This window comes from Orcinus orca, chromosome 4, assembly GCF_937001465.1.
Source record: "Orcinus orca chromosome 4, mOrcOrc1.1, whole genome shotgun sequence".
NCBI lineage: Eukaryota > Metazoa > Chordata > Mammalia > Artiodactyla > Delphinidae > Orcinus > Orcinus orca.
In genome coordinates this window covers 85,576,157-85,720,335 of record NC_064562.1, presented here as the reverse complement: position 1 = coordinate 85,720,335, position 144,179 = coordinate 85,576,157, and the positions used below count along the sequence as shown (strand labels likewise).

Genomic DNA, 144,179 nt, shown 5'->3' with positions numbered 1-144,179 from the left:
TGTTGTCACAAATGACAAGATTTCTTTCTTTTTTAAGGCTGAATAATATTCCATTGTATGTGTATTCAATGTTTCTTTATCCAAAATCCATCAATTTAGTTTGTTTTCATATCTTGGCTATTGTGAATATGTGAAGTAAGCTGGTCACAGAGGACAAATACTGCATGATTCCACATATATGCAGTGTATAAAACAGGCAAACTTATAGAAACACAGGGTAGATTGTCAGTTGCCAGAGGCTGGGGGAAGGGGAAATAGGGAGTTGTCCAATAGGCATAAAGTTTTAGTTATACAAGACCAATAAGTTCTTGAAATTGGCTGTACAATATACTGTCTATAGTTAACCTTATTGTGTCATGAACTTAATATTTGTTCAGAGGATAGGTCTCATATAAAGGGTTCTTATTACCAAACAAGCAAACAAGACCACAGCAGGACATAAGAAAATTTTAGAGGAGATAGATATATCTATTACTTTGATTTCAGCAATGATTTCATGCTGTATGTGTATGTCCAAACTCATCAGATTGTGTACATTAAATACATACAGTTTTGTGTATATCAATTATACCTTAACAAAGCTGTTTTTTTTAAAAAAAAAAGAGATCTGGTTGATTTAAATCAGTCAGTGCATTTCATTTTTCTGGTCATAGTTAAGAATGTCTCAGAGGTGGATTAAGCTAGTTCAAACTACATGTTAGGAGTCTTCCTTGAGATACTGAGACAGAAGTGCTCTATCTTTTCCAGTTATATCCTCTGTTAAGAGCCTATTTTCCAATTCTGTGTATACAGTATTTAGTATGAGGGAGAAAAAAATGTTCAATTCAAGCAAGATCAAAATTATCACATTATCTATTAACTAATATTACAGACTATAGTAAAAAAAAAAAGGGGGGGCCTTAGGCCTTTCTTAGCAAACAGTATTTCTTTTTTCCCCTCTCTATGAGTAGTTCACCTTTGGCCTGAACTTTCTCAGCTTATAGGAACTCACTGAAGGCCAGGAAAAGGAACCAGTACACTCCGACCCCATGAATTTTCTTCACAGTCTCTTAATGCTATGCCCTTAAAAGGCATGGTTTGCATCCTAACATACAAAGGCAACAATCTAACCAATTACACAAACACCTAAGGAGGGTCATCAACTTTCCAGCTTGAGATAAATTTGGACAGTTCTCCACACTGCATTTCTGTTAACCCCTCACATTCTGAAAATTCTACATCAGTTAGTCCCCTTATGTTTGCATATAATATGGGTCCTTCTCAAATTAACATAAACAGTAAAGGGATTTTTTGGCCTAACTGGATATTATAACTAGAGATCCAGTTAAGGTACACCTCAGAGTTCATGGCTTCAGAAGCCCAATTATGGTATCAAATGTTTAGTCCTTTTCTCTCTTTCTTGCCTGAAAACCAAAATAACAGCTTTTATTCTAAAATGAGCTGATCTTATGTATAGGCAATGACTATCCACTACGATTAGAGCTATATATTCACTCATTCATGTCCAGCAAAGGAAGAAAGGGTTTATCAAAGGGCATATCAAACAATATTTCAAGGGATTCAAACTGAGAGTACTAGCTGAAATCATTTTCCCCCTCAAACCACCTTTAAACATAGGCAAGGTGATGACCTGTATTGACTGGGCTAAAATAATCAGAGCCTATAACTGTACTTGAAAGTGAGGTCAGCTTTGAAAGATATATAGGCTATGCAAAAAGCAGCAGCTACAAGACAAGCATTTGGCTACACTTTGGAAAGAGAAGAGGGAATAGAGATTGAGTAAGAACAGACAAATGTCCATTTTAGAGGAATAATTCTAGTATTGCTTAGTGAGAATTGGGAATCCACTGAAAGAGACCATGAGATGAGAAATGGAGATTATATATTTGCTAGCCAATAAATGAGAGTCAAGATTCAGAGAGGATAGACAAGATGCTAGAAGACATGGCTTAAGAGGCCAGGAACTGTGTGATTCAACATAATTCTGTTGGTTGGTATTTCTGGACCAGAGAAATTTTTCACAGAATAAATACCATCAAGAAAAAGTATATGCCATTGGCTACTTGAGCAATGATTGAAAATCCATGTGTTTGTACAGACCCAAATCCACTAGTCAGGGGCTATATGCCTTTGAAGAAGACAGTTTCATCAGTATAATGCATTGGTTATAAGTAAAACTCAGGAGTCAGAATGATGAGGTTCTCATTTCAGGTCATCACTTACTAATTTTTTGATATTACAAAACTATTTGATCTCTGAGAGCCTCACTGCCTTCGATCATAAAATGGAGACAATTGTACCAAAATTGCCAGCTTAATTTTGTACTTATATAAGGTAAAGAATGTAAGGCACTTATTCGGAAAGAGTCCCTTTCTCACAGCAAATGCTCAATAAATGGTAGATATTAGTATTATTCTTTAATGCAAAGGAGTTTTTTTTCTGAATAATAATTGCATGTACTAAATAGCCTTACCCTGAAGCTGGTAACTTCTTCTTGAGCTAATAGGCCCACGAGCAGATTCAGGATACTGACCTAAAACTGTTGTGTGGGGTACTGGTGAGAGTTCTCCTATTGCCTTCTTCAGTCTACAGCTGGAGAGGGCTTAGTGCTTCAGTACTCTGACTTTGTAAGAGCTCCCTGGAAGTGTCCCTGGGATCTATTTGCATATCCATTATCACTGGTAATACCTTTTAGGGCTTTCTCAGGCTATTTAAGTTGTTTATGTGTGTATGTGATTAATATCCCATGGGGGGGCCCTCCACTTGTATATATTTAAGGGTGTGGTAGGATACCTACAAGGCATTTAACAGTTAATGCTATGAGACCAATAAGCCCAGACCAATAAGCCCCAAGAAGCGAGCCAAATGAGCAATTCCCCAAACAGCAGGAAAAGTGGCTTCTGAGCTGTCTAAATACAACTGATGCCTTGGCTGTTTGGAATGGGAGCCTCCTTCTTCCAACAGCACTGCTGACAGAGGCACATGGGAGCAAGGTTTTCTGAAGATTATATTTAACTGTGTCTTGGAGTAACCAACGTACCACTTCTCCTATACATCTGGGGAAACAGACCATGGGGTTCTCTGTTCTACTCACTAAAACAAACTTATCCTGAGAACTTTAAACTATGGCCTAGAACACTGAAGGAAGCATAAGACTCAAGGGAAATTTGTAAAGCATTTAATGAAATTATTTACTGGTCTGTAATCTTATCTCTCAGCAAGGATTTTCTGGAACAAATAGTATAGTCATGTTGATGAAGACTGCCTTAATTCTTATTCCTGATAGTAAGCTATAAGGATGTAGGAGCGCCTATTTTCAAGTATTACAACTCTTTTTCAGTACACAATGCACACTGATAAAAAATGAACATAATAAAATGTGAAGGTTCTGACCATCATCAAACCCAGAACTCTCTGGAATTTATCATATCACTGTATTCTACTTTGTGGGCAAGCTGTCCTTAGGTAGCAATTTCTGGGATGAGCCATGTTGTCACAACACTGGGGTAAGCCTATGCCCTGTGACTTAAGAACCTATGAGTTTTAACATATGAGTTTTAGACACCTGGAGATTCATGCTTACATGCAATAGACAAACAAATCCTCTTCTTAAAATTCCAGCAAGTTAACAAATGATCATTTAACCCCATATTAGCATAATTTCCTGTTCACATCTAAGATATCAATTTCAAGGCTATAAACACAAGAAATGAAGAGATTCATATTCTCAGGACATAACAACTCAGTTATCTAGACCTAAAGTAATGTAAATGAAGCGGTTGAGTTTGAGCAGAAGCATCAGTGTGTTCACTCTTTTTGCATTGTGTGATATCTAAGCTCTACATTTATGATGCAAATGCTAGTAGGCAAAGTGCAACTGAAATCAATATGATTTTGCTTAGTATTCATGCAACAGATGCCATCTGTACAAAATTCTTTGGGATGATGTTTAACAGAACTATGGTAATGACTGTTCAAATATAAATGACACTTTTGATTTCAAGTGAAAAGCAATCCTAAACACCAAAGAAGTACCACTAATACTAGTTCTGAAGAAAGTCATCATCATTTAAAGCATCAAAAGTGTGTGGGCTTCCCTGGTGGTGCAGTGGTTGAGAGTCTGCCTGCCGATGCAGGGGACACAGGTTCGTGCCCCGGTCCGGGAAGATCCCACATGCCGCGGAGCGGCTGGGCCCATGAGCCATGGCCGCTGAGCCTGCGTGTCCGGAGCCTGTGCTCTGCAACGGGAAAGGCCACAACAGTGAGAGGCCCGCGTACCGAAAAAAAAAAAAAAGTGTGAAGACACTCACTGACCTATGTAAGATTATAGGAAAAATGACTAACCAATATTGTATTGTAAAGAACTATCCATTTCAGGGATCTCCATTACACTGCAGAAGGAACTGACAGTCGGTAAGAAAATATTTTATATTATTTTCTAGTTGAACCACCGAGCCACTCTTATTTCTTTTTTTATTTTTTTATTGGAGTATAGTTGCTTTACAATGTTGTGCTAGCTTCTGCTGTACCAAGAAGTGAATCCACTATATGTATACATATATCCCCTCCTTCTTGGACCTCCCTCCCACGCCCACCCCCATCTCACTCATCTAGGTCACCACAGAGCACCTAGCTGAGCTCATGTCCAGTTTCCCTGCCACTAAGGATATACTAAGATTTCTCATTTATGCATAAAAAAGGAAAAACGAACAAAGAACAACAATAAAAGCAGCCACCAAGTCATTAGCTGCCCAGAACACCAACTCTGCTACTATTTTAGGGGTTTTTTTGTTTTGTTTTTTTTTGATGTGGACCATTTTTAAAGACTTCATTGAATTTGTTACAATATTGCTTCTGTGTTGTTTTAGATTTTTGGCACGAGTCGTGTGTGGTCTTAGCTCCCCAACAGATTGAACCCGCACCCCCTGCATTGGAAGACAAAGTCTTAACCACTGGACTGCCAGAGAAGTCCCTATTTTAGGTTTATTTCATGAAATGATAGAAAAGCACAACTTTAGGTCTAGACCTTAAGTTCAATATTATAATCACACATGTTCTTTATACAGAGTTTCTACTGACACAAAAGCGTAAAAGAGATCAGCTGATCTGAGAAAATATTATCCAGGACAACAGTGGGTCTCTAACAAGATTGCTTTTTAGAGGGGTTCAGCAGATGGCATAAATAACCCAGCCCTAGTACCCCAAATGTGCTCAATCATTGGCTGGGAGCATTAACAAGAAATCCCTAGATGCAGCAACTGCAGACTGTCAGCCAACAAACTCTCTGCAATAGGTTTTCTCAAAGAGATGACTGAGCATTATATCCTCATGGCCACCATAATTATATGTGATTTCTCATATCAACCTATTAATTTAGTTATTTACTAGCTACTCAGTACTTTTATGTTGTATAGAAATTCCCTTTACTTACTGATTTTCTAGGACAGAAATAATTGAGCATGTAATTGTTTATATTCAAAATGAGTTATGAACATATTCAGTGACCTATACAGTTTCCCTAGTCAAACTGGACTAGTCTTTTGTCCTTTTCATCCTCCCTTCCTACCACATTGTATATAAAAATTTTTACACAAGTGATACACAAGATCCAATTAAATGATTCCAAAATTTGTACAGTGATGAAAACTGACAAAAATCATTTCACCATGGTTTTATTTTAAAATTTAGTTAGGAAAGATAGGAAATAAAATCTGGGACTTAGAAGCCTATAAGGGAAAAAAATCCCTATTTACTTTTCAGGAGCTTAAGTACATCTCAAGTACATCTTAAAATCTTCCCATATTTGATTGAATAGCAAAAAATGTATTTCCACAGGTCTACAACTTGCTGAAGCTCCTGGCTTTTTAATAGCAAGGATGTCAAAGGGAAAGGTTGAAGATTCTGGCAAGTATATTAGATAAAAGCCAGTGTTTAGCTTTGCGTTATAACCAAGATAGACATGCTGGAGATAAAAGGAGTTGACACATTAAAGTGCTTTGCTATTTCCAGCCCTGTAACTAATATAAAATGTTATGAGTTCAGAGTTCACTGAGTTTGGAGTGTGAACTTACTTAAAAAGCACAACCCATCTCCCGAGCTACCTCATATTTGTGCACTGCTATCAGGCCAGGAATTGCTTCTCTGTGTTCATGGAAACTTGAGTTCCATTTTGCCATTTAAAACCTAGTTGTGGGCTTCCCTGGTAGCGCAGTGGTTGAGAGTCCGCCTGCCGATGCAGGGGACGCGGGTTCGTGCCCTGGTCCAGGAAGCTCTCACATGCTACGGAGTGGCTGGGCCCATGAGCCATGGCCACTGAGCCTGTGCGTCCGGAGCCTGTGCTCCGCAACGGGAGAGGCCACAACAGTGAGAGGCCCGTGTACCGCAAGAAAAAAAAAAAAAAACCTAGTTGTTCTCTAAAAGTGTCTCAATTCAGTGAGTACAAGTGAACTAGTTCAATTGCTTTAACTTTCTAATGCATTCACCCTTTAGCCCAAAGAATTAGAAGGAAATTTACATCTCTCTGAATATGTCTTTCAGTGAGTGCTGCGTTCAGTGGTCAAGGCACTTGGTCTTAGCACATGTGTAAGCCTAACAGAGCAGTCATTAAAGAATCACAAGTTGGACAGTTCATTCACCTATCACTGGTTTCTTTTTTATGTATACAGAGTGGAACATGTCTTATTTCATGTTTTATCCATTGGCTATTATTAATATGCTTGGAATTTAGCACCTTTAAACTAAAACAAAATAAAAGAGCTAATATGGTTACAATTTGCCCCTTAAGAAGACAAATATTTTTGCTTCTCAAAATTATGAGAATGAATGAGAATGAATTTCAGTATAGAATTCCATAAATATACAAAATAGATTGTTTTAAATGCTAACACTTTAAGTGTCTATTAGGAGCCTAGTGTTTTTACATGCATTGTTTCAATCTCTCCTTCTTACCTTCCCTTCCTCCTTTCTTCTTTCTTTCCTTATCGATTATCTATACACACTTGCAACTGGGATTATGATGACACCTTCCTTCACTCAACCTCCACACCATTTATTAATGCTTTGAATTAAGAAAGTCATTTTCAAATATTTTATAAGAATAACTGTTTTTAAAAGTAATTTCTAACTTGTACACCTAAAGGAATTGCTACATTTGTAGCACAGAAGTAGATATCAAGACCTGGAATTATTTTGCATGTTCCTCTTCTATCAGCTCACCCATCTATAACCTGGAGTCTCCTCCTTGAAATCTTTTTAATGCTCTGAGTAACTCCTTTTAAAAACCATCAAGTTAAAGCATTTACAGTTATTGTATATGTATATTAACCATCCATGTATATTAACTAGGAAGAATAGAATACTGAACAATTAACATAGTGTCAATTCATGAATCAGATTAGCTTTGGAAAAACAGACAGTTTAGGTTTAATGTGAAAGGAAAGATCTATAGCCTGGTGCATTAGTTTTCCATGGCTACAAAACAGATTTCCACAAACTTTATGATTTAAAACAACAGACATTTATTACTTCATATTTTCATGGATCAGGAATCTGAACATGGTTTAAGGGGATCCTCTGCTTAGGGTTCTGCAGGCTACAATTAAAATATTGGCCACCGCTGTGGTTTCATCTGAGGTTCTGGACCTTGTTCCAAGAGCATGTGCTTGTTGGCAGAATTCAGTTGCTTTTGGTTGCAGGACTGAGGCCATCAGCTCCTGAGGTCCCCTGCAATCTTGCCACTTGATATTCTTGATAGGCATTTCATAACATGGCAACTTGCTTCTTCAAAGCCACTAGCATAGAGGGAGTTTTGTATAATATGAGATCAAGGGAATGTAGTCCTGTCACCATCATCCTCTTCATATAACATATTTTCTGTTGGCTTTATCAACAGAATTACATTCCATTCCCTTTGTTATATTCTATTGGCTAGAAACAAGACACTTACCAAAGGGCAGAGATCACGGGGGTCATCTTAGAATTATATTTACCATACCTGGTCTACAACCATAGATATTTTAGACTACCAGGGAGTGTTTGGGCTATCTACAATGAAATCTGAGGACCAGAACAAAAACTTACTTCCTTTATACTTCTGTCTAAGGTTTATTCTGAGATTTTTTATTCTCACTTTCATAGTGCTTTCCCATTTAAAAAGTAATTTCCATATCTTTTCAAATCTGGTTGTTCTTATCATTCCTATGGTGAAATAAGGACATCGTGATTCCTGTTTTCACAAGTGAAGAGACTGAGCTTCAGGAGTATAATCACTAGCTCAAGTTCTCATAGATAATATGAGGTAGAGCTAGAAATTGATTCCGATTTTCTGACTTCTGTTCTTAATTTGATATCACATATCACAAGCATAATGTCTCTGTAAAGATTGTTTTAATAGGTTCCTTACAAGGTCTATGAGGATTACCTTAGCACCCCTTATATAGGATTACATTACCATGTAGTACCCACAGCAGGAACATTGGGCTAGATGTTCTCAAATACACAGAGATGCAAAAATATTTTAACTGATATTTACTGACTACAGAGATATTTTAGAGTCGCTCTCATATTCCCTTCCATCTCATAAGCTTATATAGAGATTTCCCTGGGGTGGCATATTTGAAATACCAATCAAGATACTGATGTACTAAAAGAATTTCTAATAAGATCTCTGTTCTTAGTATTCATTTTCAGGATTTATACACCAGAGCCATGATACAAATCTCAGAAAATATCATTGAGTTTCACATTTCCCTTAATAAAATATACTGAGAGTTTTATCATAGTATATCCCTTATTATTGCTCTGGGTCAACATTCCCATATGAATAAGTACAAGAGTGCTGGAAAAAGTTGGTTGAAAAATAAAGATGTCTTAGAGTAAGATCCAGACTGCAGCTAAATGTCAAAGCTGACCAGGCCAAGTATTAGAATGCAGAGTGAGTTCTGGTGATGTGAAGATGGCCAGAGAGATAAGGAATGTCTGAAATCCTTCTTGGCCAAAAATTCTATCAGGAGATAGATGAATAAGAGGCAATGTCAAAGGAAAGCAAATTAGCATTATTTTTAGCTGGATCTCTGTCCTCCTATCACCAATCCTACTCCCATCACAAGCAGAAGAGTTCTCTGGTATGCCTACCTTCATTGAAGCCCAGATTAAAGGATGATGAAACCTCCTTAAACCATAAACCCCAATCCTAACTCAGTACTTTACACAGCTCAAGAGAAAAATGAGGGTCAACAAGAGTATGGGTAAAAGAAGAAAGAGAAAGAACCTTCTATGCCTCTGACTTTTAATTTCTGAATGACCCTGGTCTCTAGTAAGAGAACCATGTAGTCATCATTGAATATTACCAATTGCATTAACTCTTTCGAAGAAGCAAAATTTGGGAGTAGGACGTGACTTGAAGAAGGATTGGACAGAGTTTTTCCTCTTTCCAACATCAAAAAATGTTTCTGTAACATCATTATATCACATTTATCAAAACCTGTAGAACATTAAAATCAATAGATACATTGAAAGAAAAATTTGTAAGAAAGCACTATATTCTTAAACAAGTCTAGAAATGCAGATTGAAACAACATTAAACAAGTGTAATTGCCACAGAAATTCTATATTGTTCATGCATATTTGTGCATATCTATGTGAAATCAACTTGTTTGGCCATAGAACTATTCATTCAAGAACCATATTAATATCTCATCAAACATCAGTGTTTTCAGGTAGTCGGAGTAGATGCTGAGGCACAGTTAGCATTACAAGAATTATATTGGACATGTAATGTTTATGAATGGGGAATATGTAGAAGTAGTAAGATTGGACAGAAAGAACAACAAACTGTGATGAAGATGTTAGTCTTCACCAAACCACAGGTAGCTCGGGAACAAAAATTCCTTACTGTAAGGGTCCCATATTGGAGGAAAATGACATTGTCTTTGTGCCTCCACCATGCTCAGTAATTGTCTGGGGACTAACCAAGAAGAATGTGGCTGCATCTTGAAAACTGAGGTGATCCTGAAGGTGTTAATAACTGGAGGCTGTCAGCAAACATTATTCCTTACCACTGAACACAAACCTTTCTTCATGATAGGAGATCCAAGTGGTACATCTCCATGGCTGCCAGAACTGGTAATTTTAGGAAGTTGGATTAGAAAATTCTGACACTGACATGTTCACATCAGTAGTCCCAATCAATCATGTAAGCAAACTTGATTGTGTGTATGGGCATGTGAGAGTGTGTGTGTGTGTGTGTCTGTGTGTGTGTGTGTGTGTGTGTGTGTGTATGTATGTGTTTGTATGTGTTTTTTTCCCTTATTAGGGCAGCAGCAAGACCTCCCAGATAGAATTTCAGAGATTTAACAGGATACAGAATTTGCTAATTTTTATATTCTATTCTGCAGAGTGAAAATAAAATGATGACTGGCTTAATTTTCTTTTTCTTTTTTTTTTTTTTGCTTGTTTATTGAAAGAATTCTCCCTTTATTTTTTATTATTTTTAACATCTTTATTGGAGCATAATTGCTTTACAATGGTGTGTTAGTTTCTGCTTTATAACAAAGTGAATCAGCTATACATATACACATATCCCCATATCTCTTCCCTCTTGCATCTCCCTCCCTCCCACCCTCCCTATCTCACCCCTCTAGGTGGTCACAAAGCACCGAGCTGATCTCCCTGTGCTATGTGGCTGCTTCCCACTATGGCCATCTTCTAAAAATCTACAAACAATAACTGCTGGAGAGGGTGTGGAGAAAAGGGAACCCTCTTGCACTGTTGGTGGGAATGTAAACTGATACAGCCACTATGGAGAACAGTATGGAGGTTCTTTAAAAACTAAAAATAGAACTGCCATACGACCCAGCAATCCCACTACTGGTCATATACCCTGAGAAAACCATAATTCAAAATGAGTCATGTACCACAATGTTCATTGCAGCTCTGTTTACAATAGCCAGGACATGGCTTAATTTTCAATGAATGCCTCCCATATTCCTGTCAGATCTGAAAATGATCTCAAGATATTATATTGCCTAGCTTCTTGCTTTCATGAAAATGAGGCATAATGATCCCTCTTACATGGAACAGCAGGTGAACTAGAAACGAAGTAGAGGCTTAAAGGAATACATGATACCTTGACTAGCACATATTATATCAAAAATGCCATCTAGGAAGGAATCTTTCTGGAAATCTACTTACACTTCTATAGACTTTTTAAGTTTGTGCTATGATTACAAATAAGAGATTTGTTACATTCTAGGTTTAGCTCAAGACAAATATATACCACATTGGTTTCTGGACTGAAGAAGATGGATGAGGTTTTTATTTAATCCTACCCTTAGTTTTTAGAGTTTTATTTGTAGTGGCCCGTGAGTCACTCCTGGCTTGGTCCAGAGGTCAAATGGAGATGCCAACTGTAAAATGCAGTTATTTAAGAGAACTAGGCCACATTTTATGATAGTTTCATAAGAATTTGGCTTTGATTTTTAACACGAATCACACTTAACCAGGGAAAATAAATCAAGCAGTGTTCTTTGAGTTTACTAAGCTTTGTACTCTGTATGTTTTATGAATATAACAAAGGCTGAATGTCCACTGTTATCTATATTGAAATAGAGAGAAACATGGATTGGTAAGATTTTTTTAAATGTTTGGGAGAAGAAAGATGTGATCATTTGTTGATTTTCCAAATAACCTGCAAATTCCAAAAAAAAAAAAGAAAAGAACTTTCTTTATAAAAACAGATAGTGGGCCAAATTTGACCTGCAGGTCATGTTTGCTGACCCTTGCTGGAGAGCAACTTTCTAGACGTTTGGAAACACAGAAACCATGCATCTAAACTTCCCTGGCTTCTGAAAGCAGGCCCTGACATGAACTCATCCCCTCAACTTTCCCAGAAGCTAGCATGACTATGATCTGACAGTGTTTAGAGATCCCTTTTCAGCTACCGAAACAAAATCTTTTTTTATAATTACAGTTGATTCACAATATATATATATTTTTTTTTTCAGATTATTTTCCATTATACTGAATATATCTGAACTATATTCCAAGATACAGAATATAGTTCTCTATACTATACAGTAAACCCTTGTTGCTTATCTGTTTTATTTATAGTAGCTTGAATCTGTTAATCGCACACTCCTAGTTTACCCCTCTCCCCATCCCTTTCACCTTTTGTAACCATAAGTTTGTTTTCTTTATCTATGAGTCTGTTTCTGTTTTGTATAGAGATTCGTTTTGATTGTAAAATATACAGATCAGACGTTCCAGGGGTGGTCAATAGGGGGCATCCATTTTTTGCTTTGATTCGCCTTTCGCTGGACTGCTACTCCCACCCCAGCAGAGGACAGGAATTCTGTGATACTTAAGCACATATCCTTGTCTTACACCAAGGCAGAGAGGAATGGACATTCATAGATGGCTGGGCCATTTAATTGAAATCACTGAGGCATAAAAATAAGTTTTGCTTTATACCCTGTGACTCTGAAATCGGAGGGAAACCCTGCCTTAAAATGTGCATGTATAAAATCTGGAGAATAATAATGAATCCTTAGGGATAATGGTGACTTAGGACAAATCTAGCACACCTGTGTCTTCACTGCCTAAAAATGTGGGAAAATATGTATCACTCTGTGTAAATTTACTAACATTGGTGAGCAGAAGTTAGGGCTTAATATCTGTGTTTCTACTATGAGAAATTTTATCATTTTCCTACACAAGGATTTCTGGCTTTAAATCATTGACAGTGCCATTTCCTTATTGCATAATTCATCAGTTTCATTTAATTAAACTCAAATCATATAAAGGCAGACTTCAGCCAAGTATTTCTGTCCCTGAACCACCATTCTTCCCTTGAAGCCCCTGACCTGACAAGAAGTCAAACATCTCTTCAGGTTTACAGTTACTTCTTTTTCTTGGAAAAAAATTCCGAGTCCTTACAATACAGTTCACATTACAGAAATCTAAAAGCAATTCTAAAGGATGCTACTCACTAAGATTTAAAATACCCCTGTCAAAAGTGTCCAGAACAAAAAAATCATTGCTGTCACAGAACTCTCAATGTATTGATTCTGCCTGACTTCTATTATTTTTTTTTCATTGCTGAGAATAAATTAAAAAACCCATTAGTACCATATCTTTGTCTGACATGGAACTTACCTGATTCATGTGTGTTTCCAAAATGGGTACAAATTTTGTGCATGATGAAAAGAGATACTTTTATTCAGAAGTAAAAGTTTAGGTTACTGTGAGTTGGTAAAGTTTGTTTATTTCTGACTTACATAGTAATTATAATAATTTTAGTAGCTATTATGTATTGAGTAACTTCTATATGAGAGACATAGTGTTTGATGTTTACCTCCAGTCTTTAAATAAACCATATGAGAGAACACTATCCTGATTTTAAAAAGATATAATACATTTAGTTGACTTGTGTAAAGCCATCTAGCTAAATGTCAAAGTATTATCTTAATCCCAGATCTGTTTTGTTTCAAAGGCCTTCATTTGTTTATTTTTTTTCCCATCCATAACATTCTTGTTTTCCCAAACATGGAGTAAAAAGGATGGCTCCCAGGTTCAACTTTTTGAATCAGCCAACCTGGATTAGGAAAAGAAAGGAAAATTGTGCTCATTTATCTCCATCTTCTCAGAATCCCCATGTTCCTTGGGCTGTGTACTAAATAATCAACCTTTTAATTACATATTGTCTTAAAGAGCTCTCTGGTTTTTGAAAACTCCCTCATCAAGTCCTTGTTAGTGGATGAAAATGCTGCATTTATTTTTGTGTGCTCAAGCAAGTGAGAGAGAGAGAGAGAGAGATATATATATATATATATATATATATATATATATACACACACACACACACACATATATATCACTATATATATAAATATATATATCACTATATATATAAAAAAGTGATATATATATATATCACTATATATATATAAAACTATACATATATAGTTTTAAAAACCCACAGATGGAGTGTACAGAAATAAGCACAAAGTAATAAAGGAAAGGTTAAAGAAAATATATATATTCAAGCTAAAAAGGATTGCATTTCAACAAATGGCAGCATTGTAGAACTGCAGAAATGTGATTGTGATATATGAATGTGACAAAGAATTTAGGAATAAATATTGATCACACTTATTTTTCCCTATAATGTTTTGGAGCAATGTTTAATACATATATTCATACTGACTCTGGAATTATGTCCCTAGCTCTGACAAACATTCTTCCTCACATAGGGAGATTTTCTGAGGCCTCATTCATCACAATGTCCCACAATGTCCCACAGGGCATCTGGAGACTCATGAGTTGATGGAATTATATTACTTGTACAGCATACATGCATATAACAAGTATTATTTTTTATTTTAATTAATTAATTAATTAATTTTTGGCCGTGTTGGGTCTTCGTTTCTGTGCGAGGGCTTTCTCTAGTTGCGGCAGGCGGGGGCCACTCTTCATCGTGGTGCGCGGGCCTCTCACTGTTGCGGCCTCTCTTGTTGCGGAGCACAGGGTCCAAACGCGCAAGCTCAGTAGTTGTGGCTCACGGGCCTAGTTGCTCTGCGGCATGTGGGATCTTCCCAGACCAGGGCTCAAACCTGTGTCCCCTGCATTGGCAGGCAGATTCTCAACCACTGCGCCATCAGGGAAGCCCTATAACAAGTATTTTTATATGAACAGTACAGTCCTGTTGTTTTGTCTCTCCGTAGTTCAGTCTGAACTGAACTGAGAGAGCAGCAGAATGGATTTCAAATTTGCTTAACCAATATTTTCTGACAGTTGGTTTTTAAGTATTAGAATGAGTTATTTAGGGCTGCTATGAAATCCATTTCCTCTTGAGAAATCTAAGAGCCAGACATTCCTGTGCAGAATATATTTGAGAAAAATCTACCAAAAAGACAAAATGTTGGATTAGGTTTATTTCTTCATTTTTGACTCAGAGTATTTCTCCCTAACAATTAATTAGATAAATACAGCATATCTAAATAGCCATGTAATAATCTTGTTTCAATTTTTGTATTCAGTTTTATATATCACCTTTGTACTCAAGCCTGGAAAACAATATTGTATATTCATGCATTTCACTGCAAAGGAGTTAAGTCATCTGCAGAGCCTTCTTAAATCTGCTTTGAAAAAGGTAGAATATAAGTAAATACATTAATTAAAAAGTAGAGAAAATCTTCCTTTGGTCAATTTGTTTCATTTTAACTGGTGTTAGAAATATTTCTACATGGAGAGCTTTGAACTAAATGAATATTGGCCTTTGATAGAAACTTTTAAATACATCGTATTTATCAATTTGTAACTATTTTAAAACTGTGATTGCATTGTCCATGTACAGTGGCATTACAGAGTACATTAAACTGGGAAAAATTTCCTTTTCTATAACTCCTGCAGGGAGTCTAGTTTACTGACTCGATTATCATAATCCTTTAACTAGTAAGCAACCAGTGAAGCAAAGAAGGAAGAAAGGATGAAGTGATAAGAAGAAAATTCAGAATTTAAATCTCTTAACTTCAAAAAATTTTGCTTTTGCAATTTATGAGAGCTGATTTAATCTTTTCTGTTAATCATTTGAATTTGAGAAACTAGCCAAACATAATTAATAGAAATGGAAGTCACGAGATCTGGAGAAAGATATCCAGAGGGGATACTCTGAACAAAAATCACACTGATATTCAAGACAGACTTACGTACGGAAACTCTATCTTGTCACAGTGCATTATGTAAGCTACAAGAGCCAAAAGGAATTTTTTGGGGTGGGCCTTTTCCTTTTGCCCACAGTAGAACCTTGACAGTTAGACAAGAAGATCTAAGAAAAAGTAAGGCGTAGTAAAGCCAACCTCCCAAAAGGGAAAGTTGGCCCCCAAATTAATGTATTTATCCTACTCCTGATAAAGCACTACCTGGTAGAAAGATGGCCTATATGAGTCCTAGGTTCTCTCCTCTTCAAGGAGTGAAGAGAGGGGAGAAAGTTTCTTGAGTTTCTCTAAAGGTAGGAAACCAGTAATCTCTGTTAATCCCGATGTCAACTAGGGCCATTGATAGTCTCTTCAGGATATAACAAGGCTTTATACTTGAGGACCCCTTCTTCAGCCTTTTACTCTTCTTAGTGATCTCTGTGTTTTCACCGTGGAGTAATGAAATATATAATCCAGATCCTCAAGAATTTATGAATGTCTGCTTGGCTTTTCCCCCAAACCAAAAACACTAACAAAGACAAGTCCTATAGCAACCAATAACACCTCTTAAATGGGTCAGTGCATTGCTTAAATTAATTTTACCTCATAGGCCAAAAAATCATCTTAGAAAAAATACCCTCACCTATTCTCTATCATCAGTAGCTAAGCTAAGTTGTTAAAAGGTCCAATCAAACACTGAACAGAGATGCATATTGTGTTGCAGAAAGCAAAACAAAGGGATGATAATAAAAATGGTCCAAACATGACTCTCCTCTGACCATTCTAGCAATTCAAACTTCCTTCATTATGAGCCAGTGCTCTAATGTTTATGCCTTACGCTGATAGACATAGATATAAAAATAACAATAGCTTTCCATTTCTTAAGCTTTGACTCTGAACAAGGCATTGCTTTAATGTGTAATATAAATGTGAGGGGAAAAAAATCCAACAAAATGTGCACTAAGTAAAGTTTTCCAAACTCATGCTTGTTTATATTCAACCCCTTCTACTTCACTTCCTAATATAGAGACTTGATTATATCCTTATATTTGACCATGTAATCTCTCTCCTAAAGCAAGGGAGTGAGAGAATGAGGCAGGGGAGACAAATTGTGGTCTCTGGGTCAAATCTAGCCCAGGGTCTCTGTGTATAGTCCACAGAGCTAAGAATGGTTTTTACATTTAAAGGGTTATAAAAATAGAGCAAAGGATAATATGCAGCAGTGACCTTATGTGACCCATAAAACCTAAAATATTTATTATCTGGCACTTCACAGAAAACATTTGCCAGCACATTGTATCGTTTCCTAGGGCTATTGTAACAAGTTATGACAAACTGGGTAGTTTAAAATAACATACATGTATTCTCTCACAGTTCTAAAGTTCAGAAGGCTGAAATCAAGGTGTCAAGAGGGTTGGTTCCTTCTGGAGTGAGTGAGGGACAAACTGTTCCATGCCTCTTTCCTAGCTTCTTGGGTTGCTAGCATCCTTGGTGTTCCCTAGCTTTTAGACACATCACTCCATTCTCATCACAGGGCATTCTCCCCCTGTCTCTTGGTCTCTGTTTTTTCTTCTGGTAGGGACACCAGTCAGTGGATTAGGACCCACTCTAATCTATGTTGACTAATTACTGAATTCCACATTAGGTCACATTTTATTTTTTAAGTCTTTACTGACTTTGTTACAATTATTATTTTTTTGAATTTTATTTTTTTTATACAGCAGGTTCTTATTAGTCATCCATTTTATACACATCAGTGTATACATGTCAATCCCAATCGCCCAATTCATCCCACCACCACCACCACCACCCTGCCACTTTCCCACCTTGATGTCCATACGTTTGTTCTCTACATCTGTGTCTCTATTTCTGCCCTGCAAACCAGTTCATCTGTACCATTTTTCTAGGTTCCACATATATGCGTTAATCTACGATATTTGTTTTGAGTTTTCAGGTGGACATGAATTTTGGGAGGGCACTATTCTATCCAGTACAGGCATTTTGAATTTCTTCTAGGTTCCACATATATGCGTTAATATACGGTATTGGTTTTGAGTGTCAGGTGGACATGAATTTTGGGAGGGCGCTATTCTATCCAGCACAGGCATTTCGAATTTCTTCTAGGTTTGAGAATGTAGCAAACATTCCCCACCATCAGCCTAAGAAAATCAGGATAGTGTTCATCACACTGACTTTTCCACTGATAACCTCACCTTAAATGTCCACTCCCACACAGAGGTATCCCTGATCATGGAGTGTAAAGTAGCTGTACACTCACTCTATTGTCAACCCAAACTTCAGATCTACTAGTTGTCATTTTGCTGAAGTGATTATTTGAATCCTACTTTTTTGCATGAAAAACATGTTTATAGAATTAAGCCTCTTAACTAATGGAGGGGAGCCTTGCCAAACTCCCAATATTCAAGCTTAATGCAGTTTTGTTTTTTATTCATTCAGCTATTGAGAGAAATCTCATGAAGTCATTAAAATAAACAACAAAAAAAAGTCCTCCTAAAATTGCTAGTTCTCATGGGGGTAATTGTGGACTTCAAAAAAAATTGTTTGAAAAAAAGGGGAAATATCTTTTTTCTATATTAAGCAATGAAAATTAGTTAACATATCAATAAATTGCAATTATAGATATCCTATAAAAGGAAGTTAACAACATAACTTGAGAGGGCATCATTTCCACCAGTGACTTACTTAGACACAGGATGCAATAAATATTACTATTTTGAAAGGTCAGGGATTGGACAGACTGAAAATGATAAGCATTTTAAAATAATAACACCACATAAATATAGTATTGTTTTGTATAGTACTTTTTAAAATATAATTTTAAGTAAATTCCAAGGACTTGTCTACTAATATCTTTTAAACGTAAAACTAATATCACTTTCCAATTATAAAATCTAAAGCATCAAATATGTTCTTTTAAAAATTCAGATAGCTTCTAGTATTCCTGATTCCCATAGAATCACTATGTGGGTCTTCTTTCATAAATTGATTCACTGTTTTCAGTACCAGAAGCAGTTACAGACAGTAGTGTAAAGGCAAATAAAAATTAAAAATAAGAGGTTTAATTCTCCCTGATAAAAATAAGGAAATAGAATCCTTCCCCTTCCTCACCCTTTCCTTAGAGCATTTACTTTAGAAAACTTGTAAGTTATTTCTTTCTCTCTTTGAAATGTAAGCAAATCTTTTTAAAAGTTAAATAAGCCTCTTGTCAACTTTAAGACCCAGGAATGTCTTTCTCCAGGACCTGGGAAACATCCCTTTAAAATGTAATCATCAAAGAAGATGCTGTCCTTACCTGTCTGTTTCTGTGGGATAATAGAAGCCTAACTGCAGCAGGTGCCTAACTCTAAAATTACCTCTTGTCAGAAAAATATGAGAAGTTTATTTTCCTCTGGATAAAATCAATTAGGCAACACAGATAATCACCTCAACTGCCAAGTCAATTTAGGATGAACTATGTGTGACAAATGGTTTTGTCAAGTCTTCTTGAGGACCAGTCATCATTTAAATTGAGAACATGTATGTAACGGGTGAATCTGCCCGGCTATATAAAAGAGCGAGAGTTCTTTCTGTCTTTGCAGTCTCTCAGAAGATTGACTGTGATGCACATCCCATTCTGGTTTAATGCTCATTCAATAGCAAAACTGTATACTTTCTCTTTTACCTTTGTGGAGAGGTTTTCTGGGTTGAGAGGAAATTTTGTTTTCAATTGTATTTCCTCCAAATAGACCATAGTAAGTAATCCATGTACTCTCTGAGTTAGCAGCTCATTGAAAATAGTATATATTTTATGCTTTCAGATAATCATCTATATTAACAGATTGTCTCTTCAAGTAGGTTTTTCAAAAATGTAGGAGTGTAATTCTCTTTTTTAAAAGTTTGATTATATCATTCTATAAAAATAAAACTTCAAATTGGCAATACAACCTTACCCCAGGATTTTATGTTTAATACTTGAAAAAATATTTAAACGGCATTTTTTGTTTCAAATTCTATTTGAGGTAATTTCTTATTTTTTACTCGATTTTGGAGTTGCCTTCTTGATATATAATTTGAGAAGTGTTCTTAGTATTGCATGGCTTTGCTTATTAACTCTTTATTAAATACTTTTTCCTTTAGTAGTGTTCACCATGATCAGCAAACACTAAGTTAACATGTAAAGGAGTGTTCAGATCACTAATATCACAGTAACTAAAAGCATGTCAAATCACTGATGGCAAGAGAAAATGTGACGCTGTGATGCTTCAAAACAATTACAGAAATATTGTCCTGTCTACTATTCAGATGATGATATTCCTCCATTGTTTATAGAGAAAAGAGGTAGCATTAACTTTGGCTTGCCTCAGAGAATTGCCAGCTCTTGCTTCCATGTCTCAGCAAAGTCACTGCCAAGGCAAGGCTCCTGTTCCCTTGAACAATAACTGGCAAGGCAAGTGACAGTCTGTTGGTACAAGTGTCAGATCTTCTTACCCCCATGGATTTTTATTAAATTACCCATTTGATTAATTCTGAAAATGGTAGATTGGTTAGAAAGCATGTTGTAGATTTACCTTAAAGATGCCTAGACTTGGTACACAGTTAAATATATAGAGTCAGTGAAACACAGATCAAATCCCAGCTCTGACATTGACTAGCTATGTTAACTAGAAAAAATATCTCCACTTGTTCTTTCATCTGCTTCCTCATCAATAAAAGAAGAATAATAGCTGTTACAAAAGGCTGCAATGAGGATATAATAAGACAATTCATTTCAAACTCTAATAGAGTAGGGCTTCCCTGGTGGTGCAGTGGTTGAGAGTCCGCCTGCCGATGCAGGGGACACGGGTTCGTGCCCCGGTCCAGGAAGATCCCACATGCCGCAGAGTGGCTGGGCCCATGAGCCATGGCCACTGAGCCTACGCGTCTGGAGCCTGTGCTCCATAACGGGAGAGGCCACAACAGTGAGAGGCCCGCGTACCGCAAAAAAAAAAAAAAAAAAAAATCGAATACAGTAGATTTAGGTTTCTTGCTAATGGTATGTGTTGTTTGTTGTCAGTTCATATTGGGTAGAAGGCCTTCATGGGCCACACACTAGCGACTGTTGATTACTTTATGTAAAACACCTACAAGGGAATACTTTGGTAATACATCAGTGCAAATGATTATATTGGATATTGTTGTTATCAACAAAGAAGATTTAAATCTTCTTCTTTCTGAGTAGAAAGTTAAACTTTCTACTCAGTTTATTTTAATAACTAGTTAAAACCTACTTATGCCACGGAGAATTCTATACTTACTGATGTATTTTTCAGGAAATAATCAGTAGGAAATTTCCCTTTCCCTCCATCTAATTGCAAATCGTTATTGTTAATCCTATTATGAATAAAACAAGTGTTGTAGTTAGTGTCCAAAATGGCTTCCCAATGGACTATGCCCCTGATATTCACATCGTTGTATGCCCCTCCCCACCCCAGCCCCTGGGTTGTATTTGGGCTGACCTATGTAATAAATAAAATGTGGTGAAAGCAACTTCTGAAGCAAGGTCGTAGAAGTTTTGCAGTTTCTGTCTGAGTGTCTTAGAAAGCTTATGGGGTAAAGCTGGTGGTCATATCTGATGTTTAACTCTTCTGAGCTGCCTTTCTATGAGGAAGCCCAAACTAGTCATGTGGAGAGGCAATATGGAAAGAAAGAGATGCCAGTCAGTCTCCAGCTATTCCAGCCATCCCTGCTTAAGTGCCAGGCATGTGAATGAAGAGCCATCTGGACCCCAGCCCAGTTATACCTTCAGATGACTCCAGCACAAGCCTGTGGTTTCTGACTAAAACCACTTGGGAGCCCTGAATGAGAACTACCCAGATAGGTCCAATCAACCCATAGAACGATAAAAAGTAGTAATTTATTTTTTTCAGGTAGTCTCTTACGTAGCAATACAAATAGAAATCATTTTCTATGCTTAATTTGAAAAAAATGGAAAAGAATATACCCTTTATTGGTTATAATATGTAATTGTAAAATTTACACATACTTTAGCCTGAATTGTCCAAAAACATTTAAGAATGTGACCAAATCTGGCACAAGCTAAAAAAATAAATCCATACATAGGTCAAAAATCCTACCCAGGACTTTGGGTCGTATAACTGAATATTATGCACTGAACTATGCCCTCCCCTCCCCCAGTTTGTATGTTGAAGCCCTCAGTACCCTAGAATGTAAGGGCCTTTAAAGAGGTGATTAAGTTAAAATGAGGAAGTTAGGGTGGGTCCAAATTCAATCTGACTAGTGTCCTTATAATAAGAGGAAATTTAGACAAACTGAAAGACGCTAGAGGTGACCACACACAAAAGAGAGACCATGTGAAGATAATGGGAGGAGACCTCAATAAAAAACCAACCCTGTCAACACCTCGATCTTGGACTTCCAGCTTTCAGAACTGTGAGAAATAAATTTCTGTTGTTTAAAGCCTCCAAGTCTGTGGTATTGTGTTATGGCAGCCCTAGCTGACTAATACAAACATGAAATAAGAGTTAAGAGTCAGAGTATTTCCACTGCTGATCAAAGCACTGTACCTGGCTGAAGTCTCCAGGGTTTGCTAGACCTATACCTGTATAGGACTCCTGACCTATATCAACCAGCACATCCCAGACCAGTAGTGGAATCCAGATTCTGCCTTGTCTGTAGCTGTTCTGGCTTAGGACGTCCCAACAGTTCTATAAACTCTCTGAATGACTCCCTTGTTCTGTTTAAGTTAATATGAGCAATTGGCGCAAAAAAAGAAACAAAAAAACCTTGACTAAAATATTTTGATTTTGACCTGTATAACTTTGTGAAACTATATTAGTTATAAGAATAAAAACTGATTCAATTATACCCAAACTTAATATTCAAATCATGTATTCACAACTGATTTAATTTTAAATTATGTGGTAAATCTACTGATTCCATTTATATTATTCAAGGCACCAAGATGACATAGCCTTTAATGTAGTTAATGGAGCTTTTTTGTATGTTTATTTTATAAACAATTTATTAGAAATTAAAGTTGTCTCCTTTCTGTAAATGAGCTTATATAATATTTTTTAAAAATTCTTGTTAGTGTTCTGGTTGTGATTGTATACACACGCAATAAATATTTAAATTGGTATGTAATACACTTTTAAGTCTATAAAGCAGATATATTTAATTGGAAAAAAGACACTCAATGAATCTAGTAAAATTTGGCTGTACAGTATGTAAGTTTTAAAGTCCTAACAATATTACTTTATTGATATTATAATCTAGAGGCCATCAAGAGGTAAACTTTTATTTGTGAATAAATATTTTAAATAATCATTCTCTTTTTCTCTAGTAGGGGGGCCCTAAGCTAGCATGAATGCTGGAAATTGATGAGAATTAGATGTAGATGTATGTGAACAGAATCATCTACTTCTAAAGAGGAAAGGAGTGTCCTTTACTGTCTTGACTGCAAATCAGTGCTTTTAAGAAAATGACTGAGCCAGATTGTTTGGGCTCGAATCCTGGCTTTTCTACTGATTTTTTTTTTTTTTTTTTAGAATATACTTAACCTTTCTATGCCCATTTTCTTAAGTGTAAAACGGCAGTACTTAACTCCTATGATAGTTATGACAACTAAATAAATTAATAATTATCAAACTCCTGGATCAATGAAAAGCACTTGTTAGGTTAGGTTAAGCCATTAGAAATTGTCATTTTTATAATTGAAAAATGATTGTGTAATAGCAATGTTGTACATCCCAACATAATATTCCTACTATTACCTGCCTGGCTAACTACTACTCATTATTTAAGATTCAGAGCAGGGATCACTTGCTCCCAGAGCCTTCTCTAACCCCTTACCCTCTCCTTTTTGTGACTAAATTCTGTTCCACATCTCTCTTTCTTGCTACCACAGTACAGAATATCTATCTTTATTAAACCTTAATCATGCATATCTCTGTTTATTTCTAGTCTTGAAACACCTTTTTCAAGATCATGCTTTTTATTTCTGTAATTCTAGCATGTATAACATATTTCATTATGCTAACATATCAAAATTATATTAGAAGTGTCAGTAGCAATACCAGCACAGAAATTTTCCTCTCTCATTGCCATATGTTTCACACCCACCCTGGGAGCCTAGCCAGAAACAGTCCTCCAGCTCATTTTGTAGGCGTCTCACTCCATGTCAAGGGACTGCCTATTGAGCCACTTGGGATGCTGGGACACAGAAAAAGCAGCACAGGCACCTGTACTAAATGAAGTGAAAGGAACAATGAAAACGAGATTGATCCTGCCGTTAGAACTGTCTGCAAAACAATCCTCCAGAATGAATTTGCTATTTTCAAAAAAGTTATTTTCCAGATATAAAATTATGTCTACAGGAGTAATAGAAGATTTGATGCAAGTAGAGGAAGCTCATGATTTCTCATGCAGATCTGTTGCCATGTAGTGTGAGACAAATGCAGCAATCCTCAGATTTCTAATCTTGAGTAAGGCACGCATGCATTTCATTCTTAAAAGAAGAAAAAGTGAAAGAAAGAACACAAGAAAACAAGAAAGGAAAGAAGAAAAGTAAGGAAGAAGGAAGGAAAGAAAGAAGAAAGAAAGGAAGGGGGAGGGAGGAAGAAAACCAGAAAGAAAGGGAAAAAGGAAAAAATACATTTAAGATGAATAAAATTTAAAAAGGACTTTTAATATCCTGTGTGCATTTATCTCACCATGAACACAAATATAGTATCATGTCAGAGACCAGGCTCTTAAATCATTAAAAACTTGGTTTGAATCTTGTCTTGGACATTTATGGTCTGTGTGATTTTTAGCAAGTTATCTTCCTCTCTATATCTCAGTTTCTTCACTTATAAAATGGGGATTGTAATTATAGTATCTACTTTATAGAGTTGTGAAGAGTAAATAAAGTAATGCACATAAATAGTACAATTCGTGGAATGTAGTAACAGTTCAATAAAAGTTCATTACTATGTAAAAGATGGTGTGCAAGTTCAGAATTAGGTATGTTATGTGTATTTATTTTAAAAATACAACAAGCTTGGATGAGAATATCTTCAGAGACCATTATTCAAAGGAGATTCCAAAATAGTGGTTTTTAACAATCCTAGCAATTATAATTTTGTTATTTTATTGTGACCAATTATAATTCTTATTTTAGAAAATATAAACATTAAAGAATTTAAATTCAACTTTGGTAAATGACTCTTTGGATACTGTGAAACTTCATATATAAGGCGGTAAGTTCAGAAGTTTAAACAAGAAAGATGTTTATTTCTCTCTTACCTAATTCTTTAAGAGGTCCAAAACTGATATGAAAGCTCCACAGTGCTGGAGACCCAAGTTCTCTCAGCTCCGTGTTCTACCTTTCATAGAATGTTGCCTCTGTCCATTCGTTAGTTAGGACAAGCTATTATGCATTAACAAGTTAACCCTTAAATCCCAGAGGCTTAAAGTAAGAAAGGTCATTGTCTACTTGCTCTGTAGCATATCATCAGCAAAGAGCTCTGTTCCACAAAGTCACTCAGGAACGTGGGAGGATGGGGACTCTATGATCTGATAGCACCAACAAATGGAATATGAAGCTTCACTGGTCACCGTTGCAGAGGGAAAAAGATACTGCAGATTAGCACCTGGTATTTTCCCTACCTAAGCCAGGAAGTGTTAGAGGTCACTTCCTCTCTCAGTTCACTGAACAGAAGTAGGCATCTGGCCTTCCCTAAATACATGCGTTTGGGATATATTGAAAATACATAGAATGTCTGAAATGTCTGGTGAGCATTACTATCTCTGTCACAACTTACATTTTCTACATTCGCCACCATAGCTTCTTTCAGCCAGAAGGAAGAGATAAAAAGGGAAGTGGAGTGTATTCTCCTCTCCCTCAAGCCAAGATCTAAAAGGTGTGCTCTCACTTCTGTTCACAAGACATGGGCCAAATTTAGTGAGGTGGCTATACCTCCCTGCAAGGAAGACTAGGGGATATGGTCTTTATTCTGATAATCATGTACCTTGCTAACATTTAAGAGTTCTATTACCAAAAAAAAAAAAAAAAAAGGAAGGGAAAATTAGAATTGGAAGAAAAACTGCAGCCTCAGCCACAACATTTGTGGACAAAATTGTATAATATCAGTTAAGGTAATTTAATATTTAGAAAAAATGTTTGAATTTATGGATTCTGATATAAATAAAAATTCTGATTCAAAGTAATCTTGAAGTACTTCCTGTGTCACCAGATATATATTTTTAATTAATAGGCAGTCTACCAATCTATTGAATTATCATCTATCCTCCTACCCACAAGGAATTTTTTCTGAATTACCACCTTTCAGGCTCCTAATGATGACAAACCTTATAGGATATTGGTGAAATAAGTTGAGTACAAATTAAAGAGAGAAGAAATACACATTTATAGTTCATGGTTTATCTTTCTGTGCAGTTTCATGAGGAGAAACAAGCCATCCATTAACATTGTTCAGCAAAGTTTTGTTTTTTTTTTTAATAACTTTATTTATTTATTTATTTTTGGCTGTGTTGGGTCTTCATTGCTGCGTGCGGGCTTTCTCTAGTTGCGGCGAGCGGGGGCTACCCTTCGTTGCTGTGTGCAGGCTTGTCATTGCGGTGGCTTCTCTTGTTGTGGAGCATGGACTCTAGGCACGCGGGCTTCAATAGTTGTGGCATGCAGGCTCAGTAGTTGTGGTGCACAGGCTTAGTTGTTCCGCAGCATGTGGCATCTTCCCAGACCAGGGCTCGAACCCGTGTCCCCTGAATTGGCAGGCAGATTCTTAACCACTGCGCCACCAGGGAAATCCCTGTTCAGCAAAGTGTTGATGGTTTCTCTTCTCTTTCAAGAAAGGCTCAATTCTTTGAAAGAGTTGGACATTTCCAAGAACTAATGTTCCAGTCTTGTACTTATATCAAAATCAATTTAAGAGAGACTGGTGCTAGTTTTGTGTGTGTGTTTTTCTTTTGACATTATTTTTAAAACACACAAAACAACCATTGCCAAAAGGCCTGTGGCCAGTTGAAATTGATCCTTAGATATCATTTAAAAATAATCTTTACCATTGGCTACCTAAGGATTGCATAAAAGCTAATTGGTGGAAATTATATTATTATGCTGACCTTTACAACCTGAAATAATATTTCAGGCAATGAATGTTTTCTGCAATAAATCTACCTGGCTATTAAAGAGAGCTATACTTTCCTGTTATAAATAACTTCCTTGCAGACCAATATACAGTGGACCGACTTCCTTCAGAATGCCATCTATCTTCAGAGAATGAATAGATTAGAAATGCATGCTGGTTAACAAAAATATTATTATATAATAATTCTAAAGCAGAGTACAGAAATGGAGAATTATTATACCCAGGCATTGGACGCAGTTTAGGTGACTCTCCAGGTTTGCTCACATCTCCCTTTCTGCACTGTGTTTGTAATGAACTTCCAGAAAGATCACTTGGAATTATCTTCCTTCTGGTAGGTTTAATCTTCTGGAGAGGAAGTCCCACTGAGCTCTGATGCCATGTCGTGGTGTTCATGGTAATCTACCTGCTTGGGCAGCAGACCTTCAGGCTGGGGCTCCTGGTCTGCCATGTTGTTCATTGACATAGATAGGCAGCCCTTCACCTCACACCTTTACCTACACCAGTTGCCTTCTGCCATGGGTTCTCCTGTTGCTTCTGAGACCCAAGGCGCCACTAGATCTTTTGGAGGCTTCCTCTGCTACTTTGAGATTGGCTCCCCTAGCAGATGCCCAGTAAGACTGAACTGAAAAACTTGGAAGCCTGGGTATAAGAGCCCTATGGAGGAATTTGGTCAGTGGGAGACAAGAAACAGAGAAACTTTCTGCAGCACAGTGGTTCTCTCAGATGCCCCTCACACTGAGAAGTTGTCTGTTTGTTACCTGGCTACAGCCAGCTCAGAAATGCACCCTCTTATGTGGGGTCTTCTTCTATCCTCGGCTCATTTTCCCTCACTCCATTTTTCCTGAGATTTCAATTTTCCTCACCCATAAAATGTTAGCATATAAGTTTTCATTTCAGGCTCTGAATTTTAGAGAATCTGGGCTAAGACATCCAAAAGTTAAATATTCTTAAGACGTCAAGAGCAATTATATTTATCTTCCATTCTCCCTACATCCCTTCTTCTTTCCTCCTAATTTTTCCCTATCTCTTTTTTTCATTTCTTGTTAAGATTTTATAACTAATTTTTAGGCTATTCTATGAATTAGCAAGAGCCAAAATAAATTTACATATATTTGGAGGAAAAACAAGTTATGCTGTTATTTTCCTTTAAATGGAACTAATATCTTAAATGACCTCCAAATTAATATATATATTTTTACTCTCAATAGAGAAAAGCATTTGAAGATTACTTAGGAAATTTGCTGTCAAATTGTAGGGTATGGGAAAACTTTGGTTATGTGGTCTTGACAGATATGAGAAGTTATAATTAATATATTTCACACATAAATCTGTATTGGGACTTTTAAAATTTGATTTTAACTATAGGAATTAACTGTAAACATATAAAATGTAATTTTAGAGACAGAAAAATCTTCAGCCTTCACCTAATCCTAACTTTAATTATTATATAAGGCAGATAAGTCTCAGAGAGATGAAGTGACTTTGGAAACACCTAACCTTCCAAGTTCAGAGACTCAACTAAGACCTAGACTTCTAAATCAAATACCAATTTTTTTTAAGTCACTTGTAGGCAGTTTGCTATATGTCTTGCCTAATGTTCTCTCTACTTTGACTTTTTGAAACTAGAGCTAGAAAGGGGAAATTAAAAAATAAACAATAAAATAAAATCTAAGGAACTGAATACTAGACTTTAAAAACTCTTGTTAAAGGGACAGATTTTATTTATATCTCCCTTTACAGAAATGGCCCCAAAACTCAGTTTCTTAACTATGTGCTACAGAAGAGAAGGCTGTGGATTCCAAATTATTTAAGTTCATGACTTTCTAAAGGGAATGGCTTTAACCCATAGAGAATGAAGCTATTGGCAGTACTTGAGATTTTCTGACTTAGGCTCCTCTGGAATATTTTGGGAAAGTATTTTTTTTAACCCATACTTGTACTCTGAGTGATAGATGATTTTCAGCAAAACTGCCATGTGTAGATAATGAATCAAGAAATTAGGGAAACAACAAATTTCTACTTATGCGTGTTCTCTAACTATGATGAGCATGTGCAACATTAGCCATATTTTAATTTTATTTTATTTTGCTTCTTTTTCTTTTTTTTTTTTTTTGGTACGCGGGCCTCTCACTGTTGTGGCCTCTCCTGTTGTGGAGCACAGGCTCCGGACACGCAGGCTCAGTGGCCATGGCCCACGGGCCCAGCCGCTCCGTGGCATGTGGGATCCTCCCGGACCGGGGCACAAATCCACGTCCCCTGCATCGGCAGGTGGACTCTCAACCACTGCGCCACCAGGGAAGCCCTTATTTTTCTTTTTAAAACTAATTTTTAAATTTGAAAAGTAAATCATACAAATGATATGAAAAATAGACAATATAATTAAGTAAAAAGATGAAAATAATATTAGTATCTCACAACCCAGAATTGAACAGTATTAAAATTTTGGAGTTTATCTTTCAAGAAATTTTTTATTCACATATATTTATGAATTTTTACAAATAAGAGGCCTCACTAAAAATACAACTTTTAACCTGATTCTTTTCTTTAAAATATCTAGGGTGCATAACTCCAAGTCTGAATAGTCCTTGATAAATTCATGCTAAATTTTTCAAAAATATCCTATTGTATACAATATATCTAAATAGTAGTAAAATGGAAAAAATAAAATATAAATAATTTGACCACTGTGCTTATGGCATTGAGAACCTCTCCACATATATAGGATGCTGTCAAATATTTTACTTTTAGCTATGTAAGCTTTTTATTTACTAAGTTAAAGAGGTTTTTTTTGTGAAAAAGTATTTCTTTTAAAACCAGTGTATGTGACAAATGTGAATAAACAATTTCCCCATTGGAAACAATAACTGTTGATTTTAAATTTTTACTATAAATATATGGCCAACATTGTGCTAAGTATTTGAACTGAATTATCTTACTTATTCCTCAGACAACTTAATTATATAAATACCATCATAATTCTCATTTTACAGATAAGGCTATTCAGTCTCAGAAAAGCTATTTTTTTCCAAAAATCAAACAGCTGGATAGCTAGAATCTGTCAGAATTTGCATACAGTTCCAGAACCCATATCACTCTAGAATCCATACTCTTAATTATACACTGCTTTTAATTAATAATAGTAATAATAATAACATAATCTCTTTTCAGTGAGGATGTGCTATCTTTGGAATTATTTAGACCACCCTTTCCTCTCTCAACTTTCATAAATAGTAATCAATAATATAATACTTAAAGTGTATATGTTGCATGTAGAGTATGTAAATCCTTGGGTTAATTTAGTGAAAAATTACTAAGATAATTTTAATGTGCTGTTTACAATCTGGTTTTACTGTCAAAGATGGAATTTCTATTAGCACAAAAATGATATTTCAGGGAGACCCTTTTATCTTTTGCTAGAAAATACTTATAAAAACAGTTTCAAAAAGCAGTGGCCTGTTCTCTATCTTTAAATACATAATCCTAAAATTTGAGCATATTGAATGATTTCAAGTCGTTTTTCATTGTTGACCAAAAAATGGACTCAACACTCCTTACATTACATCAATTGAAAAATGTATCTCATTTTCCTCTACTAATAAGGAAATAGTTTGTTATTCTTCTGAGAACTTCAGCCAATCTGGCATGAGCAAAAAGGGGAATTTTTTTGGCTCAAGTATCTGAGAAGTCCAGATGTAGGGCGGCCTTCAGGCAAAGCTTGATGTACTGGCGTAAATGAGATCCTTAGCATCTGTTTTTTCCCCACCACTTGGCTCAACTTGACTCAATGTTTTGGCTCTACTCTCCAACAGGCTCAGAAAAACTAGCTGCAGAAGGTGAAAACTCTACATTCTCTTAGCTCCAATTTCCTTAAGAAGGGACAGTGTTCTCTCCCATAGGATTCCTGGGATCTTATTCTCTCTCATTGGTTTAAATTGCATATCAACTCTAAACATAAACCTACGGCAGGAGAATATGAGTCACCAATTTGTGTAAGGTCAGGTCATATGATACACTCTGTCTTAGGTCAGGTTCCCCAGGTTCCTTTGTAGGTAAGTAAGGCAGTATTCCTAGAAGAAACCAGAAAGGAAGACAGGGGTGGGAAGGAAAACAAGCAAGGATGTAATTTTAGGCAGAGTCCAGAAAAGGGGTATGTTTCAGGACCTGTCCAGAGAGGGATGTCTTCTACCTTTTCCCACATGGAAAGCTGGTGTGTAATTTATTCCTACCCTTTTCAATGACTGGGCTTGGATAAACATGATCTCCAGATCTCCTGTGCATGAGGGTACAGTGGATCCAGGGTCCTGAGGGCAGTCTCCTGAAGAGGAGTCTTGAATGCAGACCACTGGAAGCAAATGCACATGGAAGCCGGGCGAGGGCTCACAGGAATTCAAAAGGATTGGAGTAACAGTGTTCCTTACAAAACCTAAGGTCAAGTGGTATCTAGGTATCTAACTCTCATGAAAATCAGGGTGTGGCAACCAGAATATGGGTGAAATGAGTGCTGAGTAACACAAAACAAGAGACTTTCCAAATTAGATTTTGGAAATGAACCAGAAAACCATTTAGTAAAATAGTGGTAAATTGGTTAGTATTAGAAATCCTGATTCTCTCTATATATTTTATTTTAATTATTTTATTAAAATTAATAAGTGGATTAATTATCTGAATTTATTACTTAAATTTTTTTGTGAGGGTTCTTTTTTTTATTGGAGTATAGTTGCTTTACAATGTTGTGCTAGTTTCTGCTGTACATGAAGTGAATCAGCTATATGTATACCTATATCCCCTCCCTCTTGGACTTCCCTCCCCCCCCATTCCACCCATCTAAGTCATCACAGAGCTGAGCTCCCTGTGCTCTACAGCAGGTTCCCACTAGCTATTTTACATATGGTAGTGTATTTATGTCAAAGCTAATCTCCCAGTTTATCCCAGCCTCTCCTTCTGCCTGTGTCCACATGTCCATTCTCTACGTCTGCATCTCTATTCCTGCCCTGCAAACCGGTTCATCTGTACCATTTTTCTAGATTCCACATATATGCGTTAATATACAATATTTGTTTTTCTCTTTCTGACTTAACTTCCCTCTATTTTAAAGGCAGTATTAGTAAATTAAGCAGCTATTGTGGAGTGGAATGAGCACAGCATTTAGTAAGAAGTTCTAGTTTCAGCCTCTCATTTAGAATGTAAATTTAGACAAATTAATTAACCTTTCTGAGCCCCAATTTCCCTACCTGCAAAGTGAGAATTAAAATAAGACATACATCACTAGTTGTAATGAAGACCAAATTAGGTAGTAAATGCAAAAGAGGTTTTGTAACTGTGACAGTGCTTGGAATTTTAATGGTTCCACCTTACCCATTAGTGTGTAAATTTCTGCAAGACCTTACCTCCAAACTATTCTCAGTGTTTAGCCTAATACCTACACTTAATTTACACTACTTGGAGATTTAATAAGAAAACACATTTGGCAGGCAAGATTTTTGCTTTGGTAGCTATATGCTTGTGGGCATTATTGTCTCATACAAATAAATTTTGTTTTGATAGAAATATAATAAACTATTTCAGCTTTTTAGAGGCCATGCTACATACTTTATAATGAGAAATAACAAAGACTGTGAGGCAAGCTCTTTTTCTCTTTTGTATCCCCTGTCTTAATGCTTTATAAGTTTTTGTTTTATTGAGCAGGAATTAACTAAGCATAAATTCCAAACATTCAAAATAACTAGCAGCCATTTGCTGTCAGAGTAGTCTTGTTCCTTCAGGAAATTGTCTGGAAGGAAACTATTAGTGATTTTCAGAATTAAACTTGTCATCAAAATTTTCTTAACAAGAAGTGGAAGATATGAGGAGGTGTGTGTGCGAGGGAGAGAGAGAGAGAGACGGAGAGGCAGAGAGAGAGGAGAGAGAAAATTTTATGTAAAACAGATTGCAGGTTAGAAGTGTAGCTAATTGTCTAGACTTCAGAACCAGGCTACCTTGAGTTATTTCAGTTCTGTTTGTCAATTTCTTCGTCTAAAAAAGAGGATAATAGTATTGTTCTCATAGTTTGTGGTGAGTACTAATTGTTTTAATACATATAAAATATTTTATCAAAGCATATGCCTTGTTTTGTTTATTTTGTTAACAAACCCTGTTATGTTTATTGTTACCCTAAAATTTCCAGTGGATAAAAGACACTCAGGACGCTGTAGAAAATCCATGGATATTAACTGCAGAATACATTAGCACCCGTAAGGGCAAATACAAATTAAAAATAGGAGGCTTAATTCTCTATGTTAAAAATAAGGGAAAGGAATTCCCTCTCCTCCCTTTTCTTAGACCATTTGCTTTAGAAAATTTCTAAGTGTAAGTTCTTTCTCTGTCTCTTTGAAATGTATGTAAAACATTTTATTTTTATTTATTTATTTTAACATCTTTATTGGGGTATAATTGCTTTACAATGGTGTGTTAGTTTCTGCTTTATAACAAAGTGAATCAGCTATACATATACATATATCCTCATATCTCTTCCCTCTTGCATCTCCCTGCCTCCCACCTCCTTATCCCACCCCTCTAGGTGGTCACAAAGCACCGAGCTGATCTCCCTGTGCTATGTGGCTGCTTCCCACTAGCTATCAGTTTTACGTTTGGTAAAAGCTAAAGAAGGTTTTTGTTGGCTGTTTGAATACCCAGGAATGGCTTTCTCAAGGACCTGGAAACCATCTCATTGTAATGTAAACATCCAAGGAAGATAGGGTCCCTATCTCCCAGTTTCTGTGGGAGAATAGGAGCCTAACTTCAACTGGCTGCAAGTTGCAAAACTGCCCCCTGTCATAGAGATATGAAAAGATTATTTTTCCTTTGAATTTAGCTAAGTAACTAACACAGATGGTAATCCCAATTACCAGGGTATTGTAGGCGATCACACTACGTGTGGTCAATGATGCTGTCACGTCCCCCTACTCGAGGACTAGTTATTGTTTATCTTGAGAATATATATGCAATGGGTTGTATCTGCTTGGTTATAAAAAGGTTGAGATTTCTTTCTGTCTTGGAAACCTAAACCTCTTAGCAGATTACCTGTGATACACATCACATTCTGATAATGCTTACTCAATAATAAACTGTTTTCTTTCTCTACATTTTGGAGAAATTTTCTGAATTGACAGAAGATTTTGTTTTCAATTATATTTTGCCAAAACACCCTCTCTTTATATGTGGACCAAGAGATACATGAGCATTTATATCTATAGAGAAAGGAAGGATGACAACTGGCAAAGAAGTTCTGGATTTCTTCCTTATTCACACTTTGATAATTTTTTTTCATCTCTGCACATAGAGCAGTAGTGACAAAATTTGACAAATGTAGGATTTAGATAGACAGTCTTTCTTGAAGTGCTGGTAAAGAACTAAATCCATCAGAATCACTTGTTCTGCTGATAGAAATGAAGATTTGCATCTTTCTTTACTCAAGTACTATTGACCTTCAGTTATCAATCCTATGTATAAGTAACTTAATTGTTGTGAGTTTCAGTTTAATCATCATTAAAATGGGGATAACAACACCTACTTCACTGGGTTGTTATGCTTAGTTAACTTTCTGATGTAATGTGTTAGTCTTTTTTCACTAACATTCTATTATGGATTTTCTGTTATTGTCATTATTCTTTTTGTTTCAGTCACCATAATCTGTGAGTATCACCAAATTTCTTGGTTCCATTAAGAATACCTGCTTGCAGTTTATGATTGTGACTAGTCTAGGTAACACTGAAACTGTTGATTAAAAAAACGTCAAAAAGAATTTTAAAAATTTAAAAAGACTTCTAGATTAATATAAAAAATGTCCAAGAAACTACTTCAAAGAAAATAAGTAAACACATTAGAAAAATGGACAAAGAATATGAACAATTAAGTTATAGAAAAAAATGACTAAAACTATATGAAAAGAGAATTAACTCTGCTAGTAAATAGAAATGGCAAATTAAAACCACAGTGATATACCTTCAATCAGACTGGCAAACATAGATAAATATCAAGGATTGTGTATTATGTGAAAAAATAGTAACCTGCATGCATTCCTCTTGGAATGAAAATTAGTACAGCTATTTTGGAGAGTATTTTAACACGGCATGTTAAAATGTAATGTAAATGTATAGCATGACCCAGCAATTCCACTCCACATCCAAACAAAAATGGGCTCAAAAGGGAAATTCGCAGAACGTTTACTGCAGTATTTTTTGTAGAAGTAGAGAGCTGGAAATAATCCAGGTGTTTCCAACAAAGAGAACAGTTAAATAAAATATAGTTTCCTTAAACTATAGAACAGGCTGCAGCAGTAGCAGTTCAAAGCAATGAATGATATTTATATGCTAATGTGGACTGAAAATTGTAGTATCAAGTGTAAAATTAAGATATGGAAAATAGATCTACGACACAATGTGACATACATAGAGGCAAAATACATAGAGATGGGTTAAAACTTCCAGTTTCTGGAGCCAGATAATCTGGGTATGACTTCTTGTTAGGTGTGTAACCTAGGGCAAATCACATAACTTCTCTGTGCCTCTGTTTCTCATCTGTAAATGGAGAAAATAATAGTACCTACACCATAAAATTGTTTTAAGAATTAAATGAGTCAATATATGAAAAACACTTTGAAGAGTGCTTCACACATATTAAGACCTGAACAATTCTTAAAACTGTTTATTATTTAAGATGTATTTAAAACATATACATGCACCCACCAGTACTATATATTTTTGAAAAGATCTATCTCTGTATTTCCCTGATAATATATGAAAGTGAGAACGTAGTTAAGGGCGGGATGGGTGTAAAATAAAATAAAATGTAGGAAATAAATAAAATCAAATATAAAATGTGAGAGAGGACTTGTAAAGATTGATGATCATAGAGTCCCATGAATGGAAGAGCATGATGAACTAAACTATCCTCAATTGAAATCTAAACAAAGCAAATCTGCTATTTTAACTTCAACTGTATTCAGGCTTGTCCAGAACAACTTGTCACAGTTAGTTGGAATAAAATTTTTGCAAAAATCCTTAACAGCAAAATTCACATTTAATTATGTATCTAGGGAGTGATATCCTAAAACCTTACAGGAAATAATATAAAGACACTCCATCAAAATTCAAAGTTCCTCAATCTCACCACAACAGTATATACATAGGAACTTCTGATGGTAAAATAAATTATTTTCCGGTTTGTAGAAAGGGAAAGGAAAATTGAGTTTGCCCTTTAGAGTATAAGCATCTACTACTTTTTAATATCTTTAACCCTAACAACTATACACATGCCTGACACTTAGTATACTCTCAATTATTATCTGCTGAGTTAATGAACAGATATTATAAGCAGAGATATTTACCCCTCTCTAACTGGTGGATTTTGCTTGAATATTTAAGAGCTCATTCTCTCCTAGGGATCCAATTGTCATTACTTCACGAATAAGAAACTGAATCATAATGCTTTATGATCTCTGTCTCCATGCCTGTGCTGAGTTGCCCAATTAATGAAGGCTGACAGATGCAGATACAGTTCCCTTCTGTCCCCAGGCCAATAACAATGACCCTGGTAGCATATTAGAAGCCTTTAGACAATGCATAGAGTCAGCACTTTGTTTTCTGTTTTAAGCCCATTATCTAAAATGGATAAAGTGAGGCCTCAGGCCTGAACTTAACTGCTCCCCATTTCCTCCTCTCTGCCAAGTCAGAGTGATGAGATTTGTGCAACATCATTGAGATTATGCCCTCATTTCGCCCTGAATTTGTTGCGAACTATAACAACTAATTATATTCTCATAAGTGTCTTTCCCGTGGTTGACAACACTCTACTCACTATGACCTCAATGGGATTTAATGCCCCCGCAACCCCATTTGTGCTTAGAGTCTGCTATGGTGGGTACTAGCTCCCAGACCAGTGCCCTTAGATATTTAGTGAGTGTGAATCAGAACAAAGCTTTTTTATTCCACATCTGCGGGTGCAAAGTTCTGGTCCTGGAACTGTCAGTTCAAATTTTGGTCATGTCAACTCCCAGGTCACTCCCCTCTTCCTGCCTGCCTGATTCCCATACTGACTTGTGATTGGGTCTGCATGTAACATGATAAATTGTCTATGTAAATGTGTCTGCTAAAGTTTTCTTTTCAATTATCAAAGGTAAGCAACTCCAGCAGAACTCTGACTGCTAATTAAAACAGAACATATGCCAATGAATACGTTTGTCTTGATATGTAACTATAATAAGTTGCATTTTTTCCCTAGTGAGAATAATCATTGTCCCCAGTATTTGAAGGAGATAAAACTTCAGAGAATCTTCCCATTAAAAGGCACTTCAATAATACATAATGATAAAATGTTTTGTACTGTATAAAACATCAACATTAACAATCTTTTTATCTCATCTTACTCTTCCTGTGCATTTAGTAAAACTGTTAAAAATGGTTTTGAAATTTATTTACTGCATAGATCTGACTCAGTAATTAAATTTACCACATATACTTTCAATATGCATATCAGTTACTAATCGCGGAATGATAGCAATGATGAAAGTACTGTAATAGTAATAGCTTTTGATGTTGAAATATATCTTAGGATCAACAGAAAGTGTTAAAAGCATATCTTAATTTCTCTCGCAGTAGATAGTGACACCACCTACCACTAACGATCGCTGTGAGAGTTAAATTTGACATGGATTAAGTGCTTAATGCATGTTATATATGAATATCAATACATACCTCAGTGCTGTACAACGTGTAAGAGAAAATACTCAGCACAACTTCATATTAAAATATGAAAGCAAAAAAAGTGTAATGTGATGTTAAATGTATTCATTCAGGAGTTATGTATTTGATAATAGTAGGGGAGAATATTTTCACCTTCCTGTGGGTTTTCATTGAAGCTGGCTGATCTAAGCACTCTATCTGTGAACACACTATTCAGGGCTTTAGAGCTGACATTTCACAACAAGATTTCCTTCTGACATCTCTTGTGGTGGACATTACCAGCGGTCATAAGACACAATACCCATCACATCATGCTATGGAAGAGAATAACATGACACATTGCTTCCAATGTTGGAGTGTTTAATGCAGTTTGCCCCTTCTTTTAAAACTGAGGACAGCATTTACAGTAATCAGGATGGATTTTGCTTTCGTGTTTTTTTTTTTTTTCTTCTTTTCTGTTAAGAGGTATAAGTTGTATCTTTTAAACTGATATTTGTTACATAGCCTTTGTCTCCTCTACAAGAATTCAAGCTGGAAGGTTTATTTTATGCACTGGCTTGTTTTTTTATTTTATTTTTTTTAACATCTTTATTGGAGTATAATTGCTTTACAGTGGTGTGTTAGTTTCTGCTTTATAACAAAGTAAATCAGCTATACATATACATATATCCCCATATCTCTTCCTTCTTGCATCTCCCTCCCTCCCACCTTCGCTATCCCACTCCTCTAGGTGGTCACAAAGCACCAAGCGGATCTCCCTGTGCTATGCGGCTCCTTCCCACTAGCTATCTATTCTGCATATGGTAGTGTATATATGTCCATGCCACTCTCTCACTTTGTGCCACTTTACCCTTCCCCCTCCCTGTATCCTCAAGTCCATTCCCTAGTAGGTCTGCATCTTTATTCCCATCTTGCCCCTAGGTTCTTCATGACCATTTTCTTTTCTTTTTTTCTTTTTTTAGATTCCATATATATGTGTTAGCATACAGTATTTGTTTTTCTCTTTCTGACTTACTTCACTCTGTATGACAGTCTCTAGGTCCATCCACCTCACTACAAATAACTCAGTCTCATTTTTTTTTATGGCTGAGTAATACTCTATTGTATATATGTGCCACATCCTCTTTATCCATTCATCTGTCGATGGACACTTAGGTTGCTTCCATGTCCTGGTAAATAGAGCTGCAATGAACGTTGTGGTACATGACTCTTTTTGAATTATGGTTTTCTCAGGGTATACGCCCAGTAGTGGGATTGCTGGGTCATATGGTAGTTCTATTTGTAGTTTTTTTAAGGAACCTCCATACTATTCTCCATAGTGGCTGTATCAATTTACATTCCCACCAAAAGTGCAAGAGGGTTCCCTTTTCACCACACCCTCTCCAGCATTTATTGTTTGTAGATTTTTTGATGATGGCCATTATGACCGGTGTGAGATGATATCTCATTGTAGTTTTTATTTGCATTTTTCTAATGATTAATGATGTTGAGGATTCTTTCATGTGTTGGTTGGCAATCTGTATATCTTCTTTGGAGAAATGTCTATTTAAGTCTTCTGCCCATTTTTGGATTGGGTTGTTTGTTTTTTTGTTATTGAGCTGCTTGTAAATTTTGGAGATTAATCCCTTGTCAGTTGCTTCATTTGCAAATATTTTCTCCCATTCTGAGGGTTGTCTTTTGGTCTTGTTTGTGGTTTCCTTTGCTGTGCAAAAGCTTTGAAGTTTCATTAGGTCCCATTTGTTTATTTTTGTTTTTATTTCCATTTCTCTAGGAGATGGGTCAAAAAGGATCTTGCTGTGATTTATGTCATAGAGTGTTCTGCCTATGTTTTCCTCTAAGACTTTGATGGTGTCTGGCCTTATATTTAGGTCTTTAATCCATTTTGAGTTTATTTTTGTGTATGGTGTTAGGGAGTGTTCTAATTTCATTCTTTAACATGTACTTGTCTAGTTTTCCCAGCACCACTTATTGAAGAGGCTTTCTTTTCTCCACTGTATATTCTTGCCTCCTTTATCAAAGATAAGGTGACCATATGTGCATGGGTTTATCTCTGGGCTTTCTATCCTGTTCCATTGATCTATATTTCTGTTTCTGTGCCAGTACCATAGTGGTATAGTCTGAAGTTAGGGAGCCTGATTTCTCCAGGTCCGTTTTTCTTTGTCAAGATTGCTTTGGCTATTTGGGGTCTTTTGTGTTTCCATACAAATTGTGAATTTTTTTGTTCTAGTTCTGTGAAAAATGCCAGTGGTAATTTGATATGGATTGTATTGAATCTGCAGATTGCTTTGGGTAGTAGAGTCATTTTCACAATATTGATCCTTCCAATCCAAGAGCATGGTATATCTCTCCATCTATTTATATCATCTTTAATTTCTTTCATCAGTGTCTTACAGTTTTCTGCATACAGGTCTTTTGTCTCCTTAGGTAGGTTTATTCCTAGATATTTTATTCTTTTTGTTGCAATGGTAAAAGGGAGTGTTTTCTTAATTTTACTTTCAGATTTTTCATCATTAGTGTATAGGAATGAAAGAGATTTCTGGGCATTAATTTTGTATCCTGCTACTTTACCAGTTTCATTGATTAGCTCTAGTAGGTTTCTGGTAGCATCTTTAGGATTCTCTGTGTATAGTATCATGTCATCTGCAAACAGTGACAGCTTTACTTCTTCTTTTCCAATTTGGATTCCTTTTATTTCTTTTTCTTCTCTGATTGCTGCAGCTAAAACTTCCAAAACTGTGTTGAATAATAATGGTGAGAGTGGGCAACCTTGCTTGTTCCTGATCTTAGTGGAAATGGTTTCAGTTTTTTACCATTGAGGACGATGTTGGCTGTGGGTTTGTCATATATGGCCTTTATTATGTTGAGGAAAGTTCCCTCTATTCCTACTTTCTGGAGGGTTTTTATCAAAAATTGGTTTTGAATTTTGTCGGAAACTTTCTCTGCATCTATTGAGATGATCATATGGTTTTTCTCCTTCAATTTGTTAATATGGTATATCACAGTGATTGATATGTGTATATTGAAGAATCCTTGCATTCCCGGGATAAACCCCACTTGATCATGGTGTATGATCCTTTTAATGTGCTGTTGGATTCTGTTTGCTAGTATTTTGTTGAGGATTTTTGCAACTATATTCATCAGTGATATTGGCCTGTAGTTTTCTTTCTTTGTGACATCTTTGTATGGTTTTGGTATCAGAGTGATGGTGGCCTCGTAGAATGAGTTTGGGAGTGTTCCTCCCTCTGCTATATTTTGGAAGAGTTTGAGAAGGATAGGTGTTAGCTCTTCTCTAAATGTTTGATAGAATTCGCCTGTGAAGCCATCTGGTCCTGGGCTTTTGTTTGTTGGAAGATTTTTAATCACAGTTTTGATTTCAGTGCTTGTGATTGGTCTGTTCATATTTTCTATTTCTTCCTGGTTCAATCTCAGAAGGTTGTGCATTTCTAAGAATTTGTCCATTTCTTCCAGGTTGTCCATTTTATTGCCATATACTTGCTTGTAGTCATCTCTCATGATTCTTTTTATTTCTGCAGTGTCAGTTGTTACTTCTCCTTTTTCATCTCTAATTCTATTGATTTGCGTCTTCTCCCTTTTTTTCTTGATAAGTCTGGCTAATGGTTTATCAATGTTGTTTATCTTCTCAAAGAACCAGCTTTTAGTTTTATTGATCTTTGCTATCGTTTCCTTCATTTCTTTTTCATTTATTTCTGATCTGATCGTTATGATTTCTTTCCTTCTGCTAACTTTGGGGTTTTTTTGTTCTTCTTTCTCTAATTGCTTTAGGTGTAAGGTTAGATTGTTTATTTGAGATGTTTCTTGTTTCTTAAGGTAGGCTTCTATACCTATAAACTTCTCTCTTAGAACTGCTTTTGCTGCATCCCATCGGTTTAGGGTCGCTGTGTTTTCATTGTCATTTGTTTGTAGGTATTTATTGATTTCCTCTTTGATTTCTTCAGTGATCTCTTGGTTATTAAGTAGTGTGCTGTTTAGACTCCATGTGTTTGTATTTCTTACAGATTTTTTCCTGTAATTGATATCTAGTCTCATAGCGTTGTGGTTGGAAACGATACTTGATACGATTTCCATTTTCTTAAATTTCCCAAGGCTTGATTTGTGACCCAAGATATGATCTATCCTGGAGAATGTTCCATGAGCACTTGAGAAGAATGTGTATTCTGTTGTTTTTGGATGGAATGTCCTATAAATATCAATTAAGTCCATCTTGTTTAATGTATTATTTAAAGCTTGTGTTTCCTTATTTATTTTCATTTTGGATGATCTGTCTATTAGTAAAAGTGGGGTGTTAAAGTCCCCTACTATGATTGTGTTACTGTTGATTTCCCCCTTTATTGCTGTTAGCATTTGCCTGATGTATTGAGGTGCTCCTATGTTGGGTGCATTGGCTTGTTTATTTAATGTACATTGTAAATTATTCTGTCACCATATTATCTAATAAATGATATTGCTTGATGTTCACATGGTTCTTGCTACTCAAGACTGCAAACATAATTCATGGGAAATCAGAAAATCTCTGTGAAATAGTACACCCAATGTTTATCAATAATGACATTTCAAAAAAATATATAGTTGATATTTTAAAATTCCATTTCTGAGAGAGTAAAAGTCAAAAGAGATTTCAGCAGGTCATTTTGAACAGGTATAGTTTCATTTTACCGAAGCCAGATCTATATATAAACTTGGAGTGCATAGTGAATTTAGACGAGGTTCTTTTGTTTATATTCCCTATATCTGCTGAAAGATTCTTGCTTTTCTATAGTAATTTAAACTATTGCAGATATATGAATTCTTAGAAATTGCATACAGCATCTGGGACTAATGAAAGAGCCCAGAATTGGGAACCTAAATACATTTTACCTTATATAGTAATGTATAACAATCTAAATTTGTAGATCCACATAGTTTATTTCTTTAAAAAAGAGTTAATGGTTTCCTGAATCACATCAAGAACGGTAAGAAATTGTAAAACAAATAAATCCTTTTTTTTCAAATAATCACATTTTATGTTTTATTTAGTTCTTGAGACAGCATGGTATACTGCCAAATAGCATAGGTGCTAGTGCCACAACATCGAGTGATAATTCTAACTTGCTACTGCAGATTATTTAACTTCCTATATATTAAATTCCTTATGCCTAAAGTAAGAATAATAACAGTACTCAATGGATGGGCTGCTGTGAGGATTAAGTGTGTTAATACAGGTAAACCACATGGAAGAGTGATAATATGCAATAAGCGCTCAATATAACTCAAAAGCCAATATGAAGAACAAAGTAGGATAAATATTTGCAATAATATGACAATATTTTCCCACTAAACCTATTAGAAATACTTAAAATAGATCAATGAATAAAAGACATAAATAGATAATTCAAAAAGGAGGACATATATTGTTTAGGGGAAAAGTAAACTTCATTGGTAAAGAAATACATATGAAAAAATAAAAAATAATTTTTATTTTTTAAAGTAGCATAGATATGGGAAAATACAAGAATGTACTATGCAAGAAGTTTACACTTTTACGTTTAACGTTCTTGCATAATGCTAGTGGGACTGAAAATTTGTATAATCATTTTGGAAATCAATCTAACTATATTTATAATGAAAGGTAAAGTCTCTTATTATTTGACCTAAAAATAATATTTTGTAATTTTGCTTTAGGTTAAAAAACTTTAGGCAAAATGATAGTTAGTACAACATAATTTGTAACTGTAAATTTTTGAAACAATGTAAAAGTCCAAAAGTAATTGTTAGTATATTAGTTTAATTTCAATTATTAAAATGTACTTAGTGAAAAATAACATGAATTCTGCTTATATGACGATTAATTTAAAAAAGAAGAATACAATGTAGACTATGTGATAAGGATCACAGTTAAGTGAAACAAGGAAATAAAAGTACACATAGATACAAGGCTGAGAGAAATGCAACAAAATATAATTAAAAGCTATTTATAGGTAAAAATAAAAAATGATTTGTTAACTATTTATATCTTTGTAAATGTTCTGTATTTTATATACTGAGCATGTTCAATTTACAAAATAAAAAAGTAAACTTTAGGAAGAAAAATAATATTTCATAAACATTTAAATTACTTTTAATTAATCATTCATAATTATTTAAATTACCAAAAAGAATTTTTGATATAAAATTAATTCAATGCTGTAGGAAAGATTCAGATCTCATTTTTAATCTGTATATTTCTAGTAATAAAAGATAACATCAGGGCTTCCCTGGTGGCACGGTGGTTGAGAGTCCGCCTGCCGATGCAGGGGACGCGGGTTCGTGCCCCGGTCCGGGAGGATCCCACATGCCGCGGAGCGGCTGGGCCCGTGAGCCATGGCTGCTGAGCCTGCACGTCCGGAGCCTGTGCTCCGCAACGGGAGAGGCCGCAACGGTGAGAGGCCCGCGTACCGCAGAAAAAAAAAAAAGATAACATCAGAATATCATGTCACTGATTAAAAAACACTGCATTCATTTTCATAATAGTCACAATGGATTTCATGTAAATATCTTAATTTTAAACTTTATTTATTCAATTATTTATTTTCAACTCATTTTATTGATCAGGAAGTTGAAGTTCAGAATGGTAAAAGGAGTGGCCTCAGGTAACTCAGCTCATCAGTGGTAAAACTGGAACCCAGGGGTATTCTGACATAAATTGAATGTGTCTTGCTTTATCATATGTGAGGTGCCACTTGTCTCTTATTTGCAGGAATTAAAGGGAAAAAGAACGGGGAAAAATATCATACCAGTTTTGTTATTTATTCAAGAGGCATTTATTGAGCTTAACATGCATCAGATTATGTGATAAATACTGACATTGAAAGGTGGGTAAATCATAATCCCTAAATCCATGAATCTTGAAGTTATTAGGGTGACAAACATTTAAACAAATATAAAAAATGTCATCCTGGAACTATGTGCCAAATATGTGTAGGAAAAGTCCTTTTGAAAATGTGTGCCAAGTGTAATGAAAACGTGTGCCAAGTACAGTGGAGACACAAGAGTGTCAACCTGGGGAATCTTGGAAGGCTTCCTAGAGGTGGTGATCTATGAACAGGATTTCACCAGACTGAGGAGGAAGTAGAGGAAGAAAGATATAAATGAGGTGGCACTTTAGAGGAGCAGCAGTTAATTCTATAAACTGGAACCACAGCATGCTGAAGGGTAGTAAATAAGGCTGGGGACATGAATAAACACAGACTGTCATTGTAGATTTATAGGTGATTTAAGTGAGATTAAAATATATAGAGTAGAGGAAAGAATAGTAGACTAAAAAGCAGGAGAATTTGTTTCCAGTTTCGACTTTGTTTTATAAGCAGATATCTTGAGTCCTTCATATGCTGGGCACTGTGCTAATTGTATAACTTACAGCAATCAGCAAGAACAAATAAAAACCCTGCTTCGATGGAGCTCATAGTCTAGTGAATAAACATACAGTCAAAAATATTTACAACACATATTATAGTTGCTAAGTGGTATTTGGGAGGGAGGGAGGTGTGCAAGGAACTAAAGCAGTGTGCAGGAGTTATTAGTGATATTTGAGTTCAACTCTGTAACCTGTAGGAGTTAGATTTAAGGATAAGGTGGAAGTTTCTATAGAGCAAGAAATCAGCATTTATCAATACAAAACCCAGGGGCACGCAAGAACATGCTGAGGTCAGTAACGTAGTGGACAGCACTTGAGAAGGAGAGGTGAGAAGAGTTCAAGCTGGAAATCAGAAGTGGCCATATCAGTCACAGACTTGAAATGGAAATTAAGGGGCTACTTAAGGCAGTGGGAAGCCTTAGAGATTTTATGGCATGAAGAGTGCATTTTTGAATGAGTTCTCATTTGTTAATGTGGAGAATGGATTGCAAAAGGCAAATCTAAAGACAGTGATACACACTTAGGTAGGTGTGTAGCAAACAAAGGAAGAGATAGCAGCAGGCTTGAGTCACTAGGGTCATAAGAGTAAGGAAGTCAATTTTACTTAACCTCTCTGAGCCTCAGGTTGATCTGCTAGCAAATAAAGATGTTGGGCTAGATGGACTCAAGTTAGCTTTCTGATGGAAAAATGTGCCCCAGAGTTTTTAGCTCATGTACTACAATGAAAGGAGCATCTCGTCCCCACATGGACATTCACAGAGCAATGCAAAAACATTTTGACCTAACACATAGCTCTGAGGGACTAGGCTGTGTGAGTTTGAAAGAGAAAGATAAAAATCAGCCACAAGAGAAAGAAGGAAAGCGAATAAAATGAAATATCTGCTGGGAACTTTCACACAGGCTCATCTGTGAAGACTCCTAGGGGAAACAAACAAACCAGAACACTGAAATTTTCATCAGAAAACCCCAAACCACATGAAAACTACCTCCTTCCAGGTTTATGCACAAATTTCAGACCAAAGAGATTTCATTCAGATTTGTGGAATGTTTTCCCCTGAGCCCAGGAACATTTCATCAAAGCAAAAAGAGAAACCTGTAATCTGGTCTAGAGAGGGTGCTTTCTCCAGGTTGACTGTTCAGCTCCTTGCTCTGTGTGCTTGCAGTTCAACAAGGAGTGGGGGTATAAGTGTAGGTGTTTGGCTTTCCTGTGCTATTGCATGAAAAATCAGAGTAAGGATAGGATTTTTTTAGTATCTGATGTAATATCCAGGTTCTTGCCATTTTTTAGTGATAATGGAAAAAGGACTGGATAGGAGTCCTCACCTGGCCTTTTCATTCTTACACACCTCTCCCCAGCTCTGTCCGCCCCCCATAACTTCTGTCCTTTGCCTACAGGGGCCAATACACCTTTGTTTCCACTTGGTTGTCAGAATTTATTCAGTCCTGCGATCTACTGGGCTCAGCTCCTGCTCATTCTCGCCTCTTCTGCATTCTGCCCTGTTTATACTTAATGGAATTAGGATTAGATATATAAAGTCCTAAGCTTCAAGGACCCTTTAAGAATCATATAACCCAACATCTTTACCTTACTTCTAAAGCAACTGAGTTTTAAGTCTATGGCATTCTCTGCCTTCTCAACCCTGTCCTGAACCAGAACTGAATAAATAGGAAAAGGATGCTACATGCCAAGTCTCTCATTGAATACAGCTCCTTCCACGGCATTGGTCCTTCTATTACCACAGAGGCTTTACCTTTGCCACTATTGTGAATTTAATGTAAGGAAATACAGTGGTATTTCTGTTCATGAAATTTTATAATTCATGTATTAGTGTTTTTCCTGAATTTTAGAATACAATGTATCATGTCTTCACAGGATTTTAGCTGGTGGTTAAGGTGAAATTGTTGAAAATTAATTCAGAAAAGCATCAGTTTTTACGAACATTATAGGTATCATCAATCTCTTCATTTGCTGTGCTCCATAATGCTTCATTTATTATATTTTTATGGTTCCTCTGACAATCTCCACTCATATATCTCATTTCGTGCCTGCCTTCTTTTATACTACAGGCATCTATACTATAAGCAGGGCCCATGTATTCTTCACTTTTTGCGTTCTAAACCTCTAAGATTATATCTAGCAAATAGAAAGGGCTGAGTGAATAGTTGCAGAGCAAACACTTTTTTTTCTTTGAACTGAAGATACAGTGCCACCTGTATTAAATAAAGCAGTATAAAAATCATGAAAAAGTACATATATCAATGAATTTCTGCAAGATATCTTAATTGGGCTTCCCTGGTGGCGCAGTGTTGAGAGTCCGCCTGCTGATTCAGGGGACACGTGTTCGTGCCCCGGTCCGGGAAGATCCCACATGCCGCAGAGCGGCTGGGCCCGTGAGCCATGGCCGCTGAGCCTGCGCGTCCGGAGCCTGTGCTCCGCAGCAGGAGAGGCCACAACGGTGAGAGGCCCGCGGACCGCTAAAAAAAAAAGATATCTTAATTTTAGAGCTCTTGTGCATATTGAGAACTGAGAGAAATTTGAAGAGATGACTTAGACAATTTTTAATATGTTTCTAATTTCTTTATATAAAACCAGGAGAGAAACAAAATAGTAAAAGAAGCAGGATCACTTAAATTGTGTATTCTCTCATTTATTAAAGGTATTATGGAGTTTTAAGAAATACTGACTTGAACTGGTTTATCCATCTAACAAAAGAAATTGTATGTCTATCTAGGATATGCAAAAAAATTCTGTGAGTTTTAATTTGTGTGAGACAATAATGAGGGACTTCCCTGGTGGTCCAGTGGCTAAGACTGTGCACTCCGAATGCAGAGGGCCCGGGTTCGATCCCTGGTCAGGGAACCATATCCTGCGTGCTGCAACTGAAGATCCAGCATGCCACAACTAAAAGATTCTGCATGACACAACGAAGATTCCACCCACGGCAACGAAGGTCCCACGTGTCACAAGTAAGACCTGGAGCAGCCAAATAAATAAATATTTTTAAAAAAGACAATAATGAGCATAGTCTTTAGCAATAATTATACTACATATACCTACTTCAATTTCTACATTTCCAACTACTCTTTATCTATCCAAGGATGAAACCAATTTCTCAACAACAGATGTGTAGATGTGTAGTGAACACGGCTCTTAGACATATAGTAATATTTGTCATATTGTAATTCCAAGTCTTCCTACAATGAAATGATTGCTGTTAAATAAGGAAAGACAATTGTTTTTAAGACTGAGGAAGCAGCAATTTATTTGTCTTCTGGATTTGTTATTAAAAAGAGGCTTTGGATAAGGCTTTTGGATTATTAAACTACTGACTAGTACTGTAAACACATATTATTTTTTAAATTGGGGTATAGTTGCTTTACAATGTTGTATTCATTTCTGCTGTACAATGAAGTGTATCAGCTATACGTGTATATATATATCCCCTCCCTCTTGGGCCTCCCTCCCACCCCTACCCCCATCCCATCCATCTAGGTCACCATAGAGCACTGAGCTGAGGTTCCTGCACTATACAGCAGGTTCCAACTAGCTATCTTTTTCACACATGGTAGTGTATATATGTCAATCCCAATTTCCCAATTCATCCTACTCCCCCTCCCCCATCCACATATTTGTTCTTTACATCTGCATCTCTATTCCTGCCCTGCAAATAGGTGCATCTATACCGTTTTTCTACATTCCACATATATACATTAATATACGATATCTGTTTTTCTCTTTCTGACTTACTTCACTTTGTATGACAGACTCTAGATCCATCCATGTCTCTGCAAGTGACCCAATTTCGTTCCTTTTTATGGCTGAGTAATATTCCATGGTATATATGTGCCACATCTTCTTTATCCATTCATATGTTGATGGACACTTAGGTTGCTTCCATGACCTGGCTATTGTAAATAATGCTGCAATGAACATTGGGATGCATGTGTCTTTTTGAATTATGGTTTTCTCAGTGTATATGCCCAGTAGTGGGATTGCTGGGTCGTATGGTAGTTCTATTTTTAGTTTTTTAAGGAACCTCCATACTGTTCTCCATACTGGCTGTATCACTTTACATTCCCACCAACAGGGCAGGAGGGTTCCCTTATTGAATCATCACCTAAAGCTGTAAACTGGAGGCAGTGAAGAGTCCCATCAGCAGACTCTGGCTGAAATTTCCTTTGGATCTTGCCAGAAAAATTTACCCTTGGATTTCTCCTTTTCTAAGGCAGCAAATAATCCTTGTGTACAGTTTGCACATGTGAAAATAATGTGTTCCCTCTCGTTTTGCTCCCTTGTAAGGGGGCCACATTGACAAACTCAAGAACATACTTCTGTAGAAGCGATATAGAAGAACATTTCTTAAAATGTATTCTGTGTAATGCCAGTTTGATTAGATTTTCCTTTTTCTAAATGGGAAAAGGATTCTGTGATTAAATAGTTTAAGGAAAGTGGTTAGATAGACTCTTTTAATGCTAGACTTCTTCGGAGCTTTAAAATGCTACTGTGTATCATCTATCACCAGAAAGGAAATAGAGAATACAGTATTTTCCAAACTTAATGACTACAAAATCTTTATTCAACCCTAAAGCATCTTGTGAGAATAATGTTCTGTTAAAAACAATTGTAAAATTTTCATTCATGTTAATGGGAACAGAAGTAGAAAGTCTATTAATTGAGAAAACTGGGATGAGTTCAAAAGTTAAAGGTTTCTTTACATAAAAATAAATTCAAATGACAAAAATTTATCATTTTATGCTGATATATCTAATGCCAACTAAATACAATAACATTTTTTCTTTCCCCATTCTATATTTATTTGTCTTTTCTCCCATAGTGAGAACCCTGGCTCCCAGAAATATCACTGTGTTTACAGATTTGCTCAGCCCTACAATACATAATTCCTGCTTCTGTACTGTGAAAGGATAGAAGCAATGGAACTACAGCCACAGTGAGCACACCTTACCACTGTATCTTGTTTTCTAAATACTGTTCCCTATTAAAAGTAAAATAGGAGTACTTAGAGAAATGGCCAATTCCAGGGAAAGTAGAAGATGATTCTGGAATATCTTATTGTGTCAGAAAGTATACAGACACTCAAAAATGAGGGGTCCTGTACAAATGACACAAGAACCAGTTTTGAAAAATTTCCCACTGTTGGCCAAATTTGGGAAAGTAAATCTTCAAAATAACTGATGACAGTTATGGATTAAAATACAATGGGTATTTAGAAAAAATTATTGTGGAGACCAGAGATGTGCCGCAGGGCAATACAGATATATAGCAGTTTTTACTATCAAGTTAACACTGGGAATATTTTCTTATAAAATTTAAAATAATTGGGAAGAATTATATTTGTTACTTATATACAGTATACTAAATATTTTAAAAGAGTAAGTGACTCACTTCATTACAGTTTTCTAAATGATTTTGTTGCTACCCAAGGATGCTGTGAAAATAAGTGAAAAGAGATCTGATCAATGAAAAAAATCACAACAAACATAAAAAAATTCATGATTTACATAGTAACAGTAAAGCCCAAGCGAACAAATAAATTCAGGGAGAAGGAAAGACTCTTACAGTAGAATGCAAACTGATCATTGTCAAAGAATGATAGAGTTAGAAAAATCATCATTCTTCAACTTATATAGTAAGAATAAATTCAGGCAAGAATGATCTTTTATAGTGTCTTTTCTACATTACCTGTGGCTTAACTCTTTGTAAGTGAAATTATGAGCAATAATTATAATGTGTAGACTACATAAATATAAAAGAATAAGGTTTATAGAAAAGCTCTATTAAAAGTCTGCATGCAGTGCTGATGGTTTTCTTTTTTCACAAAACTATCCCGAATTTAATAATGTGATTTAGAATTCTTAGCAGCATTTTGACCAGTTATCTAAATTGGGTAGCTTAGACTTCTGTCTCTAATCTTCAGAGTCATTAACTTTTTTCTTGATGAGTTCTGATGTACCATGTGTTCTTTTCCAATTTTCCTTTTTGTATCATTTCGTCTAACCGAAGCTAACATCAAAGTATAAAATTGACTATTTTACCTACACGCTCCTTTTTTTGTCTTTTATATAGTTGTTTTGATTAGATAATTTGTTGCTAACCACCTGATGTGCAGTACTTTACATCTACTTTAAAATTTTAAAAACAGTTGGTTATATTTGATATGTTAGTGAAAATTAAGGAAATAAGGAAACTTATAAAAAATAATAATCTTATAAGAAAAATTCTTAGCAGCTTTCTAAATTTATCAATTACTTTTTCTAAGTTAAACACATTTTTTATAATACTGACTAAAAAACTCATATAATTTTCACATTCTAAAGTAATTAGTGATATTTTAGGTGACTCTGTCAAAATAACTAACAAAATTGTAAGTTTCTACAATTAACGGGACTTGTTTCATTCTTTTTTATATATCTTCTTTCTTAGTTTCTGGGAAAGTACAAGTAGGCATTATGAGTCTAGGAGATAATTTTGACTTGAGATTAAAACCCAAAAGTTAGTTATAGAAATAGAAAGTCATTTGGCAATTTTTTGAAATTTATATATATATATATATATATATTCAATTTTGATGTGATTCAAACCATAGTGTAGTCAAGTTATCTTGTCGTAATGAATATCTGTTTCATCACTACTTAAAATCTAATTTGAGATATCTTTCAATGATACAGATATAAACTGACAAGTTAAAAAAATAAATCAAGCAAACTTATTTCAGTATGGATGGTAATTAAAATTGCTTGATCATTCCTTGATTTGCCAAATTTCCTGTCTTCTCTAAAATAGGGAAATCAGCTGTCAAAGCACTTGAAAATATATTCTCTATAACGAGAACATATGTTATATAAAATATCTAACCTACCTAATATAACTTTATGTTCTTGTACATTAAAATACCTAATACAATGATCTAGTTGTTAGGACTTATCACTGCTTTAAAGAAATTCTCCATGGAAGAAGAATAGAAAATCTAATCAGTGAAGAAAATGCACACGTTTTCTGTTATTAGTCTATATATTTGCAAAGTCAACTGGATATGAATTTAGTCCTCCTTAAGAAAAATAGTGCAAGTAGTCCTGTTCTTTATGATTTAATAATTACAGCAAATATTGTGTAAGTTTAGGTTCTTGAAATATGAATGTATCCATCTTGCAAAAGATATAAGTAGAAGAAAATTATGTCAATTAGCTTGGCAAGATATTGCAAGAACAAATTAGTCTTCTTCTAAATGGCCTCAAAGCAGTTTCCTGCAAGGGAAAAACATAAAGGATAATATCCAACTTCACTGATGTGGAATTAGGAAACATCATCTGAATTGCTGAAAAATCAGAATCATTAGAAAATCACTTAAAGACAATCATCTCCTGCATTTTAATACTGCTGCTAATGAAGATAGTTTATCTGGGCCTGCTTTATTGATTAGATCAAAATTATGATTAGATTTAGACATCAAGTTCTGGTAAAGATAAGGACAAGGGCTATGCTTTATTTAACTTTGCATATGGGATGGCTAACTTAGAACCTTATATATAAAATGAACATAATGAAAATATTCTGCATATAAATGGCTGAATGAATGGCTGAATGAGTGAAACGTTTGAGGAGTTTGTTTCAACTGAACAAAATATCTCATAAATTAGTTTTTTCCCTATAATAATTATATTTTACTTAAAGGTAAACTTTAGTTCCATATATTGACCACTAAGAAAATTAGAAATGGCTTCATCTTAGTTAAAATGTATACTGGAAGAACATGAACTCAAAGGAAATTGTTGAACACTTGTTCTGGTTTTTAACACAACCATTTTATTCATGAGAAATCCTATGTAAAAAATACTTAACTATAGTAACATTTTAATAGAAAATTTAGAAAAAGAATGTGGGATTAATTATTTGATTAATATTGTCACCAAAACCCATGGAGAAAACTTAAGTAGAGTAAGGGGTTATCAATTGCAGTGAAAGGGGAAAAAGATGTTGCTATTTCAGTAGGTTAAGGGAAGGCCTCCTCGATCAGGTGATATTAGAACAGGGACCTGAAGAAAGAGAAGATAGCCCAGGCATCTTCTTTCCCAGGTCTTCATCTGGGGCCTTGGGTAGAGGTACCTCTGCTCTGACCTCCTTAGGAAGTAAGAGGCAGAAAACTTGAAGGCAATTTTACCCAGTCTGACCCAGTACTTGTTCACTCCTAGTCCTTTACCTTTGCTCTCCTCCCAACCCAAGGTCCATGAAACTGCCAGCGCCTTTTGTTAAGGGCTTCCTCAAACCCTGAGCGACCCAACCCTCGCTTCTGTGTTAATCCACCTGACACCAGACTAACGTGCCATTCTGGAGAAGTGAAAGGGGGACTTGGAGCTCTATCCTATTTCAGACTCTAGCTTATATCATAGCAGTAAGTAGTTAAAGGTTTAACACTTTCATTTTGGGTTTGCTGTTTAATGCACTACTCGGACACTTGATGGCTCAGCTCTCTCTCTCAGTTCAGCTCCTGACAATGTAAATTATCCTTGTGTGTGTATATATATTTTTTTTTTTTTTTCTTTTTTTGCGGTACGCGGGCCTCTCACTGTTGTGGCCTCTCCCGTTGTGGAGCACAGGCTCCGGACGCGCAGCCTCAGCGGCCATGGCTCACGGGCCCAGCCGCTCCGCGGCATGTGGGATCTTCCCGGACCGGGGCACGAACACGTGTCCCCTGCATCGGCAGGCGGACTCTCAACCACTGCACCACCAGGGAAGCCCCTTTGTATATATTTTTATCAAAACAAATTCCATATATTTTACCAACATTGTGTAGCTTAAATTTATACTGAGGTATTTTTCTATACTTGACATGTATTATGATTTTAACATTTCCTGATATTCAGGTAGTTATTCCAAAAATTCTATAGGCACTTTGTTTTTGATAGACAAATACTGCTGTGGCCTTATAGTAATGCTTTCGTATTCCCACTAATGTCTTGAAAATGAATAAACAAATCATATTTCATTCACTAGGCTCTTTCTCCTGCTAATTCTTCTATCAACATTGTTAAATAATTATACCCCCAATGAATTAATGGTAAGCTGCAATCTTGGTGTTGTAACTACAAATTACTTTAGCATAACTGTAATTAGGCAATTTTTAAAACCTTATTTTTATTGCTTGTTTGGTATAAAAGTTGATAAAGTTTAACCTACATTAAAATCTGTCATTATTTAATAAATGACATTCTAAGTTTTTCTTGAGAAGATAAGATACTGAAATTCAAAGACAATGCCATTTTGAGCCTAGATTTACAGAAAAAAAGTTAACTATGAACCATCATGAAAAGTGAAATATATCTATTAAGAAGATTGCTTAGATTTTACCTAGTACCTTATGTTTCATAAGAATTTTGATATTCAAATGTTACTCTTATTTTTATTTTTAATGTTGTCAATAGGATTCAAAGGATCAGAATGTCTTAGATACAACAAATACAGTTCACTGAGGTTTATGTAGAGGAAATTAAATAGAAATAGGTGTCAAAAGCTGGTTCTATTTTCAGCTCTGGCTTGCTAGCTGATGACTTCTATCAAAATCACTAAACTTAACTGAGTCCCAATTTCCTCAATCTCTAAAATTAATTTAGTCAGAACATTATTACAGTAATCAAATTAGTTGGTAGAGTTAAAAATAACATATATTGTGCTATATACTACTCAATCCTGCAGTACTTTACTATGATGTTAAGTTTGTGGAATGTCTTGGTGAAATATATTGGATCTTCCATGTGGCAACAGGTAGACCACATCTAGGAAGTCTGGAGCCTTCCCTTTCCACCTCTCAATACCTTCAGTTCTTTGCCCCTTTGTTTCCTTACTGCCCACCAGGCCAAATGACCTCAGATATTCCTTTATTCAAAGGGCATTTGTTCTTGTAGGATCAATCCCTTCTCTCAGCAAGAACCCTCTTTCCTTCCTCACATCTCACAGGACTAGATTGTCCGGGCTGGTCAAAGTGAAGGAACACCAGTCAGAAAGGAATGGCCTTGTGTTAGAAAGAACTCTGGAATTAGCCTTGAAAAGGCTCATATCTTTGGCCTTAATTGAGTACTTCTTTAACTTTCGGAAAATAACTAGTTCTTGTTTTCTTAACTGTGCAATGGGACTAGTGGTACTCTTTAGCTACTTCTAGACATTGTGAAGATCAAATGAAGTAAGGTCCCCTAATGCCTTATAAATGGTAAAACATACAAAAATAAGTGGATATTACAGTTCAGAATACAAAAATAAGTGGATATTACAGTTCAGAAAAACTCATCCATTCTAGCAGAAGGAAGGCAGTGAAGACTCCCTGAAACCTCCCATCATTATGAAAAGTTGTTTGAGTGTTTAACAAAGGTCTTCCAGAGACAGTATCTCTCCTCTATTGCTTAACTGGAAGCATCAGTATAGAAGACAGACTGGGGAAGATGTATTTAGTCAAGGAGGTATTATTATCACTTCCTGAAAAACAGATCATCTAAGTGTAGAAATATATGATTTACCTACATTATCTCCAAATTTTATTTCAGAAAATCATGCAAGGTAAAGCTGGTAATGGTAATTCATCTGGAATTACCCCCAGTGAAGCTCTTGCATATCTAATCCCGTGTTGACTTGCTTCTTGGAGAACCCAGGTATCCCATTGCACATTTACATATGTCACCCGCCACTGCACATGCACCAAGGAAGGAATTCCTTTAGAGAATGAGCTCTAGTATTTACTTCAAAAAGGTCACATTGAAAGAATGGATAAAATGTTCCTATAGTTTGGAAACCAGTAATAGAAATGAAAAATATTGACTCTGGTGAGATGAGGTCATCTATTACTCTCCGTAACATCAACTATATTGGAAATTTCTTGATGATGCTTAATTCCAAAAACTGAGTCTTATCACTTCAAATGTTTCTACAGTAATTCTTAAGACTAATGTATAATATTATGCTGTGTCTAGAAGAAGTCCTTGAAATACAAATGAGTAACAGATGGTTTTTCATATACTGGAAGGACTTTTGACTTAGATATTCAAGATGAGATTCAGAATACTTGGACCATATTCAGTTGTTCTGGAACTGATAAATGGAAAACTCAGGTGATTTATTTAATGCGATTGGATATAGTAGATGGATAGTGGGCTGTTTGACTCTAAACCACTTTTCTTTTGTTTGTTTCTGTAAAAGGACCAAGTGTAACATATGTCAAATGATTACCATTAGTATAGTCAGAGTTTCATGAAACAAACAGAACAGAAAACATTTTAAAACCTGAAAGTTGTTAATATATCCTTGGGTAAATATCCGTCAAAACTCGGTGGTGAAAACTTAGTGAAGATTTTTTTATATTTAGAAGAAAGTTAGAAATATTCAGTAGAAAAGGTGATGATGGAAGTAAGAGAAAAGCTGAGTCCAAGGTTTTTGTTTGTTTGTTTGTCTTGGATGGCTTGTGACTATTAAAATCTGTTACCAAAGAAATCATATTTATACTCCAATCTATTTGAATAGGAATTAAAACAATAGTAAGATTCCTCAAGTTCTTTGTGATTGTGATTATCACAAATAGGTTATTTCCATTTTTCACAATTTACTAGAAAATGTTTAAGTCTGTTGTTACTTGTTATTTTTATGATTTTTGAAAGTACTGTTTCATTAATAACTGCTCTCATCTATCCTGAGGGCAATTTGGCTTTACTTTATTACTTTGTTAATATATTTTCAAAATGCTAGTATGTTTATGGTGGTATTGCAGCAATTTGGAAATAAAATATTGTTCTAAAACAATATCATTTAGAAAAATATTTCATGATGTTTATAATAATATTTCACATTGAGAGCCACCATTCTTTTCTTTTTAACAACTTTATTGGAGTGTAATTGCTTTATGATGTGTTAGTTTCTGCTGTAAAAAAAAGTGAATCAGCTATATGTTTAAATGTATACCCATAACCCCTCCCCTTGTATTTCCCTCCCACTCCCTGTGCTATGCAGCTGCTTCCCACTAGCTATCTATTTTACAACTGGTAGTGTATATATGTTAATGCTACTCTCTCACTTCATCCCAGTTTACCCTTCCCCCTCCCCGTGTCCTCAAGTCCATTCTCTACGTCTGTGTCTTTACTCCTGTCCTGCCCCTAAGTTCATCAGAACCTTTTTTTTTTTTTTTTAGGTTCTATATATATGTGTTAGCATATGGTATCTGTTTTTCTCTTTCTGACTTACTTCACTCTGTAGGACAGACTCCAAGTCCATCCACATCTCTACAAAAAACTCAGTTTTGTTTCTTTTTATGCCTGAGTAATATTCCATTGTATATATGTGCCACATCTTCTTTATCCATTCATCTATTGTTGGACACTTAGGTTGTTTCCATGTTCTGGCTATTGTAAATAGTGTTGCAATGAACATTGTGGTACATGACTCTTTTTGAATTATGGTTTTCTCAGGGTATATGCCCAGTAGTGGGATTGCTGGGTCATATGGTAGTTCTATTTTTAGTTTTTTAAGAAACTTCCATACTGTTCTCCATAGTGGCTGTATCAATTTATATTCCCACCAACAGTACAAGAGGGTTCCCTTTTATCCACACCCTCTCCAGCATTTATTGTTTGTAGATTTTTGAGGATGGCCATTCTGACCTGTGTGACGTGATACCTCATTGTAGTTTTGATTCGCATTTCTCTAATGATTAGTGATGTTGAGCATTCTTTCATGTGTTTGTTGGCAATCTGTATGTCTTCTTTGGAGAAATGTCTTTTTAGGTCTTCTGCCCATTTTTGGATTGGGTTTTTTTTTTTTTTAAAGTTGAGCTGCATGAGCTGCTTGTAAATTTTGGAGATTAATCCTTTGTCAGTTGCTTCATTTGCAAATATTTTCTCCCATTTTGAGGGTTGTCTTTTTGTCTTTTTTATGGTTTTCTTTGCTGGAGAGCTACCATACTTAATGTTTCTATGACTCGTGGTTAATTTATTTTGCTTTTAATAGAGTTAACCACATTTCTTTTATCCTTCTCCATATCAAACCATGAAAGGTGGAAACACACCACATACACACACACACACACACACACACACACACACACTGTATTTAGTCAGGTTAATCTAAGTTCAAGTCTCACTCTGCTATTTACCAACAGCATGACCTGCACAGATAACTCTAGTACCAAAACCTTCAGTACCTAATTTAAAATAAAATAACTACCTCATAGGGAGACTGCAGGAATTAAATGAAATAATGCATCAAGCATTGCCACTTTTTAAGCACATGTTGACAATGAATTTCCTTCCCTGACATGGATCCATTTCCTACCTTCATAGCCAGGAGTTTTTCAGGTAGTAGAATTAAGGCATCCATAAAATCATTAAATAAGCTTTTCAAGATGACTGTGAATAAAATGTACTCCATAAAATTTTCTTGTGGTAGAGAAAAATTGAAGATTGAATAAGCATAGAATATTCAACTTGGAATTAATCTTTATGAATTCAAAAATACTATTTTTGAAAACCCCTTAGTACATGTATGTTCCTTCATTACTTAACTTGATTTGAAATAACTTCAATAATGGTAAAATTGCCTGAAATAAATAATGTATAAATCATTTTTTTCCAACTGTTATTTTCCTTGAAATATTAAAAGTATACTTGTGCACGTACACATTTATTGCTATAAGTTATTGAGCTAAAAATATTGTTTTAAATTGTCATATGTATGAGATATATCAAATAGCCTGTGGAAATGGAAATTTAGCTTCAGGAAAACCCTCGGGGAAGCTACATCTCACAACCTTCTTGAGTTAGTTATCATTTCAGAAGTTCTTGGCCATATGTAGCAAGTAATATTCTCTGTCAGGTATGGAACAATTAATGCTGAATTTTATTTGCTAGAATTTTATATAAAATATATGTAACATATTTTATGCAATAGGCCTATAGTTTTATTTTTATTTTCAGATTTTAAAATATATTTTCTGGAAAAGTCAAACTGGGAGGTTTTAAAAACTTATTTCTAGTCTATTTCTTGAAATGTAAAATAATCCCTTATTATATGTCTCTGACTCCAGTGCCTTTTCCCTTTGATTCACATTGTTGTTGGCATACCTAATACTTTTATGTCAATCGTGCCTATTTCATGTTGCCTTGTTACCATTGTGTAATTGCACTAAGTATTCTAAAATGTCTCAATTATTTCTCTAGTTGATGTTTTATCTTCCTTACATTTACAACTTTGGTTACATTAGTTATCTTTTTTATTCTCTCTTGTTTTATAAGTGATTTTTCTCTTTTATTTTTTAATTGCTTGTCTGTGTTTATCAATTCATGTCATGTTTATCAAGCTTTAATTTTTCTTTACTATTATTCATTTTCCGGTTTTCCTGCATTTGTTGTATTGTTTAATTGAATTTTTATTCAATCCATTTCCTTTTTTTTCTAATTGATGGTAACATTAAATACTGTCCATTTACCTGATTTTATATATATATATATTGCATTCCATACTTTTTTAAAAGAAAAATTTTATACATTTGTTGTATTGTAATCAAGGTATAATTATGACTCTTCTCTTTTGAATCATTATTTCAATGATTCTTTCAAATAATAGTTATTAATTTTGTCTTATCTGGTAGCTATTTTGGCCCCTCAGTATCTGAAGCTACAACTTAGAGGACGATCTATTAATCAATTAATAAATATGTGTGTATATACTTATGAAAGTTACTGCTTATAATAAGTGTTACAAAGTGAATAATGGGCCTCAGATCAATCATATATAGAGAATAGAGAATAACAAAGGGGGTCTCACATTTACAGAGTAGTCAGAGGATTCCTCTTTTAGATTACACTTAAGCTTAGATCTACAATACAAGAATGGGCCAAGAAAGCAAACTGTAGGGAAAAGAATAATCTAAGCAAAAATAAAAAATTATGCCAAGGTTCTTTGTTGTGAACACCCAGGGTCTTTGAAATGGCACTAGATAAACTTGTAGATGTTGGCAAGGCCAGATACCATAGAAATTTCTAGAAAATAAGTAACTGAATTAAGTCCTACCTTTAAATTGGAGGAAAGTCAAAAATCACATCATAAAACAAACAAACAGGGCTTCCCTGGTGGCGCAGTGGTTGAGAGTCCGCCTGCCGATTCAGGGGACCCGGGTTAGTGCCCCGGTCCGGGAAGATCCCTCATGCCACGGAGCGGCTAGGCCTGTGAGCCATGGCCACTGAGCCTGCGCGTCCGGAGCCTGTGCTCCGCAACGGGAGAGGCCACAACAGTGAGAGGCCCACGTACCGCAAAACAAACAAACAAACAAATCATGTATGCTGGGAAGTGTTGTTGCAACCTTTTCTTGAAAACACAATCTACTGTGGAATTGGTTCAGTAAATAATGGAACTCTGGAAATATGATTTGATTAATAAGCTTTCAAAGAGCCAGTCACATCTTTACTTCATTGAATGTATCGTTTTAGATTAAATGCTACTTTAATTTTCATCTTGATAGTTTAAGGAAAGCTAGTCATGGTTGAAAACTACACCATTATAAAGCCCATTAAGAAACATACAAAAAAAGAAAAAAAAAAAAAAGAAACATACATTTTCCATAATAGTAGAAAGAGCATTTTAACTTATTAGCTTTCTCTATGATGAATCAAAAAATGAATCAGGGGCTTCCCTGGTGGCGCAGTGGTTGAGAGTCCGCCTGCCGATGCAGGGGACATGGGTTCGTGCCCCGGTCTGGGAGGATCCCACATGCCGCGGAGCGGATAGGCCCGTGAGCCATGGCCACTAGGCCTGCGCGTCCGGAGCCTGTGCTCTGCAACGGGAGAGGCCATGTCAGTGAGAGGCCCGCGTATACTGCAAAAAAAAAAAAAAAAAGAATCAGCTTTACACTAGGAAGTCAGCTCAGCTCAATAAACTAATCAATGAACTAAGGCTTGAGCATATGGTATACACACTTTACTCCCCTCAAGATATTTTAAGCTCATCAAAATAGTCCAAACCAGATGCAGATCCAATTTTTTTTTTAATGCAACAGTAAAATCTATCCCAGAAATGATTTTTTTACACACTCTTTGGAAGATTTTACAATATATTCTCATGCATTCTTGAACGTCTATTTTCCTCACTGTTCAACCAATCAATCAAAATATAATGGAAAGTAACTGTAAAAATTGAGGAAACCTGTAATACAATTGGCTTTTCATAATTATGTATTTATTGGCAAAGGTTAGGAAAGTGATAAAAACATTCAAATATAACTTACATGTAGATTGATACCAATGCATTCTTCTTGTAGCATATGCTCAGCATCATAGAATATGAAATAGAGGGGTTGTTAGATTCACATTCATCTAGGCATACGTGCCTGTCAATAATAATTTGCAGCAGGCAAGTCACCATGCTAAGTGTTTGCCTCCCTTTTCTTCCTTTAATGCTTGTGATAAGCTTGTATGGTGTCTAAAAGAATAGAGGGTTTTTGTTTTTTTTAATCCATAATGACAAGAAATTCTGGGATAAGCAGTCTAAGGCTTATGTGGCAACTCATCAGTGGTATAACGATCTCTATTTTTTTCTATACATCAACTTTTGCACCTCCAGGTCTTCTGTCTGAATTCCAAGAGGAAAAAGGGGAAGGCCAAACGCTGGCAGGCCTAAGGGCTGATTGCAGACACTAGTCTATTTCTTAAGAAGAAAAAGAAAATCTTGCTAGAAGGAACACCCAGGCACTTTCTTACATATAATTAATGAGAACTGGATCACATGGTCACCCTTAAATTATAGGAAAGTATGGGAAAACACATATTTATTTTCTTTATTTTCCTCTATAGTAGAGAAAGCCTAAGGGAAAGATAGGGTTTTGGAATATTTTTTTATTGAAGTATAGTTGGTTTACAGTGCTGTGTTAGTTACAGGTGTATAGGAAAGAGATTCAATTATATATATACATATATATATATTAGTTTTCAGATCCTTTTCCAATGTAGATTATTGCAAGATATTGAATATAGTTCCCTGGGCTATACAGTAGGTCCTTGTTGTTTATCTGTTTCATATATACTAGTGTGTATATGTTAATCCCAAACTATGACTTACATGCAGATTGATACCAATGCATTCTTCTTCAAGGATATGCTCAGCATCATAACTTCTGTATATCTATCTATTTATCCCTCCCCCCTTCCCCTTTGGTAACCATAAATTTGTTTCTACATCTGTGAGTCTATTTCTGTTTTGTAAATGAGTTCATTTGTATCATTTTTTATATTCCACATATAAGTAATGTCCTATGATATTTGTCTTTCTCTGGAATATATTTTTTTGGCACTCAGTTTATAGTGTCTGCTGCACATTCTATAGAATCAGTACATTTATTATCATCCATGTTTTACAGTTGAGATGAGTGTGGCTCAACCCTTGAAGGGGTTAAGCAGTTTTCCTAGTGCCATGTGGTCAGTAACTAGTGGATCTAGGCTACAAACTGTGCATCTGAATTCAGAATCACATTTTCAACTGCTATATAAAGTTGCTTCCTATTACAGTCCTGGATCAAAAAGTCGTTATTTCAAGAAATCTCCCTTTCATAAGCCTTTCCCTTCACGTAAACATCAAGGGCAGATATTAACAATTTTGGAGCATCTGCCAGACACCAAGTATTTCCATAAATGTTATCTTTATGAAATCCTTTGAATTATATGTTACCTCCAATTTTTAGATTAAAAAAAAACACCAAAGCTTATAAATTTAAGTAATTTGTCCATGGCCACACAGAAGTAAGGGAGGGCTAGGATTTGATTCCAATTCTGCATAATTTCAAAGCTGTTTCTCTTTTTTACTACACAATAAGGTTTTAATTTTCCTAAATATAAATGACTATTGCTGATACTACTCATCTATATCTAGTCTGCAAAGAAGATTGGGGAAGTAATTTAACTTCTATATATCTATCTATCTTCTATAGATAGATATATAGACATATATTTAATTGTGGTTAAAAAACAATTTATTATCTTAATCTGTACAGTTCAGTTGTGTTAACTATATATACATTGCTGTGCAGCAGCTCTCTAGAAGTTTTTCATCTAGCAAAACTGAAACTCGGGACTTCCCTGGTGGTCCAGTGGTTAAGACTTTGCCTTCCAATGCAGGGGTGCAGGTTCGCTCCCTGGTCAGGGAGCTAAGATCCCACATGCCTCGCAGCCAAAAAACCAAAAAACATAACACAGAAGCAATATTGTAACAAATTCAATAAATACTTTCAAAAAATGGTCCACATCAAAAAAAAAAATCTGAAAAAAAACCCCCAAAACTGAAACTCTATATCCATTGAACAGCTCCCAATTTCTCCCTTCCCCAAGCCCTTCGCAAGTACCATTCTACTTTCTGTTTCTATGAATTTCACTGCTTTAGATAACTCATAAAGGGGAATCTGCAGTACAGGTACACCCCACTTTTCAAAAGTTCACTTTATGCCACTTAAGTTTTATGGAAAGACCTATGTTGGTACCTGATTTTGCTAACTGAAATAAATCCTAAGAGGATTTTTGCTTTTACAAAAAAAAAAAAGTGAAAAGTGAAAATAGTGTTCAGCATTTGTTTTGCAATAAGCTTTTATAGAGGCAGTGCACAGCCTGAGCAGCAAGAATGGCACCACCAAGCGCCTTCTCCAGGAACTACACAACATCTTAGCATCAATCTGCCATAGCTTTCAACTTTGTGAGCATATGTACTTTATTTCTGTTTATTGTGGGCATCTGTTAGCAAGGTGTGTCCTAAGGTAATTGCTTCTTCGCTTTACATGGTTTAGGCTTAGAAAAGGTTTCATAGGAATGCACTTATTTCACTTAGTGTATTGTCCCAAGTTTTATCCATGTTGCAGCATGTGGCAAAATTTCTTCTTTTTAAAAGCTGAATAATATTCCATTGTATGTATATACCACATTTTCTTTATCCATTCATTTGTTGATAGCTGTTGGGTTGCTTCTACCTTTTGGCTATTGCAATAATGCTGCAATGAACATGTGTGTGCAACTATCTCTTCAAGATGCTGCTTTCAATTCTTTGGGATATATATAGGATTGCTGAATCATTGTAGAAGTAATTTTAATTAATAAAAGGCTTTAAAATATGAAATCTATATATTCCATTTGGAGATTGCCCTTTTTTTCCTTCACCCTTTATCCCTGCAGTCTCATGCTAGGACAATTAATATTTGGCCTTTGACGTCTCAGTTATATATTAATATAAACAATCTTGTTTCTCTAGTTCATCAGTATGTGGATCCTGTATGCATAGAGAGGCAATTTGTAGAGTGATGTAGAGAACAGGTCTCAGGCTGGCATGCTGGGGTTTAATCCCAGGTATGCTACTCACTTTCTCTGTGTCCTTGAGCAAGTATATCAGACACTCTGTGCCTCAGCTTCGCTGTGTAAATTACAAATAAAATAGTAGCTACTTCTTAGGGATGTTGTAAGAATTAAGCTAGTTATTATGAATAAAGTTCTTAGGATAATGCCAAGTATATATTATGTACTGGCTAAAGTTACTTTTTCTTATTTTTATATTATATTTTACCTCCCACTCTTTTTTTTTTATTCTCAGAAGCCATTCCCTCTCACAATTCCTCATAGAAAAACATGGCTCATTCTCACTATACTTAGTTTAGTGTGTCAACTGCAATTTCCTGTATTACAGTTATTTGTCAAAGGTGGTTAAATCAGAATTGAACTATGGTGTGTTTGTGTATCGCAGATGTTCAATTGCAGACCAGTCAATACCATCAATACATTTTAAAGTTTCACCCTCATGTGCAATTGAATTTTTGTAAGTAGTTCTAGGTACATAGTGAAAGCTCAGCATGTACTATTACACTTTAGTTTATAATAATTATTGAAGTCAGAAACTATGTCATATTCATTGTTGTAATCCTAGCAAAAAAGAAAGAGCTAGAAAGACCTGGATCTTGTCTTTCCTGGTCCTGCTTCTCTTCTTCCATTCAAATTATCAATAAAAAGAGGTGTATAATAGAGACAAAGGAAAAGAAAAGCACACTAACTGGAATTTTGGTAACAAATGTCAAATAAAAAAAAATCTGTAAATTAGCCCTTTGCTCTTAGAACGAACATATACATAAACATTTACTGCACTAATGTGCACCAAATAAAACCTGCCTGTATCAGAAAATAGAGCTGGAGGGACAGAGAAGCTTTTCTGATGCATAGGTCAACTTTGCCAAGGCATCCTGATGCAGCCATGGCTGGTGACTGTGCAGTGAGAGGCCCAGAGCTCCGAGTTGCCAGGAGATGCCTCTAGCTCTGTTTTTCCAGGCAGAGAGAAAGTAATTATGTGACCATAAAGGTCATTAACTGTAATCAGTTCTAAATCTCTCAGTAGTGCCCTCAAACATTGTTCTGGGCGTTTTCCCTTTTCCCCTCCAAATATCTCCAGTCTTCTGCCCTCTGCTCTGTGTCCCAGAAAACTGACCTGTATGGATCAAATCAAATGCCCCTTTGCTCTCGGCTCCCAGTTAAATTTTGCCACTGAGGAGCACTAGCAGAAGATTGGAGGGAAGAAGGGAAATGATGTCACTGAGGTATTTATTCCACAGGATCCTCCAACAAGGTTGCCACAAGTTGCCAGCATCTGTCAAATGTCCTTTTGCCCACAGTTATTTCTTTCTTGCTCCCTGCAACTACTCCCTCCCCTCTGATCCTTTGGCACCAGCTCTTCCTTCTGGAATTAGTTTCAGGATTCTGGAAGATGCTTGGAGGCATTCCTAACTCTTTCCCATACTTTTTTAAAGTGTCCTTTTGTTAAACCCTCCTCAAGTTACACAGTTCAACTATCCCATCATTCTCCTTCTGGGACCATGACTGAAAAACACATCAAAACACTCTGAGTTAAGAGTACATGTTCTCACCTTTCTTACTCATCCTTGAGAAGACAAAGTCAGGAAAGATAGGAGGGATTATGCACGCAGTACAAATGGCTCTAGTTCTTTTATAATATATCTTAAAATCCAGAGTTTACTTAATAAACAGAATTTATAAGCAAACGACTGAACTTGATGTGTGTCATGTTGTCTGGGTCACCCAAGCTCACGGTTTCTAGTTTGCCAAACGGAATGTTTACTATTGGTCCCTCATATGGCACAGGCTTTGCTACTCATCAGCTGAGATCATTAATTTTAAAATGTGTGGTAAAAGGATACGCTAATATTAATTATTAATATCAATGCAAAGTGAGGCTTTCACAATTTTGAAATTTTATTATAAGAGTAATCTTTTAAAATGACAAGCCATAATGAAGAATTGAAATTTTAGCACAATAATTTAAAAGGTTTAAAGCTAAAAAAGTGAAAAAAGTAAAAATCTAAATCTTAGTATGAACATAAACAATTTTTAGTAGTGTACTTGAATCAATATTCAGAAATTTGATATATGGTAAATGTTGAATGTATCATTACTAAAGTTACCTATTATATAGTATTATCTTAAAGATGTTTTCCTATTTTATTGAGCATAAAAATTTTAACAAACTAATTTTTGTGACTATTGGAATTGTAAATTTTAATTATTGAAGTGCACACCCTGAAATGCAGAGAGAAAGCTCATGAGTACTGTGTAAAGTGAACTAAATATTTATTCCAATAAAATTATTCAGAAAAAGCTGTTTGGATTTTAATACTGTGAAAAGTGTTAAAAGCAAGATAGTATACTGACACAAACAATTTTAATGAGAAAACATACTTTATGCTGTCTCAAGGGGGAAAATATTAAAATTAGTTTAGCAGTTGGATTTATCACTTTTCTTTTACTTAAAGCATCTTGTGTCAATTTTAGTGGTAACAGCAATCTTCTCTCTAGATTAGTCTACTTTATCTACTTCAAAAAACATTGAAATAATTATGAAGCATGCATTTTCATTAATGAAACAGATTCACAACAGTTTTTTTTAGCAGATTTAAAAAAGGATAACATAGCTTTGGTTAATGTTTCTTTGAGAGGAGTTGAGACTATAAAGTACAGTGGAGAGCAATTAACTGTATTATTTTTTAAAAATTAAGAAAATGCATTTTAAAAAATGTGGTGCCTTTTTAAATAGCACAATAAGTTATTCCAAAAAAGGGGTTGCAAAACTTTTTCTGTAAAGTGACAGAGGATTAATATTTAGGCTTTAAGGACCACTTGATTTTTGTTGTACCTACTCAACTGTGCTGATACAGTGCAAAAGCAGCCGCAGACAATATGTAAATGAAGGGGTATGGCTGTGAGCCAGTTACTATTGCTGTGGCCATAGTGTGCCACTCCATTTTCTAAAAAGTAAACACAGGCATAGCTCATTGTACTGTGCTTTGCTTTATTGTGCTTTGCAGATATTGCATTTTTTACAAATTAAAAGTTTGTGGCAGCCCTGGATCAAACAAGTCTGTTGGTGCCATTTTTTTCCAACAGCATTTGCTCATTTCCTGTTTCTGTGTCACATTTTGTTAATTCTCTCAATATTTTGAAACTTTTCATTATTTTTATATTTGTTATGGTAATCAGTGATCAGTGATCTTTGATGTTACTGTTATAATTTTTGGGGTGCGCCACAAACCATGTCCATATAAGACAGCAAACTTGACTGGTGAAATGACAACAAAGAATTGAGGATATTACATAACCTTTGTTGATAGAGCAGAGACAGGGTTTGAGAGGATTAACTCCAATTTTGAAAGAAGGTCTACTGTGGGTAAAATGCTATCAAACAGCATTCCCTATTACAGAGGTATAATTCTTGAAAAGAAGAGTCAATCAATGAGGAGAACTCCGTTTTTTGTCTTACTTAAGAAATTGCCACAGACACCCAACCTTTAGCAAACACCCCCCAGATCAGTCAGCAGCCATCAATATCTAGGCAAGACTCTCCACCAGTAAAAAGATTATGACTTGCTGAAGGCTCAGATGATGGTTAGCATTTTTCAGCTATATTTAAAAATTAAGGTATGTAAGTTTTTTAGAAATAAAACTATTGTACACTTAATTGACTACAGTATAAACACTATAATAACTTCAGTATTGGGAAACCAAAAAATTTATGTGGCTCGCTTTATTGCGATATTCACTTTATTGCAGTGGTGTAGAACTGAACCCACAATATCTCTGAGCCATGCCTGATAGTCTGTATTATATTTGATTGGATATCAGGAGTAATTTTTAAGAAATCTTATAGTACCTGTTTAAAATATATCAGCTGACCTTGAGTCCACACTGGAAATAAGAAGGAGATAACAAAGATTACACTCTTACTGAATAATATAGAGTTTCTGTGCTTCAAACAGAATTGAGTAGGCTGCTTTTTAAGTCTAAACACCTCTTCTGTGAAGGAAACTTGTTCTAGTTTTGGAATATGAACAATCACATTGTCATCAGAATAGTTACTTGTAACTGAAAGAGAAGTGTATGTATAACTAGAGGTACCTGTATTTAATTTCAGGTTACAGGTATACGAGCTTGGAGCATGTATCTAATATACTGAGCCTCAGTTTTTCCATCTGTTACATAGAGCTCATTCGTTTGAAGTCTAAGTTATTAATATAGAATGCACTTAAAGTTCCAGACACATGGCAAGTGCTCAAGAAACACTAAAACCTCCTTCATCTTATTCAGGTTTTTTTGGTTTTTTTTAATAAAAACAGCATTGAACCTGAAGGAAGAATCACAGACTTTCCTTTTTTTTTAAGTACTGTATTTTAGTGGCAGAGAATTTTCCTTCACTGCTTCCTCAAATGAAATAATACATTTTCATAACACAAGGTATTTGGAATGGCCCGAGTATTAATCCTCACTAATATATATTTTTCTTATTGATTCACCTGGGGAACACTATCTGGCAGTTCCGATTAGGATGAAATCACAAGTTGTTAGAATAATCCAGATTCATTGTCTTGGTAGTGAAAATCATGCATAAATATTAACTATCTTTGCTTAACCTTTTAATTCATTCAGTTTAATTCATTTTCAGAACTCTGTGTCAAAGAGAACTCTTAAATTTATTTTCTTAATTAGAAAAATGTGAAATAACATTGATCATAAGTTAACTTCAATGCTAAAATCATGATTACATACTCTAAAACTAAAAAAGGGACATATCTGTATGAAAACTATAAAAAAGACACATTTTAAGAGAATGTAACTATTTCATAATGTTACTGAATTTATTTTGTACTTAGAATCATTAAAGGACATAATACTTTGATAAATTGAGATAACTTTGCCACACACAAAATGCTCCCCAAAATGATGAAGCAGAAGCCACTGCAATCACAAGCCACAAAACTTTATTATACGATGTGACTACATACACTTTATGGACACAAATAACTCTTATTACAGTGGTTTATCGAGATCCAAACTATTTCTATTTAGGTCAATTATATCTTAAAAGTCCTTTAATTAGCTCTTTCCAGCTTAACTGCATTACAGGCTCATCTTAACTATTCCCAGACTCAAAGCTTCCAGGTACATATTTCATTGACCAAAAATAAATTAACTTATTTTGAGACAAATATTTCAGAAATTGTTTGAGAATCAGAATCCTGGATTTGTCTGGTCACACAGCAGCCTATTTCTATTCACAGTTCTCCCTTCCTCTCTTTGTCCAAATACATTATTTTTTTTTCTTAGTTAGAAAGAAAGAAGAGAAAGTTATTTGAAGAGAAAGCCCTTTTCATGAGGAACAGATTCTCACAAAATAATAATAATCTGGACAGATTATACTTCAGGAGATTATTCTTTTTTTCATCCCTAATGTGGGAAACATAGATCAGTAAGAAAAATAAGCATTTGATTAAAATTTTAAAAGTAACAGCAAACAAGATTGTAATACATCCAGAATTTCCTTGCAGTGTTTTAGTGTTCATTTACACCCAAATACCTACTATGCAATACAGGATCCCCTCTCTTACACACAACATGTCACTCAGTTGCCTGTTAATCACAGCTTCATGTTTGCCATTTTTCCTTTTTTATTCAGGATCTGTCTTTCCCCCTTCTCCATTGAACTTCAATCACCTGCGTACTGACCTTCATTCTTTCTCACCTCATGTATTACAGTAGCTTCCTAACTGGCTTTCCTTACTCCAAACATCACACACCAATAAATGAAACTCTTGCGATATTAATAATGGTGCTTCTGTACTCGTGTATCTTTGTGAACTCTTCAAGAATTGATATCACTCAGCCCTCTGAAGTTCATATTCTTGCCTCTCTACCATAGGGCTAGACTTATCTTTCTAGCCTCATCTTTGCTTCCCTATATGAATCTTAACCTTCAATTGAAATGGAACTTTTATTTGTGCCCATGCTTCTGTTTCTTTATTCAAGCTGTTTACTCAACTGCAAAATGTATTCTCTGTTAACCTCGCCTATTGACATATTGAATTCTCAAGCTCCCATCTCTAAGCCTATATTCTCCAAGAAACTTTCGCAGAGTTATCCTCCATCCCTTAAATTGTATAACTAGTCTTCTGATTATATTATAATCTCCTCCAGAGTTCATTTTTATATTCCCTATTGTATCTAAGTCAGTACTTTATATATAAGAAGTGCTGCATAAATATTTGAATTAGGTTATGTCATTTCCAAAATGCACAAGCAAAAAAAGACAGAACTGACCTTACATTGACTACAGCAATGTGGTCAACAGGGTCTGGAAACTCCATTTGGAATGTTTTGATAGAGGCTTGGTAATGGTTTCTGTGACTTTACAGTGCTCTGTCAAGGGCTCGCTAGCAGTAAAAAACAATGACCAACAGAAACATAATACCAAGTATGTCTAGACTTCATTTGGTGTGACATTGAGGAGTTAAATAAATTTGATGATATAAAGAAAAATAGCTTGGTCAGAAATTATTTTCAAAATGTTTTTGGTGGGACATATGCTAAATTATTGAATGTCTAAGTGATCACTTAAACTCCAGTGCTAAGATCAATGAAATAATTGTGAATGGTATCTTGCTGAATTTTGCAAGAGTGAAAATAGACACTGGTATAAAACTGATAATTTTGTGCATATATTTATTCATTTATTATATATCTTATCAATTTTTGGTTATTAATTTAAATTTTAAACTCAAACAAATCATCCTATCTAAATCTCTTGTGTAATCAAAGTACGAGATGCATTTCTTCACAACACCTTGACTTGGAATACAATTTCACATCTTACAATTATGAGCCCTTGATGTGAGAGTACTGTCAATCATTCTTTTTGATGCTGAATCATTGGAAAGAATGCAAGTCTCGATATTGATCTTGTTCTTAAACTGAAATATAAGATATTTTATGATTAAATTTGATGTCAGAATATGGGAACACACTAAAGGGGAAAAAAAACCCTGGTGATTATTTGTATATTTACCCACATTTATTGTACTTTAACCTAAAGTTAATGTTTTCAAAACTCCTTAATGAAATCTATATCTTTAAAATAAAATGTAGCCAATGAATTATCTAATTTCTGCTTACATTAACACTTTATATTTAGTTAGAGGTATTCTTTAATTTTGCCCTTTCCCTACTGAATTCTCAGGAAATCTAAGTTCTTTTTTTTTTTCCAGAAACTACTTGGCCTTTTAGGAATTGATTTCAATTGAGTCTATCTATGCAATTCAAGAATAGATAAAATATTATCATGCAATTGTAAACCCAAGAGAATAAAATCATGCTAGTCACAGTTTCCCTTCTTGATACTTCTAGATCCTGGTCACATATTTAGAGGATGGCTCGATGTGAATGAACACTTTTCCAAATTATTCTAAGTCCCTCTGCTCTAATTATCTCTCCCCTCATCTATATCCACTTTTTTGGTCTATATTAGTGTTAAAAACATTTAAATCAGTCAGGGAACATAAGTACCAGTGAATCCAATAAAATTAAGATATAACTCACCTGGAGAAAGAGGAGGATTTTTAAAAAATAATTTCTCAAGATGATAAAACTAATACTTGAAAGAAGAGAGAAACAGGGATTAGACTGCATACCCTTTGAAAGTAAGCTCTATTTGATTTCTTGTAAAAATAATCTAACTGCATTTTCACCTTTTCATTCTCATTTTTAGAAATAATAAGATTTTTACACACTTCCCTTTCTGATCTGCTTGTTTAAACAGAACTGCTCAAAATGCCACTGGCTTTGAAAACAAAGCACTAGTTTTGATGATATATACAATGAATGTATATAGAAAAGCATCTGTCATATTTTTATCATCATATCATATTTTATTTCCACTTGTAAATACTGTCAACATTTAAAGCCAAGTTAATGGAACACCAGTGAGAAAATCAAAGCTACTAATATTAAGCATTTTTAAGAATTTTAAAATAGGGTCATGCTGATAGACTTGAAAGAATCCCAGAATTAAAATTGCCCCCATGGTAATGAGCAGGCTATATAGCTTAAAGCATGGAAATAGCCATGATACATTTTAGTGAAATGATTTATTCTTCGTTGGTACTTCATTTTTCATTTATCTTTAAATGAATGCTTACGTTAAGAATATCCATCAATACTCAATGTTATAACAATGAATGCATGAGCACTTTGTAAGTGAATACATACATGGCCAAAGTTTAATTTGGCTCTCCATTCAGAAAAAACCAGTGTCGGTGGATATTTGGGCAATATCATTTAATTCATGCTTACGTTTTTCCAAGATTTATAAGCAAAGTAAAAAAGTTCATATGTAGGTGATGGATACCCAATGAAACATATTTAGATTAAAAAAACCAAAACACTATATATTCTAAAATCATAAGTATAACCATGCCAGAGCATACACATGTATTCACTACCCACATGGTGTCAGGCGCACAGGTGATAGCTTCCTCCACATACCATAAGATAGGCCTTGATCACAAAATTATTCATCCTGATAGTTGCTCTTGACAATGGAAACAATTTTTAAAGGCTATATTCAAGATCACTCTGGTGATTTTACAGATAATTAGGTAATGGTGAATGAATAGGGAGTTCTTATAAATAGTTGATATGCCCAACTAGTTACAGGAATAGATTAATTAAAGCCTAAATTTATCTCGCCTCTTAACAAAACAGACATTTTGGAAACTATTAAGCAACAGGCTTTAAACTATAGTAAGACTATTTTTGTTCCTCTCAGAATTGAGAGAGCTCCACACACTCATGTTCATTAGAGGTGCCTCTAACAGAACTCCACCTTTAACATGATTTTTGTGCCTGCTCACATCTTTTAAAAAAAGAGAATATCATTAAAATTGATAACAAAGTCGTAAAGCTGACCAAGTCCAAATTTAGGAACTGGGAAAGGCGATATAGAACACAAGCCTAAGACTGTGTTTCTAGAACATTTCTGGTCTGAAAAATGTTAATAGCACGTAATTAAGACCATATCCTCAATATGCATTTCAAATCAATTTGCTAGATAATAATTCTTTAGCCACAATGAGCAAATAGAAGCCCTGTTCCTCAATGTTTTTGGTTAATTTAAGGAATGTAACATTTTTGTAGAGGGTTAAGAAAAAGTCAGTTCTTTCTGTATTTAAGTTCAGGGTCGGTAGATATAAACACTTCAGTGTTAATCTCTTCATTCTTCATAAATGCTATGCGGCAGAGAATAAAATGGTTAAATGTAATATTCTTCATTTTTTTTCACCTTGTATTGAAATTACTTTGATGGTTTCCATCTTAGTTTGTAAATCACCAAACCTAAATATAACTGGAGTTTTATTTAATGTTTCATCAGGAAATGAATTGGATCAAAGATAAGGTAAAATGGCCTTTTCTTTTTTAAATAATAAAAAAATTAAAAATAAATTAATTTGTTTTTGGGAGTAAAGTTTCTTGGAAGTCAATCCAATGAAATCATTGTTTTCATATGTTTCATATGTTTTCAACTAACTCTAGTCCAAACAGAGCATAAAAATAAAAAGCAAAAAAAAAAATCAAATTAACAATATTTTCTAGGCAAAAACATATTATATAAATATTAGGCATTAGATTAAGCTACCATTACAAATGATAGGTTATGTTTAAATAAAATATATATTAAAATTATTCCATCTTTGAAATATGAATCACAGAACTTATAAATTCAAAATCATAATAGGATATATGTAAAAATAAAGAAAATTAAAGTACAAATATATAATACTATTTTAATATACTGAATTTTGCAACTAATCTGTTTTACATAAATTTACATATATTAATCTGAAAGCTGCTACTTTATTTACCCAAGAAAGCTGTAAAATAGTTAAAATAACTATTCACGTTTTAACCATTGGTTTCTCTGCATTTTAAATTTAAACTTCATGTTACTGAAGGACAGTCGATTATATTGGATTTAGTCAGACTTCTTATGAGTTTTGCCTAGTAAGTAGAATTTATAAGTAAAGATAGCCAACCCAGTAAACCAGATTGAACAAGGCAAAAGCTGTTGGGAAAAATATTCGAGAATAGGAATCAATTTTGGCAATGCGTATATGTATCCTCCCTTCCCTCCATGATCCTGTTCTGCAGTCTTCAAAGCAACAGAAGAAGCTGGCACAATCTTTTCCCTCCAAGCACTGGTACCCATAATCATCTTCTCCTTGCGGCAGAGAAAGGCTATTCATTGGAATGAGAGTAGATCCTGGATGGAGTCCAGAGGACATCTGAGTAAAATAATAAATGAGTTTTGAGAAAAAAAATCATAAAAAAGATCAATATGTCCCCTCAAGGCAAACTCTGAGAGACTGACACGCAGTAAAAATAATCTTATTTTCCAAAAATCAAATGAATACCCAATTCTAACATGTTTTTTAGATTATAATTTACCTTGTAGCACATAAAAATATTATTTTACATTCCAAAGATTTTGCAGGGAAAAAAACACTCAAAATTAAATATATTTTATATTTTTAGAAAGTTGTTCTACTGAATTATTGTTAACCATGAATCTAATTCTAAAATGAGAATAAACTATATTTTTCTATGATATTTTACAGTAAAACATTTACAATGCTATAAACATGTGTTTGTTTGCTATGGTTATATTCTGTACTTTATTTTAGTAATAATGAGAACAAATAGTAAAGATGACATTCTGATAAAGCAGAAAACTTTGAGGAGCTATGAATGAATAAAAAAGATATGAGGTCTGGAGTTGTGGATAGGCACAAAGCATCATATTTGGGAGACAGAATGTGCAGGAGGTAAAAATTCAGGTTGGGGAACAACTGGTATTCAAAATTCTGCTAATTCTACCAAAATTCTGCTCATTCCAGCTATCCAGCTGGAATTATATTACCACCTAATTTTTGTGATGGTTGTGCTGAATAAACTTCATAACATGTAAAATGATCCGTGCTTCGTCTTGCCTAGTAGTAATAGTTATTATTTTTACCAAGATTTTTTGGGACACATATCAAACTAACTCTTGATGATACCATGTTCTGAATACTACTTAAATAAGAACAAGAATTTTTAAAAATATAAAAAATTGAGCATGGCCAGGATACTGTGGAATATTAAAGCCAACACTTTGGAACAATCACTTTGGAGCAATTACTTTGGAGTCAGGATATTGTGCAATATTAAAGCAATTACTTAGGCTGAAATTCCAGCTCTGCCCAGTAGAGTCCTGTAACTTTGAACAGGAAATGTCACTGCTCTTTTGTGTCTGTGTCTTTTGCCGTACCAAAGCCACAATAACAATACATAGATCTGTTTGATGAGTAAATGAGATGATATACATAAAACACCAAACGAAATATTTGAAACATAGCAACTATTCCCTTGCCAATTGATAATAGTGTTGTAATTATCATTGCTACTGTTGATTCCTGGAGAGGATATATCATAAATGACTATAAAATATGTGCTAAAACAAGCAATAATAACAATAAAAACAACAACAAAAACTTGGACCTCATCAAAAATGTTCCTGGAAAGAAATACATTAATGAACGCTTGAATAAAATGGCAAGTAAAATATGAGTGAAGATTGCCGTTTTAGTAACTCTTCATCTCTCAGGACTTCCACATATTTCAGGGATTATTTTAAAACGTGAATCTCACAATTTATTATAATCAGTGGTGTCATTATGTAAACACTGAATACAATGCTGAGATTATAACAATTGTTTTATCCTGCTTTTAAATTCTAATGAAAATATTTATAAAATTTTTTCATCCTAAATTTTGAAATAAATAAATCTCAAAGCCATGATAATTAAACATTGTATGAGAAAGATTTTAAAAATTAAACACAAAAAATGATAATTTTTAAAAATTTGGACCTATATTCAAACCCATTTCATTTCTGAAAAGAAACATAGAATCTGACCCACTACATATTAAACATTCAGTAGATGCAAAGAGAAGCAAATAATCACATTTAGTGATATTTTAAAAAGATAAAACCATCACACAAGTCATAACATCCATATTAGGAACAAAATATGCAGCCTGAAGATAAGAAGCCATGCCCTAAACACAAATGCATGACTTCACTTGCCTAGATATATCATGAAAAACGGACGCAGTATGTTATTAAATGTTAATGACAGATCTTTTTTGAGATTGACACCTGGAGATACTCGACTAGACTCCTAAATTTTAGTGGAGCACTAAACTTACGTATAAAAATGAGGCAAATTGGTATTCATTTTCTTCTTACTTAATACTTAAATAACATATGTTCCAATGTTAACCAGAGTGAAAAGTGGTTAAAATGCAAGTTTGTTAGTCCGCAATTTCAAGATTATATGGCATAAGACACATTCCATATATCATTCAGAACTGCCATAAATGGGAAGATGGTGTGTTTGTTAGAAGATATCAGTTGTGCATGAGAGGTATGATTAAACATTAAAGTACACAAAAATGGAGGAAAACTGCAAATGGTTCATTTAAAACATTGACCAATCCCTGGTGGTCAAAATCATGGAGAGCTTCTTATTGCAGTGACAATTTAGATTGACAATTTTCTAGTTTCCTGCTGCCTCCCCCAAAACGCCACTAATTCATAAATTGAAAGAAACTACACTTTATTGAATGATGAATGTGACTAGGAATGAATTTTATATGTATTGAGAAAAATAGCCAAAGAGCTGACACAGTATCAGTAAAATAAAATACTTTCAACACATTTGTGACCTTGGAAACCACTGAAAAATTAATTGGAACAATATAAACATTATATGCCTTATTTATCTGAAGTACAACAGCAAAATCCACCTTACAATTTCTCAAATAAAAATCCTGCTGCCCCCCAAATAGCAAACATTGAAAAAATAAAATAGATCCATTTAAATGACATAAAAAGAAACAATTGAATAGAATTTCCTTTTACTTCAAATGATGTAGTTTTGAGAATATGCCATTTTTTTTGTTATTTTAAAAAGTCACTAAGAAGAGCTGAACTTAACATTTTGAGAAATCCATCCCATTCTCACTATTAAAGATACATATGTGTCTGGTTATATATTAAATACTCTTACTTATAGATTAATCGTATAGTTAAATATACAAAATATATTTTAAGCACCAAGACCAATAATATAATAACTATTTAGATCATATACTAATACAATTAATAATATTAAGTATTAGCAATATGATTAGCAAACATTATTAGGTCATGTTATTGATACTATGAAATATTAACTAATATCACTATTAATTTCTCATTCAAAAAGTGGCACATGAGAATGCCAAACTAAGCACAGATTTTCTCCAATCAACTTTCACAAAATCCCAGTTATTTATCAGTGAGAATTTCAAAAATTACAAGATCTACATCAATGTTTAAAAATAGACATGAGGTGGATTTTGGTGATTCTGAGTTGTCAATTTTGGTACTCCATGAATTAGAAGTTAATGGAAATAATTATCAGAGGAAAGTAAAAAATAGAAAGTTAAAAAAAAAAAATTCTGAGGGTTGGGACCAAGGCTGTGAAGCAGAGAATTGTATTCTCACTTGTACATTTATATACTGTTTGATTTGTTCATTTGTTTCAACCATGCACAAGTAAACTTCTTACTGTATTTCACATTTCACCAATATCAAATAATCCTTCCTAGGAGCTTTGCCAATTACCATTACAGGAAAGAAGGTTTATTATTTGTGAAACTGTGTATTGATTCATCTTTTCATTATTTTTGTGCTCTGAAAGGTAGAAGAATGTTTATTCATATAGATATGCACTGGCTGAAAATATGATATTTTTTTGTGTGTGAAGAAAATGTTATGGTTGGGTATTGTGGGCAAAAACAAACAAACAAACAAGAAACAAAAAACACAACCTTCCACACATTATTTCCACTCCAATACCCTAGTTCCACTCTCAGTAATATATGACTTATTGAACTACTGCAATAGTCTTTATCTCCTTGCTTCTTTTGCCATTCAAGTATATACTCCATGCTACTTATAATTATCTTTCAAAAACATAGAAGCAAATATGCCATCTTGCTTAAAAACATGCATGGCTTATCAGTGCTGACAGTGCAAAATCGAAATTTTTAACATGGTACTGGAGACTTTCCACTTCTCAGCAATAAACCACTTTTCTATCCTCAACTTGGATATTTTCTTTCCTAAGATTCCTCTTTTCTATAGCACTGTCCAAGAGAAGTTTTTGCAGTGCTTGAAGTGTTCTGTGTCGGTATTGTTCAATATGGTAGCCACTAGTTACATGTAGCTATTAAGCAGTTGAAATGTGACTAATGCTACTAAGATACTAAATTTTAAATTTTGGTTGATTTTAATTCATTTAAATCAACCTAGCCATATGGCTAGTGGCTACTGTATTAGACGAAAAGCCTGAGAAATATACAAATCTACTTTGTATTCTTATATGTATGCCTCAACTTGGCTTACATGGTTCCTTCTCTCTCAAATATTCTTGATAATTTGTTTTCCTGAAAACTGCAACTTATTCTTTAAAGAACTACTTCAATGATGCCATGCTTTCTTTGTAATTTTCTCTATCAAATTCCCTTTGGAAGAGTTAGTTTACATACATTTTGAATAAATTATTTACAATGAAATGAAAAAGGCCACCCACTGTACTGCTGGCTCACAATGACATAGCCTTTTCTCAACACTATGTGCTTGTTAGTGCTTCACAGACAGTATTACATGATGTCTCGAGATTTCCTCTGTGCATAGGACAGGCCACTTTGTTCGGACTTTGTGGTACCTATCTCTATTTCAATAAGAACATCTTTAAATATTCTTAACTTATATCTATCATAGAAAATATTTTGCTGCCGAAAAGGTATTTGAAACCAGTCACCTAACTGCTACTTCCTTATAGTGTCTTTGTCTACTTTTGATTTTTATATTGGACTGTTATTTGTACTGTACTTTATTATCTTACATTTACACTTCTAATGTATTTTTCCACAACTAGATTCAAAGATCCCTGAAAGCAGAGAACACATTGTGTCGTTATTTTCTTCATAGTGCCTTGTTCATGGCTGATGAAATAAACTTCCTTCATTTAACATTTTAACCAATTGAGAGATTACAAATAAGTTCTACCTCAAATGGGTAGATCAGGCTCCTGATGTAGGTATAACACGGTTTTCTGAGATTTTTTTTTATCATCAATGGGCTATTTGAGTTTCAATAAGAACTACTCTTTAGTTAGCTGGTTTACTACTATTGCTTTTCTGAGATCTTTACATGTTTCATAAGGATCTTGATTCTGTACTTCAACGTAGTTAACTTATTAGATTCTCGTGAAAATAGATATTGATACAAACACACGTGAATCATATTCTTAATGAGTAGAAATAAAAACCCAATAAAATATATTGGATGGTAATATGGACCAAGTCAAAATGTCACTGACATTCACAATAAAAAATAAAGGAGAAAGAAACAAAGAAATATGGACATAAGTAAGGCCAGAAGGAAGAAAGGGATAATGGAAAGAAGGAAGGAAGGAAGAAGGAAGGGGGAGAAGAAGGAAAGGAGGAAGGGAGTTGGAGAGAGAGAGAGCAAGAAAAAGAAAGAGAGAAAAGGTCCAATATATCATGTGGAGAGTAAGGTAGAAAGCATCTTTATTAAGTTATATTTTTCTTAGAGGGGTCATTGAAGCTAAAAATCTATTGTGTTCAAATATCATCTCTTCCTGAGTAAAATAAATTGGAGTTTTCTGGGATTCTCAGCTAAGCAGTCAAAGAGATGTCAAGAAGGGGATTTTAGTTTCTTTTAATAACAGACATGTTGACTTTTCAGTGACTCTAGGCAAGATCTTTGGTCCTGGCCTATTGCCATAAATAATTTGGTGAAGAAAAGGGAAATGCTGGATTTTAAACAACTCAGAATTTTGAGCCTATAAAATAAAGTGGTCAGATGGAAGGACAGAGATAGAGAGAGATAGAGATAGAGATAGATAGATAGAGAGAGAGAGACAGAGAGAGAGAGAACGAAGATAAACTCACAAACAATTAAAACAGGTGTAAAGGCAAGATGCTGCAAGATTTCTGGGTCTAGGCTTGCATTTGATCCTCCTGGCTGGAACAGAAGAAAAACACAGATTCCACAAAGCCCTTAAATAGAATATTTTGAGACAACAGCAAGCAGAGCTATCTATTCTTCATAAAAGTGTGCTCTGATTTACCTGATTGGCAAGACCATATGGCTAAACACTGAACTAGTCAGGGAGTCAGATTTGATTACTGATCCAATTTTTCACTTAAAGTGTCATTTTGTATTGAAAAAGCTCACAAAGCCCATAACTGAACAGAAAGAAACTACTATAGAATTTTATTTTGGACGGCTCTAAAAATATTTTTCTTACCTAGGTAGTCAATTACATATCAATTTAACTTTTGATATTTGCAGTTTAATGCTTCAAAGCTCTCATTTATTTTTTATTCCTTAATTTTTCATCTTTAATATTTTGCTTCTTGGGTTTGGTGCTAAGTTTTAAATACTCAACATACAGGCATTTTTTTTCCTAAATAACAATTCTAGAACAGTGCCTAGAATATGGGTGTCCTTAATTAATATTTGCTGAATGAATGATTAAATGAATGTCATAATGTTAACGCTCATACTCCAATGTTTCAGCTTCCTGATGTCTCATTTGAGACATCTGGTAATGTGGTTGAGAGCACATGATCTGGAGTCAAACTGATTATCTGTAGTCCTACAGTAGCCACTTATTGGTTGAGTAGCCTTAGATAATATTAGTACCTGTATTACATATTCTTAGAATGAAATTCTAGAATCCATGTGAGATTGTACATTGTCTGGCTTATAATGTTAATTATTTTTATTCTAAACATTTTCATTCACAATTTCCAAAAATAAAATTGTCAAGGTATTAATCAAGCACAGCTGTGGATGAGTAAATGATGAAATGGAAAATTCAGAGAGGATGTTTGGCTTGGATTAAAGGAAGATAGTAGAAAACTTGTGTTTTTCTTTACCTAAAAAATTAGCAAATGGATTTTAAAGCTGAAATCATTGCCCCCTGATGCTTTGTCCACTCAGAGGCCATAATAAATCCTATGCATAAGCTAAAATCATGTCAAGTTGAGAGAGTCACATGTTAATTCTACCGTGTAAATTCTGAAATGTGTACCACCAACAATGTGCTCTCCTTCCGTGGGATATTGTGGGAATCTGGAACCAAATACACGAGGCTTTGGTCCTTGGAGTATAACATAAAAGGTAAAATATAATTTAAAAGTATGGTAAAGTTTTATAAGGAAACTAATGAAAAATGGGGGAAGGGAGAAAAAGCATTGAATCTTAGAACTTACAAATTTAGGACATAACATGAAAAATTCCATGCCTCATTATGTATATGCTATGGTAGGTTTACAAGCTTGCCACTCATGCATAACTGTTTTATATAGTCCTCAAGTATGTTGGTATTTTGGAAAAAATCTGCTTTAAAAACATTTATTAGAATTAGCAATGAAGTGTCTTTTTTGTTAATATTGGAGAAAAAGATGTTTACTTTTCTGAGTCCTATGAAAACAGGAAACATAAAGGAAGGATTACAAGCTTGACCTCTGTCATCATAAAAGACCTGGGTTTGAGTCTTGGATCCTTGACTTCCTAAGTTTGTCCTTGTGCAAATTACTGAACTTGTATGTATAAGGTGCCTAGGGGCATAAATGAAATTATGCATATAAAGGAGTTCCTGGAATACTCAGTGTTAGATATTACTTTAAAGTTGTTATAATTGCCATTATAAAAAGAAACTATAGTTAATCATCCAATACTTAAGTACTTTAGAATCAGTAGAGTTAATTCTAATTTATCAACTTGATGTGATGTAAGTTAAGGTAGATATATGCTTGGGAAGGGGGAGTAAGTGAGTACAAATATACAAAAGCCAAACATATCTTCTCTATGACATAGAAAGCTATGTCTTTCAAACACAGCTGAATACTAACATTAAAGAGAGATCTTTATCTCTAAAAATTAAGTTAATTTTGTGGGGTACCAGTGTAAGAAGTCCAAATCCTATCACAAAAATAGATTCAAAGAGAGAGTTTAAATAATTTTTAGGTACAAAGAATTTACTACTTGTAGAAAATTTCACAGCATAATAACCACTCTTTACAAAGTTGATCCAAAAGTCTTTTCTAGGGAAAAATATAAGAATACTTTTGCTGGTGGCAATGTTAGGTACTCCAGTTTCATCTTAATTTTTTTTTTTATCTTTTGTCAAGGTACCACTAGCAACCATATCAGTCTAAGAAAGTATAACATGAGAAAAGAGTATCTCTAACAGTAAATTGTTGCTTATAAAATAGAGATTTTTTTTAACATACCGAGGCCTTATTTTTTAGCTTTCTTTCTCTAGTAGTTTTAACTTTTTTGTTGCTGGTAAAATAATGCAAGGTACCATACTCCATCAAAGCTGCAAAAACAAAAATGAAACAAACAGAAACAAAGAGATCCATCGCAGTCACATAAGAAACCTTAGGTAAGGACTTCCTGGCAATTGTACTCAGAGTTGTCATAGTCAGAACTGTAGTGATACCTGTGGAGGGAGGGAAGAAAAATAAATGATGAAAAATAAGACCATTTTTATTCTTCCAACCGATTTGGCAATATTGTGAGCAGAAATAAACAATGGAAACAAAAGCATATAATTACTTGTGATTTACAGAAAAAAAAAAAATTCTGGTAACCATAGCTACATTGTGTTCAATGTGTTCTTTGTGTCTCTGTGAGTTCTAATCATCTAAATTCTCCAGACCGCAGGTAGTTTACTCCCTGTACCTATTCTTCCCTTCCTCCATAATAATAGACTATCCAATTTTTAGCTAGTCTGCACCTGCCTAAAGTACAAATTTATTTGCCAGCTTCTTTTAGCTATGTGTGGCCACAGGCTGAAATCTAGCCAAGAAGAATTAAGTCAAGGGTGTAAACAACTACCAAAAGATGTCATTAGAAAGATAGGAAATGCTCTTCGTTCCCTCTTCCTAATTGCATTTTTCTGGAATACAATAGCCAGAGCACCGGAAGCCATTTTAGACCTCTACTCAATTTAATCTACAGTGATTTGAAGTTTCGTGCCACACACAGTTAGAAGTAATCCAAACTACTATAGAATTTTTTTTTTATTACTTGAATTAGACCTATTTTTTTCATCTCGGTAAAGAATACAGGCAAAATGATATCAAGGGAATACTTTAAAAAGACAGAGTAGGGCTCCCCTGCTGGCGCAGTGGTTGAGAGTCCGCCTGCCGATGCAGGGGACGCGGGTTCGTGCCCCGGTCCGGGAAGATCCCACATGCCGCGGAGCGGCTGAGCCCGTGAGCCATGGCCGCTGGGCCTGCGCGTCCGGAGCCTGTGCTCCACAACGGGAGAGGCCACAACAGTGAGAGGCCCGCGTACCGCAAAAAAAAAAAAAAAAGACAGAGTAAATCTTCATGTTTTGAAGAAGCCAACATATAAAATTAGAATACCCGCCTGGGCCCCAGGCCTGTGTATGGATCTTTGGGGTATCTGTTTCTCTTTATCCATGGCCTTCTTGTGGGTCTTACCACTACTAATTTTAGGCCCCCTAACTCACAGCTGCACATGTTATGTCTCTTCTGATCTAAACTGCCTTAATTCTCATTCTTTGCCTTATGAAAGAAGGCACCATTAGTGGGATTGTTTTCTCTCCAAAAAAGTACTAAATATAATGCCAAATGAATCTTAATTTGGTCAATTATTTATAAAGTGGCAACATCTGGGTTGAAAAAATAGAAAGTGCCTCTTTGATATGGTAAAGGCAACATCCACCTCTTTCCCTCATGTCTACACTGAAACATGCCTTAATAATAATTCCGTTCACATGCCCATCTTTTCATTTTTATCGCTTAGGATTGAAAAAATTAAAGATGATACACGTATAATGAATTGGAAGTCATGGAGGCAAATTAGGTTCAATTCTGATGTTCCCGCTCTTAACTCTGTGACCTCAGGGAAGTTTCTTAACTCCTCTGTGCCTCTCATCTAAAAAATGGGCACAGTAATGTAATAAATTTTGTATAATATATTTATATAAAAGGTATTTACTTATTTTTTAAAGTAGATGTAAAATCTTTCTTCCTTTCTAATACTAGCATTTAAAATTTCCCCTCTAAGCATGCTTTAGCTGCATATTACAAATATTTATATGTTAAATTCTTATTAAAATTAAGTTTGAAATATTTTCTAATTTCCTTTTTGATTCTTCTTTAACCCAAGTGTTATCTAAAGGTCATTTAAATTTTTTCCAAATAACTGAGGCCATTATTAATCTGTGTTATTTTTATTCATTTTTAATTTACTTTCATTTTGGTTAGAAAATATACTCTGGAAAGTTTTAGTCTTTTGAATGTTATTGAGATCTTGGTTAATGTTCTGTATGCATTTGAACATATTGTGTATTCTGTAGTTAGGTGCAGTGTTTTATAAATATCAATCAGGTTAAGTTTGATAACTGCATTCAAATGTTCTACATCTTAATTGACTTTTCCATGTAGTTATTCTATCAGTGAAAGAGTATTAAAATGTTCAATTATTATTGCAGATTTGTGTATTTCTCCCATTATTCCTGACAGTTGTTTTTTTTGTGTGTGTGGTACGCGGGCCTCTCACTGTTGTGGCCTCTCCCGTTGCGGAGCACAGGCTCCGGACGCGCAGGCTCAGCGGCCGTGGCTCACGGGCCCAGCCGCTCCGCGGCATGTGGGATCTTCCCGGACCGGGGCACGAACCCGCGTCCCCTGCATCGGCAGGCGGACTCTCAACCACTGCGCCACCAGGGAAGCCCTCCTGACAGTTTTTGCTTCAATTTTTTTTAAGCCAAAATTATATTTAAAGGCTTTTCATTTGGTAAGTGCGAAATAATTTCATTGACTACCAGTCTTCTCTCTTCCTTGATTTGTGCACTATTTTTTTAATAACTTATTAAATCATAACATTCCCATAGTCAGACAAAGGTAGCTTTCCCAAGGTACTCCTGGCTTCCATAAAAATGTCCCATCCCAAGTAGAAAAAAAATCTTAAGGCCAATGTGTTCTTTGATTTCATTATCAATGACAGAATTAAATTTCACTTTACTAAAATACTATTACATTTCTATTGCATAAATTAAGGAAAACTATAGCAGAACTTAGCTTCTACACATTTATTTCTTTAATTTAGTAATTACTATCACAGAGTTTAGCTTAAAAATAATATGGTGGATTTCCTTTTAAAACAAGCACCCCACTAAAACATAAATGTTTTATGTTTTAACATGAACAAGAACACATAACAATTTGTTCACTGTTAACACTGCAGCACCTAGGATGCTGCCTATTTCACATAAAGCATTTGATAAATGTTTGTTAAAATACAATCTTCAATAAATGGGCTCAGGAAATTGTCCTTCAATGATGGATGTATGGATGTATGTATGTACACTTAAAAAAAAATCCTTGATCCCCCAACTACGTAGAGTCCACAGTTGTAAGAGATACTCTTTAAGTTAGATCTGGCTATGGCTTATCTTTATAGTTGATATGGTAATATTAAAAATATGAATTCATGTAAAAACACAATTCCACTATTGACTGTTCTCTTTCATGACACTATGGCATAGGCTTTTGTCTTCATATAACCCTAATGGTAGAAATAATCCATCCAAATTTTCTTTGGGAAGAAATATAAGAATAATATTTAAGAACAAAATATAATATTTGGTATACTCAGAGAAGCATACAAAAAAAACTAAAGTAATTTGATTACCTTGGAACATAAAATAATTTGAAATAATTGTAGGAAACAAAACTCAGATATGAGTGCATTTTATCCCCTAGCTATATCTACACCTCTATTTAAATTCCCAAGGAGTTGAATTTCCAAGTATAGAACTAGGTACTTCAGGTTTTATTTTGCTGCTTTTATGTAATTTGCATTTTACTATATTTACTAAATGGAGTTAGTCACCAGCTACCATAGAAACCACATGAAAACCTCTTTATTGTTGAAACTAGAAACTGTCCCAACTTTCTTTATGTTTTTAGGACACAATTATCAGTAGTGAGATTCATATCTTATATGGATGTTGGGAATTAATCAATTAATCAATAATTCATCTTTGTATATCAATACATAAATTTAGGTTATCATTTTCTTTTAAACCAATGTATAATAATTAGACACATTTTCTTATGGCTCTATTGCAACACATTGCTAAAGAAAAGATGAAAAGTCTATTTTATCAACTATGAATTACAAATTACCCTTTTAATCAGTGTTATTGTACAGGCAACTCTCAAAAATATTCACAGACTTATTACACATTTTATAGATCACAGAAGCCTGGAAACTTCTTGCTCCTTTCAGCACCTGCCCTTTGGAACCAATGACTGTTCATTAGCACCATTGTAAGAGAAGGGGATTTCAATGCTTTCTAAACACACACCAGTCAATAAATACTGGCTATTAGTGATTTGGCTAAAAAATAAAATCTTGATAAAAAGTGATTGAAAATATTGATCACATTTAAGATTCAGGGATTATGTATGATTTTCATGCATTAATTCTTACTTAGTTTTATTCTTCCCTTGACCTATGTTAAAAACATTTCTGAGATTTCAAGCTCTTTACAATTCTTTTTCCTACTTGTTTCATATATTCATTTCAACATCATATTGCACTAGAGTATCTGTTCATTTTTGTCAGACTGCAGTTAGAGGAATATTTCTAACATATTAAACTGTAAACTTTTATCACATTAAAATGTTGCTAAAAGTCATATGACACTATAGCATATATTACATGTCATACCCAGTGATGTTCTTGCAGGTACTGCATCTTTATTGATCCAAAAAGACACCCAGGAAAGAACAACTGTCAGAATACATGGAATGTAGGTCTGAATAGTAAAATATCCCATTCGTCTGCTCAGGTCAAAAAAAATTGTCATGATAATATAGTCCCCTGGAAGAAAAAAATATGTTTTATTTTGGCTATAAAATACATGTAAGTATAGGATTCAAAACCATAGATTTAAATACAAATGCCACTGATGCTAGGATTAATCACTGATTTGTATTTCCTTCTTACCAGAGATTGTGTGAGAGATTTCAGTTGTGTTCCGTAACCCTACAAATGCAAATTGATATAATCTCCAGTACTTAGGATCAGCCACTTCTACAGAAGGCTTTTTCCACTTATACTCAATTTCATTTTTAGGGTATCCATCTAGGTAAAAATTAAAATTAAAAATATATACATTAGCAGATCCAAATCTGTTACTGTTGCAATACCAACATCCAAAGACAAATTCTTTTGAAATCTTTCTCATTTTTATTATATGTCAAATATAGAAAAAATACTGCATAAAATTTATGAGTATAGGTTAAGGAATAATCATAATGATTAAATAATGATAATCCATGTTGACTCCATTTAAATCAAGAAATAAAATCTTGCTAGCCTTGGGAAAAACCATGTGTCCACTCCAATATAGTATTTCCCCTCCCGACCACAGGTAACCACTAACCTGATTTCTGTGATAATCCTCCCCTTGTTTTTTTGGTTATAGATTTTTTGATAGGCAATTCTGAAATATATAGCTTAGTCTAGTTTCTTTTTGAACTCTGCTTGATTGTTAACATACTGGATGCATTATTTGATATCTTACTTCTTTTAATATCATATTTGTAATAATCATCCATGCTGTTTTATGTAGTAGTAGTAAATTTGTTGTATTGTAAAGATGTGCTAAAATTTATTTATCCATTTTACTGTGTCCACACTTGTAATCTTTTCTGTTGGCTATTACTAACACTGCCATTAGTTATGTTATTGTACATGTCTCACAATTGTATATGCAAAAGTTTCTCTGGTATATATACCTAGGTATGTAGTAGCTGGGTCGTGGATTACATATACTTCCCACTTTATGAAACAGCGTCAATCTTTTTTCCATAGAGAGTATACTATACTCATCTCTCACCAACCAGAGTATGAAAATATATGTGGATCCATATTCTCATTAAAGTTTATGTGGACAGTCTTCTTTATTTTCACTGTAGAGTGTACTTTATTTCACTTTTTTCCTGATTATGAATAAAACCTAGAAAAATTTTCATGTGTTTATTAGATTCTTCGGTTTCTTCTTTGGATAACTGCTTGTCAATTGCCCATTATTTTATTGGGTTTTCCTTTTTATCTTTCTTTTATCTGAATTCTTATGTATATTCTGGATACTAGACCTTTTTTATTTATGTTGAAAATGCCTTTGCCTTCTCTGCAGCTGTCTAGAATGGAAGTGAATTCTTTTAAAAAGGATATGATTTTGTTTCTGCTACACTTCCTGGAAATCCACAAGGGTTTTTTGGACCAAGTGAAGGAAATTTGGGAAAATCCATGTGGGGCTGGGCTTGTGGTTAAATCCTCTCAAGGAGTTAATTCACCCTGGTATGCTGATTGAAGAGACAACTTTCCTTTTAGACCTTAGTGTTTGTATGTGTATGTGTGTGTGTACGGGGGAGGGGGTGCTCCTTCTTGTTACTCTAATGTTACTCTAAGTGTCCAGCCTTTTGTAACCCAGATGTATGTAGCGATCATGTTTTACTACATTTCCAATCCACAAGGCCGTCAAAATCGAAGCTCAATTTTATCTTTTTTTGGCAAATGTCCTCAGGCTACAAACCTTCTTACCTTTCTGGTTTCAACTTTTAATGTGAATTTTTGTGGCTGAAAATTCTTTCCTAGTGATCACTTAAAGGTTTTTGAGATGATTTTAATAATAAAATGTTTTAAATTGTTTTAGACACAAAGGTTAATCTACCATATTACCGGAATGAAATTCAGTATCAACTTTAAAAAGTTCCGAAACAGAGTATCATTTCCCACCAGGATCCCTTAATCAGCCATGCAATGAATTTGCTCTCATCTTTGTTGGCCTGTATAAGGATGTGTTTCCTCTTTCCTTTCTCCATCTTCTCTCTCTTGTTCTAAAGGTTTAGCATCTTGTTTTTCCATATTTCCCATTCTTTTTCATTGGAATTGTAGAAGTAATAGAGTATAATCATAATATACAGGAATGTGGGCACAAATAGAAACAGGGAGCTAGTTACTTAACCACTCTAAATCTCATGATGTTGACTTGTAAAATGGGAGCCATAATGAAATCTTCCAAATACATTTGTTGTGAAATATTAGATGGAGAAGGCTGGATCCTCTACTGGACCCCTATAGAGTGCCTGATAAAAGATAGCTATGATTATTATACTTATGTCAGTAACACCCAATTGCACTAACAGGGATAGGATATTCCCAATAATGACAGTACCAAGAATTCAGGTATGATATCTAGAGGAGAATACAGTAATTGCTACATCTTTAAATTTAATTTGTGTATCAACTAGTCCTTGAATGTTCCTTTTAATCAAGTCTTTGCTGTTATTTGGCTGTTTTATTCATTGAGAAGTCAATGTTGGAAAATCAGAGCAGTGAGAGATGAGACTATGAAGTAAAAAGGACATTTTAGTGAGATTAAAATTATTAAGAAAGTCAAGAAAATCCTTAATAAATGACAGCAAGAGATATATGGGAATTTTTAAAGTGAAGAAGCAGGATAATACTTATAAATACTTGTAATCTACTGTGAATAAATTCTAGAATGTGATATCTGAAAAAAATTGAATTTTAAAAAAGGAAAAAGCATTATACAATTCATAGACGTAAGCAATATTCTTAAAGTCATTTTATGGGTTTTCAAGACTTGCTTAATTATATATTATGTAGAAAAACATTTTTATAAAGATAAATGTGAGGATAAATATGTTAGTAAATATAAAACAAAACTGATATTGGTATAGAAAGATTATAACTAGTTCTTTGCAACAAAATACTAAGTGTTTGTATCTAAATTATTTCTCTCTAATCATTTCTCTGTGTTTCATTCATTCTTTTGAATAAAATAAATTTATTTATACCTTGGTTTTTCCAACTCATTAAAGTTTTCTCAAGTATTTGCTACCCATATAGTCAATGTTCTTCACCAGACCAATTAAATATATTTTAAAGTACAATGTAATAAAGTTAAATCTGGCCTCTAGGAAAATGAATAAAATTCGAATCAACTTTTTATTCATGGCAGTGTAAAAACATCTGAATACAAATCTATCTTAGTAGTCCCTTATTTAATCAAAATAAAAAAGGACATGGATATAACTAAGATTTGTAAAGCATGATAAAATATATATATTTACTATGGATTTATTGCCACTTTTTAACTTAAAGCCAGGAACAAATATGTCATTTGTAATTTTATCTAAGACAGTTAAACATAGTCCACACTTCTGAAAATTGTATAAATTGTAGTTTATCTCATTTTATTTTACATTTTTAAATAAACAGGATCAGAGGCTATAAAATTCTATGAAAAATCAAGTATTTTATCACTTACAACTTGAAAATTCCAATGGACATGAATGTTCATCCATAGGAAAGTTATGAAGCTGAAGGTAACATTCTGCATTAATTGTCAATCTATTTAGATGGAAAAATAAATATTAAATAATGAGAAATAATTTCAGGCATTAAAAATCTTTTGTCTAATTTTTAAAGGTGATTTTGGCCTACAATAATGGACTGTGATACACTAGAAAATAATAATTCTGAAGCCTCACAGTAGTAATATAATAACATTCATAAATGAATAAGAAAATTCTGACATTTTTCTCTCCAGCCAACTAAGATAACTCATAATTAGCCCAAGTGTGCTCTCTGTGTTTACACTTAAAAATTCATACTTCAGGATCTCAACAAACACATATACGTGCACACACATGCAGGTTAACAGAGTGTACCTGGTTAAGTATGGTGAATTGTTTTCTTTTGACCATAAACATCTTTCCATTAACAGGATGATTCTTAATGAGTCAATATGTTCAAGACAATGAATTAAATAAACTTGAGTCTTACACATCGACCCTCATTTAATCCTGTGTTAGGGATGTTTTACTACACCACTGAAAATCAGAGTATTTTAAAATGTTATAGCAGGATGAACTCCCAGAGAAAAATCTCTGTCAATCACTTGCCCTATAGATTAAAAAAAACATAATGTTTGTACCACAATCTCTTCAGCTTCGAAGAGGGGAAATCGAGGAGTTTTTCCTCTTTGCTTTCAGTCCTTTTCAACATACTAGTAACTCCGAGCTTAAACAAGTGTTTCCACAATTGTTCACCACTTTAGATTTTAGTGTATAAAAGAAGCTTCATATTTCTCACTTTGCCAAGTTTGAAAAATGGAAATTTATGAGTTGATCAAATATTAGTATGGAAAATAAATTAGAGCAACTACAAGTTTTCTTAAAGAGTAATACCTTAGAGTATATAGAACTCGTCCATCATTCCAAATTCGAAGAAGACGATTAGGAGTTGTTATCCAATGAGCATCAGATTTTCTTGAATTTCTGAAGAAAGTGTCAGGAATCCAAATTTTTCCAACCATATTACTGTTAAGCATAAGCACTTTCATGGTACTGTTGAATTTTAGACGACTATCAAACCAGGTTTGGGCAAAAATTATATCTATTGTGTATTCCTAAAAGATAAAAAGAAGAGTAATGACTTATAATAGTAAAACCACTATTTTAGACATTTTCTTCAGGTTGAATTTTTATAAAGTTTCTGTAAGTAAATAGCACTTAAACTCAGTCTTTTTTGTAGAAAAAAAGTATGCCATTATCTTAACCTTTTTTTTTCATTGTTTACATGAGTCATGTAAACTAAAATTCAAGATTTCTCGTAATTACTGCTGTCCCGTGTGGCTTTACATATTTTTTTGTAAATTGTATTCAAGATTTATAATAGGTAGGATATAGCTATTAAATATAAAGGCCAATCATTTTCATGTTAACAATTATATTAAATTTTGTGATATTTACGAATGCTTAAGTCACACAAAAAGTCACAAGCTACAAAATCAAAATGCAAACACTCACCAAATTATCTAAAAGCCCTTATCTTGTCCTTTGTCCAAAAAATTAATTTCAATTATTTAGATCCACTGTTTTCAAATATTTTAAAGCAATCATACACACACACATACACAGACACACACAGACACACACACACACACACACACACACACACCCTATTAAGCACTTATAATATGCCAAGTATCTGTTGAGTTTTGCAAGTATCATGTCATTAAATCCTTACTACAGCCCTGTGAATAATTACTACTATAATCTTTATTTTAAGGAACGTTTATTAATAGAGATGTAAAATAATTCTCCCCACATCAAAGAGCAGATGATATGAAAACTGAGACACTGTAGGTTGAATCCCAAATCCACATATCTAACAACCACATATAATGGTGGTCACAGTGAGGCCTGATGAGTGCCATAATTAGAGCAAAGGCTCTGCCCATAATCAGTGAGTGACTGTAAGTAGGAAATTGCATGGTTATGAGAGAATTCTTAGGAGTAGGTGATTAGGTATAATCTACATTTATATCCTGACAGAATATCTACCATATTATAAGCATTAAAATTTATTTGATAAAATTAATGAATAAGAATGCATATTTGATGCTACTGAGAAAAGAAAGTGATTATATGTATTTGTGTGTAACTTTGATATTAAAAGAGGAGGAAGAGAGTAAATTGAAAGATATGAAATTTTATATGAGTCACTTGAGATGGGAGAGATTGGTTACTCACTCTTGATGTAATACTAGCTCTTGTCCAATTTACCTGGAGAGAAATATTTATAATAAATGGAATTATAATTGGGAGCTTGACTAATGAATGAAAAACATTTTAAAATGGTAGAGAGAATAATAAGTAAACAGATTAGGAATCAACTTGTCAATAGAGAAGTTGGATCAAATCCTAATTTCCAGGCAGGATATTTAAATTACAATTTACTTGACTAGAATACAGAGAGTAAAGTGAGTGGAAAACCTCCTTTTATCTATTTCGGTGGGTTTATTTTATTTTTATTTATTTATTTATTTATTTATTTATTAATAATCCCATAATCCAACAAATTTTAATTGGCCTTCCTAAGCCTCCAGTGGAAAAGCCCTATTTTCACATTATGAATTGCCACAAAGATGAAATATTTAAATTTCATAAACTTAGTCCACTAAGTTTATGCACATACAGTTTTTAACAAATAAAATTTTAATGTTTCCTGTAAGATCTTAATTCAATTTATTTATTTATTTTTAAAATTTTAATCACTCAGAAGTGGTTTTATTCTCCAAAAAATAAACGGCACATGGGCTCAAGGCACACAGGCTTCAGTAGTTGTGGCACGCAGGCTCAGTAGTTGTGGCCCACTGGCTTAGTTGCTCCTTGGCACATGGGATCTTCCTGGACCAGGGAGCAAACCCGTGTTCCATGCATTTGCAGGCGAACTCTTTTTTTTTTTTTTTTAACATCTTTATTGGAGTATAATTGCTTTACAATGGTGTGTTAGTTTCTACTGTATAACAAAGTATATCAGCTATACATATACATATGTTCCCATATCTCTTCCCTCTTGCGTCTCCCTCCCTCCCACCCTCCCTATCCCACCCCTCTAGGTGGTCACACAGCACCGAGCTGATCTCCCTGTGCTATGCGGCTGCTTCTCACTAGCTATCTAGTTTACGTTTGGTAGTGTATATATGTCCATGCCACTCTCTCAGTTTGTCACAGCTTACCCTTCCCCCTCCCCATATCCTCAAGTCCCTTCTCTAGTAGGTCTGTGTGTTTATTCCTGTCTTACCCCTCGGTTCTTCATGACATTTTTTTTCTTAAATTCCATATATATGTGTTAGCATACAGTATTTGTCTTTCTCTTTCTGGCTTACTTCACTCTATATGACAGACTCTAGGTCTATCAACCTCATTACAAATAGCTCAATTTCGTTTCTTTTTATGGCTAATATTCCATTGTATATATGTGCCACATCTTCTTTATCCATTCATCCGATGATGGACACTTAGGTTGTTTCCATCTCCTGGCTATTGTAAATAGAGCTGCAATGAACATTTTGGTACATGACTCTTTTTGAATTATGGTTTTCTCAGGGTATATGCCCAGTAGTGGGATTGCTGGGTCATATGGTAGTTCTATTTGTAGTTTTTTAAGGAACCTCCATACTGTTCTCCACAGTGGCTGTACCAATTCACATTCCCATCAGCAGTGCAAGAGTGTTCCCTTTTCTCCACACCCTCTCCAGCATTTATTGTTTCTTGATTTTTTGATGATGGCCATTCTGACTGGTATGAGATGATATCTCATTATAGTTTTGATTTGCATTTCTCTAATGATTAATGATGTTGAGCATTCTTTCATGTGTTTGTTGGCAGTCGGTATATCTTCTTTGGAGAAATGTCTATTTAAGTCTTCTGCCCATTTTTGGATTGGGTTGTTTGTTTTTTTGTTATTGAGCTGCATGAGCTGCTTGTAAATTTTGGAGATTAATCCTTTGTCAGTTGCTTCATTTGCAAATATTTTCTCCCATTCTGAGAGTTGTCTTTTGGTCTTGTTTATGGTTTCCTTTGCTGTGCAAAAGCATTTAAGTTTCATTAGGTCCCATTTGTTTATTTTTATTTCCATTTCTCTAGGAGATGGGTCAAAAAGGATCTTGCTGTGATTTATGTCATAGAGTGTTCTGCCTATGTTTTCCTCTAAGAGTTTGATAGTTTCTGGCCTTACATTTAGGTCTTTAATCCATTTTGAGCTTATTTTTGTGTATTGTGTTAGGGAGTGATCTAATCTCATACTTTTACATGTACCTGTCCAGTTTTCCCAGCTTGGTGGTTTTTATTAATTGAATAAATTTGACATGTAACTTTGTGTAAGTTTAAGGTTACTTTAGTACATTTATATATTGTTATATGATTACCGTTATAGTGATATTTAGCACAGTATCTAATTATAGTATGATATTATTGTCTATATTCATTATACTGTACATTAGATTTCTATGCATTAGTTAATACTCCTTATAAATGTATACCTTTAAACACCATTATTTTATCTATTTCGTATGAACACTATTGCAATTTGGGAAAGCCACATACATATTAATAATTATTTAAAATCCAACACAGGCCTAGACATTATGTAATTGAGTATGAAATGTATGTTTTATAAAGTGACTAATATGCGTAGATAAATTATTATGGTTAATTTGTCCCATATAATAATGTAATTAGTGATCATTCATATATTTAACATCTACAGTGTGTCATTCATTGTTTTGCATAGATGTAAAGACATGAGGTCCCTGTACACAAAAATATTGCATCATGACCCCCTCTTCACATAGTCTTGGTTACCATTTAAACAACATTCTATACCAGAATTACACTGTGCTTTTGTATGGGATTGAACAGCAGAAACTGCTTAAGATAAAGGAAGAAGCTAACATACCCACCAGGTTTATGGCTTGGCAAAGATCCAACATTGGTTGGTAGAGGAAACCTCAAGCTACTTAGTAGGTATACTTGGCTTCGATGTTCCTGACTAACAAGGCATTAAATATTGCACTTGAGAAGTAACTTATATAGGGCTGGAATATAGCAAGCATCTGTGAATCCTGCTTAGCAGCTGGCAGGATCTTCTTTAGCACACCTGTTTATAAATGTGCTAATGATTGTTAGAAGAGTTATAACTTCCAAAGGCCAAATTCTTCCAAGCAGAGATTTTTGGGAAAGTGTGAAGTTTTTTCTGCTCACAAGTCCCTCAATCTATGTTCAAGAAGAGAAAGATACAGAGCCTGTCTTGATTATCCACCATTCCTAAACTTTTTGCAAAGGCTAATACTTCCAAGCTTTTTAAAATTACTAATCCTTAATAAATGCCTCATTGAGATGAAAAGTTATTAAAATCTGTGCCATTTTATACATAAGTGAAAAATCCAATTTTGTTTGCTCATTTGTATTAGTGTAATTTCGAGAAAATAATCAAACTGTGTTCTTGTACTTCATGTTCCTACTTAGAGGTTATAATTACCTGCATAATAAATAAGCAAAAGAAACATGAAAAGGAACTTCCATTCACTGAGAACAAGTAGCTTGTTGAAGAATAGCTTCTAGGATAAACATTTTGAGATGAGGAACAGTGCATTTAACATTTGAGATCCAAAGTACATTATGAAACTTTGCCTCCTTGCAAGTTAGCCTAGAAAATAGCATTAGTGAATAAAGGTGAAGAAGTGAGCCATCTTGATTTCTAACTTAATCAGTCAAACCATAACTGATGAAAGTTCATGTAGTGCATTCTTCTACTTCACTGTCAGATTTGCAATTATGTGCTGTGTCTAACATTTAAAAGCACTGGTTAATTCAATACTTTTTTTTTTAGTAATGGAATTAGCATCACTCAAAATACAGACCTAAATAATTAATTTAGGTGCATAATTACATCATGAAGTTGGGTTGATCCTGATCTGATCTTAGCACCTTGGCATTAATCTCTCCCTAAAGTATCTATTCACACGGCCAAAATATGATGGGCCAGTGGTTAGCAGTAAACCAGATACTAAGGCTATAAACATGTAGAGAAAAGGTACAAGTGTAGTTAATCCCCAGCACAAATAGGTTTAGTGATAAAAGTTCATAGGATTCTGCCCCACTTTGCTCAATTATTGTAAAAGCACCAACTTCTTGAAACTATCACAAGATAAGTAAAATAACTTGGTGTTATTCTATTTTTTCAAATGAAAAAGAAATAAGGAAGGAGATTATGTCAGGTACTTAAATCATTGAAATCAATCATCAGTACATTGAGAGATATTACAAAAGCAGATATAAATCCTGAGTTCAGTTATCAGCCCTTTGGGTTCTATTTTTATGTCTCTAAATTTAGATTTCCAAAGGTACATAACACCATGTTCATTCATCACTTAACTTTTTAACAAATATTTTTCAGTGTCCAAGTTACTTCTGTATTGTTCTTAGTTTACAAAGATGAACATGAAGACTTCTTGTTATGAATATATAAACAATAAAATTGGAAATTAATAATGCTTGGGGGGATAGAGTTAAACAGAAATAGAAACAATAGAGATCATTTTCAGCTATGGAAAATTAAGAAAGACTTCATGACAGAAGTTGTATTTACCTGAACTGACTTTCACACACAGCTGAATACTAACATTAAAGAGAGATCTTTATCTCTAAAATGTAAGTTAATTTTGTGATCCACTCTTTGTTACAAGTTCAAATCCTAACACAAAAATAGAATCAGAGGATTTTCTGACATATCAGTATGCTACTAGGATGGCATTTTTCACACTATTATTGGAAGTGCTGGCTTCCAACGTTTACTTCAGTAGTTTAGATCAGGTTGTGCATATCACAAAGCTGAGTGCTCTACTCAGATAAGCCAAAGCCTGTGGCAGGATTTGCACAATTTCCATTATAGAGATTTGTCTTGATTTCCATTATAGCAAGATGTTAAAAGTGGAGACATTTAAGAAGTTTTCTCTATTTCAGATTTTAGTTAAACTGCAGGGTAACTGATGTGAGTTCAAATTCACTGCCAATCTAAAACCTAAAACTTTAGTACATTATTTAAAGACTTTGGGCTGAAACAAATATAAAAATAACACAACTGAGTAGGAGGTAGGGCGTTGTCTTTAATTATGTACATAATTGTAAATACTTTTCAGATAAACAATGACTAATACTAATACATCCAAAGTGTGTTGTAGTTAGTGTGTGTAGTGAGACATTATGATGTAATCTAAAGAATTACTGGTTGGGTGGAGTCAGGAAATCATGTCAGAGTCCCAGTTATGTGACTTCTTAGAGTAGGGTGCTGACTATGTCCTTTACTCTCTCTCACTGGAAAAATCAGGGCACTATGCGAAATTATCATTCTGATCTTCCCCATCTCTAAGGTTTGGTGATCTTGTTCCATAAACAAGAATAAAGGCTACAGTGGACATGGTGTTGTCCAGTGACCCATTCTCATAAAAATACTTCTGATCTATAGGCATCTTTGTTATTTTAATTTAATCCCACCTAATTCCTGCTAAATTTATAGTTGAAAATGGCTCAAGCCAGTGGCTGCCAAAACTGGTTGACCAGAAGTCCCCAAAGAGCATTTTCAAAATTCTGATTCTAGGTCCCCATCCCAGATTACTGAATCAGAATCTCATAAAGCAATACTGAAAAATTGCATTTTTCTTAAATGCAGTTTGGGTTTCTAAAAGTTTGGAAAATTTCGACTTAAAATTCTATCACTTCCTCAAGGCATTTCTATCCAATAACTAGGTTTCCTGACCAAAAGAAAAGGTAAAAGTAAAAGAAATAAAGAGAGTTAGAGAGAGAGAGAAATCCATAGATGAGATTTGTACAGAATTCCTCAAACTGTACAGTATAACCTGTCATCTCTTTAAATAAAATTTCTATATATAAACACTGTTTGAGAACATGTGTTTATGTGTGTGTGTATTTAAGAAAACTTTTTCAACTGATAAATGTACCTCAACAGAATTTTAAATGTAATCTTCAAAAATGGTGAAATATTATCCCTCTGAAGTTATCTTAGGCCATGTTAATTATCACCATATGTGCTAAATTGCTTTTTCTTAGATATTCATTGTTTTTCTTTTTTTTTAAAAGAGTATTATTAGCAACGTATTAACGTTTGTCATTCTCCTCTTGTAAATAAATTTTCTATTAAGAAGTGAAGCAATCAAAGCGGTTGCCTAATAACTTTGAGTTTATCATTGAAAACCCTTGGTAGGTACCATATAACTCATATAATTTGATTTTAAACAAAGAAGTGAAAAATGTATACTCATAAGATATATTTATTATCATCTATAACATTTGACAAATGAAATAGTGCCTTGAATCAGCTAGGCAGGAAGCAAGGCTACCTACCTTTTAATCACATGTATGATTAGGTCCTTATTCTGGCAGAACTTTCCCCCTAATCCTAGCCTGAGGGCAGAACAACCAAGAAGTACAGTCCCATTCTACAACATTCTCTATCTACTAATTCATGAAGGACTCAAAATTGTAACTAACCTAGGAGGCAGATCATTAAAAAAGAATTCAATATAGACACCTCCAAAATCTGACCAAGATGTTAGATAATGTATTACTAGATAGATTATGGTACAAATACATCCCCTAATACCATGCAACATTTAATGATATTTTTAAAAAGTAGTTAAGTGGAATAACAGTCATGATATAATAAGTAGAAAGACACAATGTTATAAAAATATGTATAATATTAATAGTATAACATTTGGGAAAACTATGTACATGAAGTTATTAAAATGGTAGTTAACAATGGTGACCACTGGATAATCATAATCTAGAATATTAATTTTTTCTTTTGCCTAAATGGAATTTCTAATTTTCCAATATTGGTCATGTATTTCTTTTATAATAAGGAAAAAAATCCTATTTTAATGAAAGATTTTTAGAAATAAAATAGCATAGGGTCACCATTTGCAACTTAAAATATGTATGGGTTCATACACAGAACTTTCCTGGCCCTTCCTCTTCTGTATCGATCTAATTTGTTATTTTTTAGACATCTTCCCCACTAGGTTTTATACTTCTCCAAAGGAAAGAGGCCATATATATTCTAACTTAGTAGCCAATGTACCAACTTTCGCAATACAAGTCTTACATAAATAAAAGACAAATAAGACCATAAAATAAAAATTTAAATGTGTTTTTTTTCAACTCAAGAAATAGTAAAATTATTTTAATAATTTTTGGAGGTTCAGAGGTTATTTTAATTTCTTTATTCTAAGAGCTTTAACTTCCTATTCATGGGGCAAGTGAGCATTCTGGATCAAAGAAGTACAGAGTTGAAAATAATATTTATTTATAATTTTTAATTTTACCTCTGCTAGTGTTGAATCAAAACTTACCTAAATTCTATATTATTTTAAAATAAAGCCTGTGAAAAGAAATAGATTTTAGAGTATTTAATGAAAACAATAAATCTTAACATAATATGCAAAAGAAAAGAAATTAAAACTATGGCAACAAACTTTAAAATATTGTACAAACCAAACAAATAAACTTAATGTGTTTGCTGTTTCATAATTCCTAAAAATAATATAGCTGGCAAGGAGTGACCGTTTCCTGTTAATATAGTAAGAGGAAAAAACACGGTTAATTTGATATGTAGAAGCTATGCTTGAGGCTTTATTTCCTTAAATCTGGAAGCAGTAGGAATAAAAAAGAGAGAAAAGGAAGGAGAGGAATGAGAGGGAAGAGAGAGAGAGAGAGAAAGGCAGAGACAGAGACAAAGAGAGATGGAAAGATGAACCTATGAACATTAGCACCTATTGTATGAACCATGCTGAAGAAATGTGCTCCTTGCAAGAAATTCATGGAGAAAAAAATTCTCTCTGAGCACCAGCTTTCTCAATATATCTAGAATGTTTAAACCCAAGTTATATGTCTAGGGAGTTTATTGTCAAAAACAAGTCTGATAAAATAAGGGAAAATAAAAAATATTAAACTTCAGTTCTCACCATTCTCAAATAGATTATTTAACTATACCTCACCCCCTATACACACATTTGATGCTTGGCCATTCCATTTGAATGATAGAACAAAATTTGGTTTCTGGGAAAATCTCTTATATCCTGTACTGTATTTCCATACAATAATGATTAATGTTTTTAACTTTCGTAGTTCCATCTACGCTTTTAAAGAATATTTTTTCTTTTATAGGGAGCAGTTGGATTTTCCTTTTCTTGTAAAAGGAGTCTGAAAAGGGGCATTATTGTTAAATATTTCTATACTGGACAGAAAGAAAACAACTTGTCTTTTGCTAAATTAATTTAATCCTATTTGTGTACTGCTCTCCCCAGCATTGTCATCTCCAGCAGGTAGTTACTTTGGAGTCTAGCCCAGCTTGTGCCCTGGCTCCTTTATAAGTTGCCTTCCTCATAACTTGTGTTTTCACTCTTCATCCCTGTCTCCATTACCAAAACCAATCGCAATTTCACGCTGGAAGAATCTATTCAGCTTCGGAAGCATATTCTAAGACCATGTGACCTCTGACCCTGGCAGTTAGGATGATATAAACTTAAGTTCTACAGACATGAAATGGGATCTTGTTCTTGAACAGTTTTTTATAGCTGTTTATCTCTCTGGTCTGACACTTTCAAAATGCGTATATTGATAATCTCTTAAATATTGGACTATATAATGGTGTACCAGTTCCTATGAATAAACCCATGTCCAAATTATACCTGGAATTTTCAATTATAATTGTTTTCTACTTACTCCCCTTGTGTTATATACCTATAATATCATCTTGGATTCCCTGGAGCTTTCATTGATTTTGACTTGATTCAGAGAATCGCTATAACCCTTGAACGTTGTATTTGCTACCAGAGGATAAGTGCAATTGTTTAATTATCCTGACACATTTACTTGAAAGAGTGAAAATACATAATCTTCTCAAAACCTGAAAAATTAAGAGGTTAAATACTTTAATTCCAGTCTAATAACCTCTATTAACATTTTTTGCCTTCAGTTTTGATTGTATATTTCTGTTCTGTTTACAATTAGATAGTTTTAATTAGAGATGCATAGTTGAACAGCCTCTTTCCAAGTTAATTTTTCAATCTTCATTAGTGCATCTGTTATTCACTTTGCACTTACATTCTCAAAATAGAAATTATAGGAACGATCTATTTATTGATTTATTCATTCTTTCAACATGCAATTATTAAATATCTATTTTTTGACAGTGGCACCAGGATTGAAGCCATTAATCTAACCCTGGATTTAAAAAGAAAAGAAAGACATATCCTATTGTAGAATGATATTGCTTTAGGCCTTATCTGTAATCTACAGATACTATTTTATGTAGCCAAGCTTAAAATGAAACAACCATTTTGCACCAAAATTTTGCCTCATTTGAAAAAATAAAAACATTAAACCTATGTATTAATTTTGTTCCTTATCAGTAACTTAAGTTGTATGTGTAAAGAGGGAAAAAACACTTGCTTGCTTAATTACACTCAGGTCTGCTTGCTTTATTACACTCACAGTCAAAGCAATTTTGTTCATTTTATAATAACTGAATTCTAATTTTCCTGCTTTGTTTAGTTAAAATAGTCTTCTATGTAAACTGTTCCTTAATCCCTAGTATGACAATGCTTCTCTTTTAATAAACACTATCAAATATTCCACAGTTTTTTTTTCTTATACGTGCTTTAGTATCACCAATTTTAATAGTAATTTCACTTAATTAGCTTTTTTAAAAAACTATCACTGTCCAAGGTTACAAGTGTCTAATTTGCCCCACTGGGAAAACTAAATATTTAATACCATGAAACTTTTATATACGAAGATTATCATAGAAGCCTCTTGATAGCCATTCTTGTCAAAATATTTCTGGAATACTAATTCAGTCTTGAATTCTACTTCTTCTTTAATGACCACATTTTTCTTTAATGAATTCATTCAAATTGAAAACAAAAGCCCCAAATAAAACATATGCAATGCAGGAAAATTTAGACTTCCACATGCCCAAATGGGCTTATCTAAGTATTGGTTAATTAGAGACTGAATATTTTATGATTTTTTTAAAGAGAAAATTAACATTTTAGTAAGGCATTACTTTATGAAATCTTATATTTGCATAATGTTAAATCAATACACACAGGTATATAGAATGCTTTATCTTTACAAAAACCAAGAGGTTGTATACAAATTTGTTTGGGGTAGAAGTAATACTAAAACACTCTTTGAAACTTTCTCTTCCCTTGCTTTATCTTCATTTTCTTGCCAACTATGCTGTTTAATTTACTACCTCAATTTCATCTTTCAGGTCCTTAAATATATTGGGTTGGCCAAAAAGTGCCTTTGGTTTTTTAAGTCAAAATAAAAGGCACATTTTTCATTTTCACCAAGAACTTTATTGAACAATGTATTCGCCCTTTTGTTCCACTACCTTCTGCCATTTTTCAGGCAACTTTATAATTCCGTTTTCCCAAAACTTTTAATCTTTTTGAGCAAAGAACTGTTCCAGGTGCCTTTTACAGTCTTCCAGGGAATTGAAATTTTTTCCAGAATTTTGTAAAGACCGAAATAAATGCAAATCTGAAGGTACAGTCTCTGGTGAATATGGCAGAAGAATCAGAACTTCCCAGCCAAGCTGTAACAGTTTTTGCCTGGTCATCAAAGAAACATGTGGTCTTGTGTTATCCAGATGGAAGATTATGCATTTTCCATTGACTAATTCTGGATGCTTTTCGTCAAGTGCTGCTTTTAGTTGATCTAATTGGGAGCAGTACTTGTTGGAATTAATTGTTTGGTTTTCCAGAAGGAGCTCATAACAGAGGACTCCCTTCCAATCCCACCATGTACACAACATCACCTTCTTTGGATGAAGACCGGCCTTTGGTGTGGTTGGTGGTGGTTCATTTCACTTGCCCCACCATCTCTTCTGTTCCACATTATTGTACAGTATCCACTTTTCATCGCCCGCAACAATTTGTTTTAAAAACGGAATGTTTTCATTACGTTTCTGTAGAGAATCACACGCAGAAATACGGTCAAGAAGGTTTTTTTCACTTAACTTATGTGGAACCCAAACATCAAAGTGATTAACATAACCAGGCTGGTGCAAATGATTTCCAATGCTTGATTTGGATATTTTGAGTATGTCGGCTATTCTCTCACGTGGTATAATGTTGATTGTTCTCAGTGAATGTCTTGATTTGATCCCTATCAACTTCAACTGGTCTACCCTACCGTGGGGCATTGTCCAGAGAGAAATCTCCAGCACGAAACTTCACAAACCACTTTTGACAGGTTTGTTCAGTCACAGCACCTTTTCCATACACTGCACAAATCTTTTTTTGCATTTCAGTTGCATTTTTACCTTTCTTGAAATAATAAAGCGTAATATGCCAAAAATGTTGCTTTTTTTCTTCCACCTTCAGTATTAAAATGGCTACACAAAAATTCATCAATTTGGTAAGTTTTTTTTTTAAATGCATGCCGATATGATAGCTGTCACAATACAATCTAACAAAATTGTTTCAAATTAAAGACAACTAAGAGCTTACCAGAGCCATCTTACAGGAAAAAACGAACGAACATTTTGGCCAACCCAATATATGTTCCTCAAGGTCTGATATTTGTTTCTTTTTCCTTCTCTCTTTACTTTAACACTGCTTTTCCAATTCCTCGGAGGTTTAGCTAATCCCTGGAAAATAGTTGCTCCAGCCCTTTCTCCTGACAGTTGGCTCCTATTTTCAGACTCTCAAATTCAACTTATCCCAAGCCAGTTCGTATTTATTTGCACTAAGGCAACACAGATGTCCATTATGGTGTGACCAAAATGCTGTCAGTACGGTAATCAATATAGGCAGCTGTGAAAGTTAATGACAATCATGTGAACATTGTATTGAGTAAGAGAAAAACTGAGCACGGCTGTAATACTATAAGAATAAGCAGACACAGACAAGTATATAATGATGGTTATTCAGGCATAAAGTGGTTAAGATCAGTAATAAAGAGACAATTTATTGTGATAATGAATAAATGAAGTTAGGGAGAAAAATCATCAAAGGGTTACAGAATTATCTTTGCATGGTGTTATGGGCTAAATGCTGTCCTCCCAAAATTCATATGTTGAAGCCCTAACCCCCAGTACCTCAGAATGTGACTATATTTGAAGATAGGGCCTTTAAATAGATGATTAAGTTAAAATGAGGTCTTTAGGGTGGACCCAAATCCAATCTGACTGCTGTCTTTATAGAAGGGAAAATTTGGATACACAAAGAGCACCAGGGAAACATATGCACTGAAGAAAGCCCATGTAATGACACAGTGAGAAGGTGGCCATCTGCAAACCAAGGAGAAAGGCCTGAGAAGAAAGCAAAGTTGCTGACACCTTGATTTGGACTTCTGTCCTTAAGAACTGGAGACATAAATGTCTGAAATGTCTGTTGTTTCAGCAAGCAGTCTCTGGCACTTTGTTACGGCAGCCTGAGAGAGTAACACAGGTGACCAAATCAGAGGAGATGAACATAAAACATGATTGAGCTCATTGAATGGGACCAAGTAGTTTGACTCACAGAAATGGGATCATTAGGGTTTGGAACAGCACATTTTCAACCTATTTTAAATAATGTCTGTGGGTTATATTGGAGTTATTAATTATGTCTTTCAAATGGTAATGAAAACTATTTATTCTGTGTATAAGCATAGTTACAGACTTTTCCATTTTCCATCCTAAATGACCTTTCCTTGACATTTTCTCATATTCTCTCTTGCTCATATTTCTCTTTTACTCTCTTCCTTCTCTACCACCAAACTCTTACCTCATTCTCTTCTAAGTCAAGTTTCTCAAAATAGTAGTTCATAAAATTAACCTGCATTCCCACTTACTCACCATCACCTTGAAATCCACACATGATTGCATGTCTATCACTGCAGAACCCATATTTCTAGCTCTGTGACAAGAAGTTGGATAGGAAACCAATTTTGAGGATGGAGGAGAGACGTATGATTCAGCTGTTATTTTCTTTCTTTCACTTTTCCACTGAATTTCACCTAACAGAGATAACCAGTACCATATAACCAACACCAGTGGGCCCAATTTATTCCATTTATCACTGGATTCTCATGTATGTTGACAACTGATTATTAGTTCCTTCTTTTCCATTCTCTTTTCTTCCTCAGATTATTCAATATCATCTTCTCCCTGGTTCTTCTCCTACCCTCTGACTTTTCTGAGTATGTCCCTTTTCTGCATTTCTCTTTCTTCCACCTGTATTTTACATGCATTGATCTCATTATAAATACCATCTGATTCTCAGATCTGTGTTCCTCTTAATCTGCATCTTCCTTGGATCATTTATTGAGGCTTTAAGCTATATTTTATACTGCTTGCACTCTTCCCTCCCCAATTTACATCTATTTCCAGTCATAACTTCTTCCTCGAAATTAAAATCCAAATCATTACTGGACGGTTCCTCCTGAATGTGCCTTCAGCATCTGAGGGCACATATGGCTATATTCCCTATCTCAAAAAATGACTCTACCATCTGCAAAATCATCTCTATACCTTGGAGTCAGCCTATGCACAACCAACGAATCACTAATTGCATCTGTTGCCCTGAACTCATTCAGAATTAGTTATCAGAAATTATTCACATATTCTTTCTATTATTGTGGTATATATATACTCCAGAACTCTATGCCAGATAACTATTTTTAATATTCATTACTTACCATATTTATGGGATCAACTGGTCCAATGCTGTTTACGTAAACATCAGTTTCAATTACTGTGGGCCTCACTGCAAAATACCAATATAAAGAATGGTCAACTGAAAACAGAACTACCATATGACCCAGCAATCCCACTACTGGGCATATACCCTGAGAAAACCATAATTCAGAAAGAGTCATGTACCACAATGTTCATTGCAGCTCTATTTACAGTAGCCAGGACATGGAAGCAACCTAAGTGTCCATCAACAGATGAATGGATAAAGAAGATGTGGCATATACTCAGCCATAAAAAGAAATGAAATTGAGTTATTCATAGTGAGGTGGATGGACTTAGAGTCTGTCATACAGAGTGAAGTAAGTCAGAAACAGGAAAACAAATACCATATGCTAACACATATATGTGGACTCTAAAAAAACAAAAATAAAAACAAATGGTTCTGGAGAACCTAGGGGCAGGACAGGAATAAAGACACAGACATAGAGAATGGAGTTGAGGACACAGGGAGGGGGAAGGGTAAGCTGGGACGAAGTGAGAGAGGGCATGGACTTATATATACTACCAAATGTAAAATAGATAGCTAGTGGGAAGCAGCCGCATAGCACAGGGAGATCAGCTCAGTGCTTTGTGACCACCTAGAAGGGTGGGATAGGGAGGCTAGGAGGGAGACACAAGAGGGAGGAGATATGGGGATATATGTATACATATGGCTGATTCATTTTGTTATAAAGCAGAAACTAACACACCATTGTAAAGCAATTATACTCCAATAAAGATGTTAAAAAAAAAGAAAAAGAATGGTCAAAGATATAATCATAGGTTGTCTTAAATAAATCTTATTTAAATAAATTTTAATAACTATTACTATTTTACACTTTCAAGAATAAAACATTCTCATTATTAAATGAGGAAGCATGGCCCATTATATAAACACAACAACAATTTCATTTCACAAATAAATTATGTAACTAAAAATTACCATTTTTGACTAAAAACCTCCCAGTGTACAGCCTAAAACTGTCTAAATCATCCATTAAAACTAAGGAAGTTTATTCAGTTAAAAATGCTAGGTAATTTTCTCTGCAATAGTCATAGAATTTTAGGATTAGATGGATTTTAGAGCCTAAACATTGTTATGTTATCCTACTTAGTGCATATCATGATGTGCTAGCAAATGTTAACAAACTTGCTCTTGGACTGGGAGAAAACAAGCCCCGATTTGTACCTTTTGCTGATTTCAGTGTTGTAAATACTCCCACAATGAAAGATTTAAAGACACCAGTGTGAAGTCACTGAATACAGAGTCGGGACGATATATAATGAGTGGTTATTGTGAGCCAGTATAAGCTAGTTCGGCACACACTAGAGCTTGAAGCATAGTTATGATGATTAAAGGAGGTGACAGATCTGAAGCGTCTACATCCAGGTCTGATTCTTGTGAGGAGCTTCATTAAATTTGTTCACACCTCCTTCCTCTCTTGTTAACAAAATTCCTTTGGGTTGTTTATAGCTGGTTCCAGTGAAAGGTGTATTTTCATCTAATTCTTAGAATATATTGTACAGCCATCCCTGTGGACTTCATCTGTTGTGTTTTGTACGTAACCATTTGTGTTTTCCAAGTTAGTGTTTAAATGGTATATGCTGTATTCTTATATTCTATCAAAATGTGCAGCACAGGTCAGCCTTTTAAAGTTAATCGAATGATATGATTAACTACTATCTGCAATAGTGCATATTTGATTGTGATTTGGGCTTTGAACCTTTGTCAGGTATTTTTGGCTTGCTATAATGAGATTTACCATAATGATGATAACTTATACTCATGAGATTTTTTTGTTCACTATGAAAAACATTTTCACATAGTTTCTTTTTACTCCCTACCCCCCCTGCCATATAAAGCATAAAGGGTTCATTTACTGATTCAGCAAATACTTGTTGAGGAATGCATATAAAGGTTTCATAAAGAAGACAGGAAGGGAAAAAGACATTGTGAGAAGAAAATCTGTCATAGATCTCATGGAGATTTACATAGAGATAATGCAAATAAAATAAAGCAGAAAAACCACCTTGTAGCTTGAAAGTTTCTATGCTAAAGTAAGCATGTTTCCAGTACTGTATACTCAGTTATCCTTTCTGGATAAGTTTATGTGATTTCCCTTTCTGGCCCAGTACTTACCACTCTTACAATGCAGGCACTATATTAGACCTCGCAGGATGAACCCCCTCCTCTAGTACATAGCTGAATCTGCCTGTCTGAGTCCCTATCCTGTCTCAAGTCTCCCTATCTTAGTAACTTTTAGTCTGTCAGAGCTTCCAGGCTGGTAAGCTTCCATGGAAAACTTGAGGCATTTTGGAAAACAGTGCCTGTATTATTTTAAAACCATATTTATTTTTAATCTTTGAAATTATAAAAAGCCCTACACTTAGAAAAACATACAGTATTTATTTAGTTTGTTTTACCTCAAGCAAATATTTTATTACATGACATACATATTTTCTTAGCTAGAAAAATAAATGGGATTTGTTAGAAATAGTTTTAGTATGCAAAACTATAGGTTTCTAGATTTACATGATACATGACAATGTAATTCGATCTAGTAGCCAACAATTAGATTTCTTAAATAAAAGTAGGTTCTATGACTTATAGAAGGTTATATAGCTTAACTTATATAGCTTAACCTAAGCTGATGACTTCTGAGATGAGTTGCTTTAATCATTTGCCATTTATGTTTGACTAGCTATGAATTGTAACCAATAAATATCATATAATTAAGCTAAATATAACTAGATTTACAGAGTGGTTTTTATGAAAGTCAATTAATAACAATAGGTTTATTAGTTTCAGTTAGTATATTTATTAACAGTTATAAGCAATTAAGTGCAATGTACCAGTCTTATCTGATTAGACTTTTTCAGTTCATCTGATAAATCAACAAAAACTGAGTGCCTGCTCTCTATTGCATGATACTTGGGGCTGAACACCGCTTATAACAAGAACTAAATGATTTTTTTTAACATCTTTATTGGAGTATAATTGCTTCACAATGATGTCTTAGTTTCTGCTTTATAACAAAGTGAATCAGCTATACATATACATATATCCCTCTTGCGTCTCCCTCCCACCCTCCTTATCCACAAAGCACTGAGCTGATCTCCCTGTGCTATGTGGCTGCTTCCCACTAGCTATCTATTTTACATTTGGTAGTATATATAAGTCCATGCCACTCTCTCATTTCGTCCCGGCTTACCTTTCCCCCTCCCCGTGTCCTCAAGTCCATTCTCTACGTCTGCGTCTTTATTCCTATTCTGCCCCTAGGTTCTCCAGAACCATTTGTTTTTGTTTTTGTTTTTTTTAGATTCCATATATATGTGTTAACATATGGTATTTGTTTTTCTCTTTCTGACTTACTTCACTCTGTATGACAGACTCTAGTTTCATCCACCTCACTACAAATAACTCAATTTTGTTTCTTTTTATGGCTGAGTAGTATTCTTGAGGACATTTTTATTTACAGGACATACTTTTCACATTTTACAGTAGAGAAAGATGTAGATATGAGTGATCAGTCCTGGTTTCTTGATATCAACATTTCCTTACCTAACTATAAGGCAAATATATGTATGTTACAAAAATATTAACTCTGGCATTAGGGCTTGAGCCACACTATTTCATGATGCGCATACATCAAGTTCTTCTGAGATGGGACAAAAGATATATTACATCAGTAATTCCAGCGTAGAACATTGCTATTCACAGAAGATATTCAATAAATTACACAATGAACATATATTTGCAAACTATGAGCATTTTTTGAGTTGTTATGTGTATCATTTTATAACTTTGAGGTGCTATCATTTGATCCAATCCTTTAAACTTCATCCCCAAAACACGACGAAGAATAAACCTGAAAGTGAATTAAAATATTTCAGATTAATTTTGAAACTACAGCTAGTGCTTATATGCTTCAAAATATAAAAAGGAAAACAACAGAAATCTGTAATTGTTCCTTAATAATGACTTATTACTGCTTTCATTGATTCATGCTATGAACAATACTTTTGGGTGAAATCACTTAAAATACAGGATTCTTAGTAATTGAGTAAGTACTTTCTTGGCTTTATGATTTTCTCAGTAGAAGGTTTGTCCAATTGCAGGATTTTAGTGATATTTAAAAAGGAAAACACCATACTTCAATTAAAAAGTAGGAAAATGAAGCTAAAAGAAAATTGCTATTCCAAGCTTATTAAATGATGTTTAGAAAGTGGGCACACTATGTTTAATTCATCAATACACACAGAGATCAAAGATCTGTTTTTTGTGATAGTACAACAATGACTTAGAAAAGCATGTACTGCCACAGCAAATTACATTTTTGATAGATAGAGGGAAGACAGGTAAAGAGGACACTGAGTTATTTTTGCAAGGCCTCTTTCTGTGCTGTGACTTCTAAGTACTTTGCTTTAAGTATCTCACCAGAATATAAGTAAACTCCTAGTGCAAGTGAGTATATAGAAATAGACATTCCAGGCAACTTAGTAATCCAGAAAATACAAAGAGGAAGGAAAAGAGAAAGAAAGAAAAAAACAGTGAGCTCAACATCGAGTTTCCACGTAGTTAAGGCAAAACCGAAGAGAGCTCACTCTGGGTGGGTAATTGGTTATCAATCAGAAGATATAAACTAAAATGAATTTTAAAAATATTTTCTTCATACTTATTTTTAACCATGCTGTATTCCAATAGTCTAAGATATCTTTAGCATAATATGTAGCTTTTTGGTCACCTTGGATATTAAAATTAATTTAAGTCAGTCAAAAACTCTAATCCTGGAAAATAAGATTAATGGTCTTTTCTTACTGCCCCTCAATGGTATTAAAAAAGAAACAGTCCCACTGATATGGATATTGCAGTTATACAGATTTTGAAAGAACTATGACTTATGTCTTATTGCCCTAGAACAGACAGCAGGGGTTCTCAACACAAAGATGTCATATTTGGGTCCAGATGCTTCTTCCCAGGCCTTACTAACAAGGAATGTCAACTAACATTTGCCATCTCCTTCCCTAGGTCACATATGGACAAATAGACACGTGGATACACATGGAAGAAAAGGTAGATATGGATAAATAGATACTTGAGACTGTGCTGTCTAATACCTTAGCTAGTAGATACTAACACAGATGGCTAGAAAAGATACTAACATAAATTTTGGACAGAAAAGAATGCCTACAAAGATCACTTTAATAATTATTCATATTTGTTTGTTTTCAAAGTTTTATTGAAGTACATTTGATTTATACTATTGTGTTAGTTTCAGGTGTTCAGCATAGTGATTCAGTTATTTTTTTCTGATTATATTCCATTACAGATTATTACAAGATATTGATTACAATTTTCTGTGCTATATAGTAAATCCTTGTTGCTTATCTATTTTATACATTTTATGTATAGTACTTTGTATCTGTTAATCCCATACTCCTAATTTGTCCCTCCTTCCCTCTCTCTCCCCTTTGGTAACCATAAGTTTGTCTTCTATGCCTGTGAGTCTTTTTCTGTTTTGTATATAGAGTCTTTGTATTATTTTTTAGATTCCACATATAAGTGATATCACATAGTATTTGTCTTTCTCTGTCTTACGTACTTCACTAAGTATAATATTCTCTAGGTCCATCCATGTTGCTGCAAATGGCAATATTTTGTTCCTTTTTATGGCTGAGTAATATTCCTTTATATATATATTTATATATATATGTATATATATCATATATATATATCTTATCTTCTTTAACTGATCTGTTGATGGGCACTTGGGTTGTGTCTATGTCTTGGCTATTATAAATAGTGCTGCTGTGAACACTGGGGCACATGTATCTTTTTGAATTAGGTTTTTGTTTTTTCTGGGTATGTACCAGGGAGTGGGATTGCTGGATCATATGGTAGCTCTATTTTTATTTTTTTAAGGAACCTCCATACTGTTCTCCATAGTGGAGGAACCAATTTGCATTCCCAACAACAGTGTACAAGAGATCCCTTTTCTCCACACCTTCTCCAGCATTTATTATTTGTAGACTTTTTGATGATAACCATTCTGACAAGTGTGAGGTGATACCTCATTGTGGTTTTGATTTGCATTTCTCTAATAATTAGTGATATGAGCATCTTTTCATCTGCCTCTTGGCCATCTGTATGTCTTCTTTGGAAAAATGTCTATATAGGTCTTCTGCCCATTTTTTGATTGGGTTGTTTATTTTTTCAATCTTGAGTTGTATGTGCTGTTTGTATATTTTGGATATTAACTCCTTGTTGGTCGCATCGTTTGCAAATATCTTCTCCCATCCCATAAGCTGTCTTTTCGTTTTGTTGATGATTTCCTTTGCTGTGCAAAAGCTTTTGAGTTTAATTAGGTTCCATTTGTTTATTTTTGCTTTTATTTATTTTTCCTTGGGACACTGATCTAAGAAAATACTGCTACAATTTATGTCAGAGAATGTTTTGCCTATGTTCTTTTCTAAGAGTTTTATGTTGTCATGTCTTATATTTAGGTCTTTAAGCCATTTTGAGTTTATTTTTGTATATGGTACGAGGGAGTGTTCAAATTTCATTGATTTACATGTAGCTGTCCAGCTTTCCCAACATCACTTTTTGGAGAGACTTAAGTCATTTATTATGTATACTCTGAGATGAACAGATAAAATGCTACTCTGCACAGTACATATTACTACTTACATTTAAATAGAAATTAATTAAATTTAATTGAAATTTAGCCATACTAGCCACATTTCAAGTACTCAATAGTCAATAATCAATTTCAAGTATTCAGTACTCACAAATGTATGACTGTTATTAATATACATAATATATATTAAGTATATGTAAATTTAATTATTTGGAATTTCTTCTTAGGAGAATGAAAGACTGCTGTCTTATTCTGTAGTTTAATGTCTCTTTAGACAGCAGACTTATCAACCTGCTTCCACTCCTACACCTGATCAGGGGAAAAAAAAGTTGGAGAGGAGATTTAAAGAAAGACAAGTAATGGAGTATCTGCACACCCACTCTTTAGAATGTCTAGGATATTTTATTTTCTTGTGGGTACAATTCACATCAAAGGAAGATAACTGGACCAGAGGCATCTTACCAGTTTTTTGGCCACCAGCAGCACATATCTCCAGACTAGATTGTTGATGAAAGGAGCTAAGGCAGGTGGAAGATATAGAGAAGCCTCTAGATTCCCCAGGTCAAGGAATTGAACAGTATAAAATGCCTATGAACAACAACATAAAGCATTTCTACTCTATTCCTACCCTCCTACCCTCACTATTTATATGTTTACCTCTCCAAGTGTACCAAGGGCCATTTGGTGTTAACCCAAAAAGAAATAAAAACTAAGAAGACAAAAGTTTCAAACTGCACCCAGTTAACTCTTCATATCTCCTGCGTGTTCCCATCACTAGAAACTTAGAACAATTAAACAGATGGAATAAAAAAGCAGATCCTCCCCTTCTCACCCCAAGTCCCTGTCTAGTGGCACATGTCTATCATCTATCCTGGGAGAGGGATAGCTTTAAATCTATTGGGATAGTAATTTTTTAGATTAGATCAAACTTTAAATCACTGAAATTGTTTGAAAAGCTGTAGACTCTACCTGAAAAGTTGTTAAGAAATAAAAAAGAAAACTCAACATAAAGTAATTAAAGCTTTACTAGAATTACAAAGCCTTTTAATGTTAATTCGTTATTAATTTCATAAGTCCTCAGTAAATTGATTAAATTTGTTTTCATAATTTATGAAGAAGAAAGATGTTAACACAAATTTTGGACAGAAAGGAATGCCTACAAATCATGTGAACAATTAACTAATTCATTGTGTATAATCTGAGGTGCACAGATACAAATGCTGCTATGCATGGTATAATTATCAAGGTACTTAGGACATGTCTCGTCTAATCTATTAAACAATGTGATGTCACAGATGTATATAGCATTTGAAAGTCCAAATCTCGATCTGAAATAATTTAGGTAAAATGCTAAATCCATGAAGTAGAACAACTGTCAAAATACTTACACATGAAATTAAAAGATTATACACTCTAGGTTCTATTCAAAAAAGTTCACTCAGTAAATATTAAGTGAACATAATTTATGTTTCAGACATTGTTTTAGCAATGAGGGATAGGATGCTTTCTACCTTCAGGGAGTTGACATTAATTGAAAGAAAAGAGAGTGTCAAATAATAATAGTGAAATATGATGAGTAAAATGGAAGTACAGATTTCTGTTTCTTGTGATAAGTAATTGGCATCAATTTAACCATCTCAATAAAAACAACTTTTTAATGTTTAAAGCCATGAGAGTCATTATGAAGATATAACACAAAATATTTATACACCAAATAACAATGCATTTACCTTTATGAGGCAAAATCTACAGGAGAAAAAGGGAAATACAGATAGTAACACACCAAAAATTGAAGAGGGAAAATAAATAATTAAATTTCCAACTCAAAAGAAAAAGCAAAACAAAATAAAATATAATGAAGGTTATAATAAAGACAAAGTAGAAATTACAAGGTAGTTAATAGAAAAACAGTAGAGCTCATTCATTAATAATGGAAATTCTGAAAAAATCCACTTCTCTTAATTTTCTTGATCAGAAAAAAGGGGGTAATAATACAAAATATAAAATAGGAAATAACAAATGGGAACTAAACATTGAAACAGAAAAAGGGTTTTTTTTTAATCCTAAGAAATTACTTTGAAGACTTCTTTGCAAATAAACTTGAAAACCTAAATAAAAGAGATAGTTTTCCTAGGCAAATACAGATTACCAAAAATGAGTAGAAAGCACAAACAGACCAAATTTCATAGGAGAACAAAGTGATCAAAGTGATTAACTATTTCCAAAAAGCACAAGACCTGGATGAATTTATAATGGAATTCTATCAAACTTCCAAAAGTCAGATGATGCTAACACCCAGATAAAGTGCTACACCTTTGAGAATGAAGGAAAATACCTTTTCATGAAACAAATGTAAAAGGATGGCTAAAACAAATGAAGACAGTACTCAAAAATAAAAGATGAATATCACTTATAAATACCAATACAAAATACTAAATAATATATTACCAAGCAGAATCCAATACCTCATTAAGTTTATAATATATCATGACCAAGAAAGCTTTATGCAAATTGTTTCAATTAATACTATACACCATACTAATAGATTTAAAGAGGATAAAGCTCAAAATTATTTCCGGAAATGTTGAAAAAGTCTTTGAAAAATTTCAGTACCAATTCCTGATTTTAAAACTAAATCAAGCAAATCAAGGGATAAGTTCTTAATGTGAATATTCATATGAAGAAACACTAGAGTCATTTCCATAAGAACTAAAACGAGGCAAAATTACCCATTATCTCCACTACTATTCATTATTATATTAGACATGTTTGACAATGAAACAACATAATGCTTTTAGACAAGATAATTCGATTAGTTGCATATGAGTTGGTAAATAAAATAAATACTTTTTTGTATATGGTATGATAGCATATTTTGAAAACACATGATGCTTAAACTAACAAAAAAAATCAGTAAGGCAGCAGGAAGGTAGTAAGATATAAAATGAACATTCATAAATCAATGACATTGATATGCAAAACCAGAAATCAGGTAGAGGACATTAGAGTTGAGGAAATATTTACAGGAGAAAAAAATTAAATACTTAGGATTCAATTTAAGAAATATGAAAAATCTATGAGTAAATCTTAAAACATTCCAGAGAGATACAAAATTAACATGAAGATTTAGAAAGACAGCCCATGTTCCCATATTAGATGATTCAATGTTATAAAGATGTTAGTTTTCCCAAAGTTAATTTACAAATTTAATGCAATCCCAATAAAAATACCAACAGCTCTTTTTTAAATGTATCTAAACTTGTTGATAATAAAGCTCCTATTTTTTTTTAAATGACACGCAATAGCCAGGAAAACTGAAAAGGAAAAACAAAACAAAATGAAAATATGAGGTGGGGCCAGCTTTATAAGATATTAATACTAAATGTTTTAGTCTCAAAATACTGTTGAATCTCTAATGTTAATATAGTGTGGTGGCAAATAAATAGAAAAACAAATGAAAGAATGGAATAGAAAGGACAGAAATCACAAAAGTACATAAGAAAATGTAATATATGATAAAGTTGACATCTCAAATAATGGAAGCAAAGATTGACTTTTTAATAAATCATGCTGAGTCAACAGAAAAGCCATTTGAAAAAGATAAAAATTAGATTCATACTTTACACCATACACAGAAATAAAATTCAAATGCATCAGGGAATTAAGTAAAAGAAATAAAATCATACAAATGCTAAAAGTAAACATAGATAAATTCCATTCAAAGTGGAATATAACCAGTAACATGGAAACGAAACTGTCATAAAATGGTTAACATAACCACATTGAATGGGGATAAGGAAGAAAAGAACTAACCTAAGTTACTTTTGGGAACAGTATTTTGATTACATACTGCAAAGATAAAGGCAAAAAAAATTGTATATGAATATTTTATTCTAGTTAATTTTTTATAGACGTGTTAAAATTATAGAATTACTTTATGTATTTACTGGAATTGAACAAATACTAAAATATACTATGGGTAAATGAGAGCCAGGTGTCTCCCTGATGGAAAAAGAAATTACAGATAAGGAAAAGGGAAAGGTTAGAATGAACCCTATTGTCTTTGGATTGGAAACAGGGCTGTCAGTATTGACTTCTGGTTTATAATACATATACACAGGGATAGACATAGAAATATAGATGCCTATGAATGTGTGTGTAGAACATATATTTTCTCCTTCTGCCCAATGAGAAGGTCAAGAAGCAATGACACCCAATATTAAGAAATACACCTGGTGCTCACATCTTGGTTTCTAAATACCATTCTACAAAAAGAGGAACCAGGGTTCTTGGAGAAATGATGAATTCCATTGCTGGATCAAGAGGAGCCTGGAAAATTTTATGTGTTAGAAAGTAAGGATATGCTCAGAAAATGATAGAAACATAAAAGAACAGAGAAATAAAATTATAGGACATACCAGTTGTCAAATTTTCATTTTGAGCAATAAAATAAACGATGGTAAAGGATAATAAACTATAAGATAAGACATATATCTAGAGGTCTACACTGAGTAAATAAATAAGTGAACAGATAAACAATTGGACAAGTCACAGATCCTAGTTACTGCAGAATTACAATTAATTTGTGTAGAAGGAATGATGATAATATTGACTTACCACTTGACAAACATCACAGTAATGCTCCTGCAGGTAAGAATCATTGATACAGACCAGAGGAATGGACAAAAGTGTGCTGAGAATATCTGCATAGTTCTCCCCAGCGCAGTATCTCCTCACAACATATTTATTAATCAAAAAGAAAGATAATAAACTTCACAGTGAAGAAACGTGGAAGAAACCACACTTAATGAAAGTGTGGTTTACATCACCAGTAATAAGATATATAAACATCACATGCCTCCTAACACAATACACTGAAAGCACAAAATATCACTTTTGTGGTGTTCTTGGCAAAAATGCATAAACACAGCCCAATAATGAAAATATCAGACAAATTGAGGGGCGTTCCATTGGCCAGTATACTTTAAAATTATCATGTTCATGAAACAAACAGAAAAACTGAGAAACTATACCAGGTTGGAGGAGAGTATGGAGGCATGAGAACAAAATGCAATGTGTGATCTTGGTTGGGATTCTGAACAGAAAAAAAGGACGTCAGTGAGGTATCTGCCACAATTTGAATAAGGTCTGTAGATTAGTTAATAGTATTGTATCAATATTAATTTAATGATTTAGATAATGGTTCTATGATTATGTAAATATTAACATTATGGCTGAAAGATTTCTGGGAATTTCATGGATAGATAATATTTTATTAAGCCTAAATTTTATTTTGAAAAAATAATTAAAATAATCTAGGAAAACAGAAAATTAAATCATGGAAAATAGATTAATAATAAACAAAATAGTGTAAAATAATAAAATTTAAGAAAATTTTCAACAAAGAAATTTGACAAAGATAAAATTCGATTTTATGACAAACTAATAAAAACTTTAAAGCCCTTCAAGATTTATTCATAAATGAAAGAATAGATTACTAATATCAGGAATGGCGAAGGAGAAAAGCCCTCAGATCCTAAAAACATTAAAAATATCGTAAAAGATGTTATGAACAATCTAACTCAAGTAAATTTTAAAATTTAAACTCCTTGAAAACTAACCAAAACTAATAAAGTAATTGAACTGCTAAAATTTTTTCCCAAAATACAAACTCTAGGCCAACATGACTTCACCAAGTAATTCTTCCAAATATTGAAGGGAGAAATAGAATCCATTTTAGGTAACTCTTTCAGAGATGAAAAGAGAGGGAAATATAGCTCATTTGTAGATGCTAGCATAATATTGACTCCAAAACTGAAAAAGACATTACAGAAAATAAAATAACTGGCTAATGCCCTTTATGAACATAGATATAAAATTCCAAAACTAAATATTATCAAACTGAATCTAGTGATATTTTAAAAATATTATCATGTCACAACTAAGTAACATTTATTACAGACATGCAAATTTTGTTTAAGTTTTAAAAATCAGCCAAAGTTAGTTACAGAAAAAAAATTAGTAGAATAAAGGGCAAAATATGATCAATATGATGGTTTCAATAGGTGCACAGAAGTCATTTGAACCAGTAGGGAGGTAAAAAGAACCCTAGCAAAATAAGAAGATAAAGGAACTACAAAGAGCATCTTAAAAAAAAAGAAGCTTACATCAAACATCATAATTAATAGTGAAATATAGACTGGTTTCCCTGATATCAGGAACAAACCAGGACTATTCAACACTGATTCTAGTCTTAGTGCAATAGGTCATGAAAAAAGTATAATTTTGAAAATTAATTAGAATGCTCAGTATTTGCAAAATAAACACTATTGGCAAAGTAGTCATTATTGGTAATAGTCATTACTCTCTGTGTTTATAGAAAATCTACATTAATATAACAATACATAAAGTTGATCAATTTAGCAAGGCTGCTGAGGACAGAGTAGATTAGCAAAATATCTATTGTATTTCTATACACTGCTAATAAAAACTTAGAAAGTAAAATTTTTTTAAAATCTATTTATACTTACATTAAAACTTCAAGTTAGAAAATTAAATCTAGTAAAATATATTCAGCACTTCTTTACAGAAGACATTAATAAAAATTGAACATATGTGGAAGAATATATGATGATCATGAATTTGGTACAGTAAAAATTCAGTATGGTAAACATTTCAATTTCTCTATATTGATTATAGATTTAATGCAATCCCAATAAAAATCTGGCTGACTTACATTTTGTTTGTTTGTTTTAAAGTGTTGCAGTGGGAATCTTAGAGGTTATTTATTTTGTAAAATGTATACATAAATGCTCAGGACTGAGAATAACAATTTTGACAAAGAAGAACAATGTTGGATTGTCTACACTAATTATACTCTCAAGGCTTATAATTCTACATTAACTAAAACAGTGCAGCATTGCAAAAAATTGGAACTCCTACATACCTTTCAAATATTCCCTTTTATGAAATATCTCTTAGTTTTTCAGGCAGTTTTATCAAAAATTGCTCTGTTGTAGCACTTGTAAAATAATTACATCGAAAATGTTTAGATGTCTTTCTTCCCACGTCAAACTGTGAAGCTTTCAAAGCAGTACCATTCCAAATAATAATTGCCAAACCCGCAGTCTCTAACACACATCGGACACTCAAGGAATATGAAATATGATAAAATAACATCAGCAAATGTGGCTTTCACAGTCACCAAAATCCAAGAATGATTACTCGAACTTACCTCCTATATCTGGGCGAAGTTTATTGTCATAGCCATGAAGCAAGGAGTTGAGAATTTGTGTTATATCTCCTTCATGAATCTTTGGTGCCAAGACCCAAGTTTTGTTCACTGTTAAATCCTCATCATCTTCATCATCTGCTTTATCAACACTAAAGAATTCAAAAACAAAAATTGTATAATAGAAAGTTCAACCAAGTAGTGTATTTTAAAAAATAGTTTAAGATTATTCTAATTATGTAAGAGAATAATAAGAGGGGAAAAAAAGCATTCGAAATATTTTACATTCAGTAAGACTAAGGCCTACATCATATGAACTGTCCTGTTTTAATAATACTCAAAAATGAAGAATCCAGTGCAAGAAAATATCGTATAATATTAATGTAATAAAGTTTTGCCACTCCCACAACTGTCATTTAAGGCCATAGAGATTATGCACTGATAATGTGAGGAGTGGCCCTAGATTTGTGCGGTACACAATCTGCACAACCATACGTAAGTGACTCTATACCACCACACCCTAAAATAAAAATTAAAAGGTAAATAAGTGCAGGAAAAGTTGTAATCATTAGTCTGGTAAAATGTATTTTAAAATGCACGTGTAGAAAAGAAGACTTAAGGAAAGATGAGTGAAGAAGGATTCAAAGAAAAAAGGAAAAAGTATTGAACACACCTATGCTTCTTCCTTTTAAGTCAGAAGAACCGAGACCCCAGACATCTATTCCAAGAACTCTGTCAAAGATTGTCTTACCAAATCATGAGTGGTTGACTCACTCTCCATATATATACATATATATATAATCACGTATACATATATATACATATTATATATATACACATATGTATATATATACATGTCTATATATATACATATATATATATATAATCATGCTTGCCATATATATATGTGTATATATATGGAAAGCATGATTATCACATTTTAGGACTAGAAGATGGACTTTAGGGATCAAATAACCCACTGCCTTTATTTTGTAAATGAGGAAACAAGTCAGTAGGGAATCAACCAAAGCACAAACTCATTTATTTTCAAAACTGAGACTCAAACCCTGGTCCTATAGCTAATGCTTCCTGCGACGCCTGTGTGTTTAACAAGCATAAAGTTTCAGCTTACTTATGAACTGTGGTAGAAACATATAGTAACATAGATATTCATCTATAATTCACCAAAAGTAACAAACTACTTTGTTTATTACCCGTAAGTAACCCCACCTTCATTTGAGTGAGATCAACCTAGACTTACACCCAACTTTAGTAAATATTAGTCCTCCACTGAAAAAGTATATATAAACTTTTATACTGGTAAAATCAGGTAAATCTATATTATTTATTTACATATATTTGAGAGATGAGCTTCCCTCCCACAGTAGATATTCAAGTTTATCTTAACAGCCTTAGTTGATATTTCTACACTATTCATTCAAATCTCTTTTGCTGTGAACCTAAACATCTTAGCTAATGCAGCCTTTACCCCCTTTATCCTTTTAAATTATTTTTCAGTTTTATTGAGATATAATTGACATATAACATTGTATATGTTTAAGGTGTACAACATAATGATTTGATCTATGTATATATAGTAAAATGATTGCCACAATAAGTTTAGTTAGCATCCACTCTCTTTATCCTTTTAAAGAATATAAATTAACATTGTAAATTAAAACTTAACCTGTAAGTATTTGTACCTCATTTTATCTTTACAATAATTGTATTGATAGTTATTAACGGAGAGTTAATGGATAATGGAGTACATTATTCTTCTCAATATTTTTCCTCTTCTTCATGTCAGAGAATTATTCTTTTCACTCCACTGACTTCTAACTTGGTCATGTGACCTGAAATACTCCTTTCTGCAGTGCATCCCTGTCCCATTAAACTCAGGTTTGGCCCTGCAATTTGCTTTGGTTAATGGAATACATGTAACATACATCACTACCAAGCAGATTTATTGTCAGTGCATGGTTCACCATATCTCTGTCCTTCTGCCAGAAGACCAGCCATACTCAGGCAGAGGCTACTACTACTCCATGACTTCACTTTCAGGGTGAAGGCAACATGAACATAGCCACAGTTGACCTACAATGGACATGTAGCCTGAGCGAGAAATAAATATTTAGTATTGTAAGCCACTGAGATTTTAGCTTATTACCACTGTATACAAATTTTATCCCTATGTGAACTCCTGGAGTACATTTATTTAACAGATTTTTAATGAAGTGCTCATTTGTATTAATTGTTTTGCTGTATTTAACTTCAAAAATATATACTACTGAAATACAGTTGTATGATTTCCTTTAAATAATTTCTTATTTTTTCTCAATAAAATATATACATACGTACATACATACATTCATTTATAAACTAAAGCATTAAAAGTACTGAAATATTAAGAATCCTGCTCATGTGTCTTCCAGGAAAATTTTATCTAATTAGAACTTCTGAGATATTGTCAACAACCAAAATTTAGGGCATCCATCTACCTTTAAATCCCAGTTTTATAAAATAAAACATCTGATGGATAGATGCAGACCACTGCACGTATAAGAACTTGATTTTTCTTTGTAGTCAAATGGAAGTTCCCAGAAAAAATATGTTTTTCCTGTGTTTTAGGGTAGTAACATCTTGGTAATCCAGGAAGCACACGCTTATACTGACGTATATCCCCCTTTTCCCAGCTATCTCAGAGGTAATATAAAAATTGACCTCAATGACATCATAAACTAACTTTCCTCATTTTTGTCAAAGCAGAAAAGAAATTTCATTATAGTTAATTTTCTTCATTTTTCCTCCACACTTTCTGAATTACCTTCAGAATATTCATTAACTACCTTAATTTCACACTGGTATTATTTTGGTGACTAAAAAACACTTATAATTTTAGAGATAGTTCATATAGCATATCTGATGTTTCACTATCATTCATAGACTGGAAGTTTTGTAACATTTACCTATGTTGAATGAACATTCATTTGGAGGAAACAAGTATTATTTTCGTAGATAATATTATGGGAATTTGTAGACATTTGCAAGCACTTCTCTTAAATAATTTGAATGAGTATAATTTTATCATTATTGGAAATAAATATACTCCTTAGTATATAATTTTACTAAATGTTTATTTTGATGATTGATGTTTTTATTGTTCTTATCAGCTGTTGAGTAAGTTCCTACCATGTTTCATGAACCGAGTGCTAGGTTTCTTCCATATTAAGGTATGTCATTTAATCCAGAGTAATCCCATGAAATAAACATTACTATTCCTGTTTTACAAATTAGAAAAAAATAGATTTATAGAATTCGCAGGACCCACACTATTAAATAATAGAGCCATGATTTGAAACAAGATTGATTTAGCTTGAAGACTCCTTTTCTCTTTGAAGTTTCCATGGTATCTTACTTTATCTTTGTTAAACAATCCAGGGTAGTTAGATTTTGAGTTTTCTAATTTATAAGAACACAACAACATTTATGGTAAGTAGTTAGCAAGTGCATTTGGGTTGTGCATGGGTAGAATGCTTAGTCTCTGCCTTTGAGTTCTGAGAAGTTAGAATAATAATTTCAAGGAATCACACACACACTCTCTCTGATGAAAAAGACTTTCTAAAGTGTGTGCTCAGTCTTCAGTCCAATGCTTTAATTCATTTATAGAGGAAATACCATGTATTACAAAATATGCTAATTGCTGAAAACAAAAAGATAAGTAAAATTTTATTCTTGATCCATATGATCTTATTTTCTAATGGAGAAAACTATTCAGATGATACAAAAAACCATCATATACAAAGATGCTTATCACAGTGTTATCTATAGTAGCACAAATTTTAAACAAAAGAGCAGGTTTAAGTAAAGTATTATATGTCCATATGGTGTGATTGATGCATCCATTCAATTGGTGATTATGAAAAGTCTGTAAAAATATTAAATTATTTTCATAATTTAATGTTATATGCAAAGTAACATATAATAATTTGCCTTGATCAAAACCTAGGTATAAAATGGCTAAAGATTTAACTGGAAAGCAGTATAATGAATACACTAAGTATTCTATGCTAGTGGAGCTATACAAAATTTAATTTTGTTCTGTATATTAATAGTATACTACAATTTTTCTGCATAATTTTGTAATATAACTATATGAAAAGGAGTTAATTTGACATTAATGCCTACCTAAGAATGAACTGCTTCTTCCTATATACCAGATAGTGCCCAGAAATAAATTTCTAATCATAAAAAATAAGTAATTAAGTAGAGGTTTTTATAGAGACAAGTAGAGCTTTACACTCTGCCAAGAAAATGAAATTGGCAGCCTTAAAAAGTTGCCACTCGATTCTCCTGGTGTAGGAACATGGTTGACTGACAGCCCAGGCGCCAGCCCTCTGGACGAGCACTGCATCTGTACCAGATCCAAGCTTCCCCGGGCTGCTTTCAGGCAATAAATGAACATTGTGGCAATGGTAGTACAGACCCGTTCCTGCAAGACTAGGGCCTCCTCTAAAGGGCAACTTGTGTTGGATGAATCCTGCTGGCCTGGCCAAAGCCTGTTTAGTAGGGCTCTCTAGTCTGAGACTCTTTTAACCCAAACATCCTCTTTGCCTTATACTTGCACAGGGATCAGACCTCCGTTATTATCTGAAGGCTCTCTCTGCTTACTTCCACTTCCTCTCGTTTACCCTGCACAGGCATTTCTCTCAAAAATCTCTTACATATCCAATCCCAACTTGGCATCTGTTTCTCTGAGGCTTTTGCTTCTCATATTCTTTAATTGACACTTGTAACTTGTTACTAAAGAAAATTTCTGAGTCACCTGTATCAGTGTTGTTTTTTTGGTCTTACTAACTTAGTTTAATACTTTGACAAATCCATCTGATTACATAGTAAATTATTGTATGTAAAAGAGTACTTTAATGATTGTATTACTCTTCTGAATATGACAAGCAAAAGTTTTAAACTAATGATAACTGAGAGATAGGTTAAGTGAAGACAAGGCATGCTAAGCCATATAATCATGAGGAGAATTCATCTTTACAGCTAGAAAATATATATATATATGTCTATAACAAGTCAATCAATCAATATAAACTATTTTTCATACATAGGGTAAATATTCATCAAGATTTTCCCAGGACAATCTTGATTTACACCTGTTGTCCTAGAATAATTACAATATTAATAGTAACCTCTTTCACTCACAAAATGGCCTAATTTGGATGATAAATTGTAAAGTCACCCTGGATATAGTTCATATAAAGTTTACTGCAATGCAAATGCCCTTGTTGTGACACCTAGGGAAGACTCTTCCATTATCTAGTAAGACAGTGCAGATGACAGCAAAGGAAACCATAAACAACATGAAAAGACAACCCTCAGAATGGGAGAAAATATTTGCAAATGAAGCAACTGACAAAGGACTAATCTCCAAAATATACAAGCAGCCCATGCAGCTCAATATCAAGAAAACAAACAACCCAATCCAAAAATGGGCAGAAGACCTAAATAGACATTTCTCCAAAGAAGATATACAGATTGCCAACAAACACATGAAAGGATGCTCAATATCATTAATCATTAGATAAATGCAAATCAAAACTACAGTGAGATATCATCTCATACCAGTCAGAATGGCCATCATCAAAAAATCTAGAAACAATAAATGATGGAGAGGGTGTGGAGAAAAGGGAACACTCTTGCACTGCTGATGGGAATGTGAATTGGTACAGCCACTATGGAGAACAGTATGAAGGTTCCTTAAAAAACTACAAATAGAAATACCATATGACCCAGCAATCCCACTACTGGGCATATACCCTGAGAAAACCATAATTCAAAGAGTCATGTACCACAATGTTCATTACAGCACTATTTACAATAGCCAGGACATGGAAGCAACCTAGGTGTCCATCGACAGATGAATGGATAAAGAAGATGTGGCATATATATATATATATATATATATATATATATATATATATATATATATATATATATATATATATATAATGGAATATTACTCAGCCATAAAAAGGAATGAAATTGAGTTATTTGTAGTGAGGTGGATGGACCTAGAGTCTGTCATACACAGTGAAGTAAGTCAGAAAGAGAAAAACAAATACCGTATGCTAACACATGTATATGGAACCTAAAAAAAAAAAAAATGGTTCTGAAGAAACTAGGGGCAAGATGGGAATAAAGATGCAAATGTAGAGAATGACTTGAGAACACTGGGAAGGGGAAGGGTAAGGTGAGACAAAGTGAGAGAGTGGCATGGACATATATACACTACCAAATGTAAAATAGATAGCTAGTAGGAAGCAGCTATATAGCACAGGGAGATCAGCTCGGTGCTTTGTGACCACATAGAGGGGTGGGATAGGGAGCATGGAAGGGAGACGCAAGAGGGAGGCGATATGGGGATATGTGTATATGTATAGCTGATTTACTTTGTTATACAGTAGAAACTAACACAACATTGTAAAGCAATTATACTCCAATAAAGATGTAAAAAAAATACGATACATATTGCTGAGGCTATGATTACAAAATTGAATTTCAAGCTGTTTAGGACAAGGCAATAAATAATATTAAATCATATAGCAAAACTTAAAAAAAAAAGACTCATCTCTAAGATTGTAACAAACTCCCATAAATTATTTAGAAAAAGATGGATGATCCATCAGGAAAAAAAAAATGGGTAGAGATTTGATTAGGCATTTCACAAACAAAGATAACCAAATGGGAATGAGTACATGAACAGACACTCCACATCATTACTCATGAGGAAAATGTAAATTAAAAACATGAGATACCACTATACATAAACCACAATGGTTAAAATAAAAAACCTTGACAACACCAAGTGTTGATGAGGTTGTGGAACAACTGGAACTCTTGTACAGGGCTGTGAGGGCAAACTGTTAAAACCACTTAGAAAACTCCTTGGTGTTATCTCCTAAAGATGGATGTGCACACACTCTATGACCCAATAATTACACTCCCAGGTACATACTCAACACAGATGCATAGTATGTTGACCAAAATGCTTGTTCCACAATATTCAGAGAAGCATTAGTGGATGTACCATCAATTCAGAAAAAAGATCCAAATATGCATCAGTAGTGGAATGGATAAATAAAATGGGTTATTTTTTTTAAAAAAGTGCAGATGAAGTTCCAAACAAGTCCTCACCTGTGATCTGTTGCTCATGACAAATTAGTGTTTGTTTATGAACATCAGATACATTTCTATAAGTCAAGTGACAAGTTCCAGGGAAGAAACATACCTCTTCTAATGTTTCTGAGTAGACTATATTTTAATGTCAAAGCCTACAGGAGCTAACTTTTAAAGAGTATGTATAGGCACTGAATTTAGATCTGAAAGTCAAAGAAAATAAAATTTAAAAACTTTAATTCTTATTTTCTTTTTGCCTTTATATTCTACCTGCTTAATTCTTTTGTACAAAGCTCTTTTTAAGGTAGTAATGCTGAATCATTTTTATTGCTCATAAAAGTTGGTAGGGAAGCGAAATAAGTAAAAGATGATAGATAATAGAGTTACAGATTTGAACTTTCAGAGTTTTAGAGAGGTGAAGTGATAGTCCACTCAATTCTGTGATTATCCTCTTAACACAAAAGAATTTGGGACCCATCACTTGAGGCACAGAGAGGAATGCTTTGAAAATTTGAGGAGGGGGAAGGGAAGCATGCCTAGAACATTAAATAAGTGTGTTCCAGTTTGTCCAGTGCTTAACTTTACCATAAAATTGATCACACTGCATCTTAATTAGCTATTTACTTTATTTATTTATGACCCTCTGTAAGCTCCTTGAAAGCCAGGGTTAAGGTTTTCAATGTGATACCATTGGCACTTAGCCTGACATATAGTAGGTATAAAATTAAAAAAAAATTCACTAAGTAAATGAATAAATGGACCGAATATTAGAAATCATCTTGCTGTTTACAAGTAAAATTACAGTGAATAAAGAAAATAAACAACTGAAAACTGTAATTATTGGTCTTAATCAGAGAATTGATTGTAGTTAACCTAATATAAATTTTAAAACATAGTAGCAGTAGCTTTCTGATTCTAGTATTCATCCATCATAAACTTAAAAAAAAAACTGATTTCTTTCACAATGATAATACAATCTATAAAACAATTACAAAAAATATAGCAGGGAAGATCTGTCTTATGTGAAGGAACTAAAACACCAATTGAAGAATATAAGAATAGAACAAAATAAAGGCAAATAAATATTTTGGCTATAAAACAATATTATTAATACATAATTCTCAAATTAGTTTATAAATTTAATAAAGTTTTAATTAAAATCCACAGTTCCTATATAACAGATTAAAATCATTATACTGTAATTAAGTAGAAGAATCAATATAAGAATTACAAGAAATTATTGAAAAATAGATTGTTAGATGAAATTTGCCAGAATAAAAAGAAAACAAAATAAAGTTACTGTAATCAAAACCATATTGTGATAACACATAAAGAAATCAGTGAAAACAAAATCAAACCTTCAAATTCAGATCCCAAGTGTCTAGAAATTCAGTATACAATAAACGTGACTAGTCAGTTTAGAAATGAAAGGATGAATTATACAGTAACTTGGATTGAAAGGTTTATCAAGCCATTTAGAAAAAATAAATTAGATTACTACTTAGACAATAAATTGCAGATATATTAGAGATCAAAATATAATAAAGTATAAAACTATTAAAGAAAATATTGAAAATGTTTTTTAACTTTTGAGATGAGGAGGTCTTTCTATGCAACATGTAACCAAACCAGGAAAGGAAAAAAAAAATGACAAAAAAAAAAGGAAAAATAACTCATGGAGGACATAAGACAGTTTAGACAAAGACTGGAGACAAAGGATAGATTGAGACAAAGATATTTACAACATAACTGGTATACAGAAATTTCAGAGGGAAAAAAAGACTAATAAAAATAACAAACTGTGCTAACATTTACTGGTAGCAAGGGAGAATAACTTTAAAATGTGACAAATTTTAGCCATCACATTGGCAAAATATTAAAAGATTCATTACATTCAGTACCATTGATAATATAGATAAATGGCATTTTTATAACCATTAATAGAATAAATTGCTCTAATAGAATAAATTGAGTAATTTGGCAACATTGATGAAATATTGAAACTAAAAGCATGTACATATGTGTGTATATATATATATATATATATATATACACACAGTAACAATATTCATAATAAACAACAAAAAAGAGAATCTGTAATGGAATAATTTAACAAATTATGATACTTCCTTAATATAGAATACCATATTATCATTAAAAAGGAGGTACAACTAAGTATGTGTACAAACCTACAAAAATATCTTTGATACTAGCTGTGTGACAAAAACAACTGTTAGATTTCATTTGTATAAAAAATGTACATACAAATGTGTATACACATATTTGTTTAAACTTATGGAAAAACCTGGAAGTATAGGCTCCAAATTGCTAAGTAATTTTGAGGAGTAGAATGGACTAAGTGTTATTCCATTATTATTCACATTATATGATCAAAACGATTATGACATTAGGGAAAAAATTTTTGGTTTTCCCATATATTTCAACAACATATATTTATATCACTTAGAGATTGCTTAAATTGTTTGTTTAAGGAAACAAGTAAAGAAAAATAAGGTCTAAACTATTTGTGGTAAAAAATTTAAAATATTTTATGTCCACAGAATAGAACAGAAATTGGATTATATATTAATGATTCTACAATTTGAGATGTGGAATATTAGTCTCAGAGAAAAAATAAAACATGACATCTTCATCCACTGTGATTTTTATGTAGTTTCCTTGGTAAGGTAGAATACATAGCATCTTTAAAATTACACTAATGTTAGGAAATTAAAGGCAATAGAGATTGCTTTGGGCACAGAGAGCTTCACTGTTAGTTTCAAAAGGGGTATGGCCAATTCCTAAATCTAGTAGAACATAGTTTGATCTGGTTAGATAAGATACAGGAGTGTAGGGTTATATTAGTTAATGAGAAAAGCGACAGATTGATATCAGAATCGATTTTTAAAAATTAGTATAGTGACATATTTTTAGAAAGAAAACAAAAACAGAAAAATATAAAATATAGCAGATTATTTTTTGTAACATCTTTGCTCATAGTTTAGTGATTGATCCTTAAGATAACAACTAGTACTAATAATAAAACAATATATTTTTCCAGTTTTGGGATTTTTTTATTTGCTTTGTTTGGCAGGCCAATGCTATTTTGTTAAAACAGAGTTTAGAAAATTGGGAATCGTGCTTCCAAAGAATAGTCTTTAGGGGGATGATGAATACACAGAGATTATAAATGTTCTTTTGAGAATGGTTCCATGTGAATATTTTTTGGAGGAAGGGAAAGAAACCATAATTTTCTTCACATTCCATTAAAAAATTACCGCTGGATTGAAAGTATATTAAACTGAACACCAAATTTTCCATTGTTCCACTTTATATTCATACAACATAATGGAACATAAATTAGACTTAGAAACATATAACACTTCATGACATTCACATTCTCTAAGCCTTTGATGCACTTATGCATCAGATAAATTCTATCAGGCTGCTAAAATTTTTGCAAAATTAAGGCATAATATTGAGGCTTATTAAATTATAAACGATATGAAAAGATCTTAAAATTAAATGGAAGAAAGAAATGGGAGTCGTTCTTTTGAATGCAAAAAGATGTACCTTCTCCCTAAGTCTTGGGACCATAAAATGAGAGGTAAAATAGTTTCATTGACATAAGTATCCTCTCAGAACTTTCACTTCAAAAGGGAGAGAATACAAATGAATAGAACAGAAACAACAAAACACTCTAGTCAACTCCAGTTATGATAATTTGCAGGTTTTTCAGAAAGAATTGTACTAAGGAAATGACAGAAAGAAATATACACTCATAAGACACCTGCACAGAGTAACAAATTGTAGAACACAGATGTCTGATTAAAACTTAAATTTAATCCAACCAATAGGGCTACATTGTTCTACTCAATGTGGCTATTTAGTAGAAAAATAATCCCTGCTGATAACACTCTACTGCATGTGTTGGAAAATTATTCTAATAGTGGTACACATCTAGGCCGACTGAGAGGTAAATGACCTGCCTATATTGAAATGGATATTTGTCTAAAAATAGGGAGAAATGTTAAATCTCTAAATGAATTGTATTTGTAAGGAGAGAATGCCTACAGTTCAAAAATTTACTTCTAAACTAAGTTATATAGGTTTTAATAGGACGTTGCTATCTTAATGTCATATGTTAGATGACCAAAGTAAAGGATATCTTAGGAATATAGTTTTCAAAAGGCCCACCAAAGCATGAGACCATACCTCTGGCCACAGAATATTAGTGTTATCTTCCTATGTATATTTTTCACTAACACTGACCTGAACTTATGCCTATGACAGCTAAGAGCATTCAATCTTTTCCCAGAGTTACAATTGATGCCAATCTCCTTAGTGTCCCCACTATAGCTCATCTAGAATTGCAAGTAGCTATTATAGCATTTTATTGTCTTTACTTGTTTATATTGATAGACCATCTCAACATTAACTACTAGAGTTTAAGTTCACTGGGGTCAGGGGCTCTGCCTTCTTTGTCCAGCACGTATACTATCACATATATGTCCTATATACACTATACAAACACTACTAGCGCAAAGATTATGTCTTGCTTTCCACTGTGTCTCCAGTTCCCTGCTTAATACATGGTAGGCACTGAGTAAATATTTGTTGAATGAATGCTAATGCTTAATAACTGTTTATTGAATGAATTAATAGCTAAGACTATTTCCTGAAACATGGGGCTTCAGTTGGTTAAACCATTTTAGTACAGATAGAATTAGATTCTGAGATATTTAAAAGTAGAAAAAAACATAAATTTCATCTGGCTCTCACAGAGTACAAGAACTCTAACAAGCTTCTGCTTGAAGTTTAGTGACAAGACATCCATTATTTTGTTAGAGTGCTTTTGTACTGATGAAAATCTGGCTTCACATAGCTTTCACTACTTGTTTATGGTTTGTCTGTAACATCTATACATAATAAATTCAACAATGATTTTCTCTAGCATCCTTAAGAATATATGATTCCTCAATAAAATTTACCTGAATTCAAAATTCTTGCTTTTAACTCTCTATCCAGTGGTGTTTTTTCTAGATCAAGAACTCCAGTTCGTTTAAGTTTTTCCTAAAATAATTAATCCAGCACTACACATAATATTCTAGATTATGTGATAAATACACAGCAGACTGTAACTTACTGAGCTTGTGTCAATTTTACTGTCTCTCCTCTTCTCTCCTCTCCTCTCCTCTCCTCTCTTCCTTTCACCTTTCCTTTCCTTTCCTTTCCTTTCCTTTTTTTCATTTCCTTTCCTTTCTTCCTTTTATCCCTCCCTCCCTTACTTTCCAACCCCCTCATCCACAGTTATGTTAATTGCTTTGATTTATATGGCATTTGTAATCTTGGAGGAAAGGTGATTAAAAATGCAGGCTCTGGGCATAGAGCACATGGGATCTGAGTCTTGGATTCAGCATTATCAGCAAGATGATCTTTAGTGAGTTTGTAAAAATTGCTGTGCCCTGGTTTTTCCATCTGTGAAATGGGGAGAATAACAGTATCTGGGCTTTATTTTCCCTTCATTTTTGATTGGTAGTTCGGCTAAGTATAACCTTCCAGGTTGAACATTTATCTTTAGAATTTTGGAGACATTTCCTCCATGGTTTTCTGGTATTATAGATGAGTAATCTCATGATGTTCTAATTCTCTTTCCCTGATTGTGATCTTTTCTATCAGTACCCTCTAACCTTAAAAATTTAGACTCCTGTTTATCTTTGGAGTTGTGAAGGTATATTTCCTTATTTTGACTACAAGATGTTTTCCTTTGGTTAATACCATAAACCTCAGCCTCAGCAGTGTGTATAATGGTAGTACTCATGTAGAACACTAGACACAAGCACTATCCATATGGTTAGTTCTCATGTCTAGTTTATTCACCACTGTAAACCCAGCAAGTTGCACTGTGTAGAGCACATAGCAGGTATTCAATAAATATTCGTTGAATGATCTCTCCCATAATCCAAAAGATATTTAATAATGCACAAACAATTCAAGGAGTTTACTGCACTTAAATTTAACTCGAATAAAAAATTCTAGAATTACTGAGATTCCAAGAATATCTGTTGTTATGACTTTTCAGTTAAAACTTTAACTGTCATGTACTTTGCAAAAATTTTCTCTCTTGGTCTTGAAACAAGCTGGAAAGGTAGATGCCAGTTCTACTTTTCACAAACGAGGAGTCTCTGCCTCAAAGATTTGCCTGATTTCAGCCTAGTGGGAAGTGCTGAGGCTGAAACTAGAATTTACATCTAATGGTCGAGTCTAGGATTCTCAGTTGGTAGCATGCATATATGTGAATTATTCTCCTGAGGCCTGTGGCAGTCATTTCATCATATTTTGACAATATCTCAAGAGCCCTTTTTTTCAGTTTTTCGCCCTGCCTGTCTCCTCTTCTTTGGGACCCCACCTTCATTATTATTTTCTTAGACAAATTTTAATCACCTTTATATAAATATATAAATATAAAATACTAGATTTGTCTCTTTCATTTTTAAGATGAAAAAATCAAACATTTCCTTTTGTTGATAAGCCAAAAATGTGACTCATAGTATATAATAGGATAAAAAGGAAGACGAGTATACCAAAAAGACTCTATACACAGGGGATTTATCAATTATAGCATTTACATTTTAACTTCAAAATCATTTTGTCTCTCAGTTCTTCTTTGAATATTTAATTATCATGGAGCATCATTAGTCATTTTGTACTCATTTGCATCTATATTTTATTAGAAAACGAAGCCAAAGCTCTGTATGCCTAAAGAAAAATCATGCATTACCATCTCCACAAAATATATTACTGAAATTATTTTAAAATAATGTATTTTATAATGTAATTATACTTGAATATTGTCATTTGGGCAACTGACTGCTAAATTGTATGATTATTGACTCATGAGATTGTTTTTAGAAACAATCTCTAAAACAATCTCTCTTTAGCTCTCTCAAAGTATAACTTCTTAGTCAAAGCTTACCATAAATTACATTTTAGATTATGTAAAATCTCAAAGCACTTTTTCAATTCTTTTCAAAAGTCTGATTATAATTATATTTTTTTCAACATTACAAATAAGTCAACTCAAGCTTGAGAGATTTTAACCAACTTGCCAAGATGCCATAGAGCCTCACAAAGAATGAAACATAGGAACCATGACTACAGCTTTTAATTACAACAACAGGATTGGTTTTCATAGTTCAGCAATGTAAAAATCAATAAAGTGCCTCTCCTTTATGCTCTTGATGAAAAATAATGAGTAAACAAGCTACTGTCTTTGATTAGATACAAAAAATAATAGCCTCCAATTCGGTAAATCCCAAAATAGGTGACTTTGAAAATTTAATTTAGAAACTGGCATCAGACATCAAAATTCTTACAAATAGAACCATCTGTGATTAGTTTTAGAAAGGTCCCTCAAAAGAAGAAGAAAGGAAGAAGAAATTATGAATGTAAATGGTTTATACATGTTGACATCAATTATCTTCAACTAAATATTAAAAGGATAAAAAGTTCATCACAACTGTAGCTACTTTGAAAAGTGAAGACATACACTCCCATAACTGAGACCCTAAGAGTTAATTACAACAGCAACATACAGCTTTATTTTTTAATATGTATTTTTTCACTGGCCAGAATAATCCATATTCTCTATAGTACTATGATAAAACGATTTATTTATTTTAGCTGCATAACGCATCTCTCTCTCTCTCTCACTCATACATATGACCAAAACAAAAGTACACAGCATTCCCAATTAGAATTTCCCTCTTGAAAACTGCTACAAAAAGCCAGTGATGCGGCTATTGAGTTATTTTATGTTTCAGTTCAAATCTTAGAAATATTGAATACGAAAACTTGAAGAAATCATAAATGATCTACTACTGCCCTTCATTTCCTAGATGAAGGAACTGTGTTCAGAGTGGTTAAGGACCCTTGACACATAGAATCATGTCTCCAGACTTCCAGAGCCCATCTCTGTCCACTATACCACACAACTTGTTAATTCTGAGCAGCTTGAAGAGAGTCTGAAACCCATCATGATTCTCATAATGTAAATATCCTCAAGAAGAAAATGTATTATTTAAAACCAAACATCTCTTTAAGTAGACAGTATGCCCTTTAGTAAGCAGCTTGTCTATTAGGTTGCAAGAGAAACTTGCACTTACAGTGATAAATCAGCTTACAGGTTGTTATTTCAGAAAATCACTGGGTTAGTCTGTTTTTACTTATGAGAACACAGATTCATTTGCGATATTATGAAGATGCATGAGAGCACTAATACATGGCCTACCAAAATATCTTCCATAATTTTATAATATATTAAAAGAAATAAACCATTACAAGGCACTTATATAAGAAATAATTAATCAAGTAGTATGTTTGTGCTCATGCAGAACATTTATGTTTCTAAGGGAAAAGGGTAAATAAACTAAAACTGTAATATTTAAAAAACATTGAGTGTCAAACATATTCTGACAAGTCTAATATTACTTAGCATACTTTATTCTCTATTTTTGGAGAGAAAATACAGTTGTTCTATCTGTTAGTAATGGTAAAAATCCACTCTAGCTATATGCTAAAAATAATCATCATAATAATAAATTTTAGCAGTGATGCAAGTACTTAAAAAGGCATTTTTCCATCTCTATAGTGATTGCATTTTACTCTTGAGTTCTAAGCACTCCCTCTCTCTCTTCCTCTCTGTCTCACACACACACACACACACACACACACACAGGACAATCACATCACCTTACAATATTTATTTACTTGTACACAGCCAAGTTAAAAAAAAATGATTCAAAGCTGGCTCAGTAAAATATACATGGTTATTTCTAACTTAAATGTAACATAGCTTCAACCCTGATGGATTTTTAGCCATATTTATGATCTTTCTTGATGTAAAACTTTGATTTTTTTTTAGAATAGCAAAAAGGTAAGGGAAAAGGCAATATTACTGTATAAAAAAGCATCATACATGCCATGCTCTGTAACAAGTTTCTAAAATAACTTTGTCTTTAAAATGCAGAATCATCCAGAAAGTTCATCAGTGGCATTCATTGACTAAATGTAGTAGCGAAAACATTTCTACTCCCCTCCCCACTTCCAGTAACTGAATCTTTACTAGTTTCTACTCTGCTTCAACTGAGCTAATCTCCATGCTTCACACATAGGCTAATTTCATTCTATCAGAAAAAGAGTAGATCTAATCAAAAAATAAACTGATGGTAAAATGTTGCACATGTGCCCAGGGAAATGCAAATTATTTAACCTAGAATGATTTTTTTTTAAAAAAAGAGAAATGAGGGGGGAGTGGGTAGATACCAAAGAATAGTTTTGAGCCCTTGAATTTACTCACCAGTTTCCCAGATGCAGGGTCAGTAACAGGAACATCAACCTCAACCCTTTCCTTTGACTCCACAGAAGAAAAGGGTAGAAGAGAAGAGTTTTCCAAGAACCCATTGGGATCGCTTTTTCCGCTCAGTTCTCCAAGCCAGGACTTTTTCTCCCACCTTAGCTGCAGCCTGGTGAGTACAGAAGGGAGAGTGTGGGAAGGCAGTACACCTCCCAACCAGGTAGGATGCGACTCCCAGCGGAATTGAGCAAGGGAGCCAATCAGACCGAGAGGATGCTGGCATAAATTATCTGAAAAGAAGTTGGGCCAATCAACGGCCCCAAAAGGCGGGGCTTCCCCTACTAGAAATCGAGCCCAGTAGGGAAAAGGGCTCCGTCTTTCTGAAAGAAAAACAAACCTCTTCTCCCTGGCAGCCTCAGAGAAGCAGTTGAGTGGCCCTGACAGATTTCCCTCGCTAGGGAAAGACGGCTTCCCTCTTCCCTCTAGCCTTCCCTCCTGCCTGACTCTATTTCGGGGATCTGTTTCCTCTCCCGTGTTTGGATTCTGAATCTGTCTTCCAAGAGGGATCCGTGGGGAGTTTGCCGTGCCTAATTGGTTTTCCCAAGGCTCGCGAAGATTCTGCTAATTTTTGTTAATTATTGTTGTTAATTTTGTTGGGGGGGAGGGAGCGGCTCATTTCTCTTTGCAGACCCAGCACCTGGCACGATGCCCAGCGCAAATATGTCCTCGGGAGATGTTGAAATATATAACTGAATGAATGAATGAGCGGGCTGGGTGCATTCCTGGTAATCACGTTTCCTACCCACCCCCCTTCTGCTGCCTTATAAGAGAGGATTTGCAGTCTCCTCTCTCCGGGCACCAGAAGATGATACTAATGAACAATACCAGACAAGAATAATCTCCTTTTACAAAGACATAAACAAAAATCCGATTTTAAAAAGGTTATTTTATTCATAGGAGCTGGAGATCGATTACATGTGTAATCCTTGTTCTCCCCTTTGCGTTTGTTGAGCTCCAGTGTTTGGTACCTAACTTCAGAGGCTCTGCTTTGAGTTTGCAGCAGAGCCCAACAGTTGCCATGGCAACTAGAAAGCCTCTGGCAGCTCGAATAAACTGTAAAGGCTAAGACAGTGGTGGTGGTGGAAACAGGTTTGCTCTGCCCAGCCATCTTCCGCCTCTATGCCCTCCTAAATCACTGCTTCCCACCGAAGCCCTGGGTTTGGGGTCTTTGGCTGTCATTAATCACCTCACAACCACCTGGAATTGACCAGATTCAGGGGTGAACTGCAATTAACCACCAAGTTACCTTAGAGTATTTGTCTCCCAGCAAATAGTTCAAGGTAGAAGTAACAGTGTTTGTGCATGAGTAGCTGTTGCTACCCTGCCATCTGAAATCACTTAAAGGAACTGGATGGAGGTAACAAGGTTACAGGTATTCTCTTGCCCAGAATAACAGATGGTGCAGTGCTGGGCTTTTCTCCCCTCTCTTTGATTCTCCATCTTTCTAGTCTCCTCTGAAAATAGGTATTGATTTCCTTGTTTTTCTTCTACTACTTGTTAATTAGGAAGCATTATTCTCTTCCACAAAGTATGTTAGTCAAGGTAGCTCATACCAAATAATTTGTATAACAATAAAGTTTCATTATAATAGATTTTGAAGTGAATAAATTTAAAGTTGATTTCAATATGAATCTGGGTAGTTATTTTTTTTTTCCTGGCCAATTAAGAATATGCTTTGCATAGCTATTTAACTGTTTCATTGTGTGCACAAACTAAATCACCATTCTGATTAGCCAGTGAACTAGGAATGAATTCACTAGACGTATGTAGTGAATAACAAATACTCGTCTAGGTACTCTTTGCATTTTGCTAAGATTAGGTAAGTTTTCTGCATATAATCAGTGGCAATATGATATTGCATACTTTTATACAACAGTAGTTTATAGTTTTCCCATCAAAAATTCTTAACAAGGTTTTACTTTTATTGTTCTCATACATAACTGAAAGATGCTGAGAACTGTTAAGAGAAATTAATGAAGAGAAAAGGTGAAGGATATATCCTTAGGCAGTTACACATTGTCTGTTTATTCTTGTAAAAATAAAGGACCGGAGTAATTTCCAAACTGGGAAAGTTTCTGTATTTTCTGAAATATATGTTTTTGCCAATTTGAGGCTGAAATTTTTCAAATTTATTTAAATTCTTTCTTTCAAGAAATTTTATCTGACTTTTTATTTCTCTGTCTCTTCCTTTGATTTATTTTTCCTTCTTATAATATTTGTCTTCTGGGAAACTGATCCTATTCTGCTGTCAAAATTAACTATAATTCCCTGTAAACTACGTTAAAAGGATATGAGCCCTCTGGAACCTGAAGAAGGAATGATGATTTTGTATATCGGCCATGTCTTGACGCTGACAGTCTGTCTCATTTGATTTGCTAAATCAGTTGTGTGTGTGTGTGTGTGTGTGTGTGTGTGTGTTTGTGTATGGTGGGAGGGGGGGTGACACATAGTGTGAGCTCTGAAAAAAAGCCAAGAAGGTACACTGTGCTCATCAAACAAACCATAGTGTCTCACAGAGGAACACTTATGGAGAAACAGATCAGGTGTCTTATACTGTATACAAATCTAGATTAGAAGGCCAGAAGTTGCTGTAGGAAAGGGTCTGGAGACAGCTCCCTGTCTTCCACTATGGCAGTGGTTTCCAATTCTAGGCAATTTGACCTCATGAGACATTTTTCAATGTCTGGAGATATTTTCAGTTGTCATATTTTCAGTTGTCACAACTTGGAGGATGGACGAGCTACTGGCATCTAGTAAGTAGAGTCCAGAGTTGCTGCTACACATTCTAAAATGCAAAAGAAAGCCATCCCACTACAAAGAATTATCGAGTCCGAACCCTCAATAGTGCCCAAAATGAGAAGCCCTGCCATACGGATGAAAAGGATCAGTAGAATGATTCCATTGCAGCTGATGATTTCTTCATATTGTCATTGAAGTCACCATACCCCTTCTCCTTCCTTTGACAGGCTAAGCCATAACCATTATTCATTAACTTCATACCTAGTTGTGATGATTATCAACTCATATTTCACAGCATTTTTTTCAAAATGTATCCAAGTATCACTTTAGAATAAAATGCTTGGCGTATCTACTAAAAATGCAAAGACATGGGCTTCTCCCCAGACCAAATGAATTAGAATCTTTAGCAAGAACCTCTGGAGGTTCTCATGCATCAAAACATTTGAAAACCATTGTCCTATAATTGTCCCACAAAATGACCAGTGAGACAGTGACCTGATTATGAATGTGCAACCCTGGCCTAGCAAAGCTAGATTTCCATATGATTCACTTGTCCATTATTAATGTATTCATTCAAATATTTATGAATAAATTACGATGTCAGACACTGTACCAGGCACTGAGAATACAATGGTGAACAAGACTTACCACTTTTTTTTTTTTTTTTTTTTTTTTTTTTGCGGTACGCAGACCTCTCACTGTTGTGGCCTCTCCCATTGCGGAGGACAGGCTCCGGACGTGCAGGCTCAGCGGCCATGGCTCATGGGCCCAGCCGCTCCGCAGCATGTGGGTCTTCCTGGACTGGGGCACGAACCTGCGTCCCCTGCATCGGCAGGCGGACCCTCAACCACTGCGCCACCAGGGAAGCCCCAAGGCTTACCACTTTTTGCCTTGCTTTCTTCATCTATAGAAAGGTTATAAGAATTTTTAGTTTACTGAGTTGTTTTAAGCATCAAAGGCATGAAGACATGGGGATTGCCTTAAACAGTACATGGATAATAGAGATTACTCAAAAAATGTTATTTGTCACTGTTGTTTACTTGTTGAGAGTAGGTTTCAAATCTAATTCATTCACTCCAGCGCTTGGTTACAGGCTCTGGCACAGAGTAGTAATTTCTAGAATGTACAGTCTAACAGGGAGAATGGAGAAGATTAGGAGACACTGATGTTCTCACCCCACCCTCAACATTGTCCTGAAACCTGACTTCTCCAGAGCAAGAGGACATTTAGAGTCATTTTCCAGTTCTCCTGGTACACTTTTCTTCTGATGGCCACAAACTCTATACTTCAGTCAAAATCACAATTGTAGGTTCCTAAACTTATCACTCAATATCATACTTTTGTGTGTTTGTTTGTTTTGTCCTGTCATATGCTATTCCTTCAGTTTAGAAGGCCCTTCCCTCTTCTCCATCCGCCTCGTCTTTCTTCATTCTTTCTGATTAAGTTTAGGTGTCATTTTTTTCCCCCAAGGAGACTTTATTGCTTGTTCACTGCATGCTAGTCTGTGGTACAGTCTGTCCTATAATAATAGTTAATATTTATTGAGTTCTATGTGTCACCAGGCATTATTCTTAATGGTTCTACATTATAGGTGCATGTAATACTCTCTCCACTTAAAGCAACCATTTCATAGTTGTATCATAGAACATAACACATTTTTTAAAAGTATCTGTATTTCTACCCAAATTATCAGTTCTGTGTTTTAAAATTTTATATATTAAAAATTTATAGTACTTATCAAACCTGGTATTGTTATGTATATATTTAATGTTATTATAGCTTATCTGTATTTAATATTATGTGTACATTTGGTCAATATCTTTCTCTCCCTATAATTTAGCTCTGTGAAGTCAAGGATTTCATTTGTTTTCATCCACTCACCCCTTTTGTCCAAAGCAATGGCTAGCTAGTAATAGGTACTCGATAAATATCTGTAGAATGAATAAGTATTCAGTGTATAATTAAATAAATAAACACATGCATAGCTTTATTCGTTTTATATAATTCTGCAGCCATTAAGGGATCTCTTTCAACAGCATAGATTCCAAGTGCCCATCTCTAATTAGACAAAATCCAGACCTTGTTGCTTGACTTATTCCTTCTTATCACACCATGGAAATTAACTATTTTTCCTATTTACATATTGCCATGATAAAAATTAACAAACCCAAGCACTTTAATTTATGCAATAAGATTATTATTTAAATCAAACAGAAGAGAGGGCCAGCTCAAAGAGATTTCAGAAAACTGAAGACACACACCCTTTCTTTGTTCAATCTCCTTAATCCTGTACCTGGCCTCTAGAGTACAGCAAAGAGAGGGAGCACTGATCATTGGTGGCAGGCAGCTATGGATCTAAAGCATCTAAGTCCATCCCATTTTTGGGTTTCTGTTTAGTAGTTTCTGAATCTGACCTTTTGCCACTGGTTATCGCTGTTCTTTCTTGTATGTTTCATGCTTTCTTTTCTAGCATTTCTTTTCCAGCACATCTATTTTATAGATGAGGAAATTGATCTAGTAGATTTAGTGACTTTCCCAGGTCACACAGCAAGTCAATGGCAGAGCTGGGGTTTGAATCTAGGGGGGTCAGTTCTCAGAGCCCATGTTTGAGCTGCTGCGTGATGTTGTCTTTACGATGACAGATGAGTCATGATCTCTGCTTTAAAGAAGATAATTTATATTTCTGCCCAGGACACCTTTTCCAACCTCAGGTTAACCAACACTGTTATTTTAGTGACTACATACCAGGGCATCACTGTCATGAAAACCTTCCATATTTTACTTTAAAGGGCCATCCCATAAAAATGTCAAAGGTGGGAAAGAGTTTTTGAAGAATGACCCTTTAGCAGCCATGATTCAAAGGAATACAGTCCTGTTCAGAATATGAGACACTTACAGGAAAAGGTACAGCACTTGGCGATATATCAAAGCCTGACATTTAATGAAAACCTTAAAGATCTCGATGGAGCTTTATATCAATTACTCATTCACCTTGTATATGGCCTAATATATTTTATTTTTAAAAAGTCTCACTAGCAGGACTGGCATTGAAATGCCCCAGCCCCAAGGGCATCTTCGAATGGGTCCTATCTAGTAACTAACTCCCTACTTATCTAGTTAATAGCCTGCAGTATGTCTATTTATATGGTTTTGACTAGCAGCTAAAGAATAATATAGTTTCCCATGGCCGTTTAAGCTCCACAGAGAGAGAACGTCCTTCTACTTGCATATTTCCTCCCTAATTTGTCTTACAATAGCTCTTCGTCCAGCAAAGTATGCAGTGACAACATGTATGTACCAGAAAAGCATTTATAGTCCTCAAGTCTCCTTTTAGACCACAAGGAGGTGCCATGAACACCAAAAGAATTGTCCTTATTGACAGAAATCTGGGGAGCCTTTATGAAAATAAATTTTAAGTATATTGGATCAGGGTAGAAGGATTATAATGCTGGGTGGGTCAAAATGCTTTGAAATGGGTACATTCCACTAAGTGAAGATTCTGGATTCAGTATGTTTAATCAAGAGTATTTCTAGCAGTTTGCTTTAATGACTGACTGATCCTTTACCCCAAAGTAGCAAGTTATGAAGTTAAAATATCCATGATACTGAAAAGTAGGTATCCGAAGTTTTAAGAATAAATAGATGTTAGCATGGATTTGTCCTGTTCACCAACTCCAATCTATGCCCCTAAATTTGTCCAAGCACACTCCCTTAATGTATTCATCAGGGGAGCTCCAGCAGCCTTGAAGAGCTCTTGGATGACTATTGTCTCTAGGCCAGAGATGATAGTGGGAAATGCTGCCATCAAACTGGATTCCAAAATCCAATGGAGATAATGGGATCTCAGGGATTCTCTGTATTCAATGGGCATGATAAAATCCTAGAATATCAGGGGTCAGGTGGTGGCACTTAATCACCAGAGTAAAGATGGGCATGGGTACAGAAATGTACACCAGAGGCAACACAGTAATCAGCATAGTCTGAGCTGCAGAGATCTTTGGTGTTTGTTAAATGATAATGGTGTCCTTGGAACTGAAGTAGATGATCAGCCTATAGAACCTTAGTGATGTGTATAGTCAGCAAAGCATTAGGTCTGGTGAAGAAAGATGTGATTTGAATTATCACAAAAGAGTTCAAGCCCCTCAAACCAGTTTCTGGTCTTGAGTCTAGAGCCTCTTAATGAAGGGGAGATGGGTTTTGCTTAAGGAAGATTGTAGCTACACAGACAAAAATTTATTCTGTAAATTTATGTCCTATTCTTCCTC

The 144,179-nt window shown here is 34.2% G+C and overlaps 1 protein-coding gene and 1 non-coding gene across 2 annotated transcripts; one reads left to right on the top strand and one right to left on the bottom strand.

Moving 5' to 3' along the window:
• Window positions 1-47,737: 47,737 nt before the first annotated feature.
• Window positions 47,738-47,810, top strand: TRNAR-CCG (transfer RNA arginine (anticodon CCG)). The gene has a single exon. It is a non-coding gene; the product is annotated as a tRNA-Arg (tRNA).
• Window positions 47,811-69,256: 21,446 nt separating this feature from the next.
• On the bottom strand, window positions 69,257-137,360 carry GABRG1 (gamma-aminobutyric acid type A receptor subunit gamma1). The gene is made up of 9 exons (XM_004268306.3): window positions 137,119-137,360; window positions 120,582-120,730; window positions 106,673-106,740; window positions 91,799-92,019; window positions 90,877-90,959; window positions 87,522-87,659; window positions 87,243-87,395; window positions 82,763-82,974; window positions 69,257-74,625 (listed from the first exon to the last, which is right to left on the bottom strand). Exons 1-9 carry the CDS (start codon window positions 137,220-137,222, stop codon window positions 74,356-74,358), a joined length of 1,398 nt encoding a protein of 465 aa, XP_004268354.1. The 5' UTR covers window positions 137,223-137,360; the 3' UTR covers window positions 69,257-74,355.
• Between the last annotated feature and the right edge of the window lie 6,819 nt (window positions 137,361-144,179).

What these genes read in the sequence shown, in the direction of transcription:
- GABRG1 (XM_004268306.3), bottom strand. Translation starts at nt 137,222, where the DNA reads ATGGGTTCTTGGAAAACTCTTCTCTTCTACCCTTTTCTTCTGTGGAGT. An exon ending in TCCATTGGAATTTTCAAGTT is followed by an intron (nt 87,660 to 90,876) that starts GTAAGTGATAAA and finishes ATTTTTACCTAG; the next exon opens with ATGGATACCCTAAAAATGAA. An exon ending in AGCTAAAAAATAAGGCCTCG is followed by an intron (nt 74,626 to 82,762) that starts GTATGTTAAAAA and finishes TATTTTACTCAG; the next exon opens with ATGTCCTCTGGACTCCATCC.